Source organism: Girardinichthys multiradiatus, chromosome 8 (genome assembly GCF_021462225.1).
Source record: "Girardinichthys multiradiatus isolate DD_20200921_A chromosome 8, DD_fGirMul_XY1, whole genome shotgun sequence".
Taxonomy (NCBI): Eukaryota; Metazoa; Chordata; class Actinopteri; order Cyprinodontiformes; family Goodeidae; genus Girardinichthys; species Girardinichthys multiradiatus.
The window spans coordinates 13746482-13890660 of record NC_061801.1 but is presented as its reverse complement, the minus strand read 5'-3'; the positions used below and the strand labels follow the sequence as shown (position 1 = coordinate 13890660).

The 144179-nt window shown below is 38.6% G+C and overlaps 1 protein-coding gene and 1 long non-coding RNA gene across 3 annotated transcripts; one reads left to right on the top strand and one right to left on the bottom strand.

Moving 5' to 3' along the window:
* Positions 1 to 34048: 34048 nt before the first annotated feature.
* Positions 34049 to 136712, bottom strand: col5a1 (procollagen, type V, alpha 1). 2 transcript variants are annotated; one of them, XM_047372697.1, is made up of 66 exons: positions 136216 to 136712; positions 114741 to 114908; positions 108309 to 108522; positions 107253 to 107415; positions 87204 to 87335; positions 85773 to 85880; positions 85296 to 85685; positions 83727 to 84239; positions 83553 to 83609; positions 80729 to 80770; positions 80374 to 80436; positions 80213 to 80287; positions 78596 to 78688; positions 78349 to 78405; positions 78147 to 78200; positions 77950 to 78003; positions 77737 to 77790; positions 77563 to 77616; positions 77419 to 77472; positions 77039 to 77083; positions 74755 to 74808; positions 74298 to 74342; positions 73590 to 73643; positions 73459 to 73503; positions 71578 to 71631; positions 70546 to 70590; positions 67174 to 67227; positions 66491 to 66535; positions 66068 to 66121; positions 61789 to 61896; positions 59185 to 59238; positions 58442 to 58495; positions 57634 to 57678; positions 57383 to 57436; positions 57253 to 57297; positions 57095 to 57148; positions 56948 to 57001; positions 56802 to 56855; positions 55645 to 55752; positions 55448 to 55537; positions 54877 to 54930; positions 54514 to 54621; positions 54307 to 54414; positions 52219 to 52272; positions 52020 to 52073; positions 51828 to 51935; positions 51696 to 51749; positions 51486 to 51593; positions 48686 to 48739; positions 48385 to 48492; positions 48195 to 48248; positions 48045 to 48098; positions 47906 to 47959; positions 47742 to 47795; positions 47542 to 47649; positions 47349 to 47402; positions 47221 to 47274; positions 46895 to 47002; positions 46638 to 46691; positions 46526 to 46561; positions 46382 to 46435; positions 46008 to 46275; positions 44043 to 44155; positions 41417 to 41485; positions 36636 to 36869; positions 34049 to 36449 (listed from the first exon to the last, which is right to left on the bottom strand). In XM_047372697.1, the coding sequence occupies exons 1-66, from the start codon at positions 136313 to 136315 to the stop codon at positions 36303 to 36305; spliced, it is 5985 nt and encodes a 1994-aa protein (XP_047228653.1). In that variant the 5' UTR covers positions 136316 to 136712; the 3' UTR covers positions 34049 to 36302. The 2 variants fall into 2 exon arrangements, with proteins under 2 accessions (XP_047228653.1, XP_047228652.1); XM_047372696.1 differs by lacking the exon at positions 41417 to 41485 and adding an exon at positions 41542 to 41610 and having other exon boundaries at positions 136216 to 136711.
* On the top strand, positions 68490 to 69989 carry LOC124872555. Its single transcript, XR_007039321.1, has 3 exons — positions 68490 to 68887; positions 69085 to 69113; positions 69276 to 69989. It is a non-coding gene; the product is annotated as an uncharacterized LOC124872555 (long non-coding RNA).
* Positions 136713 to 144179: the final 7467 nt, after the last annotated feature.

Sequence of the window (144179 nt, the reverse complement as noted above, 5' to 3'; positions counted from 1 at the left end):
TGCCGACCCACACATAACCAGATAAAATCCATGAAAAACAATTTTTATTATGTAACTTATCAAAAACATTAAGGTATAAAATAATATTCATCTGATAATAATTTAAGATGGAGTATTGTTTTTAACAGTATTTAACTAAGAATCTCATTGTTTTCACAGATTCCACAAATAATAAATTAACTGTAGAATAATTAATTCAGGCTTGGGCATTTGATGTATTTGGCTTTTCATGACTGCCTCAAACTAAGGTGGTCCTAATGCAAAAAAAGAAAAACCTTGTAAATACTCTTTGTAAAGTTTAAATCTCATGAAAATCAAACTGCATTTTAAATGATCTCTGTTCAATGTAGAATTATTCAGTTCAGATCTTACCTGTCTATATAAATGGACAAGAGAATGTAGCATGCTTTCCAGAATTATTTTATTTAACACCAAACAAGGCACAGACGTTTTCTTACACTGCTAATGTTTATTTGCATCATAGTAACCTCCCAGGCCTCACAGCCCTGGTTAGAAAGTCATATCACACAGATAAAAAAAAACAATACTGATTTTTACCTTTGTTAAAGATGTGTAAAAAAACCTTTACATAAATTAATATTTTATTGCAGCAGCATATCGCATGTTAAGAAATAATTGTTTGAGTGCCACACTCTTACAATTTCTATAAAACAAAGGTTAGCATTATATGTTTCCTTTTAAAGTGATCAGAGTGTCCATAGCTTCCTATTTCCCTGAGGTGTAAATCTGATGTGACACAGATCCACATTTCTCCTAGCCACTCTTAAAAATGGAAAGGAATCAACTGTAATGCTATTTTCACCGCAGCAATTCTGCTTTCTCATTAAGTCACCAAACGGTTACAAACGTGTCTTGTCTAAACGTGCTCATATCTACAGCCAGAGCAATGGTTAAAAAGTTGATTAACATCTGGAACTTTGAGAAACATGGCTAGACAAGGATCCAAGTGTATCTTGCCCACTGTTAAGCATTGTAGCATCTATACGTAGGTCATTCAACATAGGTTGAATGACCTACGTATAGATAAAAACTGCAAGGCCAAAGGTTGCCATAATATACATTCAAATGGCCCAAATTTTGAACACTTATGAGTACTTGGGGATGGTCTTTGATGCAAAACTCTAATTTAATGTAAACCCTGAGTCAGGTATTTAACGTGGACAGCAAAGGATCTACCTGCTACAGAGGCTAAATTCTTTTTTTCTGTTACCAACGTCTTTTAGAAAACGTTTTACCACACTTGTGTCAAAAGTGTGAACTCTTTCTTCCACATCCTGATTAAATAGACTGTTACTTAATGTAAAGAGCAGTCTTTACAGCATTGTGATGGGCTGCTCATAGATTATGGTTGTACTTTTAAATGACCTGGCCTCTCTCTGAAGTAAACATGTAATCAAAAAAGCTTAACACATTTTTTCCTCTTTGACTCATTCAACTACGAACAGATTTTGGTGGTTCTTAATTCTAAGACCTTTGGGCATGGTCTGAGCATTGTTGCCATTACGACAGTGTGTGTGAGTGTTCTATTTAGTTGGGGGTTTTTTTCAGTTCAGTCAGACAGGAATCAGGTCCGAACTGTTGGAAAATGGGTGGAGGTAAATATTTTTCTAACCTGCAAGAAAATTTGTTGGAGATTGCAAAAGATTGGAGAGAGGGATGAAGGTTTATTTTTCCGGCAGAAAACAATTAAATATAAAATATACAGCCGAGATGCAAAAGATTGATTTGGGCCAAAGCATGTTTATAACAACATATTCAATGGAATCTGTGGCAAGACTTGAAGATTGATGTTAACAGACACTCTTATGGTGGCCCTGAAGTTCAAACCACATCAAAAAATATTAAGCACAACTGCAAATAAAAAACACGACATATTAAAAAGTATGGACAACATTGTGTTGGTCTACTACATAAAATCCTATCAAAAAAAAAAAAGCGGATGGCTGATAATTATTTTATTTTTTTGCTGGTAACAAAAGACCATTGATAAATAATGATGACAGTCATCTACTGTAAGCCTGTTATTATGAAGTTGTTTCCTGCTCTGCAAAAAAAAAATCTGCATTGTTAGTTTGAGCAGGCAAAACACTACAAACTCTAATTACATTTTAAGAATATTCCACCTCGAGTGTGATTTTAACAAACGTATTTAAAGTGTTTACATTGACAGCATTGACAATTGTGACAAAGACACATTTTTTTAAGCTCTAATGTTGTTGTTTTTATTGCTCTCTCATCCATTACCTTATTTATTTTGTAAATACACAATTAAGAAACATAGTTTTGACATATTCGGGTGTTTAGGTCACCATGGGACGCAAGTAAACGATGAATGCTTACCAACCAATTGGCACTACAGTTGCATCATAAAATAATATAGTACAAACTAGAATAATTAGTTCCTCGCTTTTTACTCAAACTTAGTAGTGCTAAACAAATTCAACTTAGTTATTAGTGTTTTGGCTGACTCCTTGAATCTGAAAGAGTTTTGTACAACTTATTTTCTCATTGTTCACAACCCTTCTTCCTCTTTTATTTGCATTTTATATCTTGTTAGAGGAGACACCATTGCAATATTGCGAAAAAGCTTAATAGTATATAAGGCTGAAATATGCTTTGTGTTGTGCAGCAACAGGTTTGGATTAACTATAAGTAGCTTTTAATAAGTGCCAAGGGCAATTATTAATAGAGTTGGTAATTTTAATCAAAATTACAAGTCAGGGCACCACTTGATTATCAGGAAATAATAGACAATGAGCTCTCAGTCAGTTATTGCACTACAAATATCTGCCTGGTGAGGTGTGTTATTATAGAACAATAGATGGAGTCATTTTGTGCACTGGCGTTCTCAAACAGCAAGCCCTACACACATATAGAGTAAACTCAAACAAGGTCTCTACAAAATACAACAATTTATTGACAAAATACTTCAATTTTCTGTTAAAATACTTCAGTCAACAAACTCTTTAACTAGGTTAGTAACATTCAACCAAACTACTAAGTTAAAGTGAAAAGAACAGTAAGAAAACTAAAGAACTATAGAATAAAAACTGAAACACTGATAACTTACAATACAACAATTATACAACAATTCAGTGTGAATATGTATTTTTAAGAACCAAGGAAATGAAAATGAGGCTAAATTAGCTGAGATTACAAAGAACAGCTGGCACATATTTAAACAAACAGTTCACAATGCAAAGCAATAATCATTAATATTTTTTATAATTGTTTTGTAAAACAAAATAATAATAATTTACTACATTAGAGATTGACAACATTTTGGACATTTGATTTTTAATGTAGTGTTAACTAGCCATCACAGTGATGGATTGAATGTAGGTATAGACAACCAAAATTGCAGCAAAAAACATTTAAAAACTCACAATTAGGCGGATTGACAGCAGGTGTGATGATGTCACATCTGGAATTAGTGGCTCAGCTAACAATGAAGAAAATAGCGGCTGCTGTGCTGTTTATCAAGTCCCACATAAACCTTTAAGTAATATTAATACAAATATTATTGTGTGTCGGCAATGTGGGCGCGAACAGAGCGAGTTGTGAAATAAACAGAGCAGAAGTAATTCGGCAACACTATTTTCTATATTGCTTTCTTTGCAATTATGTAGGAAGGCATAATCTTACTCTACCCTATCTGGAAACTACCCACAGTCTATCAAGACATTAGGAATCTTGAAACAAAAAACTGAAACTCCTTGCTTTATTTGTTGTCTGACTAATGTCACCACCTGGGGCCATTTCATGGAAAACTGATAGTCTTAGATAGTCAGTAGATTCTTAAAAATTAGAAACAAATATTAAATGACATGGTGACATTGTGGAAAACATAATATATCTGTTCATGATGGAGTAGAACACAAATTTCAGTGCACACAAACTACTGAGAAAAAGAGCGCATCAAAAATGGCACACATAGTTCAAAGATGTGCCAGGACTTTTCTCATGTTTACACCCATGTGACACGAATGTTATTGATATGAGATAAATTATTGTACACAACAGAGACACATGATAAAAAACTATTACATTTACATGTGTGCAATTTTATGATTAGATAATAGATTTTAAAGTATTCGCTTAGTGATACAGAAAATACCTTTAAAAACAATAGCTTTAGCTTTATTAGAGGGTATTCCAAGCGACGCACTGTAAAAGCCAAGATGATGATTGGATCATCAGTGATTTTAAGTTCCTCTGTGCAATCCCATTGGAATTGTTTCTGGAATGGCGAATGGTTTTGGTTTGCGGCACGGCAAGGAGTGATGTGCTGCCCGTACCTGTACAGCTGCTGACCAGACTAGGGTTACTAGCAACAGAACCATTTAAGAAGGACCAAGCAAACAAATTAGTTCTATGCCAGTTGACCCTGACTCACAACCAGCTGTGTGGCACGGAATTACACAAATGTCAACCAGATATATCAAGTTCACCTGTAATGCTGTTGAACAGGCCAACATTAAATCACAGTTTGCAGCAAGAGAGGGTTTTCCTGATGTAACCAGAGCCATTGACTGTACACACATTGCTATCAAAGTAGGATTACATGATTATTGTTTATATTATCAGTAAGCCTTTTCATTCAATCAGTGTATAAATTATGTGATGGGGAAATGTAACCAATCAACATGTTGGGTCGTATGCCTGGTTCAGCACATGATTTATTGGTTAGAGTAAGTGGCTTGGTGTTACTTTGTATGTGTCTTTTGTTTTAGGGGCATAGGAAAAACAGTTATATAGGAAAATCATGTTTATGCATTGCCTTACTATGTATTTGACATTATAGCAGACATAATTGGATAAGCTGGGCTGCCTTGTTTTTTAGATGTCAAAACATTTCTATATCTGCATGAGCACTGCAAGTCCTGCACACCATGTATACCACACGTGTGCCAAAGCTACAGAATCAACACAGCTGCACTCTCAAATGTCACACCAATAGCCTGACAACAACGATACTTACTCTCACACTATGCTCTCTGCACTGATTAAGATTTAATCACCGGGCATGCTGGATGTTTGAAACTGAAAGTACAACTAACAGCAACAAAATTTTATTTCCTAGAAAACAAGATTGTGATGTGATGTAATCTACCCAGAAGCGCATTAAAAGGCGCATGCATAGTTCTAGGACAAGTCAAGACTGGATCCCCCTCATTTCTTCACATCTAGAGAGAACGCATGCTTTTCAATGTGCAATTCCAAAATAGAAAAGAGTGTGACAGTAAATCTGCATGAGACCAGAGGAGTTTGAAAGCCAGGTTTAGGTCTAGTTTTTGGTTTTAGGTTTGTTTTCTTCACAGAGCTCTTCAGCAGTTTCAGATGTAACGCTACATCTGATTTGCAACTCTGTTTCTATCAAAGCAAAATCCAAATTGAATGTCAGAACACCATCATTTTACAGCACCACTGTGGGTGTTTGGCACTCCTTATTTTGCTTTGTTTTGTTATTTTCTTCTGGCCTACATGGTCTCTCTAATTAGAGGGGGATTAGATGAAGAGGATAATGTGTAATCACAACGTCTGCACATGCTTTTATTAGCTCAGCTCATCATCTTGGATCTCGGAATAATGGGGAGGCAACTTTTGGTATTAATGGCTTAAAGAGGCCCCAGAGATGCCAGGAGGCTTAACAAGGGTTCAGCTAATACCGACAGAGAAATTTATGCCTGACAAAAATGACATTAGGATTGTTATTACAGTCACTAACACTGCATGAACAGCAGCACAGGAAGTCCAGTACCTCAGAAGTTTATGACGTATTTGGTGAAGGATATGAAAACATGGTGGGCAAAGTGTGATGGTCGCTGAATTGCAAATCCCACAACCTCACATCTCACATCCATGGAGTCTTTCTCATCCTCGAGTGACAGAATAAATGGCCAGCGGATACGAAAACTGACTCACAGCCAGTACCATAACTAGCCACCAGCAGCTGTTTTTTTTGTGTGTGTGTGTGTGTGTGTGTGTGTGTGTGTGTGTGGTGTGGTGTTCAGCCTCTCCCTCTTTTTTACTCTCTCTATGTGCATGTCAGTGCCATCATGCTGCAATCCTGCCATCTGTCCTCACTGAGAATCAGGTGCACAATGCTTTGTGACTTGGCTTTCAGCTAACTCCTCTTTCCACAGACTCGTTATCTCTCTGAGGCCAGTTTACACCTAAACAAGCCCAACTAAACTGATAAGGACACGGCCACTGAGCTGCAGATGTCCAATTTGCATGCCAATCCAGAGCCGCACTAACTCATTACTCTGCTTGCTTCTGTTGTCTCTAGTTATGATTTATAAATAATAAACTAACTGCATCATGCAAGAAATATAGTACCAATATAAAATCGTGATGTACAACAGGTACCATATTTTACCTTTTGTGTTCAAAACAATTCTCAATCCAGTGTGATCTCAGCCTTATTATTAATGCATTGACTGAGTCACATGCCACTGTGCTAAAGCTATTTTGGTGTTGGAGTAAACACAAAAAATTGTCTTTTATTTATGGCAATATTTTATAACCACACAGCCTTCACAGATTTCCAGCACTGTTAGGGAAAATGCTTAAAGTTGCTGACATCAATATGAAGATCTCAACTTTTACAAGTTTATTTTAACCAGAGATTTATAGTGTTTGGCTATGTATCACTCCCACACTATGTACTTCTCAATAAGCTGCTTCCACCTACATACAAGTTACGCTTTATGGCTAGTCTTCATCTTGCTCAGCAGCTCAGCTGTGCTGTCTGCTCTCTGGAATGAGTGATCCCAGCTCTCCCTACCGATCTACTGTAATAAATGGCATCACGTGACCAACCTCTATTCCCTTGAGATCCAATTTCCTTTCCTCTGTAACCCCCGAGGTAAGACTGCTGCGCAACTAATTCCCCCAACCTTGTGCAAATCACTTCGCTCCGTTCTTTATCTCATTGAATCTGGCATTTATGGGGGTTGCATCAGGCGCTGAAGCCATCATTGAGGAGGAATAGCTTATTAGAAAAAGAAGAATGCAGAAAAGTGATCGCATGATAGAAATGAAATGAGTAAACAAAGACAGATGGTGGAAAGACATCCACACCACCTTTGCAGGATTTGCAGAGCAGATTTGGTCTGCTGTTATTATTTCCATGTAAATATGGGAATGAATGAATCACCTGTGATCCACCCCTTCCTTTATCTGAGTGTGTTTTCAGCAACAGATTGTAACTCAAGCTGTTTAACTAAACATCCTCGTACTTTGATGTTCCAAAACAGAAAATGTGGTTGTCTTGTAAACTACTGATGCACATTGGACATTGGTGGCAATATTACCCCTGTATAACCGATTTTTGCATAACAGTTTTTTGTCCACATTACTGTATTTTAATTTTAACTAGTGCACATTTTTATGTAATACTTTTTGTTGAACAATCTATAAACAAAATTATTTCCGATCTTGTTTCTCTCCATTTATTGAAACACAACAGGAAGGAGCAGCTCTGTCAATCTGTGCAAAGGCAAGCAATATTGTGGTACTAACAGCTAATTTTTTTTCTGTTTTTTTTTGTGTTTTCGAAGTACTTCACAAGTTATAAGAGAACCAGAAAGGCAGACAATTCCCCACCTATCAGGAACTTGAACACTTATTTTAAATACTTGAACACTAGAATTTATTAGATTCTTCCTTTCCTTAATATTCCATAGTACTATATGTAAATCAGTGTTACAGAGCCTTGCATCCATATTCATAACCATTGCCACAAACCTCTATATACAGTGCCTTGCGAAAGTACTCGGCCCCCTTGAACTTTTCAACCTTTTGCCACATTTCAGGCTTCAAACATAAAAGATATAAAATTCGAAATTTTTTGTGAAGAATCAACAACAAGTGGGACACAATCATGAAGTGGAATGAAATTTATTGGATGTGTCAAACGTTTTTAACAAATAAAAACTGAAAAGTGGGGCGTGCAATATTATTCGGCCCATTTACTTTCAGTGCAGCAAACTCACTCCAGAAGTTCAGTGAGGATCTCTGAATGATCCAATGTTGTCCCAAATGACTGATGATGATAAATAGAATCCACCTGTGTGTAATCAAGTCTCCGTATAAATGCACCTGCTCTGTGATAGTCTCAGGGTTCTGTTCAAAGCACAGAGAGCATCATGAAGACCAAGGAACACACCAGGCAGGTCCGAGATACTGTTGTGGCGAAGTTTAAAGCCGGATTTGGATACAAAAAGATTTCCCAAGCTTTAAACATCCCATGGAGCACTGTGCAAGCAATCATATTGAAATGGAAGGAGTATCAGACCACTGCAAATCTACCAAGACCCGGCCGTCACTCTAAACTCTCATCTTGAACAAGGAGAAGACTGATCAGAGATGCAGCCAAGAGGCCCATGATCACTGTATGTGTATTTTATTGGGTTTCTTGAGACAGACCAACAAATGTTAGAGGTGTCAGTCTTTTAGGCACTTCATAGTTTGATTCCAATTCAAAAGGCTAAATATGAGTTTGTAAATCAAATAGGGGGGCAACATTACACATGACTAATGATTAAATGTCTAGGTAAGACCTTTAACACTAGATGTAAAAAATGTCAGTTGACCCCTACAGATTCAAACCTAACGTAAATAGATTATTTTGCTAACAAGAAAATAAGTCCAAGCTTTTTCATTTCTTTAGTAACTATAACTAAATACCTCACAGCATTCTCCCATTCCTCTGTTATGTTCTTTACATCTCATTTCCATTTGTAAGTGTGACTCTCATTTGCTGTTCTTGTTTATAGCACCCAATAACATATTACGAGTGGGATGACCTGGTCAGGCTGCACGAAGGAATTCCCATTGGTTAACTTTTATATACCAGGCATTACTTGGAGTTCTGCCGGCCCATATCTGTACTGCTATTGCACTGAGAAATATTGACTCTTTCTGTCCCTTTTTCTTGACTAAATTGGATAAGGAGGCTTTTGTTCACTCTGATCCCTTCTCCTGGAACTTGCTACAGAAAACTTTGTAATTAACTCAATTTATCTCATGGAGTCCTTTACTTTGAAACTAAATATCATTGAGGTTGATTCAATCACATGTACCAGTTTTTCATAGTTTGTAGTTTTTTTTTTTTTTTAAACTGTGTAATCATTTGTGTTTTGTTTGTTGCTGTTTGTTGCAGGACTCCCTTAAAAAGGAGGTTTCTAATCTCTTTATTCTGGTTGAATAAAGGTTAAATAAATAAAAAACCAATATTAATCAGAAAATGTGCAGCTGTGTTAACATAGATTACATGACAAAAGCTTTACCTGCTTTCCTGACTGACCCTGTGACTGTTTTTTTGGTCACCGCGCCAGAATACAGTCTAAAATTCATTGCTATAAAAATTAAAATGAGCTTAGTAATGGACTTCATCTTTTTTTACTTAGGGGGGATATTTGACATCTCTTGCATCATGGTCCTCTTGTGGGCTTTGGCTGTTGTCCTTTGACCTCCAGGTGGAACTTTTTCAATTCAATTCAGTTTTATTTATATAGCGCCAATTCACAACACATGTTGTCTCAAGGCACTTCACAACAGTCAGGTACATACATTCCAATTAGTCCTAACCATTGAACAGTGCAGAAAATTTAAATAATTAGTAGGAGTTGACTCATTTATAGTAACATAATCCTCTTGCTGCAGCCAGGTTTCTGTGAGGCAAAATAAATCAATCTGATTGTCACAAATTAGGTCACTATCTAGCAATGTCTTTGAAGAGAGAGATCTTATGTTCAATAAGCCACATTTAATTATTTTATTTTTCTTTTCGGTCTGAGTTATGTTTATTTTTATGAGATTTTCCTGATTTCCTCCTTTTAGATTATTTTTTAACCTATTCAATTTTGGCCGTGGGCGAGACACTGTCTTAATAGGGTAATGGGTGGGTAGCAGGACAGAAGCTGCAGAGAGGAGTGTTAAACTACGACCCTGCTTCCTGGTCTGAACCCTGGGTTGTCAGAGTTTTGGAGAACTAATAAATTTGGCCAGATTCCTAGAAAGAAGAGCTGCTCCATCCAAAGTGGGATGTATGCCGTCTCTCCGGATCAGACCAGGTTTTCCCGAAAATGTTCGCCAATTATCAGTGTAACCCACATCATTTTCTGGACACCACCTAGACAGCCAGCGGTTGAATGACAGCATGCGGCTAAACATGTCGTCACTGGTCAGATCAGGGAGGGGACCAGAGAAAATTACGGAGTTCGACATTGTTTTGGCAAACTTACACACCGAAGCAACACTAACTTTGGTGACTTCCGATTGACGTAACCAAGTGTCATTACCGCCAGTGTGAATAACAATCTTACTGTATTTACGCCTGTCCTTAGCCAGCAGTTTCTGTCTCATATAGTTTCTCATGTCTTTCATGTTTCAAAATATTTCAATTTAGTCTTACACAGCTGAAAGCTCTTTGCAAAACAGCTCAAAATAAGTTATATTGAATGGAATAAGTCTGTTAACATTAATGTTCATCTTTTGACAGTTGCCACACATATATCAGCTGGATTTAGATCTGGACTTTGACCGCCCAGGTTGATTGTGAACTTCTGTCACAGTCTCCAGTATTTTGGCCTGACAAGAATCCCCACAGCATGATGCTGCCACTAGCATGCTTCCCCATGCGATTGGTGTTTTTAAAGTTTTAGTTTTCTGAGCCAAAATAGTTACATTTTTGTCTGACCAGAGTACCTTCTTCCATACTTTGTGCCCAACATGACAACAGGGCAAACATCAGATAGGACATCTTCTGGCTTTGCTTTCATAATAGCTTTATTATTACCACTAGAGTAGAGTGAATGGATAACAATTGTGTTGTTGACAGGTTCGACCACCAGAGCTTCTCCAAAGTTGCTGTTGGTTTCTTTACTGCTTCGCTATGTAATGCTCTTCTTGCCAAGTCCGTCACCTACAGGCTTTCTTAAAATGTTCGATTGTAAAAAAACATTAAAGACCATCATGATTGTGCAGTACTTTGTGTTGGTCTATTAGATGAAATCTCCCCAAAATACCATAATTTAAATATGACAAAATGTGAAAAAGCCCTTTGGGTATGGTATAAATACTTTTAAAAGGCACTGCAAATTTAGTGACCCTTGTTAGGTTACTACAAAATTACTTCCAAGTTTGAGTATAAAGAAGCAATACATTTGATTTATTACTTTTAATAAATATTTTTATTAGACAATCAAGCCAGGCAGTTCAGCTAATTCTGTCCTCATGCACAAAATGAGCCAATAATGTTTTATTAATAATGTTACTCTTTCGAATATCTTTTCTCCTTTGAAAGTAATGGACTGCAATAACCCCAGCTGACCCGGTCATATATTAGTTATGTTTGAGAGAACTCCCCAAAAATATTGTCATGATCACGGCCTTTCACTCTCCAACCGAGCTTGATGCGAGCTGCACAGCAATGAATGCCGTAGCTACGAGCCTCTGCTGGAGACGTGCCTCCCATAATGATCTTCCCAAATGCTGCAGGGTTTTTGCTCTCATCAAAGCTAAAAATCTCCCAGCTGAATTGGATGCAAGGTGCAGAGAAGGCCCCGCAGCTGTGGATGTGCATGATGTCAGGCAACACACGCGCTCTGCTAATCCTGTCAGATAGGTACACCAGTAAAGTCCTACAAATTGGATTTAGTCGGCATGTGAGATGTCACTTTTTTATTTTCATGTATGTGCAAAAAGGTAGGCCCATATATTGCTCCAAACAGGGTCAAGTCATAATTAAGAGGCAGTGTCATGTTTTTCGTCATTTGTTGTATTTAACTTGTTTGAGAAGTTTGGCCTTGTGTTCTACAAAAAAAAAAAGCATACATCATACATTTAAAAGAAGGGAAACTACATATTTTCTGTACACAAGTGTTTCCAGGATCAAACCTAAATCAGTTTTTAGCTTTTAAACTCTCCTATTGTAGAACAAAACTCCCAATCACTAATATGGTGTTTCCCAAATCACTTTCTGATCATTTTTGTGCTTTTCATTGTATTTTATACATTTTGTCTATTTTGTTTATGCTTCTATTTTAATGTGCTATATAAATCATTTTAAAATGCCCTATTTAAAAATGTGCTGCATAAATAAACTTCCCTTCTCTATTTCTATGTAAAAGAAAAAGTGCAGAAGCAGGTGCGTGTTTTGACACTTTCAGTGAGACATCACTGAATTTTTGAGCTGTCAGAGTTGTTTTTGCACCAGGCTCCAGCTGCCAACTGCACACCTGTGCTGGCACTCGGCAGCATCCACACGTCAGACAGGCACGGTTGCGGCGTTCTTTGAAAAGCACTTGATTTGAACTGTTAGTGACAACAATAAATGGCATGAAGGTGCGCAGAGCCATAGAGAAGCATCTGCATTTCATTGACAGATGGTCATTTCCATAGAGAGTTTATACATGTATTGTATATATATATATATATATATATATATATATATATATATATTGAAACATGTTTGATGAGTAAAATGAGTAATGAGTAAAAAATCAAGTGTACATGTGTAACACTTCAAAGAGAAAAAGAGTAAACAAACTAGAAAACCAAATTTTAAAGAAAAGAATATAATTGCTGGGATGCCTAATTGGGTTTGTGAGCAAGAGACCAGGAGGAAAAAATATAGAGAGAAGAAAAATTTAATTACAGCAGAACTCAGAATACAGCAGATTTGTTAGTCTCACTGTAAACATCAACATGCTGAAAAGAGAAAAGTAACAATTCCCCATAAACACTAAAAAACATATTACAAAAGTATAAATGCAACTCTATGAACATTTCCACATTTTGTTATGCTACAGCCACAAACCTCAACATATTTTACAGCCATGGTACAGAAAGTATTTTGCATTTATTTTAGACTTTAACATTTAGATCTCATCTGACCAGCGCACTTTCTTCCACATGTTAACTCTGTCCCCTGCATAGCTTGTGAGAAACTGCAAACCAGACCACTTCTTCCTGCTACTTTTCAATAGATGTCAGATGTGTAAGGTTAAGGACAATAACACTAATAGTCCTGTAAACAGTTCTAAGATAGATCTCTGCAGCTCCTCCAAAGTTACTATTGATCTCTCTGCTATTTCTGATTAATCACCCACATCAGTATAGAGGGTGGTCAGTGTCTTGGTAGGTTTTGCAGTTGTCCAAATGTCTTTCCTTTTTTTGGATGATAGATTCAACAGAGCTCTGTAAGATATTAAAACCTTGGAATGCTGCATCAGAAGTTAACACTGCTTTAAACTTCCTAATGTTTTCATCCCTGACCGGTGTGCTGTACTATTTGATTTTCCATGTTTCATTATCCTTCCTCCTCCGAAGACACTACTTTGTGTTGTATGTTGAAGTCTGTGGTGGCAGCATGACAAAAACTTTAAAGTGCCTGGATAGTTTGGTAAGCAGTTGTCAAACTATATATAAGGTTTTCAGCATGATTGGGATTTATGTTTTTTTTTATTAGTTCCTTTTTTATATATTTATATTTACATTTTTTCATTAAGATCTAAGTGGAACTGAAGTCAAATTCCTGGTTTGAGTGCACAAACATGGTGAGTAAAGCGAATTCTGATTCTACTAGGTGACTCTCTGGTTTACAGCTACCTTATCCATTTTATAAAAGAAATTCAGCTTTAATTTAACTCACAAACACACACATCATTTTTAGATTTATTCCTTTAGTAGATTATTTATAAAAATATATATATATTTATTTTGAACCATGTCTCCTTCAAACGTACACTTCATGTAAATAAAATAATACTTTACAGAATAACAACTAATGACTGGATATGTGCATAACAAGGTCCAGACCTTCTCCTCAGTTACTGTCTGCATTTCTCAACCTCAGCAAATATTTCCTTTGGCCAAACTAAGAAATACTGAGTGCAGCTCAAAGTTTCTCTGTCAGGCTCAATACCATATATTTTATAAATGCATGTCAGCAAATGCGAAATATGCATTCTGTGAACAGAAAATTGTATGAAACCACAGCTTGTATTCTCACTCACATTTATAGCCATAATAAGGAAATGGTACACCCCTTTTACCACAGATAGGCTCTTCCACAATACACCAGTCAATTTATGAAGACCCACAGAATAACATAGAGATGTACATAGAGTAACTATCGTCATAAATCACTGCTTTTATCATTGTTCCAATCTTTTGCTTTCAGACTGCTGAAAATAAAACTTGAAGCCCATTTCATTTGCATTACATCAAAGAGTAATGTAGCATCTTACAATGTCAGCTAAGCTGAAACAAAACTCTGCGTTACGAGCTTCAGCAATTTGAGTTTAATTTCACGTGAAATAAATGAGCTTATACAACTAGGCTCAACAATGTTTTGGAATTTTATTAAATAGCATGATTAAGATTTTTAGACGTGGATAAAATATTTTTTTGTTTCATTTTTAATGCAATGAATGACCGGAGAAAAATACCTTACATTTTGGGGTAAAACCAGGAAAACTCAACACCGAGAGGCCTCTGCTGGGATGTGATTTCAGGACTCTGTTGGCATCAGGCCACAGGACTAACCATTCTTTCTAAATACTAATTTTATATGTAGGGAGGTGAGTGCTCTTCTTTAAGGAAAGGGTCTTACATCATAATATGAATTAAGGACATCACAGCACTGCTTGTGTGGGTGCAAAATGTAGAGCTGACTATATAGTTATGCAGGCATATTTTTGTGTTTTAGGAATCCAAAAATTGTCCAAAAATTGCAAATTGCCAGCAAAAATAAAGTCTGAGTCATATAGCTAAAGTGGAACAGTGCACTGCAAAAACGCCCTGCAAAATCTTTATCAAAGCAGTCCCCCGGATTGATGCTAACTAACAGTGTGCGGATACCTGGGGATGGATTATTCCTTAAAAAGCTAATGCTTCCTGTTGCCTGCCTTGACGGCATTAAAGATGCATCATCCAAGCTTATTTGATCCTGCTGGCTTTTTGATGATGAAACATCTTTGTTGTACCTTCTGAGGTGTGCTTTGCATTTCCTAACCCAGCTGTCATTATCTGTAGTTGTTAATGACAACTCAGGTAGCAAAATAAACGCTAAGGCAGTCCTTTGACACAATCAAGCGTGATCAGTCGAACGTTTCAACAGGTGGAGGCATTTTTGGTATTCAAACAAGCAGTTTGAGACCAATGAGATTGCGTGAATGCATCACTTTTTTTGTTGAGTCTCTATTAAATAGTTTTGAATCAAAATTCCAAACCCTGAAAACTAGGTCAGATATTGTTTAGCATTTCAGAGTGAAGGTGAGTGACAGAACAAAACCAATGTCCTGGTTGAAAATAGATAAAATGTGTGTGTATATGTGTGTAAACAGGGAGAGTCTATAGTGCAGGCTGCTGCTGGTTATAGAGGAGACAGGTAATGACAGCAGTGAGCCGTGTCACCTTAATACCATTAGATGAATTATTCACAGCATCCATCAGTCTGGCTCTGGACATTAAGTAGCACAGGCCTGACAAGCTGCGGTCTGGTCGGTTGAGTCTCACCAATCTTCTCAGTGCTTCCACTCATGTCATCGCAGTACATGAAGCATAAGAGCAGTAACTGCATAACCATTCCACTTTAGAACAATGGTTTTTCAAGGTCTGCCATTATTACGGACATGTACAATACATTTTCATGATGCCATGCAGCAGTATGAGAAGTCTAGATGTTAAAGTGCCACAAAATCAGCTTTTAATTCCAGCCCAGATGAATCTCAATTAAAAACATCTCACAGTATAAACTGCATATCATCAAAGGCCATTGGGCTTTGCTGAATGATTACCATGTGTTGTGTAACAACCACGAACTTCAATATATTTTCTGTAGGTTCCTTGGTTTTCCATTTTCTACAAATAAAAATCTAAAAGTGTGGTGTACATATGCCCTGGTTTAATATTTGAAGTACTTGCTTTTGCTTGCAGTTACAGCTCTAAATCTTTTAGAATATGTCCGAACCAGCTTTGCACATCTAGACACTGAAGATTTTGCCTTTGTCTAGGCCGTTTCAATACATGAATACTTTGATCTAAACAGTTCTGTTGAGCTCTGGCTTTTTGTTTAAAATGCTTTGAATGGAGGAGCTCATTCAGCTTGCCAGGTTAGGTGCACAGACATTTCTTGGTAGGTTTGTGGTTCCTCTTTCCATTTTCAGATGATGAACTGAACAGTGGTCTGTTTGATGTTCAAAGCTTGTAATATTGTTTTGTAACCTAACCCTAACTTCTCCACAATGTTATCCCTGACGTGTCTGATTTGTTACTTGTTCAGGTTTTTATTCTATTTGTTCTCTGATTTTCTCTCACAAAACTCTGAGGCCTTCACAGAACAGCTGTTCCACCGGTCCTGATGACCTTTTGACCCTCAGTACACCAGAGTGCTCTGGTCCGCCATTGTGTTTCTCATGAATATTCAACAATAAAAGATAAAATTGACTAAGCTTGCGTGGTCGCCTTTCTTATATTATAGAAGAGTTAACTCCATCTCTGCACAGATGTTAAAGAACCCTGTGAAAGACTCATCTCTTTTGTTTGGATTGGATTTTAAAATGATAATTTAGCATATCTTATCACTTTACATCAGATCTTTAAGGTATTAAATGTGACATTGTTATTGTTTCATGTTTTGTATTTTGTTTTTTTTCCCTCTAGTCTGCCTTCTGGTTTGTTTCAGTTAGTCTTGACCTCTTCCCTCACTTTACACAAAACCCTTCTTAATTCAACACTTCTCCTATGGTACTCATCATCTGCCTCAGTGTATACAAACCACTACAAAATTGTACTGTGACTTAGGCAATGAATCATTTGCTGCCAGTGTTTCTTAAATTGCCAGTTCTAAAGTGAATAACATTTATAGGTGTAGAGTGAGGCAGCATACATGTGTATGCACATGTATGAGTGAGAAGAGTGAGAAGAAAATGCATGAGTTGGTCTGCAACTGCCTCAATCCCCCTCTCCCCATTGTGGCTTGTTTAGCAGTGTTTTTTATTTTTATTTGTGTGACTGATTCTGATTTTGAAACACATCCAAATCACAATCAGAACTAGAATTTGATCTGATTCTGTTTTCGAGCATAAATTTCTTGTTTATAGTTTTGATATTTGATCTGACCCCTTTCCTTTAAATTCTTCCGGTTGCCCCAACAAAGATAAAACACGCAAGCTTAGCACGTTTTGAAAAGTAGGGCTGTAACTTTGTAGAGAAAATTCATGGTGCAGTCCTTTCAGTACAACAGGCACATGTACCGAACAAAGCATCTTTTTAAACAGTACATATCGTTTATGTGCAGAATTATTCAATAATCTAGTATTAAAACTTAAAAAAAAAGAACCCCCAAAACAAAGCAACTAACTGCCAGCTAAAAATATTTTCTAAGTAGGAACATTACAGTCTAATTTAGATACAAGAGGACAAGCTGATCAACCACAGCTTTATTTTCGCATTTTTCAACATTGATAAGGTATGAAGCTTACACTACTCTGAGTTAAATTACTCACATGAAACAACGGCAAGCAAAATGTTGACATCACTGGTACGACAAAAAAAAACCAGCAAAGTTAAAATCCAGCAGTCTTTAGCATTCAACCAGCCTCAAATGCCATTGGAAACTTTACAGCAGCAGACATGTATTGTGTCAAGAGGGGTCAACACCCACCTTGTATGCTCCCACGCTGCATTTAAGGACAACTCCCACAACTCCGAAGTGATTTTAGGCATCTTCTTATAATAATAATATATATGAAGTTTTGAGTGCAAGATGATTACTCTTCCCACTGAGTCATCCCATTGAACGGCTAGAACATACTGAAAACCTGATAATCAAAAAATGTTAACAGTTTTTGTTTACTGTTGAATATAATTTAAAAATATTACCGTAATAGATTTTTGTTGTTTTCATTCGATTGAAATGTTTCAAACATTCATGAAACCAGTATTTTCACCATAACACTTCTATTGAAAAGGTATTCCTTCATTGGTGACTAAGTAAATAAGGGTGATTGATCAGAGAATTTTCTTGACATGTTCCCTTATATACTAAATCCTGTATTTTTAAGGTACACATCCGAGTCTTTAATAGGACTGTGGGGTTTAGATTTCTTTTAGTTTTTTTTTTTTTTTACTTTGGGGTTTTGTTTTTTAACCAATAATGCTTCAGCTGGGAATACTGCAGGCAAAATACACCTCACTGGTTAGATTTGTTATGGCATCACTGTGTCATTTTGATAATTTATCCGAATAAGCTTGCTGACCTGCTGTAGAGGTTTGATGCCAAAATGACAGGGATGATTTACTTTAATGTGACGTGTCATATTCAATCACTTCTTTTTTTCATTTATGATGTTTTTTGGAAGGATTCAATGAAGCTTGATGATTCTAAGTGGTTGTCGATACAAAATTAACTTTGAGCAACCAGGATTTGTTTTGTTTTTGTTTTTTTTTTGCATTTTAGAAAAATGTAAAGGCCACATTAATTAAATGTTGTCACTCTATGGTAAATAAGTATAAAAATAAATAAACTGGATGCAAACAATGACGTGATGTGACTTGGACACAAAAGTCAAATATGCAGTGCTGTAATAAAGTAATTGCCCCCTCACAGATTTCTTCTGTTTTTGTTTCTTATTATTGTTCAGTGTTTCAGACCATCAAATAAATAGTAAAATCATACAAAAATCACCAGAGTAAATAATAAATGTATTTCATTAATTCATGGAAAATGCCATCCAAGCCCACCTGGCCATCTGTGAAAAAACAAATTGCCTCCTAAACATAATAACTGGTTGAGCTGCCCTTGGGGTCAACAACTGCCATGAAGCATTTCCAATTGCTAGCAATTGAACATCGCTGCAGAGGAGTTTTGGCCCTCTCTGCTTTGCGGAATTGTATTTTTTCAGCCACATTTAATGGTTATTCGAGCATAAACTGCTTGTCAAAGTCATACTACAGGGTCTCAATCAGATTTAAGATTTTCCTAACTTTTTAGGCCATTGCAAAACCTCGATTTTGCATTTTTTAGCCATTCACTGGTGGATTTGTTTATGTACTTCAGACTTTGTCCTGCTACATAACTCAAGTCGACTTGAGTTTAATAGTGTGTTTAATAGTTTAATAGTGTGAATTAATGGCCAAACATACCCTTTAAGATATTGTGATGGAGAGCAAAATTCATGGTTTCATCAATTATGACAGTTCACTAAGCCCCATAGGCAGCAAACAGCCCCAGACTAGCATCTAGCCACCATTGTCAGTATAATTTTCTTTTTCTGAAATGCTGTATTGGTTTCACATCGGGTACCACATGATACGCACCTTCCAAAAAGGTCAACTTTTCCCTCGTCAGACCACAGAAACGTTTTTCAAAGGTTTTGTCGATTATCAAATGTTTTTTGGCAAATGTCAGACAGACCATTGTATTTGTTTTGGTCAACAGTGATTTTCGCCTTAGAACTCCTCCACGAATGCTGTTTTGCCCAATCTCTTTCTTATTGTTGCATCTTGAACTCTGACCTTAACTGAGTCAATTGAGAGTAGCAAGTGACACCCTAGAATCTGTTCTGGATTATTTTGTGACCTTCTGGAGTCAACAAAGTTCTTTTGGATCAACTGGTTATTATCCACAAATGCTGGGTAATGGCTGTTACTGTGGTTCACTGCATTTAACATCTTTTAATTTGCATTATGTTGTCAGACAGATTCTAAGTAATGTCTTGATTCTACAGGTCAGGCAATAATCAGGCCTTAGGTGTGGCTAGTGAAGTTGAGCTCAGCTGTCGCAAAATTCGAATCAATCAAAGAAAACTCACAATTTAACAAGGGGGGTGAAAATTTGAAAGTGCATTTAGAATTTACTGTGGTTGTATTTGTCCAATAAAATTCAAATGTTTACAATCTCGAAATGTGTTATCAGATTTCCAAAACATTTTAATGGAGATTTATGAGTCTGGAACATATGTGTTTACTGTCATAATATTCATTTTATAAGAACTGACAGTCTTAGACTGTCACTGCAGTAAAGTTCAGTTTTATTTTCCTATAGACAAAGCAAGCCTGTACAAAATCCATATGTTACTGGAAGCAAATGGCTCAGTCGCCACATATGCCTCCGTCAATCACTGCATGTTGGCCATTCTACACATGATTTAACAGGAAACAAAAGCACTGGAGAGGAATAGAAATTAATATCATTAGGCCTTTGACAGCATCATGAAAAATTCAGATGCGTGGACAGGCGCTGAAATGATTTGAATTGATGCATCTGGATCTGATGGACACATACAAAAGGAAAGGTGTGGTGGTTCACCTTAAGAAGCAGTAAAATCTGGTTGCCTCATTGTATAAATATTTTCTAAATGATAAAATGGATAAAAGAATATTGCTAACTAATGTAGTAACTCCAAAGAAAAACCAAGCATTAAAATAACCTGCACTCTGATCTCTTCCTGGTTCAGTGTCAAACAGCAGTGGCAAATACCCTGTGATTGTCTGACTGTCAGTATGAACATCACTGTAAAGGACAGGTTGTCGTTTGACCCAAATTTCATGAGATTCCGTGTTATACAGTGGATTATAATATCATTGTTAAATTCTGTGAGACTTCTACATTGCAGAATTCATAGAGGTCCACAAAAGTGCCACCTCTTGTAGCGTTTCGAGAAACGTTTTTCAATAGGTTTTGTCAGTACAAAGATAACTGAATCCAAACTATCAATAAGTCATATCAAAAGAGAGAGTAAACATGCAAGCATTGCCCCAGGACCTCAACAAACTGCTCCACATGACATCGTCAACAGGAACTAGATGTGTTTGTGGAGGAATGTAGCTTTATGGATTGCGCCAAATGCTGTATATCATTACCAATAAAATGAACTTGATGGCATTTCTTAATAATTAGGATCAATTCGAATGTATATATTGACCTTCTAAATTTAAATCTTTCTAAAATTTTTCCTGTTTTTCGTATATCAAGGTGTCCAAATTATTAATCTTTGCTAAATGCATTAACCTTGAAAATAGATTTGTTTAGATATTTTTTTTTCTAGTTTTCTTCAATCTCAGAACTTTTTCTCCCTAGCATTTGGTAAAACATATTCTTGATTTGTCTGAACAAATTGGGTCAGACATTTTTGGTGTCCATCTTCTAGCTTCTTACGATATTTTGCTGGGGTTTTAACCCATTCCTCCTGGGAAAACAGAGTCAGGTTTGTAGAAAGCCTTGCTCAAACACATACTAATTAGATTTCACTCCCAATCCCAATCCCAAAATTACTGTGGAATTGGAAACTTGAGAAGCTGCTTTAATATTTCTACATAATGTTTTTTCCCTCATGGTACCATTAGTTTAAGGAAGTACACAAGTCCCTCCTGCAGCAAAACACCCCATGACATGATACTGTCTCCCCCACGCTTCACAGTTGGGGTGTTGCTCTCAGGCTTTCAAGCTTTTCTCTTTTTTCTCTAAATAAACAGTGGTGATTATGGCCAAACACTTCTATTTTAGTTTCCTCAGATCACAGGACAAGTAGCAAAAAATCAAGATTTTTGACCTTAAGTGCATTTCCAAACTGGAATTCGGCTTTTTCATGTTTCTTTTGAAGTAGTGGATTATTCTTCTCTGAGGGGGCGTTCAGCCCATGGTAGCACTGGACTTGAGTGTGGATAATGACAGTCTCTTATCACCTTGAGTCCGCATCTTCACAAGGTCTTTTATTTTCTTCATCACTGCTATTTTTCTTTTGGGGATGTTGATGTTATCCCTGGATGTGCCCATGGTCCTTTTACACTACCGGTCAAAAGTTTTAGATACACTTTCTCACTTAATGGATCTCTTTATTTTCATGACCATTTAAATTGTAGATTCTCACCAAAGGCAGCAAAGCTATGAATAAACACATGTGGAATTATGTAGTAAGTGTGAAATAACTCAACAATTTTCTATTTTAGATTCTTTAAAATAGCCACTCTTTTCTTTGATTACTGATTTAATCTCTTGGCATTCTCCCCACGAGCTTCATGAGGTGGTCACCTGAAAAAGTTTTCCAAAGAGTCTTGAAAGAACTTACTAGAGGTTCTTTGAAAGAAAGCCAAAGCCACAGATCTCTTCCTGATATCTTAATGGATTACTTTTCATTTTTCCATACTGTCATACATAAAGGCAGTGTGTTTGAGGTGTTGCTCTGAAATGCATCCACAGGTGGACCTCAAGTTAACTCAAATGTTGCAAATTATATATAACAATCTGGTCTTTGCAGCCTCTCCTCTGATTCATCCCAAAGGTGTTGAAGAACGCTGGGGGTTACCCTAACCCTAACCTATTGTATCTGAGGGCTATTTACAGCCTACCCAACCACATATACTTTTTTCACAACAAACAAGTTATGTTTTATTCTACACTATTTATTAGTGATGTGACTTATAGTTCTTTGAAGGGAACTAAGTCTTCTGGATCTATTCACTTCAAAGAGCCATTCAAATTATCTATTTTTAAAAATTTACATATTTGGAAGAACAAGCCCATTCCTGATATAGTGTTGAAAATATTAATTTTGGGAAACCTGCCATGTGTAGGTGAAATTCACAACATAGTAAAATCATCTGCATTTATATTTTTATTCAAAAGTTCCAACATAGCCCACAATACGTATATATATATATATATATATATATATATATATATATATATATATATATATATATATATATATATATATATATATATATATCTTTTTGGATATATGTTCATAATATCAAAATATAAATATGATACTAAAAAATACCCATGGGGTATAATAAAATACCCATGTAGTTCTTTACTACAAGTGTTGTGTGCATTAATAGCATTTTACTGCTATTTGTAATATAGAAACAAAGTAACAATAACAAAATGAAAGAGAAAAAAGTTCCCTTGAGTTGCTTTGACTGTTTAAGCAAACTAATTAGAAATAAAAATCACCTACTGCACCATTAAATATAACAATTAAGGCAATACACAATGGTAAACAACACTTAACTGTAAATATTAACCAAGGAGCAACAATCAAGAAGCAGCCAAGAAGCAAAGAGCACACCGTGACATTCTTCTTCTCTCCCGCTGCATGCTGCCTGAGTCGGCATTGCAGCCAGGTCGTGCACAGTTCCACACAGGTGTCAGCTGCCATAACAAGTGATGAAAACCGGGAGCAATGATCATGGGCTCTGTATGGTCATAAAAACCCTCCTTCTGTTTCTGTATTTAGTCGCCCAAGTAATAAATATAATATAAAATGATATTCTATTGAAAAAGTAGAAAATGCAGTGTGTGCAGAGGATTTGAAGCAACAAAGTAGTAAAGATAAAGCTTATAGTTCGAGTGGCTTAGTTTATCAGGGACACCTTATGCCTTCCTCCCTCCCTGTTGGTTGGAGTAAGGGGAGTCAGGTTTAGCCTAAAGCGGCTCAGTTATGGTTGAGGTGCAAACACACCCTCCATTTCTGCTACATGTATGACCCCTTCTCTTTTCCAATGGTTATAATCAGTCTGACAGAAAGAGGTATCCCAATCCTTGTGGTTTTTAGTATAACAATGACCGTCAGTGGGATCCTTTGTGGGGTTCCTTGAGACGACATTGTTGTAAATAAGCGCCGTTTAATTAAATAATCTGAACTGAAACTATCTGTGTAGTTATGCTGCTAAATGCTTAGGCTGCTGGAGGACATAATGACCACTTTCACCCTCTTCGCTACATTCTCACACTACTCTCCAATTTTGCATTGTTTGCTGTTATTTCAGCTTTTAACTTTGTTCTCTCTTTTCTCTTCCTAGAAGCTACACCTGGCCTGGCTCTGTGTCTACATGTGACACTTTTCTGGAGGGGGGCATCGTCCAAGCTTCTGCTGGCAACAACTTAATGCTAACCCTCTACCGATGATCCACATAGCCCTGTCTTTTAGTGTTTAACCCTTTCTCTCTCCTAGACATGGAAATTGACTGAGCTTAACCGTAACAAACTCTATGTGCTCTCTTTCAGACTCTAACCTTGGAAACTGGCTCAGAGTTTATCTGTTCTTTCTTTCTAGGTGAAACGACTAAAGGAGCTATATCCATTAACATTTACTATTCCTTCCCATAGAAAGGAGTCCTGGATCAGTGTTTCTTTGTTCTTTTTGTGTCTCTGCTCTGTTCTCTCAAACCCCCAGTCGGTCGTGGCAGATGGCCGCTCACACTGAGCCTGGTTCTGCTGGAGGTTTCTTCCTGTTAAAAGGGAGTTTTTCCTCTCCGTTGTCGCTACATGCATGCTCATTATGAGGGATTGCTGCAAAGTCAACGCCAGTGACTGTCCACTCTCTCTACATGCTCATCCGGGAGGAGGGAATGCTGCAAGTCACTGACTGGATGCAATCTGCTGGGTTAGATAGAAAAACGTTTTGTCCAATTTGAATAAAAAGCTAACTCCGACTGCACTGTTCAATGGTTAGGATTTATTGGAATGTATGTACCTGACTGTTGTGAAGTGCCTTGAGACAACATGTGTTGTGAATTGGAGCTATATAAATAAAACTGAATTGAATTGAATTGAAAGTAGTAAAAAATAAAGAATGGCTCTCATTAGCTGAGACTTGAGTCCCATCGCTCAAGGTAAAGAGCCGTCACATCACTGGTATTTATTTATAAGTAAACAAATAAAGAACAGGAGATGTTTGAATCAAACTTGGATGAGAGTTGGAGGACCATTTACGCTTGTTGCCCTGCTGAGTTTTAGATCCACAGTTTTAGAAGCCAAAGTGCACACAACTCTTAAATTGAACTGTAGAAGTGCATCATGTTAGTGAAAAATGTACCCTAGCCCTGTTTGTCTCCATTGAATACCGTCAAGACAGAAAAACAAAAGCATGCTTACTGAGTCATGGAGATATAATTAATGTTAGTGATTTGGGCCTGGCCTTGGATGTTGTTTGGGTACAGTACCACACAGGTTTCCTTGACCCCATCTCTCTGTGGGAGAGCAACAGTGTTTCGGAGAAGCCAACCGCTTCAAAGCCGATACTAAACGGATCCTGAAAATAGAACAGAGCAACTGTTTGTGAGTGAAAGGGAGGGAGAAAAGTGCAGGACCATATGCTCTTCCTTCTGGATGTGAAACAAGATGATCTAATTAAATCAAGCGCTGGTTTTTGCATCAGTGGGATAAGACCGAAACACGTTTCAAAGTGATGCCGTTGGCTATTTGTCATTGCATCGCTTCAGTGTCAAACTTTCTCTCTTAAAACCACGCTACAGTTTAGGTGCTAATCTACCTACACACAGTATAAAAAATGTGATTCTCAAGCTGATGTAGGAGAGTTTATTGTTTCTAATTTAAAACTTTGCACATTTTTAGGTTTTGAGGCATTTGAGCTTTTTTTCACCCCAGAGAATTCCACCTTCTGAGAAACTGAATTTAGTCATATCCCATATGCTCTCATCCCTGATGACAAAGACTAAGAAAAACAAAGCTTGATGAGTCTCAGCATGTTAATGATCTCTGCTGACACTTCACATAAATATTTTTCTAAATCTGAACCCATCTCATTTGTTATTTACCTGTATGCCTGCAGGGAAAACATCACTGGCCTATGTGGCGTATTTACACATCAAACATCCCCCCATCGCTTCTTCATCACTGCTGTTCTTTGCTTTCTTTCCCTGCAATCCTCTCCCATTTGCTCTTATCAGCACACTATCTAATCTTTTTGCACTTCTTTGTTTTGATTTCTCATAAAACTTTCCCTTGGAAACAGAGGGCAGATGATTATCATACTAATCTCTTAATAATCAAATTAAAATTGGATCTTAATAATCAACTGTGTTTAAATGTCCTTGAAAATTCTAATTAATTTAGAGCTGCAGCAGAAATACAATTCCTGGGGGAAATTAAATATGTTTTTAATTAAAATTCTACCTTGTCATAATTCATTTATGGATACAGGAAGAGCCATATAAACAGTATAATACACCTTTTTTTACATTTCAAATACTCTAACTGTTCTTTTAGACCAGGAGGAATGAAATTAGACATTCACTATGCAGAGTTAATTATTTAATGCAACAGTGGCTTGCCATATTACCTACTGTTCTGAACTGTTTCAAGGTCACATGTAAAAGTGCTGTGTGGATTTTTGAGGTCCACTGCAACATCACATTGAAGGGTGTTGTTCAAAAGCCATTGTTCCAAGGTCTTACTAGAAAAAAAACTGAGCAGTTTTAACTGTTTTTTAGGACGTTCGATGAGGTATGTTCTCATTTTAGTCCCTATTGTTTTTAGTAAAAACTGGAAGCAAAAGGTTGCCTCGTTCTGCAAAATGTCATCCCAGTAAAATGGTGATTACTAGGCCCGAACGGTGACAGCATGCAGACGTGAAGTGATATTTGAAAGATGCGGCCGCATGTTATGCTTGGGTGGCTGGCTCTAATCACATTAGAAATTGCAGCAATTTAAACTGCAGCCAGTCTTCAATCTTGAAGGCTATTAGAGCAGAAAAGCCTGGTATTAATTTTCCAATATGTCACCGACTGTGTTGTAACACTATCTTTTGCTATCTGATTCATATGTAAGTAGGTCAGCAGTGCTGGGGCCTGGCGATGAATGGGCTCTGTTAGCCAAAGTTCCACAGGCTCAAAGCAATTACGCATTAACACAGGGACTGCGTCCAAAATTTATATTTAAATATTTGACACTCGACCCTTAAGCTCCTCCCTAACAAGCCCAAACCACACATTAACAACTAGCAATAAAAGGTGCATATTTAGGTAATTAATTCACTTAAGCAGTCTTCAAAGGTCTTATAAGAAGTGAAATCAAGAGAAAAAAGTCCATGCATGCTAATGCAATGTTTTATACAATGAGAAAGTGCATAAAGACATCCCCTTAAACATGGCAGGGAAGTGTTATGATAAAACACAGCAGGGAAACAGTGTCTCGGTTCTGACTGCTTTCCTTGTTCTCTTGGGTTGCTTGTGAAAAGGTCTGCAGTTTTCCCAAACATAGGTGTTCTTTGTCACAGAATGACGACACAGTAGAATAAACCACAGAACATAAAAACCTTTTTTTTTTTTACCTCAACAGTTTGAATCTCACTCTTCAGTTTTAACTGAACCCCTCTTGCCAAGCAAAGTACCTTTAATTATTAAAAGAAAGGGAAAAAAATGTTTTGCAAAGTGTGCTTAAACATCCTGCTAAATTTGCAGCTGCATCAGCAAATTCAAATATCTTGTCTCAAAACTACAGAAGAAACTTTCCAAGCTTCTCTGTGTGATAAAATAGCTTTGCAGTATGTACAGTAAGCCAGTATTTCGGGGTGGGGAATTGCTGTAAAGCTGGTATTTTTCTTCTACTGCATACAGTATTTGAATAAATCGATGCTAAAAATGACTTTTTGGATGGTGAACAAAGGTTCCCCTTATTTTTAAATAGTATAAAGTTAAATATACACCCGTTTATTCTTTAAAATAATTTTTTTAATTGGATTTTTTACGTTGTCATGTGGAAAAAAGCCATTGGCAGACGTTTGTCCTTGCAGTGGGAATTTTGGGACATAGTGGCCTTAACTTAGATATTGGTATTTCCCTAATTTTCCTCCAGCACAAATCACCAGATTTTCAGCCTTTTTAGGAGTACATGTGTGCAGTACAGTGTGATGTTTGATTCCAGGATTTTTTACGTATTTGAGTATTAATTCTCTTGCTAAAATATGGATTGCAGGGTGGAGATCAAGGTTAGCTTGGCAGTCTTCCTCCAACCTCCACATGAAGACCATTCTGTGTGTTGATCCACACTGCCTTGTAAAAGCATAAACACCACTTTAACATGTGCAACTTCATTGTTTTTTAATAGAATATCATGTTACAGACCAACATAAACTTGCGTTATTATATAGTGGTATAAACATAGGGTTTAGCCCTGTTTACTCTTTTACTACTAAATAAAATTTAGGCCAACCAATTGCCTGCAGGAGTCACCTAGTTCATAAAAACCCGTATGTAATTTCATCTCAGTATAAATATTGTGTCTGGTGAAGGCCTCAGAGGTTTGTTGAAGAACATGAGGGAACAAACAGCATCGTGGAGACCAAGAAACACAGCAGGAAGGTCAGGTATAAATTTGGGAAGAGGTTTACAACAGGGTTAGGTTCTAAAACAAGAATTCACGTAAAGAGCTACAGAGATCCACAGCTCAGGTGAGAGAATCTGTCAACAGGCGTAGGTACAGCGTTTGAGAAAGAGTGACAAGAAAGTCATTGTTAAAAGAAAGTCATAAAAGTCCCTGCTAACATTTGCCACCTGTCACGCAGTAAACATATGTGAAAGATGCCCTGGTCAAATAAGACCAAGACGGAACCGTTTTGCCTACAAGCAACATGCTATATATATGGACAAAAAAATATATATAACAAAAACGTAAAGCTGAACATCACCTTGAACATACAATCACTGTGGTGAACCATGGTGGTGGTATCATCATGCTGTGGAGGAGTATTTTTTGCAGCAGGAATATAGTCAAAGTAAAGATGGATGGAACTGAAGTGGAGGCAATTCTGGAAGAAAACGTGAAACCTGTTAGTCTTGAGTCCAGGAGGGAGGTTCACTTTCCAGCAGGACAGTAATGATAAAATTACAGCCAGAGCTAGAATGGAATGATTTCGATAAAAGCTGTTTGAACAGGTGAATGTGGCATCTCCAGGCATCCAGAAATTGTATCTAAAGATGGACCAGACCTGTGAAAGCCAGCAATTCTTGCTCTGATGTCTTGTCTGTATTTCTGTTTTGTTTTACCATGATGACACACAAGAACACAGTGTGTTTGAGGCATTGACTTAAACCTGCATTAACCTGTCAGGTGTTTACAAAACCATCCCATTATCATTTGAGAAAACCAAATTGGGCAATCTTAGTGTATATAACTTTCTGAATTTTAGGTAAGTAAAGAGTAATCTTAAGCCTGTTTTGCTCTTTCATTTTTTTAGCTTTTAACAAAGAGAAATAATTTTGTTAATCCTAACTAAATAAAATGGGAAATATTTAGTCAGATTTAATATCGGACGTTGAGGGAAAAAAAGGTTATGTCTTTTATTACAGCATGTGTAAACATCTGGTTTCAACTGTAATGTGTCTAACATAGAGCCAGCTACGTCCTATTATTTTTCCTTTGGTCTTCCAGCACAGACTTTGTGAGTGTACAACAGATAGACAGGCTTCACATAAAACAGTAATGGTTTAGACAACAGCAGGACAACTACCCAACAGAATCATCATTACCTGCTTCTTTCTGCAAAAAGAAAAACTGTCAAAGCTTGAAAGAAATTGACCTTTGGCTAGCTGGTCATTTTTATGTTTCTGAATCAACACTGTGTGCCCTGAGGTACAGTACTCATCCTCACGAGGCCAGCAGTGTTCCTAGAAGACTGGCACAATAGGACCACTGAGTTATACTTGTTTTGAGACTTTACCTGATGCATTTCAGATGTGTCAGGTGTGGCTACCAGCAGTATCCAAAGGCTCACTGACAGCCTACTGCTACTCTGGGAAGATATCCTGCAATAAAGCATCTGCTTTCTCTCTGGAGGTCAACCCGGGAGTCAGAACTGTATACAATATGAGAGTCATACCCACAAGTTATTCCCACAAGTTGGATCATGTGATTCTAGTTCCTATATTTTTTAGATGTGTTTTCGAATTCGTTCCTCAGTGGGCTTTGTGATATTTAATTGAACTGATCATTAATGCCATTTTTAACCATCAACCCTTGTCAACTTGTCTTTCACAGTGTTACTGTTGTATATTGTGGTAGACTTGGACCCAAATGCAGACATGACATTGGTAGGTGAGAAGTTATAGAAAGTGGCACAAGGAAAACAGGACATGGAACCAGAGTGAGGGCAACAGAAGAATCCATTAGTGAAAGATCTAAACGGGGCTGTAAGGAATATGCATCAGTTGAGCAGCAGAGCTGAGTTGTGTTGACCCCTCATAAGCCTTTGCAAACATCTCTGCAAAGGCCAAACACCTTTTAGTGGAGGCAGTGTAATGGTGTGGGGAGACATTGCTGCATTGCTGCATTTCCTTGCCGGAAAAAAAACAGGTCTGTCATCAATAGGGACATTCTGAAAGCAGACTGATTTCACGATGAGATTCTGCAGCCAGTGGCTATGCCATATTTCCACAGTTTGAAACAAATCTCTATCCTCAAAAATAACAGTACATAGCAGGGTTAATCAGAGACTAACCTCCTGAAATTGAGGGAAGAGGATAGAATGACTTGCCTAAAGTCCTGACCTTCAACTCCACTGAACACCTGTGGGATCAGTTTGGGTGTCCTGAATGGATTGTCGTCCCTCAGCAGGGTGTGACCGAGCTGATTACCACCATGAAAAGTAGACTCCAAGCTGTTCTGCTCTATCAGTACAATGTGTTTCCTTACAAAGTTGGAACCCTTTAAAGGGAAATAATATATAGTTTCTGTAGTTAATGCATATATATGTATTGTAGTCCTACACACAGGAAGATGATTACTCAATAAACGCATTATTTAATTGAAAAGAAAGTTATTAATTCTAAAACTTGTCTTTGTTGTTCATTTTAAACAGGCAGTTCAAGCAAAGCTGTAAAAACTATCATTGTTGGCCACAGATGTTGTCTTAGATGGAAGAAAATGAATCAGCCAGTTGCAGCACATTTTGCAGGAATAAAACATCAATCTTGAAAAAAGTGAATAAATCACTAAGCACTATTTATTTTTAGTTGCTAAATAACAAACATGGACATACCTTTTTAGTATTTTGTCTTATACATTTTTAAACCCTGTCAGCATAGCAATTAGCTTGGTTTTTACTGTGAATAAGTCTATAAAAATCAAGATTGACTACAAAAATATTAAAGAGCGGGTCAAATCGACCCCCCACAATAATACAAACAATTTATTCATGGTTTTATTTTTTATCATTTCACGCAGATTACTTTATTGTGACAGTGTCACACAGTTAATAACGTTAATAGCAGCACAGCACACTGTAATCATCCGGATGGATGGATGGATGGATGGATGGATGGATGGATGGATGGATAGATGGATGGATGGATGGATGGATGGATGAATGGATGGATGGATGGATGGATGGATGAATGGATGGATGAATGGATGGATGGATGGATGGATGGATGGATGGATGGATGGATGAATGGATGGATGGATGAATTGATGGACGGATGTCCTCACTTTGGTACAAGCCATAGCTCCAGCCATCAGTGAGACCTTGGAAACACAACAGTTTTTGTGCCGAGTAGAGAGAGACCGAGAGGAGTGGAGCTACACCACCTAAAAAGAGCCAGTGGAAAAGGAACATAACTATATGTGCTCTTTTTCATCCTATTGACTGGAAAACTGTCTTAGGGCTTATCTGCTTAGCTGTCTTTCTCTCCTAAATGAAGCCAATATAGGAGCTACTACTGCCATTAACTTTTTACTTTTTTTTTACATAGAAAGTAATCCTGAATCAGTGCTTCTGTGATTTTTGTGTGTATGCTCAGTCTTCTCAATTCCCCAGTCGGTCATGGCAGATGTAGTTAGGTTCTGGTTCTGCTGGAGGTTTCTTCTTGTCAAAGTGGAGTTTTTCTTTCCACTGTCGCTACATGATGCTCAGTATGAGGGATTGCTGCAAAAAATCAACAACACAATGCAATCAACAGTCCTCTGTCACTACATGCTCATCCAGGAAGAGTGACTGCGGCAAGTCACTGACTTGATACAGTCTGCTGGGTTTTCTTAGATAGAAAACTATTTAACCATTTTGAATGATAAACAGAACTTGACTGTACTGTTTGATAACTAGGATCAATATAAATGTATGTACTTAACTTAGAATCTGTCTGTTGTAAATTGGCACTATATAAATAAAATTTATTGATTTCTTTGCTAGGCCCCTTAAATCATATATTTCTATATTACTATTTCTAAATTGCGATTATTTACTCAATCTACTATCCTCTCTCATGCTCATAAACTGAACCGTTCAACGTTTTGTTTGATTCACCATGTGTCGAATCATCACGTGTCTGTAAAACTGAGGGGACCTGTGCTTCCTCTTTTATCCCTGTCGCCAACCCACTTTACTGTACATGCCCCACTTATCATAACTGCCTTTCAATGTAGCTGCCTGCTCAGATGAGGATTTAACTTTGGTTTCACTCACGCAGGAAGCTGCCTCTCGCACTTTGATAATCTTAAATTCATCCTGTAAACACTGCATTAAATATTGATCATGGTACCTTTTACACACACACACTCTTGTTTTGCTATATGGAGTGAGGACCATGTGTTGACTCCCATTGACTTCCATTGATTTTCAGTCATTTTCAACCCTTTCTATGCCCTAACCCTGACAATAACCCTAAACCTAACCATTACCAGTGCATGCCTAACCCTAACCTTAACCTAAACTCAATTCACACCCTGGTCCTAAACTTAACCGTTAGCAAAATAGGTCGTGAAGACCAGCAAAATGTCCTCACTTTGGTACAAACGCTCCTCAATTTGATGGTGAAATCGGGAAAATGGTTCTCACTGTGATGCCAAGACAGGAACACACACACACTCATATATATATATATATATATATATATATTTTGTTTTTTTTTTTTCCTTGAAATTGAATTTGCTGTGCTGGGCTTGGTGCTCTCTGTGCAAGGTTTTCTCTTAATGAGATGCTTGAAGTGCTGCACAGATCTGATCAAAGCAGATTATTGAAAATGCACGATAAGGTTAACTAACACAACTTTTATTAGCAAGATCACTTGGAGAAAGAAATAAAAGCCTTGCGGGAAATGTGCACATCCAATCACACTGTACATACTTTTCAGTTTATCATAACAATGTGCATGCACTGTTGCAAAGTGGAAGGGATAGAAGTGCATTAATCACCAATGCAGTTGTTTTGAAATGGATCATCCGCTTCACTGCCCTGGGCAACACAAACATTTGACAATTTTACAAATTACAAATCTACTTGTTAGCTGCAGCTGGCTAATGACTTTCAATTTATTTAATTTAAAGCTTTCAATTAATTCACAATTAAAGGTATATTTCAGCATTTTCTGAGGAATCTGGTAGGTTCATCTCTAGGTTAAAATCTGTGTTTAGACTGGTCACACCTTAACTGGATATTTCTACATAGAATCAAGATTCTTTCAACCCCAGTTTGATATTTACAGAACATATACCTTTATTCTCTTCATAAAAACACAAAGAAACATTCTTTTTTGGTAGAAAGACTACCATACATTAAAACAAGTCCAAAAAGCAGAACATGAGGGCTGAATTACTATTTAGTGATTCAGTTACATTTGTGAAAAAAGAGGGATTTTAATTTTCTAAATCTTTGGTACTGCATAAAGTCTGTATTTGTGTCTGTTGCTATTTCTATTATTTATGTGTCTAAATCTATCAAAAACAGCTTTTGAAAAGCTCAAGATGTTAAACGGAATATACATTTTTTTTGTTTTCAATGGTTCTTATAGGTAACATAATAAAAACGTAGTTTGTAAAATGGGTATGTTTAAGGCAGTGTGTCAGTGAGTGTGAGGTTGAGGGGACTTGGAGGAAGGGGCTTGCCCAGGGCCCTATTAAAGCAAGGACCGCCACTGCAGTATGGTATAAAAAAGGTCATTGAGCAAGACTCTGATGGAGGAATCAGATCTGGCTGGATTTCTTCCCTGTTGTGGTGTATCTGTGGTACTAGAATTGTGTTATAAGACATTGAAAGACACCTGCAATAACCTTCATACTAATTCAACAGGTGCCCAGTCATTCATTTACGCAGTTACAGCTAACTAATTACACAGCCATCAGATTACAAGCAAACCAACAACTTTCAGCTGACTGCATGTGAGGATATTGTGAAAAGTACTGTTGAAGAAGATTATTGTGTCTAATAACATGTACACAATTTAATTGTGCTTTCCATTGTGCAGGTAAAGAGCGGGCCTCTTACACTTTCACTATGGTATCATTAATCATTTATTTTTTATTTTAAATATTACAATAAATATACTACATATGGACATTGGCTTTGGTAAGAGTTACAAGTTCATCATTATGTTTTCCTCCACTTCACACACTTGGACATGACCTTTCTCGTCCCATCCGTGGCACCACAAAACGGTTGTATCCTGACGAAACGGAGCGCCGAGTGGAGATCATGTGGCTCAAACAAACTTGTAACACGAGGAAAACAACTTTACAGTTTCATGCATACAGATAGGTTTTAATGCTTCAAAAGAGATACAGGAGTGGATGGCCACAGTAAACTTGAATTTATTGACATAAAAACCAATATGATCCTCTATCCTCTTCACCCTTAAACACAGGGTTTTTTTCTTTTTTTGACAAGGCTGTGGAAACAAAAACAGACAATACAAATGGAAATCTACAAAATAAAACAAAGCAACGGCAGCATTGATGCCAGTTCTGGAAATTTACAAAATGAAAAGTTTTTTGGTTTTTTTTTTGTTTGCTTTTTTTCCGGTTCATTGAGAGCAAAGTGATAAATGTAGGTGTGCTGCAACACCGTGAACAATAGAGCCAAAGATCTACAAGCATATTGAGTTATCTTAACAGAAAGGGTTCAAGTCACATAAAGATAAAAAAAAAAAAAAAGAAACAAAACAAACCTATGTATAAAGAGCGGTAAGAATTCTGTGGTAGATACTAGTGGTCATAAGCATAGAGAGTGCATAGTTTGAACAAAAAGCATTAAGACATGAGGAAAACCAACAGAGCATGAGAAACATTTTCTAGAAAGGCTAATTTGGTGACTTTTCAGGTTATTTCTCATACAAAAATGACTTCAAGTCACTTAAAGCAGAATATTTAAGTGAAAATCCTTTGGATAGGGTGCGATATATCCCTTTTGACCCATCACAACATGTCCACTTTGCTAACTTCCCCAGCCCAATGTGGAGCAGGGGATCTGCATTTAAAACCAAAACGGGGGTTAGGGGGGGTCTTTTTCTCCCATCTTTCCAACATTTGGTACAGTCTGGTATCAGGCACGTCTCATCTGTGCGGTCCATTGAGCAGGTGGTAATACGGACAAATGGTATGCAGAAACCTTAAAACGGAGGGAAGCAGCTGCAGCAGAGATCCGTCTCGGGAATCGAGTCAGCGGGGGGCTGCCGAGCGATGGGAGTATTGGCACAAGTTTTTCTTTTATTCAAACAACACAAACTAGAAAAAATACATAGCACCACAGAGGAGAGAAAATAGCACCTAGGGTTTGGTTTCTTTGTATTTTCATTACCTTCCACTGCACAGTAAGATGAATATTTCAGCAAAAAGTACAGAAGCAGTTTATTAACTTAATTACATTTCCACCAAGGTGGGGGGTTCAGAGGGTACAAAATGAGGAACGTATTGTACTTTATATCACAGAGATTATTTTTGTTTTTTATTTCCAATCTGTTCTTAAATTACAAAAAATAAAAGTGTGCTCCACAAAGACAGAACTCCCAATTCTGTTTTGTTTTTTCTTTTCAATTTACAAATGAAATATCCTTATTTTGGATGTGTTTCTATGAATTTAGATGTTACTTGTTCAACTACCTCACAATTAGTACAGTCACATGCATGTTTTGAAGCCAGAAGCAATAAACATTACCAGGAAAAATATACAGAATGTACTTACAAACATAAAAAAATTACTCATATATATTTATATGTATATAAATATATAATGTCCATTCCAAAGAGAATGGGAAGACAATTATGAACAAACAAGAAAACAAAACTAAGAACAGAGAAGTGGCAAAAGGCAGGGAGATGAAAGGGGGAGGGTTGGGGGCATAAGATCAAAACGAAGTCGAATAGGATGGTGTCGCAGCAAATGCTGCATCTGTCTGGAACGGCTGTAGCTCTCAGGATTGCCTTTGCTGTTTCAGACCAAAGAATCAAAATCAAATGTGATGACATAGGGCTAAGACTGTGTGTGTAGGAGGAAGGAAGCGAATTCCAGTTTCAAAACGTGCATGTGATAAAGAAGGCACACTGAGGTTTAGAGGTAATTTTCTCTTTTCCGTTAGATTTTCATGGTATTCCTGACATAATTCTATTTGACTCGTGTTGCTTTATGGAAACAGTTTTTTACAAATAGCAAAGTCCTGTTATTTTTCAATTGTTCAATTGTTTTTTTTTCTTTCTGAGAAAACAAAAGTAGGTTTTTTTTTCTTTTTTTCCTCCATTTGCTTGGTGAAAGGTCTCAGCCGATGTAACAGACGGGTCCTACTTCAAATCCGAACTTCTGTGTGGAACCACCAAAATCGTTGAACATGATGTCCACAAAAGGCACTTGCTCCACCTTCGGTGTGTTGATCTCAAGTACTGTCTTTTCGTAGCCCTTTTTCAGCTGTCAAGAGGGGAGAGCAGCACAGCGGAAGGTGGAATTAATGCCAGAATAAAAACAAAAGAAAACATGAGATGCTTTTTTAGGGATCTAACTGACTGTGCCATTTCAAAAGGCAACAAAAACCCAGTTCCCTGACTTTGTTCATCTTAGGAACACCACCACTACAGAGTGGTTTCAATAACTTACCGCACAGCCATCGACCAGGGCGCGGATGTAGGGGTTGTTGTCATACGACATCTCCTCATCATTGGAGCCCAGGAAGCGGATGGCCTTGTCGTAGTTGTCTTGCTCCTGGCTGTGCCATGCCACTGATTGGTAGCAGTTGTACGTCATGTTCTGTCGGGCCGCGGCGCTCAGGAGCCGGAGGAAAGTCATCTGGACCACGCCAATGGGGTTGCCCTCGGCGTCTACGTAGGAAAGCTGGGATGAAAAATAAAAAAACAAAAATGAAATCTAGCATTCGGCTTTAACCCCAGGACAGAAAAAGAAGAAGGTTAACATTATATTGTGTCCTTGTCTTCGGCACTAGTTTAGACAAACATCAATCACAGATGGATCTCATACCTATCCAACTTCAGGTGTTTGTAATGATACCATTAATGTCAGAGATTTAAAGTATCAGTTTGGATTTCTTTAGGTGGGCTTCGGTGGTGTATTTATAAGTAGTCACTTGATGTCTGAACAACCTCAATTTGGAGAAACAGAAATTTAAACCCAGTCCAGCTAACAACTAGTCACTCTGGGGCCAAACCAAAGTGGATTTTTTCCATCTTACAAAAACTCCAAACTTTTTATCAGGGTTAAAGCAAATTCTATTTTTTAAACCTTACAACCAATAATACTTTGCAAGGTTCTCAAACTGTTATCCTCCAAGTAACACTAAACGAACTTAGGCTGCCTTTAGTGGTGCTTAGAGGAAATCTAGGGTTCAGTTATTTGCATGGTTAGAAGAATGAATTGTCATATAGAGCTAAAGAGAACCAACAACTAAAAGATTGAATTTATAAGCACTTTGATATTTGATTCAGAAAAAATCATCTCCAAGGGGGAGAGTAGTGGGAAAAAAAGAAATTTTTCGCTATGAACTTAGGCTAATGACAGTGAACCAGAAACAGCTGTAGGTGGGAGCTTTTGCTGTGTTCCGTTTGGTTACAATGTGGATCAGGGAATGGCACTGTATTTTGCTTTTCCACCAAGGAGGTTCCGGTTCTTAACCAGGGATGATCTTAAATGGTTCTGTAAAAGCCTGTTTGCTTTTCCACAACCTGAGAGCCAAGCCATAGTCATTTTATGTTATTATAAATGTCTCAATAGGTTGTTGTTTGATCCTCCCATGGAGAGATTGAAATATTGTGTCCCACCCATGGATAGAAACATCTGAACCGCAGCTCTACATGCCTGACGCGTGCCGATCCAGCAATAGTTACTACCTGGCCACCTAACCCCCTCCAGGCACTCAGGGCAGCCAACACCGCTTTTCTGTTCGCTGTCCGCTCATACATGCATTGATATGTATATTAATGGTAGTTATTGGTAACCGGCACACTGACCCACTTCAACTTTAGTTAATTTAACATGACGGGTCATTTCAAAATGAACTGCGGGATGATAAGACACAGTCAACTTACGTTATTCTGATGCTAATCTGACATTGTACTACTGGTAAAGTGGTGTGTTTATTATTGTTTTTATGTTTTATATTTGACCCATAAAAACAAAACTCCAAAACGAAAAGTCCAGAGTTTTTAACATGGCACTCACAATGTTTTAATTGGCAGCTGTTCCCCATGAGCCCACCTCAAGCTCCTAACAAAAGTGGTTCTTTCTTCTATTTCAGCATCAAACTGGTGCTAGGTCAGCACCGATTTTCAGTGGCCAGAACCAGAATTTGACTGGGTTGAAATACAAAACACTGCTGCTTAGTAAGCTCTAGAACCAGTTAAGAACTGGAACTGGTTTGATGGAAAAGGCCAAAAAAAACCCAACAAAATTCAGTATTCAGTTTTTTGTTTTTATTTTGGCTATCACTAGGTTTTATATGCTAGGCAGCCATATTGGATTTTGAGGTCAATGTTGGTGAGAAACCTCTGGCTTTAACGGATCTTTCTGTTAATCCACATTCAAAACTTCGGTATCCTCTGAGTAAAAATGGAGCACATGTTTAAATCATATATTTTATCTAACTATGGAGTGCCAATGAATAAGAAGGATTTTTCTTTTTTTATGACAGAAAACTAAAGAAGTGCAAATATTCTTACACTACTGGTTTAAAGTGTTTGATAGTATGGTTGTATTTAAAAAAACTTCATGAGTTGTTGCTTGTTGTAAAACGTTCATAAACCTCTGCATCAAATGGTTAATTACATACATGTCTGTGGTTATTTACACTAAAGATTGTTACCAATAACTTTCTGTAAGAAATTGAAACCACAAATCGTTTTATGTAAAACAGTACAGGTCATATAAAGCAAAATACATTTTTACATAGTTTTGTCTTCTTTGCACCACATTAGTTTTACTTCAGGTAGTTTTAAAAGTTCTGTTTGCAACATAGACAATTAATAGTAAAGGGACACTGACTAATATTGTTCAGTAGAACTAATTATACAGCTCTGTTTAAATAACAGGCTAATGCAAAAGTTATTTAAGTTGTTGCAACATTACAGGAATCCTTTGGATCTGGCCTCCAATTGTATCTTAACATTGAGGTTGTTCAGAATATTATCTACTGCATGGAAGATACCGACTGCTGTCAACAACCCCACCTAACCTCACTTCAAGAAACCCAAACTATTCCTTAAAAGCACTCAGACTGTTACTCCTCTTATAAAATAAATCATCTGGTCATTCTTGTCTTCACAATTTAATGCGCTTTGAGTGCCTTGTTGCTGAAAATCGCTATATAAATAAACTTGACTTGACTAATGCACTTGCAAAAAGAGGCTAAGCCTTAAGTTCTTACTTCAGTTCAAATCTGCTTTATGCTTCAAAGTAGAAATGAATCTTTATTCAGTTGTTCTTTATTTGTTGCACACAATTTCTATATTTTCTTAATACATGCATGTCTGTTACTGTATGTAAATTGTTACATATACTACAAGGGCAGATGCAAGCTGCTAAAGCTTATTGACTGATACCAGTAACTTTCCAGTAAAAGGTTTGACCTATTATCTGAATATTTCAACTAATAATTATTTTACCACTTTTTGCACTAATAGACACTGTATAGAACACTGAAACTGTAGCCAAAGATGGTCTGAAAGAAAAATATCTCCCCTGTCCTAACACAGTTGCACAATGTAAATTTTACACCCCTCATCCCAATATACATGTACTATACAAAACTGGGCGCACTGTAACTCATGGTAAACTCATGGCAGGTTTGGGGCTTTTAGAAAACTGGTGAATATTTTATAATACCAGCCTGATTCCTCACTGACATATAGGTATAGTTTGTATGTATGTAATTATGTCCAGCATCATATAACAATGATACTGTAAAAAAATAAATGTGGAACCTGCATAGAATAAAAAGCAGAACTAAACACCCTATTTAAATACTTGATGAATTTGTGCAGAATCTAAAACCCACAGAAGTGTTATTTTCAAAATAGAAAATACGTGGTAGTAATGACATGCTAATTGCCTTATAATTATCTCAGAATCCTCCTTACCCACTTTCATGCTCATATTGCAAAAACTGAGCTACATTCCATTAAGATGATTATAGGGCTTCATAATCCAGACTGATTAGATACATCTGGAACCAGTCCAAGTTGATCCAGTTTATTTTAATGTTCCTAAATGACAATCTGCATACCAACCATCAGGAATCCATTAGATCCACTTCGCCTTGCAGAAAACTTACTGACTGTAGAGCGCATGCTGAATGCGTGCCATGCAGCCAGAGCAGCAAACTGTTTCAGTCTTGGTATTTTCCTTCCTGGACTTTTTTTTTTGCATATGAGCCAACACTTGCATGCACATGCATATAAGACACCCACAGTGCTGACAATCAAAATTCACGTCAACAAAGATGAAGGGTTCCTAACCCTTTTTCATTTTCTTAAGTATAAATACAGAACCTCACGAGTTTAGGCCAGATTAAAATAATATGATATGGATGGATGGATGGATGGATGGATGGATGGATTGATGGAATAATAAGAGATGGGAGTAAAGTCTGGATATACAAACAGTTTTAAAATTTTTTCTCCAGACAACATAGGAACCATTGAAAGCTTATAGATTCACTGTGTCCAATCATCCAGAAGACACAAAGACTTTGTTTCACCACGCAGACTATCTGAGTATCAGCACTGGGGTCCAGATTCAGGAACAGCTACCCCCCCCCCCCCCCCCCCCACCCCACCCCTTCACTCTGCCCCGTACACTGTGTATGCAGCTAAACATCTAGGGAGAAACATTACCTCTTGATCATCACAAGTCAACAGAGACTGGGTACCCAGAAGCTTCTGGGTGGTGACTGAGTGCCCTAACTGCATTGACCTGGAGCTACACTTTACATAGTAGGAATGGGAGATCAGCTCAAAAGCAGCAGCAAAGAAATAATCCTCAGGTTTAGGATCTTTCTTAAGAAATAAGTCTAAAGTGATGAACTCGTGTGTAAAGGTCATGTCAAGGCACTGAGTCACCTAAGAAATGCTCTTTTCATGGAGGAGAGATATGTTGCACCAGATAACAGAGCTAGAAATTTGTAAAACCCAAATTTAAAAAAAACATTTTTTTTTTATCTTTCCACAAACCTCTCCTTTCCTTTATAGGAGCATCTCTTCTGTGTTGCTGGACTAAAGAAGAATACAGCTTATGCTGAGTCATGCATCTTCCTGAATTAATGATCTACAAGCACAGTGCCAGGCTTAATACATACTTCACAGTGCAGAACCAGAACCATGCAGAGTCCAGGCCTCAGCCGGGACTCTGGAACCTCAGGCAGAGCCACTTACCAGCGAACCTCTCTTGTAGTGACTATACCAAGTGCCTGGCGAGTCTTTGGGCCATTTTGCCATTTTGCTCTGTAAAATATAAGAAGTGGTCAGGGAGGGGAAAGGGACCTAAAAGTCAGGCTTACCAGTTTACCACGTTTGAATTCACTGAACCAGGAACCGGGAGTCTCCTTTACCCAGGATGTGAGCCTAGCCTGGGGGCAGGGATCAACAAAAAAAGGCAGAGGAGGGGGGAAGAAAGATTGTGTTAAAGAGAGAAAACAGATTTGACAGAAATCTAAACCGACCTACTTTAACTTATCCTCTTTCTCGTTCTGTTCTCCTCTGATGAATCCTACAGATCTGAAACCCTGCTCAGTGAGATCAAGTAACCTTACTGGACTACGGTAAAAGGTTTCTGCCCACCACTACAGTATAAACTCCAGCTGGCAGCTATTTGATGTTGAAATATTTATAAGTACATAGTGATGTTAAACGATTGCCCGCCTGCAAAAGAGGCTTTTTATATTGTTGCTTTAGTTTCTGTTGTGCAGGCTGTGTGGTTCTCTGACACAATAACAGTGATTTGTTAAAGTATTCATACCCCTTACATGTTCTCTAAAACAATAAAATGGTTTAAATATATTGACATGCTTTGCTGCAGAATTTTGAAATTCATCACTACCACCTTTGCACATCTGGACACTGAAATGTTCTTTTTTTCAAAATAGCTCAAGCTCAGTTAGACTGAATGAAAAGCATCTATGAACAGCAAGTCTTTCCACAGATTTCATGTTGAAAAAAGCATCCCCACAGCATGTGCTGCTACTACCATACTTCAATGTGGAGATGATGTGTTCAATAAATTGTGTTAAATAGTGTCCACTACATGGTTTGTATCAATCTGCAAACATGACTTTTTATGGCTTTCATTCAACGATGACTTTCTTCTTGCGTCTCTTCCATAAAGGTTTTTACTGAAACAGTTGTCTCATTAAGTCATCAGATTCTTCTACCTGAGCTGTAGATGTCTGCAACTCATCCAGAGATCAAAGCCCTCTTGACCTTTTCTCTGATTAATGAACAGTGTGAGATGCTCAATGCTTGGGGATATTTGTTATGACCTAATGCTGAATGTAAAGTAATGACATTTTGGAAAAAAGAGTACGCCTAACCACTCCGACTGCAATCACAGGTCTCAGTATAAAAACCTCTTATTCTGTAGCTTCTACACAAGGAATCCTCGTACCATCCTCCTCCGCTTTCACCTCCGATTATCACTGTTTTTCAACAGTACCTTGGGGGCTTCAGGCTTGTCCTGCTTACTAGAAAAGCCACCCTCAACTCCTGCCAAATATCATCAGAGTTTCTTCCTTTTTCTATTTCAATCTCCCCTTTACTTTTGGGTGTTGTCTGCATTAGCAAACTAATTTCACAGTTAGGTGCTACTATGTGTCGGTCTGTCATACAAAATCCCAATAAAATACACTTACATTTGGGGCTGCAACGAGACCAATTGTCGAAAAGGTCAAGGGATATGAATACTTTAGCCAGACACTACATTGCTGCTTTTGTCTCTGCGGCTCAGGTTTACATCTGGGCTCTAACATTATTCTGCCTTTAAAATCTATGACGTGGCCAACTGGCCACAGCTCCTAATGGTCTCAGCCATGACAGTGATGAATGTCTCTATAATTAACAAGCATGGTTTGATAGGAAACTGTCAGCAGTCGCCTAATGCGTTAATGAAGGATCACTTATCACTGTAAGACGGCAAGCATTAAACCCCTGCTGTCCTGAAGGGTAACCTTCACTTGTTTTCAGAGGGGATTGAGCAGAGTTTTAACTTCCTGCCTCTCAGCATCTCTAGTGTTGTGTTTTTTATACACCATCTGGACAGTGTAAGTTAGTGCTCATATAATAACATGTTGGAGGGTTTTTAGCATCAATGCCAAGGTTGGCAGCAGGGGCTATTTTCTCTTCATCGGACAGAAGCGAGAAAGCAGCCCATCACCAGAGAGGCTATAAAAAGTCTGCTTCATTATTCCGGGCTTAAGCAAACCCCCCTGCCCCTCTGAGGCTTGATGAGTGGAATCATTAAAATGGCTGTAGCACTTGTGCTATTACACAACCCACAAGTTGTCAGAGACAGGGTTCCTCCACTCTGCTACACTCCTCTCACTTCCACATACTCATGCATAATAAACCAGAAAGTGTTCTCGCTGTGTGTCTGTCACCTGCCATTGCTTTCATATGCGACATAGTACTTTCTACTCCATGTCAAAGCTGCATTCAGATAAATAAAAAGACTTTGGGTGAGTTGGAGAGAATGTTGTCTGGTGTTTGTAAAATATAACTGATGCATCATCTCCCACCTCTCCTTGTCACATCACAGTAGGCAATCGAACAGCGGCTAATTATACAGCTACACAAGTCGCAATGCTCTGGGTGTTCACGTTATAAATTCAGTGCGCACAGCAGTTAGTCCCATATGTGAGTGGAAAAAATAATATTTTCCTTATCTGCAGTGTTCTGCAAACATTCCTTCACTGTCAGTGCTAATGGTAAACTGGAAGTTTTCTTCCTGACCTCTGCATAGTGTGTTTTCTCATGTTGAAGTGCTTTGCATGCACACAGCCAGACGTACCCCTTCAGACTTCTTATCTGGGAAGATACAACTCTCTCCACCTGCTGTGAAGTTGCAGTAGACCTTAAAGGAGTCCCGCGAACAACCCTGGTTTGGATCAATCCAGTATTCGCCTGTAAACATGAGGAAGAGTGTTTGATGTCTGTCCTTTTCTTATTCAGATTAACATGATATCTTTCACTCGATGGGGTACTTTTTAAAATTATATATAATTAACAAGTCTGTATAGATACATAATCAATCCTTAATTAGAGGGGGAAGTAAAACAAACACCCAAAAAGGGGCTTTATGTTAATACTACCTTTGGCTAAAATGAAGCAGTGGGTAAAAGAACAGTAGCATCACATTCTTGTAATAAATTCAATGTTGGAATTAGACCCAGACTGAAGGTTTATTAGTGACCATTAGTAAGTATCCCAGAACAGTCCACTGTTGTTGACACCCTGGTAAAGATGTGTGCAAAAGCATTCAAACAAACTTACTGGTCTTTCCTATTTTCAAGAGTAAGAAATTGACCTTTGTACTATGTCCTATTTATACCCCAGAGAAACAGGAAGTCATGGACTATTAATTATCTGAAAAAGTTCATGATGGGTAATACAGACCTAAAATTTTATCAAAATATTTTCTGATATGTATTTCGCTATCAATAAAATTGATGCTAAAATATTTTAAATACCCAATGTCATCTTTTTGGTAACGCATCTGTCACTGCATAATGTCAGTTTTCCCTGATTGCGATAAACACTACAATATTTTCTCATGACTGTAGGCACTTGAGTAATTACAAGCAAAGCATCAATTACAAAAAATCTTCAAATTTAGATAGTTTATAGGAACTGTCATGGGTGCCACTAATTGTGCCACTGCCAATTTTGTTAAAAAAAGTTGATCTTTTAGGCATTTTTATCCACACTGAATAAATTAACTGAAATTAAATGTAAGTTTTTTCCTAGTAATTCAGCATATTAGATTCAGCATAAATTTTTTTTATTTTCAGTTTTTGTTACAGAATAAAAATACAGTAAGTACAGAAGACACTGTTTTTCCTTCACGTTCCTGTCAACAGAGGAGATTAAGGGATTCAACTATTATGCATAGGTGTTTTTGACATCTTACGCTGCAGCTGTCATCCTTGTCCAGAGATTAATCATGCAAAGAAACATAGGACCACCTTAGCCAGTTGTGTCCACTTCGCGTCTTCAGGGAGCGGTGTCCAGTATGTTTTAGAGGTGTCCCTGCTACACCTAATTTAAATGGAAGAGTTGCTTCATTCATTACAAATCAGTTGTGCTGAACCAGGCTAGCGGCCTCAAGGACTGTTTTTAGACACCACTCACTAATGCTAACCAGAAGTTGAAATAATGCAGCTGTTGCTAATGGAGTTAAATAATTATTGTCCAGCGGGTTGAATTTTGCAGATTTGGACAACTATTAACAATAGCATAAACAAATTGAATTCAGTTTAGTTGTAGCTTTTATCCAAATCCACTGTAAACTTGTAGTAAAATTTCAGTTAAAACTGCAAACTAAAAAATAAAATTTACTTTAAGGCGCTAATAAGATGCATATACAGTATACGTAATTCAGTGGAGGATTTCTGGCTACTCCTCTATTTAAAGAGACATATTCTTGAACCATGTCTTTTATTTGCTCAACCTAAAACCCTGTTACATTTTCTCCAACATCGACCTAAGTGTAAAGTGTTTGATATTGTGAGCTTCACTGTTTGGGGTTTTTCTCCCAGCTGTGTTTGCTCCATATTCATTCCTTTGATTTTTCCATTAATATTAAAAAAATATCGCAGCATGTATAGTGTACAGAAATGTGAGATTTCAGTATTAATAACACAACCCACTTATATGTGCCATGGTCTCTAAAACAGTTCTCTTTCACTGAAGCGAAATTAATGATTCAAGAGCAGGATATAAATATAGAGGAGTAAAAACAGAACATGACACAAACCATCAGGGAAGTCAGGGTGGCACAGCTGCAGGTCCTTGCAGGTGCGAGCCGGGTTGCTCTGTGTGCCCAGCGGATGCTTCATCTGCTCGATCTCTAGCTTCAGCGAGTTGAGCGACCCGAAGATCTCCTCCATGCCATCGTCGTAGTCCTTGTAGTTTGCATCCATGGCGGCATCGTCCACCATCTGGCTGGCATCGATGTTTCTACGTGTTCTGCCCTTAATGGGAGCATGAATGGGGAGTGGGTGGATGACGTCGCCAGGAGGGCCCTGTTGCGGAGAGATGGACAGAGACAAAAAGAAACAGTTAAGACAGAAAGTAGGTGTGTGTAAACACAGGCACACAATGGCGATCCTGTTTTGTTTTTTTACTCACAGGAGCGCCAGGAGGACCAGGGGTACCAGTCTCTCCTTTTGGACCTGTTTGACCCTAAGGAAAAAAAACGTCAAACCAGTGATCATTTCTGATACATACTTGTTATTGCATCTGATGTAATACAGGTTTCGGAAAATCACTCACAGACGACCCTTTGGCTCCTTTGGGACCTGGAGGACCCTAAAGACCGAAACAATATCAAGCAATCAATAGGACAGTGGCTGTTATCAGACTAATAAGAAGAATATAGACTTACAGGTAAGCCGGGAGGTCCAACAGGACCAAGGGGACCTGTAGGACCAGCAATGCCCTAATGGAAAGAAAACAACATGTAAATACCCAGGCTTGCTTACACCCCTGAATGATACATTATCGACCAGTTTAAGATAGTAAAAAAAGGCATCTGTCTGCTAAAATAGTTTAATTAAAATTTCAGAAGTTTGGAAAAGACAGAGAGAGAGAGAGAGCTAATTGCTATTGTAGTGTTTCTCTCCTCTGGGCTGTGTTGCTTACAGTATCTCCTTTGGGACCAGAACCTCCTGAAGGGCCGGGAAGACCTCTGTCGCCCTTTTCTCCCTGTTCACCTGGGGGTCCAATCAGACCAATGAGACCTGGATGGCCCTGGGTACAGAAAACACCGTGGGCATGTTAATAACACAACTGTCAACAATAAATCAGCTCAAACATAAATAAATCTATCTGGCACACACTCTAAACATGAGGTGCCAAATGAACAACCAGAGGCTAATAAATCTCATCAGTTATTGATCATTAGTTTTGATGTTACGCTGGTGCTCTAAATTATTTAGGTTACTTTATTGGGTACTGGTGGTATTTACTTTCTCTCCTTTAACACCGGAATCTCCTTTCAAACCAGGTAAACCAGGAGGGCCCTGTCAGAGAAATAACAGATATTTAGATAATATTTCAAAGGGAATAGCAAAGCCAAGCAGATAAGTATACCCACCATAGGTCCAGGAGGTCCATCTGGGCCTGGAGAACCAGGCAGTCCTTGCTCACCCTTCAAACAAATTTCAGTTATTCACAATTTTCAACATGCCAACATTGTGACTTCTTTATGTTTCCCTTTTAGCCAGAATTGTTTTTTATAAACGTTGTATTTTTACAATACCAAACAAGTATAAATAAGGTGTACTTACAACTGCTCCAGGGATACCCCTTAGTCCTTCAGAACCAGGCTTTCCAGGTGATCCTTGAGGGCCCACAGGGCCGGTTTTTCCTTGGGAACCTTCAATGCCAGGCTCTCCCTTTAAGGTTACATTAAATGTTTTATTCCTAACCTAAGGATTATTTTCACAAAAATAAGAATTGTAGAACATTTTTACATTCGGTGAGTTACCTTTGCTCCTTTCTCTCCTTGTCTTCCCTCAGGCCCTGTTGCTCCAGGAGGCCCCTATTTAAATTAAGAATTGACAAAGATTATTGAAGTATAATACAAAAGTATAGAATCTGATAACTTTTTTTTGTTAAAATAAGATTGAAAGACGTCCAGGAAGTACTTACTCTCTTTCCGGGTGGTCCAGAAGGACCAGATTCTCCAGTGGGTCCTGGTGAACCCTAGTTTAAAATAAAAACGCAGCCATTAACAGTTTTCAGCAAAAACATAGCAGTTTTACTTTTTATAAGTGACAAAACCACTCACAGCCTGACCGGCCTCTCCATCGTCTCCCTTATCACCAGCTGGACCATCTAAACCCTGAATTACAAACAAACAGAACCTTGGTCAAAAAAAGAATTATTTAAACAATCTAAACACAAGAGATTAGATTAAATCAGTCATGCTAATATTTACAGCTGGACCGGGCTCTCCAGGGGGCCCAGGGTCTCCAGGGAAGCCACTAGGACCCTGATAATTAGAAAGAAAAAAACAGCATTAGTCTTTTTGGACTTGTACATTTAAATTCTGCACAGTAAAGATCATCTTGGCCATGGCTTTATGGTATAAAAGTAATTTCTATATCTCAAAGCAGATTAGAACCTACAGGGCTGCCCTTAGGGCCATCATCTCCAGGTGGACCTTTAGGGCCAGGAGGTCCTGCAGCACCAGCGGGACCTGCCTCTCCCTTCTCTCCACGCTCTCCTCTTGGACCCTGGTATAAAATAAAATAAATATGAAACAGGTGAACAAAACAGAGGGAGCTGCAAGAAAGCAATGGCTTACTATTTTATTACGCTCTTGGATGTAAAATGTAAGCTTTTCACAAACAAAGAGTGCCTCTTTGCACTTTAATTTAGATCATTTGGCTCATATGAAGTCAAAGAGAGAAGAGATGCTTCACTCACTGGTGGACCCAATTCTCCCTGAAGTCCTGGCTCTCCCGTCTCACCAGCATCGCCCTGAGAGAAGACATTTGGGAGGGGTATTAGTGAAGACGGACAAACACATACATTATCAGAAAAAGGATCCATTGTGGTACAACAAATCCCATCATTTACAGCAGCCCTGACTGTCCCTGTGCCCTTGTCACCTAAATGGGAACAGAAAGACATGACACAAGAGATTTCAATCCATCAAGTGTGTGCAGACTGTGTGACTCGAATAAAGGGTGTGCTGACCTCACCGTTCTTTCTGGACCCTGCCCACATATCTTGTCCTTTTCCTATCCCCCCCTACTGAATGGTTGCCCTGTTGACTCACCTATATTGAAGAAAGTATCGTTATTCACTGTCATATAGGCCTACTGGCCTCCCAGCTGGGGTTAAGCTGATTAAGTCTGCAGCACTTGTTTTTTTTTAAGAAAAAATATGATCCCATGTCATGTTTGGAAGGAGAGGAGCAAATTGATGGCACAGTTTTGCAGAGGCAGTGAGGGGGCTGTTCGGCGATGTGTTGCCATCAGCATTTCCAGGTTCCCTCAAGCATGAACGGCTCAGTGTTTTGGACATCAACTGGGACTCTAAAATAAGCGTTGAGCTGTCTTTCAAAACCTCTCACGTTGTAGTCAAGAAGTCCAAACTAAGCAGTTGGGATGTTTCTTAAAAAGCATGACTGAATCTTAAAGTTTTAGCAACACCTGCTGTTTTTTTAATAAATGCAGTTTTGCATCTTGGACTAAGTAAGCCTACTTGTGTCCACCAATGGTGTTCCTGGATAAATCTGCTGACAAGAGAAAAAAAACAAGACAGCTGCTCATCACAGATACATGAGGGATGTGCTTACAGAAGAAAAAAGCCTGAGTTTTGTTGCTTGCCAACTTTCTGCACCAGCCAATAAAATGCCATTTCAGCTGAAGGGCGATTAGCCAAGAAGAGCAGTGTGTGGGTTTGTGCAGAAGGAGGACAAGCTATTCAGATGGGGATTATGAAGCAGCAAAAGGTGATTCTATTGACTGAAGCAGATAAAACAAATCACATCATCACTACCAACGCAGAATGATGAGCTCAGCAGTCCAGCAGCCGCCAAAGCACAACTTCTTATAATGAAATAGCAATAACAAATGAGATGTCTATCTAAGAGTGGCTTTTAATAAAGTATTTGACTTTGTACACTGAATACTCCTTCATTGGGTTTGGTGTTATCCTGTCACATTACGGTTGTAAACAAAAGCACATCCCATTTTAAATTCATAGATAGGAATTAGTAGCTCAAAAAACATTGTAAAAGGGTACCTTTCAGAAATGGGCCTGAAATAATCCAGCAGCTGTATCAGATATCCATTCTTTGATCGGATATTGTGGCGAGATCCAGACTCCATCACCATTTGTTGCTAAAGGTAATTTTTCACTGATTGTACTCTAAAACTTCATAGGATTATAGGAACACCCCCCCCCCCCCCCCCCCCCCCCCCCCCCAACACACACACACACTCTTTAACCTTATCTGATCAACATATACAGTCAAACTGAAAACATTACAAACAATTGCACAATTTTAATTGCACCCTTCTTTACATTACCCCATGTGCCACATTCTGATTTGGAAATAAAAGTCACTTCATCTCAGCGTGATCTCTTCACTCACACAGTTCACATCCACGAGGAGCAAAGTTAAAATGAACAAATTTTGAATCACCTTTTTAGGCCTTATAACAGTTGCACAACATAACACCATTCAGGTGTAGGCTACAGTTGTGTTGCTGCTACATTCTGCAGCAGCAACACACAAAGGTGTTATGCAGTCTGCGTCTATTGTGATGAAGCAACGCAGTAGTTTTGTCCAAACTAAACTTAGCTGTAAACCCTTTAAATAGTTTTCAGCAGTCAGCAAATGTTGGAGAAAACAGGAAAAAACGTTTTAACTCGAATGAACTCAGATTCAGATGCATAAAAAAGAATGTCTTCTCCTACCAAGGTGTGTCTGCAAACATGTGCCAGGACTGCTTTAATGGTAAAAAAAAAAAAAACCTTTGTTGCTGTATGAGATGTTAGGTTAGAAGTACAGATATTAGTAGAAGATGTCGGTTACATGTTTTGTGCTGAGATTTAGAGCAGTGGGAGTTATGTTGGACTGTTACAGTAAAAGTAATGGAGGCGAAAACCGTAGAGATTACAGAGGAGCAAAAAGGGCCTTCATTAGGTGTTAACTAGACTCCAGTTCTTTCTTTATCTTTATTTTTTTTTTCAACTTTCAACCGCTATCTGCCATGAATGCAATCTATAAAATGAAGGTGGAGCTAGGTGTCAATCGCTAACAAATATTGTTAAAAACTGTTTAAAAATATCATCTTGATATATTTTCACCTTCTTTCACTAAAATAATAAACCCCTCCTTTATTGAGCGGTTAATGCAACTTCAATCACCATCACGCAGATGGTGTAACGTCGCCTCTACCCATGAATTATTAATGAACATTAACTGTTACCATGTTTTTGTTGCCTTTACCAACAATTTAGACACCAATATTTGTCTATGAACTTCTGCTATGTTCTAAAATCTGGTGTTATTCTAGTATCTTTTGCAGGTTTTAACAGCAATCAAACTATTTACTTTATTGTTTTGCAGCAAAACAGAAATGCAAAGCACCAGAGATAGCAATTATAGAGCAGCTGTGGACTTTTTTTTTTTTCAGTTGTTTATTATTGCTTATTTGGAATATGTTCCCAGATAGAAGTAAATAAAACAAAACCAGATGAGCACTTTTACCTTTTCTCCAACAGCACCAGGGTTTCCAACACCACCAGGGGGTCCCTGAGGACCGTCGGCTCCTGGGGGACCTGAAGGACCTCTGGGACCAGGAGGACCAGGTGGACCCTACAATAGACAATAAAAGTCATTTTAATTTACAAATGCATTTGTGCTGGATGCTGTTTTCAATACAATCACAGCCTCAGCGTGGGTAAACACCCGTCTTACCATTTGACCCACGTCTCCAGTTTCACCTTTCTCACCAGGTGGACCAGGCAAGCCCTGAAAAAGTAGAAAAGGATTGGATTTTGCTCTTCTAGTTTTGATTATTTAAAATACAACTAATGTTGCAGTGCACACCTGCAGCCCAACTGGGCCTGGAGGTCCTGGGAAACCTCTTGACCCTTCATCTCCCTTCTGGCCAAACATTCCCTGCTGACCTCTGGGACCTGGCTCTCCATCTGCACCCTGCAAAAAGCAAGAGGTTAGTAAATGAACCATGAGGTAGAGTTGTTACACCAAGAAATAGATATACACAAAGTAAGTACTTACAGCAGGACCTGGTGCTCCAACGGGGCCTTGAGGGCCCGTAGGACCTGGAGGACCCTGGAGAGGAGAAAAACAATAGAACTCTTGTTATTTTTCATCATATAAGGTGTGCGTATTCCCTATAAATACAAAACTATATAAGCAAGAAAATCTCAAAATGTAGAATGATTCATAAATATTTTCTTGTATGAAAAAAACTTACATGTTCTCCTTTGTCACCTTTACTTCCTTTCTGTCCTGGTTCTCCAAGTTCTCCCTGTGAAAAAAATAAAAAAAACATCAAATGAAATGCAATCATCAGTAATGCATGTATGCACTTTAGAAAGCACCTGGTCTAACATTTCCCATAACAAAACTGACAAAACCAACAGATATTTTATTCAGTCCTCTTTTCTGACAATCGCAATTTACAACTGAAAGGGCTTATTATGAGTCACTCACATACTATCAACCAGAGGAAAACAAGATGATTGCATCCATTATCCTACAATATACAAAATAAAGCCATTTGTACGTTTGAACCCTTTCAGAGTCTTTGTACACGGCTGGTGTTTGGACATTTATTCCTAATATCTATCAGTGCTGAAGCCAAATATGGCTTTTATGGGTTCTGCCAGACAGTGCATTTTTTTGTCTCCAGGAAATGCCCTTAAAGCAGTCGATTTCCCACAGACAGCGTTTAAACAAGGAAGTGTATGAATGTGTGTAAACCTTAGCTAGTAATATTCCTTAGATCCACACAGCAAAATGCCCTCAGTATTGTCCGTGTCCATCTTCCCTGAAGGGGACACTGTAGGGCCAGGTAAGAACTGAGACACTCTCCAATAGGATGAGAGATTATCCTTTGACTTTCTCCATTGCTGATCTTCCTGCAAATGTTTCATAGAGAGGATAAGGAGTTGCTCTCACCCCTGAATGCTAAAATGTTGCAGTGACACATTGTGTTACTCCATCTAAATTCAGCTCCTATCCCCTTTGTGTTTGTACAGAACAGTACAAAGCAGCAACAATGCCGACTAGATTATTAAAGATCTGTAAATCAATGCAAACTCTGTAAAAACAGATTTCCTTTTGAGTGCTTAGGTCAGAGGGATGGAGATGAGAAGAAATATGGTTTATATCTCAGCTTTGGAATTTAGTGTTACGGGTTACGTTTGCATAAACATCCTGTTAGTGACACAGTTTAAGTTTAAATTATTGCCATGAATATTATGGGTTTTTTTTGGCTTTAATTATGTGTTTAAGCTCTCTGTTTTGAATTAAAACAAGATACAATAATTTTAAAATCAAAACTGGGTGTGCAAGTTTAAATCTGTTATGTGTTTGTGATGCCTTTCCTGTTCTAATAACCAACTGTGTCCAAGTTTAAACCATCTGGCCCAGCTAGTTCCCTTCAAGATGGAATGAAATTAGCTAGGATGTTCTGAAACCACTCAGGGATTTATATGTTTTAACCTGTATGTATGATTTGGACTCTGTGGATTAGACATTGAACATTTTTCACCCTATTCTTAAAACAATCATTGAAAAGGAGTGTTCTGTCCTAAAACAAACTGTTAAAAACACAAGTAAAATAATTCAGTTAAAAATAAATGCCCTAAGGAAGATTAAAAGCCTTTCTAAACAAATCCACTTCAATTAACTTTTAAAAAGGCCCGGTTTAGCGATGGCACAAAGATCCAAAGGCAGCAGGTTCCAGAGTGTGGGTGCAACCACAGAAAAGGCCCTGCCACCCCAGCGTTAAAGCTTAGCCCTTGGAACATCCAATAAAAGCTGACTAGATTACCTCAAGGACCTGCCATGCACAGAAACACTTATAATTTCAGAAAGATTAGGAGGTGCAATGATATTAAGAAATTTACGGGTCAATTTGGTTTTCAAATGTAAAATCCTTATCAAATTTTACCCCTAAGTTTTTAACACTGTTCATTAGATTAAGAGTGAAAGCACTGAAATTTGAAGTGGCGTTGCTGCCAAATAAAATTGAAATACAGATGGAAGTTTTTTGTTTGTTTAAAAGCAAAAGATTCTGGCCTAACCACTGTCTGAGAGAAGTACCGTAGTGTAGTAGAGAATGGAGAGCAACCTGGAATCAGAGACAAGTAGATCTGAAGATCATGTGCATAACAGTGGAAGGATAACTGGTACTGAGTTATAAAAGCTCCATGTAGCAGCATACAAAGTGAAAATAGAAGAGGGCCAAGAATGGAGCCTTGTGGGACCCCACATGAAAGAGGAGAAGAGTCCTCTCTGTCAGAAGAAGTGAACCAGGCCATATAAAGCAATTGACCTTGTCTCCATCCTCTCCTGGTGGTCCTGGAGGTCCTCCAGGTCCTGGCAGACCCACGGGTCCCTGAATACCATCTCTTCCGGCTGGTCCCTGAGGTCCTTTTTCTCCCTAGAGTTAATTCATGATAGTGCAACACCACACAGTCAGCCAGAGAGACATAGCAATATATAACATGCCACAGGTATATCTGTTATAAGAGCCCCTTACCGGTCCACCTTTCTCTCCAGCAGGGCCTGGAGGTCCTTGTGGCCCAGAACGTCCAGGTGGACCTGTAGGTCCAGCTGGGCCAGCCGCACCCCGCTCACCAGGAGAACCCTTCAACAGCAACACATTAATGTTAGTCATCAAAAACAATTAAGCAAAAATAACACATCAAAGATTAACAATACAATCAGTCCCATGTGCCATCAGTGTGGATAGGCCCCTCTTATGTAAGTAATATGTTTTGCATATCATTATTTGTTTTATAAGGGAAGATTTCAGGATAGCAACTTTAGTGTAAAGGCTGCCCTCAGAGATGGATATGGAATAAGGAAAGGTTAGCAAATGGATGCAAAGAATTGTACTCACTGCAGGGCCAGGTGGGCCTTGAGGACCCTCATTCCCTTTCAGACCGTGAGCCCCCTGCAGAGCAAAATTAACAAAGGCTTGAGAAAGAAAAACACATCTGTCGAGGAAGCATCCTGCCTCATAAACTCCCTATCTTTTAACTGGCACAGCATGAGGTAGACAATCTCTTAGAGTCTCCAAAGCAGCCACTGAGTAGATGGAGAAAACTGTTCTTTACCAGTACAGCAGCAAATCTGCTTCATCATTACAGGGAGAGCCAGTGTAATGCATAATTTAGAAAGTCTGATGTTAGGAGCTGAATTGCTTCTGCAAATGATGTTTTGGTATCAGGTTTGCAATAAGAAAATATAAGAAACTGCATAATAACAAGTGAATGGAAAAAAATAAATTAAATAAACAGCCTGTCTTATCTTGGAGCCCACTCAGAGCTCTGATGTTCAGTTTCTTTTACTTTGACACATTGTTACAGCAATCTAAAAGCATGTAGCCTATCATGAAATAACTATGGTGCAAGAGATATTGAGTTTGTTGGAAGGCATATTTGAATACTGAGCAGAAAGATACAACTTACTACAGGGCCTGGCAGACCTCTCTCTCCAGGGAAACCTCTTTGCCCAGGAGGACCATCCTTACCCGTTGGGCCCGCAGGACCAGGGTCACCCTACAGGTAAAAAGACAGTGTCCTTAGTTTTACTAAATAATGTTCTAAATCAAATAGTGCATAGACAAGAGAAGTGTAATTAATTGACCCAGATTCCTAAGTTTCACCTTGGCTCCTTCTTTTCCTGCAGCTCCAGGCAAACCGTGTTCACCAGGTGGGCCTGGGGGTCCAGGATGACCCCGATCTCCCATTGGCCCAGTCTCACCTGTTGGCCCCTACACACAAAATAAACAAAAAGCTTAAGAAATTTCAAGCATAACGTGTAACTAAAATACTAAGCCTACATCTATCATGCATAACATTATGACCACTGACAGGTGAAGTGAAGGACACTGATTATGTCTTCACCATTGGACCTGTGGCACATTGTTTCCTAAAAGTTGATGTGCTATAAGCAGAAAAAAATGTTCACGCAAAGGGATTTCAACAAGTTTGATAAGGGACAAATTGTGATGGCCAGACAACAGTCAGAGAATCTTCAAAAGCTGTTGTAGTGGTTTCCTGGTCTGCAATGGTTGGCATCTATCAAATGTGGTCCAAAAAGATAACAGTGGGGAACCAGTGACAGGGTCATGGGCAGCTGGGCTCACTAATGCACATAGAGAGTAAAGGCTGGCCTTTGTAGTCTGATTGTAACAGATGAGCTACAGAATCTGAAATTGTTAAAGACGTTGCTGCTGGTTCTGATAAAAAACATCCGAATGCACTGTGCAGTGCTGTTTTTAGCATTTGGGGCTTCATAGGTGCAGACCAGTCAAGGATCCCAGGCTGGTCTTAATGCTGTGCTTGATCAGTGTATTTGGTGGGAAGCATTAAAGAGAGATGCTTACAGTTCTTAAATTCTTAAGGAGAACCTGGGCATTTGCTGAGTAGGAGGACTACATCTACTTAAAGCCTCAGTGTTCCACCATTATGGTGAATGTTCTCAGCTGGCATTAGCAGAACTGCTTGGAGGGTAAGTCTGCTAAACAGTCATGCATAATGGATGAAGAGCCCAAAGCTAATATTGAAAGAAAAACAGCACCCAAGATATGGCTCTCACGACAATTAATCAGCTGTTGCTGGACCCAATGAAAGTGTTCTTAGCTGTTCCTTTCAGGTTTCTCTTCTGCTTTTATGCAAATACACTTCAGATAGTACACTTATATAAGAGGAACTTCTAAACAAGTGATAGCAGCTAGTACATATTAGCACAGATTCAGTTTTTTGGGGGGTAAATAAAAAACAACATAATTCGCAGTCTAAGAAAAAAAAAGGACTTTACCTGAGGTCCAACCACACCTGGAGGACCAGGAGGGCCTGTCTTGCCTTGGAATCCCTGGATATGACAGAAGAAACCAAAACATATTCTGTCATCAGATATAGTCTGTTGACTACAAAACAGCTTATCAATCAAACTGATTTACTTACAGTCTCTCCTCTCTGTCCAGGATGTCCAGGCAGTCCGTCTTTCCCTGCGGGTCCCTGAGAAATTCACAGAATTTCACAAATCTTAAGTAAAACTACAGCAAGTAACAAAAAAAAGCAAGTTGGCTTTCTAAGGATCATCTGACTCACAGGAGGGCCCTTTGGTCCTGGAAAACCTGTTGGTCCCTGAGGCCCTGGCAAACCCTGGAAAAAAAAAAAAGTCGCTATTCAGAAATCATTGATCTCTCAAAGAACTGCACAGTCCTTTCAAACAACCTGAATTTTGATAAGAGAATTATATTACATACCCTCTCACCAGGAGGTCCCGGTGGGCCGTCATTTCCTGAGTTACCCTTAAGAAACAAAGCAAAGGGGGTCAGCCGTGAAATAGCAGACACACAGAAAGACCATTAGATCAGAGTGAAATATTTTACAGACTTTTGGTCCAGCTTTCCCCGTCGGTCCTCTCGCCCCTCTCTCTCCTCTCGGCCCCTGATGGAAACAAAGACGTGATTAGAATCACAGAGAGGGCTACATGAGAGACACTGATGACCTGAAAACGCTAAGATTAATTAATGTTTCAACTTGGCTATCCCTGAAGAATAGCCACGTCGAGAGCCCCCCTACTTTTACTGAGGTGCCAAGTTTGCCATCTGTAGATAAGCTGAAGTGTGCTGAGTAAGACTAACCGTTGGTCCTCTCTGTCCGCGTGGGCCTGGTTTTCCTCCTGTTCCCTGTGGATGTGAAGAACACGCAGTGATCAAAGGAATGGCAACTCACATCATTAAGGGGGGGGGGGGGGGGGGGGGGTCGGGCTGCATGCTCAACATGAATTAATCTAAAGGCCAGAAGAGGGTAATATCTGCAGACAGAGCTGAACAGAATTAAGCCATTAAAGTGCTCTGAGATCAGCTTTTACATCTAATCAGGGCTTATCTGCTTTTATATCATCATTAATACTTATAATCACTAACAATTGTGCTATTAGTGCTAAAGAAAGTAACTTTATGGATTTAACAATTTAAGTTATGTCGCACCGCCCAAATTAAAATAGGTTCATTTAACTTTAATGAGAAAACAAGTGCATCTTTTGAGTGGTATTAAACCTTCAAGTAAGACCACTGAATCTTTTTTAAAGGCATTATTATTTCTTTTTGCGTGGGAGTTCAATCTCATAAACTTCCCGAGTGTCCTGTAAAGATGAGAAGCTTTATGTGCGCTGCTCCAGTCGCAGTGACAAACTATTACTCTTTCAGGCGAGCTAATGGCCCGTCTCTTACACACAGAGCGAATGAAACATTGCTCAAAGCGCCACCGAGTGATAAACAATGTTTTTGCTGGTTTGAAATGAGTTGTGTAAGAGGTGCTTTCTTTCTCTGCTTGGTCAAATCTGTTTCAGTGCCATGCCGCCTCCACTGGGTTGATCAATCTCGATCTGGGTTCGTGTCCAACACTTTGTAGGGCTAATGCAAATAGGAAATGCTAAATGTGACATACCCGAGAGCCCTTCTCTCCGTTGGCGCCAGGGAAGCCTTGGAAGCCCTGAGATCCCTGTGTGGCAGAAGGAGAAAGAGAGCAATTAGTAACCTGAGAGAGAAAAGATAAACACTTCTTTATTTATTTCACTCCCTGGAATACCCCCGGCCCATTATACCTAGTGGGACAGCAGTTTTTTATTGTTATCGCATAAGCAGCTGAGAGCTGACAGAAATAGCATATTCAAATCCTCATCTCTTTGATCAGGAAGCTTCAAGCACATCCACTTTTCAGACTGTGACTTTGCCACAAAGAGTATAAAGGCTAAACCAACTAAGGCTTAAATAAAGCAGCCTAGAAAGCATACATTGCCCATTTTATCATTGTTTTTTAAGACATGGAAATGCACAATAAAAAGGCTTATTAGTTTTTAAAACTTTTTTATTAAAAAACAAATAAAAATAAAAAGTGTTCTATACCCTTTTCATTAATCAATAAAAACATTTTTTTTTTTTGTATTACAGCTACCAAATCCTACTTTTATTTGCTGAACAGCTTTCTGGATGTTTCTATTGGTGTTTTGATGGTTCATCTTTACTAGTGAGCTCCGTTAAAAGGTCTCTTTGACATCACCCTAATCTTGAGCACTACCCATTCCAGTTAGAAGAAACTATTATTACCTTAAACCTAAATTTGCCAGAAGGATTAATTTTGGGTAGTATCACAGTGTAATGGTTTTGGTTAGCAGCACGTGGAGCACTTGCCTTTGGTCCTTGTCTTCCTGGGTAGCCTGGCAATCCAGGAACTCCAAGTTTACCCTGTGGGAAAGAAATATTTCTTTATACAGGAAATGCCTGAGATTCGCCTGAAAGACAAACTCAGCCAATTGACAATGAAACTTTACATGTAACATAAACAAAGATAATAAATCAACATATTTTAACAGTGAAAGGGGCAAACTCACAACCCTCGTAGGATTAATGGTTGAAGTTTTTTTTTAATGATCGGTACTAGAGTCTCTGACTTAACATACAATTTAACCTGGAAAGACTCACAAAGAGAAGATTAGAAAAGTTTATTAGTGAATGTTTATTTCTTTGGCGCTCGGACCCCAGTGGAAGACGTGAATCCTGAGAATGACATGCGCTTGAATGAACATCTTAGGGTTAGATTTAGAGATGTCTTCCCCCCCTGGGATCTGATCCTGGTGGTGGAGTGGAGGCCTGAGGAGATTGGAAGGAGTCTGGAAGCTAAAGGGTGGAGATGGGGTGGAGGAGGGTCAAAGTTCAGCTGCAGAACGCAGGGTTCCATGGATGAAGATCTTTTAAAGCGGAGCCTTGAAGGATGATTGGCTGGGGAGAAATGCAGACTTGACGCTGATTGGTGGAGCAGAGCCGCATGGAGGAGTAATTAGACGAAGCTGGAGGTGATGGTGAGTCTTCCATGTTGAATTTTCGTTTAAACTCCATTACTTGCTGGAGTACTACTTTTAACGTTATGAAGTGCAACCAACTGATGATGCTTATGCTGCCATAAGCATCATCAGTTTGTGTTGCAGCAGATGCTTATTCATTTCTGGATCAAACCAGTTGAAATGTTTTATCACAGCAGTTATTTTCATCCTTCTTAATGATGTTCAGAGTGAAAAGAGACTGTGTTGGCCGCTGCAGCATCATGTCTGTCTGTGACATCTGAGCTGGTCTGCTAGCTGTGCTCAGAAGTCTGGGTGGGGGTGAGCTCATTTGAGAGCAGCAGAAACAGTAGTCAATGAAAACTAGAATGATCAAGCAAAGTTTATGAACAACTTTTTCTTCGAGCTTTGGCCGTACACATATAACTGAACCACTGTGAAGTATGTGTAATCCTGATGTTTGTTCAATAAACCTATTTCCTCCTAATGTTTACTTCTGCGTTGTGGCTGAATTTCTGGGTAATCAGTGTTACTCTTCAGAGAAATATAATATATTATTGTACAGTACATCAAAGCTATTGCGTTTTCAAGCCTCAATGCTCCCTTGCAGTGGGTCTTGATATTGACCTAATATATATATATATATATATATATATATATATATATATATATATATATATATATCCTAATTTTAAATGAATCAGATCATTTAAAGCAAAAGTAACATTTGGAAACATCAAATATTGCATTGTATTTCTGAATCTAAAGACACACAATAAACATACTTTATAACAAAATAGTTTATATTAGTTTTGTCATGTTAAATGTAATATTTAAAAAAGGTCACAGCTACAATATGGTTTGACTATTTCTAGTGTTACAGTTGGAAAATAACTGAGATTTCATCTGATTGATGTAATCACAACATTTTGCAACATTTATTTCCATCATTCGTGTATAAAATGTAGCATAAAGACTACAACACAGATTTACTACTGAAGCCGTTTTCATTTGCTGAGTTATATTGCTGTTGAGCTTCTCTGTGACTGCCACGGGTGAAGGGCAATAAAAACCAGTGGTACAAAGGAACTGACTGGAAAACCTTCACAAAATGGCCGCATTGCACAGTGGGTTACTATAACAACTACTCATTATGTTACATCTCAATAAATACCTAGCTTTTTTGGCACTGGATTCAGGGCAAAACATCTTCCGCTGATTATGATTTCTCCTTATCTTTAGTCTTCATCTCAGAACAGAAACCAAACTGAATCAACCTTCCTCTCTTTTTGACGTTGATGCCCACAAAAAAACAAACATGCACAAGCTCTACAGCTCAATTTATCAAAACCAGCATTGTGTTTACAGCTGAAGCATTCTAATTATACAAGGAAATGGCTTTAGTCTTATTTAATGCTGACCAATATGGAAACTGCAATTTGGGCACAATTCGAATATTCGGTCAAAAGAGATTCTAACACAAAATACCCACAAAGAAGTAGCTTTAAACATAGTATAATCTATGTAAATCAGTGTCAACAGCATTACAATGCAATACATGTGTTCAAGGCATTCCTAAGCATTTATTGAGATAATTAAGAAACTTCCTTCAGCCAGCATCAGAACACAATGAATCAACTACTCAGTTGTGTAAAAAAAGATTTAATAATGCAAAACTGCCATTGGCTGTGTGAAAGTTACACACCCGCCTACTCTGTTTAACTGATGCAGTATCTAAATCCTTTAATGCTCTCGACTGGTTAAAAGCACCAGCTGAAGCAAACTGATCCCTGTTCAGATCAGAGTAATAGGAAAAAACTATTTTCCTTTTAAAACTTACTCTGCCTTAATCTTAGAGCAAACATGATTCAGGATGAAAAATAACCACTCTCTTTTATATGTCAGAGGAAAAAGTATAGCTCACAGTATAGGAATATAAATTGCAAAAATGTCTCACCTTCTCACCAGTGGAGCCAAGTGGACCAGGATCTCCAGGGAGCCCTGAGCGACCCTTTGGCCCCTCCGGACCGTCTTCTCCTCTAGGTCCTGCTGGTCCAAGTTCTCCCTGGACAGCACAGGGACCACAAAGCATGAACATCTCTTTCATGTATAGAACTTAAGGCAGAGGTAGCACAAACGTTCAACTACATCAATAGTAAATTTTTGAAATGGAGCTGGCAAGCTGAAACATAAATATAATACATACTACATATCAAACATTAATTCTGAGCTTTCATTGATGTCTATGGTATATTATTGTTATTCTAGATGTGATAGCAAGAATGTCCATTACTCTTTTGGGGCAGTGAAAAGTTGCTTAAAGGATCCCGTTAGATACTGTTCTTGTTGAAAAGTGGTCAGCAATCCTATTACTGCTTCTCTCTCTGTAAGTATCTTCCCATTTTAAAAGGACAAATACTTTTATGACAAATGACAGAGTACAAACCTGCTCCGACAGCCTGGTGCTGCTGTGCAGGCCCATTGTTGTGTAAAAGTTATCTAGTTAAAGGTCCGTGCATAGTTGCAAAGCAAGCAAGAGCACACACACACATCCACCCTCTAGTACACATAAAACGGCATCAAGCAAACTGTACTTGACTTACGCTCCCAGACTCATCAAAGAAAACACTTTAAATTGAGCACTCTCACACACATGCAAACACACGCGCACACCCCTTTCACAGGCATGCTTCTAACTGAGTCATTTGCAGCCTAGCCCATGAGGGCATCTCCTGAGCGGAGGGGCCTCCTCAAATCTTTGCTTTCATCTGAATCAATGTCATCTCCAGAGGAAAACATAGCGGAAGGCCTGTGTCTCTTATGGGCTTGAAGTGGTGTTTAAAGTGCCATTGATTTCTCCACCTTTTTCAGCAAGAGACAGCCCAGTTCAGGGATAGGGGATTTAATGTTTCAAGTACAGGCTGCTGTGAGTTATGTTTCTCACTGTGGACGTCATATTTTCCTACAACTTGACAGGGTAAATCCCTAATGGACTTCAGAGAAAGGAGCTGCTCTGGAGTGAGGGAGTCAAAGTTCTTCTCTCCTGCCTGCAGGGGGTGGGGGGGTGGGGGGTTGGGTTTAGGAATGACTTGCAAGAGGCAGAGAAGCATTTGAAAACTGCTGCACAATCACAGCTGTCAACATGAACACGACCTCATCTTTTCTCATTACTCCCAATTCCATAGCAGTCAGAAGGGCTAATGCAGCACAAGGGGTCAATATAGATTACCATGAACAAAGGGAAGCTTAAAACTATTTAAAAAGTTACATTTACTCTGTGATTTATATTGCCTGGCAAAAGTTTTCATACCCATTGGGTAGTGTGGTATGTCTCTTCCAGCTTTATTCTTTTAGAGACAGACATTTGTGCCCATTCTTCTATGCAAAACAGCTCAAGCTCAGTCAGTTTAGACAGAAAGTGTCAGCAAACTTTTTTCATGTCTTATCACAGATTCAAATTTTATTTTGGTCTTGACTTTGACTGGTCCATTTTAACACAAGAATTTGTGTTAAACTTTGTTTATTGCAGCCTCAAAAATGTTCTTTTTGGTCCAGGAATCTTTCGTATTTATATTTATAAAACTTTCCCATTAAGTCTGATACCCTAAACATGATGTTGCATGCACCACTTTCCATGGTGGGAATCTAGGTTGAGAGTGATGTTCAGTCTTATTTTCTGCCACACATAGCATTTTACATGTAGGCCAAAAGGTTTATTTTTTACCTAGTCTGAACTGAGCACCGTCTTCCCTGTGTGCGCTGTTGCCCCTACGTAGTGACAAACTGCAAACTGGACTTTCTTTCAACAATGGCATTCTTCTTGCTAGTCCTCCTTAAAGGCCATGCTTGTTGAGTGGAAGACTGAGGCCAAATTATTATTTCTAAGTCTGCTCTAGACTACAAAGTCTGTGCGACCTAAATTTATGTCATCTGTACCTGCCCACTAGGTTTGCCTCAGACTCTCCGGTCAGAGTTTTGCTCTTAATGTGCATACTGTCAGTTCCACTATAACTCCTATTCAAAGGATGGCACCAAACATACAGCTATTAAGTAAAACGATGGGTCGAATTACAAGCAAAAACAAGAACATCAGCGTTTGTTCATGAAATACAGTGTTGGGAGATCTGCTGTTTTCCTATTTGGATAATTAATCTTTCAGAAACTGCACACGTAACAGCGTCTGTTTCCTAATGAAAATACACTTAACTCTTTCTTTTTTGTTCTTTTCTATGTCTTCACGTCTGAGTAGTCCCCAAATAACAACAATTATGGCATCCTAAGGAGTTGTTATAAAAACTGTACATCTTTGAGTAAAACACTGCCTTTCAACTGAGCTAAAAATAGTATGTGACATCGTCTTGTCAACAGATTCTCACACCTGAGATCCAGATCTCTGGAGCTCCTCCAAAGTTACCATGTGCCTCCTGACTACTTCTCAGATTATTTTATTTAGGGATATCAGAGTAAAGGGAGCTGACTACATTTTGAAAAGCATCTATGCTTTTCCTTCCATTTCAGAATTATGCCATAGATTTGCATAGTTTAATCCTATCACATACAAATGTGAAGAAAATTGTTGGTAACCCTCAGTTAATGAAATAAAAACCCACAATGGTCACATAATTAACTTGAATCTGACAAGGGTAATAATGAATAAAAATTCTATGAAAATGAACAAATGAAAGTCAGACATTGTTTTTCAAACATGCTTCAACAGAATTATTTTAAAAAAAGAACTCATGAAACAGGCCTGGACAAAAATGAAGGTACCCCTGAAAATAATGTGACCAAAGGGACATGTTAAATCAAGGTGTGTCCATTAATTAGCATCACAGGTGTCTATATTCTTGTAATCAGTCAGTGGGCCTATATATAGGGCTACAGGTCGTCACTGTGCTGTTTGTTGACATGGTGTGTACCACACTCAACATGGACCAGAGGAAGTGAAGGGAAGAGTTGTCTCAGGAGATTAGAAAGAAAATTATAGACAAGCATGTTAAAGGTAAAGGTTATAAGATCATCTCCAAGCAGCTTCATGTTCCTGTGACTAAAGTTGCACATATTATTCCGAAATTTAAGATCCATGGGACTGTAGCCAACCTCCCTGGACGTGGCCGCAGGAGGAAAATTGATGACAAAACAAAGAGACGGATAATACGAACGGTAACAAAAGAGCCCAGAAAAACTTCTAAAGAGATTAAAGATGAACTTCAAGCTCAAGGAACATCAGTGTCAGATCGCACCATCCGACGTTGTTTAAGGCAAAGTGGACCAAGGAGAACACCATTGTTGAAAACAGATCATAAAGAAGCCAGACTGGAATTTGCCAAACTAGAATGTCCTATGGACAGATGAGACAAATATTAAACTTTTTGGGAAGGCACGTCAGCTCTATGTTTCACAGACAGAAAAATGAAGCATATGAAGAAAAGAACACCGTCCCTACTGTGAAACATGGAGGAGACTCCGTTATGTTCTGGGGCTGCTTTGCTGTATCTGGCACAGGGTGTCTTGAATCTGTGCAGGGTATAATGAAATCTCAAGACTATCAAGGGATTCTAGAGAGAAATGTGCTGCCCAGTGTCAGAAAGCTTGGTCTCAGTCGCAGGTCATGGGTCTTGCAACAGGATAATGACCCAAAACACACAGCTAAAAACACCCAAGAATGGCTAAGAGGAAAACATTGGACTATTCTGAAGTGGCCTTCTGTGAGCTCTGACCTAAATCCTATTGAGCATCTTTGGAAAGAGCTGAAACATGCCGTCTGGAAAAGGCACCCTTCAAACCTGAGACAACTGGAGCAGTTTGCTCATGAGGAGTGGGTCAAAATACCTGCTGAGAGGTGCAGAAGTGTCACTGACAGTTATAGGAATCGTTTGATTGCAGTGATTGCCTCAAAAGGTTGTGCAACAAAAGATTAGGTTAAAGGTACCATCAATTTTGTCCAGGCCTGTTTCATGAATTTATTTTTTAAAATATTTCTGTTTAAGCATGTTTGAAAAGCAATGTCTGATTTTCATTTGTTCATTTTCATAAAATTTTTATTCATTATTACCTTGGTCAGATTCAAGTTATTTCTGTGACCATTGTGGGTTTTTCTTTCATTAACTGAGGGGTACCAACAATTTTGTCCACGTGTGTAAAATGCAAATAAAACACATTAAAGTTTATGTTTGTAATGTGACAAAGTGTGAAGCCAGTGCAGTCTGTTGCATTGAGTCAAACCTGAAACTTACCCTGTCACCCTTTATGCCCATATCTCCCTTAAAGCCAGTGAAGCCGTCCTCCCCCTAACATGAGAAACATAAAAACACAATGTTAGAGGTGCAACAGAGAAGACTTTAATAATAAAGAAACATTTTCAGGAGTCAAAGATATCCCCCCCCCACAAAATTACACCCGTACATAAACAAGCGGATGTCAAGTCTGATAGAGCACCAACATGACAAAAGCCCCTGTTGCCATAGAAACTCTTGATAGCCCCTTTTTTCTGATCTTTGTAGCAGCAAAATTATGTGTTCTGAGATTATCATTTGCAAGCAAAGGCCATCAACCCCCAATCATGAGTTTAATCAAAATCACTATCATCTCTCTTAATGTTAAATTTCACTTGAATAACTAATTTAGCTTCAGTCTTCCGCCTGTCTGCGTTCACTTACCTTTTCACCCTTGGTTCCCTTGAGGCCACGGACACCATCAGCTCCCTGCAATGCAAGATCAGAAAGAAGTTACACAACAATCGGGAAGTAAATGGGACAACAGGAAAAAACAACAGAGCATTTACTCTGACAGATGAAAATATTCACCCACAATGTGATGACAGTTTTTCTAAAATATTCTGGCAAAAGCCTCTAAAGTAGCTGTTTTACTGTTTTTATTTTTTTATTTTCTCTTACACAGGATAGACATTTTATAGTTCAACAAATCCTTGACCATCCACTCAGATTTCAGCCATCTAACAGAGGAAATCTTGAACACATGCCAAACCAGTTGAGCAATCCCCTGTCTCAGTGAAAGCTGTAAAGATTGGATCAGTCACACTCTATTACCAACAACTATTTAATGGGATTACTTTTGCCGTGGTCCTGTCAGTAGCTGACACAAAACAAGAGAAGGGCAACAGACATTAAGAAGATTGCCGCCTCTTGGATTAACCTTTGTAACTTCTTAGGAGAGGAGCAAGAAGTTGTAAAAGACCTAAAAAGATACTCTAAGGCCCATATACCGGCACTACTGTCTGTATTTTTATGACAAAGATAAAATGAACGGATCTGTACTGTGGTTTACAATTCTAATGTACTACTCCATAAAATGTACTCAGTATTAATAATGAAGGACTTACCTTTACACCTCGGGGCCCAGGATAACCAATGGGGCCTTGAGGTCCGGCAGGGCCCTAAAGAGACAAATGTTTGATAAGAACTGTGAACGGAAACACTCAAACAAGTAGTAATAGTGCACTGAGAAATCTATGAATGAATAGTAATGGTCAATTTATAGCTTGACTGGCCTAATCAATGATTGCCCAATATGAAACTCAAAAATCTGAACTTTTTCTTGTTAGTGAATGCACCATACCTAAGCCCTAACAGTCGCTGGTCATTTCAGCCTTCACTTTTTGTAGTTCTGCTTTCTTTGTGGCATACAAAAATATGTCATCTGTCAGGAGACATTTCATACCATCTATGTGTCAATTTGAACATGGCTTGAGGATGTTTTATACCTACTTGGAGAAAGCATGAAAGTAATTTTCTGTAATCCCCACATCGTTTATTGTAAGGACATGTGGTTATATATTTCTAGTTAATATTATCTCGTTTTTTAGGTTTATGGGTCATAAAATCTTATATTTCTCAAAAGCCAGTTGGCCCAAATACACTATATAACCAAAGTTACTTCTCTGTCTACTTTTACACATACATGAACATTGATGACATCCTATTCCTAATCTATAGTGTCCAATTTGTTGATGGATCCGCCGCTGCTAGCAACGATGACTATTCTGTGAAAATCTTCCACAAGGTTTAGGAGTGTGTTCATAGTTAGATGAGAAATCCAGAATTACAGCCACTGCTCTAAATCATCCCAAAGGTGTTCAAGAAGGTTGAGGTCAGGACTCTGTGTAGGCCAGTCAGGTTTCTGCACACCAAACTTTAACCCTTTAAGTACCCCCATAGCGCCGGCGCTATGTTGCTAGCGTGGCCGGTGTTATGTCGATTTGCGTTTCCCCATCAGATACTGTTTCCCAATCCGATGGGTCTCCACACCCCGTCAGATACCGTTCCTCCTGTATTATACACGGGGAAACTCACATCTGACAGGGTTTATATTACCATTATAGGACCATTATAGGACCAGAACAGTATCGATAACTGTAGGCTGTATATATATATATATATATATAAATGTCTGTATGTATGTGTGTGTGTGTGTATATAAATATGTTTCGCTATCTATCTATCTATCTATCTATCTATCTATCTATCTATCTATCTATCTATCTATCTATCTATCTATCTATCTATCTATCTATCTATCTATCTATCTATCTATCTATCACGTTTGAGCTTTCACGGTGTCCGTAGATCTTCTGCGGCGCAAGCACGGCGCGCTGGTTACGAGCGCTGAACAAGCACGCGCCTTTTTTGCGGTGTGGAAACTGATGGGGAAACGCGAATCGACGTAACACCGGAGTAGTATTACCGTAACTCCGTGAATGTTCACTCAATCTGAAAAATTACAACGCTGACAAAGAGCTGAGAATCACTGCTTCCTGTCAATATATAATCTTGGGTGTATATTACGGTAATGTGAACACTACCGCGAAAACCGTAGCTTTGAAAAAAGACGAGAGAGGGAGAAAAGGAGAGAGAAAGAAGTATGAAGTCAGCCAGCATTAGATAACGTTATATAGTAGGTTTTCTGTGTGTTTCTGGCTGTGTCTACATTTTATAAGACACATATATAATGTATGGAAGACCGGCAAAGACTATAAAACGGCCGCTACGGTTCATAGAGGAGGAGAGAGATGTGGAGGATTCCTCTTCTGAACTGAGGTATGTTGTTTTTAGCATAAATTGTTTGTAAGACTTAGAACAAATTTTGTGTTTAGCTCAATTTTATCATTATAATTATTTGCCAGAGAGTGTTTATGTAACATGATGTGAGACACATCTATTATTTGTACATATTACAATGATTGCTGCTACTGTAAAAATGAAAGATTTTCATTTGTTATCCATTTTACTTTCAGCACTTAGATGAAGAGTCCTCCAGTGACAGGTACTGACATTGTGCGTTGTATATAATTATTTATTTCTCATTATGTGTAAAATGAGGAAAAATGAAGCACTTGTAATTGAAAAAAACTTTTTCAGTTTGGAGAAATTCAAGCTACACTGCAAATGACTTTGAGTGTGGGACTTGACCATTTTCTTCCATCAGTGTTCTCTCTTCTGATGAGCAGCCATCCTGCAGTGGTCCCAGCCATGGTGACTACATCTCACCACAAGGGAGAGGGAGATGCAAAGGAGACGCTCTCGTCCCATCCCACCAGTCACCCACCACTAACCTGACCCCACAAGCAGTGGAAATCCAGCTTCCCAGCGTTCGACCAAGGAACAGCGTATTTGCAAACTTTGCAAAAGGTGCACCAGCTGGATGTGCAAACTTTGTAATGCACCACAGTGTCTGCAACCAGACAGGGTCTGCTTTAAGCAGTTCCTTATTGAACTACCAGCTGTGTAGATAGTAGCGATAGTACAAAGTTCTGTTGTTATAAATAAAGTATTGTTATATTATTGTTTTTATTTTCACTTATGAATGTTAAAAATGTAAAAAATGCACTCAGTGTGTGTATATAGTTATCTTTTGCACTGTTTTTTGCACACATGTAAAGGTTAATATTTCAAGTTTCAAATCAAACGTTCATGTGCAATATTAATATATGATTTGAGAATGTTCATAACACATTTTATATACCTTTGTAATGTTATTTGGCCTAATTTACGCCTATGTATATTGTTATGTTTTGCACTGTTTTTTGCACACCCAGAGTCCTAGATGCAAATAATGAGTTGCCATTGTTCAGAACATGTGTAGGCTCACATTTCAAATGTCAAATCAAAACTTAATTAACAATCAGAAAATGTATTCTCATTAAAGCCTTAAAAAACAAAATTCGATTTGGCATTTTTCTTCTTTTAAAGAGCTGACAATATGCAATAGTCATTAACCAGGTGTTGGAAAGTCAAGTTCAAGTACCCCTGGCGAGAAGGGTCAAAGTTCTTAGACTCGGGGCATTCCCTGGCCATTTTACAGCCATAATAGCAAAATATGTCGACATTTTAGCTTTGGTTCTTAATTAAACACCAGCAGCCATGGAAATTATTATAACACCTGAATTCATTGATATGGTGTTGTGAACCAATACGTTTTAAAATATATTGTATGTTTTACAACCAAAATAAATAGGTGTAATATAAAATTTTAAGAATGTATATACACATATGATAATTTCTCTTCATAATTCAACAAAAATACTTAACTACCGAGAGAAATAGACTGATAAGAAATGACTATGTAAAAAATTGTATGTTTTCAGGCACAGATGGAAGTAGGTAAGGACAAATTGGCAATGTGTGGAAACGGCGTATAACTTGGAGAGGTGCTGTTGCTAGTGCTAACAAGTCGAGCTAGCATGAGCAATACTCACCAAGTGTCCTTTCTCCCCATTGGGACCCTCTTTTCCTGGGTGACCCTATAAATTATTGAGAAGAATATTATTGCATAGCATTTTAGTATATTTACCACCTAGAACATCCTAATAACTGAGTGGTTAGGCTGTAAAACTGCTGGAGGACAAATCTAACTTGGAAAGTGGAAAAGTGAGCCTTTCAAGAGTTCAGTCTCATTTGGGAATTTGTTTTCCATCCTTAATGCACAGTGTTGCAGATGCACTCACAGCTATTACTGGGCTCTAAAAGCTGAAACCAAAGCTGCTTTGAGACTTCACAATACACATACACTACATGCATGCGAACTAATACACAATAATGATATTGCAACAATGTCACACAGAACACACACATGGATGTCCAGGAAAAAGACATCTGAAAGAAAATTGATTGGATCCTCTTGAGAGAAGGGAGCTTTGAAAACCCACTGATGGGTTTTTATTGGATTATATGAGCTTTTCTTTGTCTCACATCTTTCAACAGATACTCACTTCTTTATTCATATTTTATATTTATATATTTTGTGCCCTAAAATGATTTAAATCTCAGAGCCCCCCTCTCCTCTACATTAGGAGCCACCTGGTGATTTCCAAGAAACATCTGTCATTAGCGCAGGTGTCACTGCTGTCTGGGATGCGAAGGAGGGTGTTTGCATATAAAGTACTGTGTGTGGGCGTGTTGATCTTCTGTTATAGAGCAAAATGAAGATGGTCTATAATCCATATGTTTCACACTAATAATCATCTCAAGGTCTTTTGCACTGTATATGTTAAAACATTAATGTGGCAAAATGATATGAAAGTACATAACTTTATTTAACAGTTCCATCCATGCATCCATCCATCCATTGCCACCTCTACCACAAGCTCCCCTCTGATGACACAGCCTCTCACCTGATCTTTAAGGCTAAACTTGATTGAACGGATACCCTGAACTTACAGTGCTAATTAGAACAAAATACCAACAGGTAAGGAGAATCCGTTTTTTTGGACGTCTGACTATAAACTCACCGGAGGGCCATCAGCTCCCGGCATCCCTGACAATCCGGGCTTTCCAGTTGGACCCTTAAGAAACATCAAATGGTTAGTCAAAAAGATATTGGTTTATTAAGGTCTGCAGCAATATAATGTCAAATGCAGATTTTTAAAGTTGAGGCTAGAAAATAGGTTTTGGTAATATAAACCCATGGCATGCTGGCATCTTAAATTTTCTAATGATCTTCCAGCAAAGAAAATATGACTGTATGAAAGTGTTAAACACATAGTTGGGCATTATAAATCCCTAAAATAAAACAATTACATGGTGGGGCATGAAAATCAATAAGGGGTGCAGTGGTGCAAATATTCAAACCAAAAACTTTCAATTTGTGCCTTTTTGGTTCAGTGCACACATGTAATGCACAGATGTCGCTTTATTTTAAACCTGTACACATGCAGAATGTTTATATGTGGAACTAAGGGGACAGAACCCCACATTCCCCTATGCAACCTTTGAAAAAGGTAGCGCATAAAGTGAGACCAACACAAAACAGTGAGGAGGACATAGAAAGATAAACAAAAGTTTGAGAACCCTAAACTATCATTAAAGTATCGTGTTTGGTAACATCACAGTTTCTAAACTGACTACAATGACAATGGAGTAAGAAAGATACACTGAGAGAAAGCTTTGTTTAACAAATAATAGCTAATTCTACACCTATTCACTCACTTGAAATGGCATCTCCTGAACGTAAAGAAATGTCAGATGAAGAAAAGCAAGCTAAAGAGCTAACCCAGGTCACTTTAACATTCAAACTGCCGCTTGCTAACAATTAAACCCGGACCAAACCAAATAAACCCTAAAAAGTCTTTTTTGCAGCAAACATGCACATATGCAGCTGTCAGACACACAGTGTCAAACACAAGGTGGATGAAGCAGCTATGTTACAAAACACCTACTTGTTAGCTATTTAGCCAGCAAATTCTACCAGCTTTATACTACCAAGAGCAATCATTAGCAGCTAAGAATGCTAATCTAGTACAATTCATATTCTAAATGTGCCCTTTATTCTGTTCAGTGATTTGCTCACTGTTAAAAAAAAAGAATAAAAGTTTATTAGTTTCTTTTAATGTGATCGTACTAAATAGTACCGAACTGTGACTTCAAGATATACCATACAGAACCGTGATTTATGCGTGCTGCTACACCAAAAGCGAGTTTCCCACTAGCTACTGGCTTCCTATGACGACTACATTTTAATACAAAATGTACATAATCAGTTTATTTAACCTGACCACAAGGCTGACAATGCTAATTCTAGGTAAATAAATGTTAATAAGAGGAAAACAAGATACTACAGAGCATATAGGCCCATTAGGTCAGTTTTTAGCATAATTTCTAACAGATTAGTTAAAATAAGCAAAATTGTCATTTTTTGCTTCTTATATTTAATGTCACAGGATCATATGGATTAATATCCCGAGCTGCTGATTACTTTGTTAAACTAATATATTGAAAGAAAAGGTTGAGTTCTTAGACTTTATTTCATTCTGTTAAAGCTTGTTTTAGAAAAAAGGCAGAAACACACCACCCATGTAATTAATTTTTGAAGTCTAGCAATTCAATAATCTACAACGTCAGCCAGTGAATGTGATATGGCTGTAATTGGTTTAAAATGTAGCAGGATCTGAATTTGTTTGAGCTGTACGCGGGGCAGTATTTCTGTGCTAAGGATGGGGATGAGTTTGCATAATTGTGTGATAAGCATCTGGGCCTGAATAAGATAGCAGCTTGGCTTTGCCTCATTCCAATAATTTCACAGATTCTAGATCTGCATGTATTACCATTTTATCATGTTAGCAGTTCTTTTTTTAATTTTTTTTCCAGCAGGAATTACATATTCAGCAGGCTACCTTCTCTCCTGGAGGTCCAATGGCTCCTTGCGGCCCTGGGAGTCCCTGTGGAGAGGATAACAAAATGTCAAAACCTTTTCTCTGATGGATGACACAGAAATCCAATGTAAGACAAACTGTAAATCACCTACCTGAGCACCGGGGTTGCCTTGCTGTCCGGGGGGGCCTGGCTCTCCCTGAGGTCCCTGGAAAAAACACAAGTCTTATTTTAGAGCTCTCATTATAAACTGATGTGGTCATTTTCAAAAAGAAAACAGGCCAATGTTGTATAAAATATATTTAAATTAAAATGCATTATTCGATTATAGCACAAATATACTGTAATCCGTAGCCAGATTTCAGAATATTAGTCCTGTTCAAGGTGAAGGGCAAGAGTACATGCATATGTTGGGCACATTCTCAGACTTACTTTCCTAATGACGCAAACTGCTGAACCACAAACAAAAAGCACCATCCCCTCTAGGATAACCAGCAATCAATTATGCTGCTTCAGTCCAAGAGTCTGGGCGAGTTGTTGATCTTCCATCTTTACCTTGTTGTAAGACTCCCAATAGAGCAAACAAGCCGCCATGGTAAACTACTTTCTCATTACAGCCGGGCGCTGGCAGAAATTGAGCAGGAATTGTACAACCGGCCAAGGGTGTTTTTTCTAATGCTGCTACTGTGCATATGTGTTTATTGATGTGTGTGAAAAAGCCGGAAAGGACTCATCAGTCCTTTTTTCCAGGTTTGAGGTTTAAACACACCTAGAGTGATTAAACCGATGCCATTTAACACTCTTTGATAGTAGTGTTTTTTTAATATGATTTAGCAATTTAATCAGTTCAATCTTCACTTACTATATTTCCTTTGGGTCCAGGGTGGCCATCCATTCCAGCAACTCCCTGTCACAGAAAGGAGAAAGAGAATATCAGGCATAAAAGAAGAAAATCTGTAATCCACTGAAATGAAAAGCCATTTAACGCCATCTAATCTTTTAAACTGCTGAGGGCAAATTCAGAAAAATTTCTTTTTCATGCAGTTTTAAAAAAACTATTTGCCAAAAGTCTATTGTTCATGTAAAATTAAATCTATAAATATTATAGTTAGCCTTGTCTCCACTGTAGAAATATTTCATAAATATTGCTTATTGTGCAGTCTCTGAGATGTATTGAGTCTGGTCTGTCCCTGTGGGTGTTGTCTGCTCTCTTTGTAGCTGCCCATGAGATGGTGAAAATTTATTCTGTTCTGTAAATACTGAATCTGCAGTGACGCAGAGGATATGAAAAGATAATAGGAAGGGAAGGTGATACTTACAGGTGGTCCAGGAGGTCCTTGAGGTCCTTTTGGTCCCAGCAAACCACGAGGTCCCTGGTAGAAAAAATAAGGGAAATGAGACTGAGGGTGATATTACACCTATGGCAGGTATAATGAATAATAAAATCTTGTTTCAAAATGATATGTCTACAAATAACTCTCCGTTGACAGACATCCTCGTGAATGTTGTACTTGCTTCCGACTCAGGTGGTTAAATCCTACTTGTCCTTGGTCATCTTTCATTACTCTTTCTTCTCTAATTTATTTACCTCTCAAAGCAGCTGTAATATTTCTAATCCTAAAGAGATCTGGTTCAGGCCCTCTTAAGCTAAATAATTACACTTTGCTACATCTGTGTGCTTCAGCCATTACACAGTACAGAGAAAGCATTGGTCAGAATCTTAGATTAGTTCCTCTCAGATTGATCATTTGCATCTTGAACTGTTTATGTAAAATTAAGCTGCCAACTTTATAAAATGTCCCTAGTTCTCGTTCTATTTAGTATCTGTTATATATGTATTTATTCGTTTATTTTAAAGGGATACGTTTTACATAGGACAAATACCATTCCTTTTACATTTTAGCTTAAACCAATTCACAATGTATATCCCTAGTTTGGCTTTTCCTAACATTAAAAAAGAGAGTTGAGCCCTTTCACACAGAAGACTGAGCCAGAGAGATTTTACGTGAACCCACCTTAAAATTCTGGTTAAATGCTTCACAAGTAGCTCTAAGAAGAACCAAAAGGTCAATTAGCACCCAGGAGCCTTACCATGTATACTTTTAAAAATAAGTTTAAAGAAATTTCCAAAGTGTAGTCTAAGCAGTAAAGTTTTTTTCTAAGTCTTGGTTACATTTTTAGAAAATATGATGTATATTTTTACTTAACACTGATGAAAACCTTCTATATCCTTCTACATCATTCTACCCACAGGGACAAAACAGAGTTTCTTCTGGTAAGAACTAAAACTGTTCTGGATAAGTCCAGTAAATTCTACGTGTTGACAATTGTTAAAACTGTCGCTCCTACCACGTTAAGAGCTTACGTGCCATTTTTGACAGCACTTTAAAAAACAGTTAACAGTACTGCTATTTTTGGGAATGCTACAGCTGTATATTTCAAATTGACCTCTGTAATTCTGTTCTCTCTGGTTTGCCACACAAAGTTCTGCACACACTTTAATGGTACAAGAAGAAACTGCTTTGGTTATTACTGCAACTCCTTCTGTTGAGCATATTACTCTAGTCCTCCAACGATTTCCTTTAAATTGCAGCACTGATTTCAGGGCTGTTCTTATGACTTTAATGTCTCTCCAGAACTATGTGCCTCCATATCTCTCTGATGTTCTGCACAGCATCACTCCATCACTTACTCTGGGCTCCACCTGTTCTATTTATCTCACTGTACCACCTGCCTGGTTGACTACCATAGGCTTCACAGCTTTCAATTAACTTCCGCCTTGTCTTTGAAATTGTCTTCCACATCATAATTGCAATATTGATTCTTTATGAACACAGATATTTTTATTGTTGCCTTGACTGTAATATTGACTTTCAATCTTAACATTGTCTTGACTTGGCGTTTTTAAATGTATGAAAACTGTGTTTTGATTTTTTTTTACATTTCTAAAGTGTCCTTATGTACTTAAAAGGCCTATAAAAATGCCTCTCAAAAATAGAACATAAAATTATTATCATTGCTATCGTTATTATTATTATGCAGACTGCATTTATGAGGGAAAACTGAAACATTATTCTATATCTCTCTCTGAATTTCTCTGCCATGCCTCATAGGTCTCACAGTTACCTAACCAGACTGATTGTCCTGGCAGTTAAGATCCTAACCAATGCTGCACACCCTGGTGGCCGGAACGAATCATAGCACGTGTCAAGAGCTTTCTGATGTTATTTGCCTTTCCTGTGCACCCCCCCCACCCCCCCCCCCACCCCCCCACCCCACACTCTCTGTACAGAACATCCTTCCTGAGTGGGAGTGGGAGGCTTTACCAACCCTGATGTGCACTGCCAGCTTTTCTCACCTCCAGACATCGGTGAGGACCGAGCCAAGACTGATAAACACGGCGGCATAAGGTTATAAAATCTCTGCGTATATTAATGTGAAAGCAGCCTGCAGTTTATATATGATATCATTACAACACTGACACAATTACACGATGACAGCAGGCCCCGAGCACTAAACTAACCCCCACCCCGCACCTACCTACCCATCACACAATATCTCGAAGTAAGACTGAATGAAAAAAAAAAACACGCAATCACTCACTGGTTCACCAGGGAGTCCCCTGGGTCCGATCTCTCCATCATCCCCCTGTGAAAGAGACAGAGTCAGGGTCAGACTGTGATGCAGACAGGGAACTATAATGGAGAACAAGGTGAGGATATTTGGATCCTGGAGACTTAGAAAAACACAGATAAAATAAGGTGAGGATGGAATCAGAGGACATAAACTGTCAATGATGAGGTAAAAATGGTCGGTAAGAGAGTGAGTGGAAGGGGATGTCAAATTCAGAAGTGTTTGTGGTATGAAGTACTTGAAAGGTAATCTCAGAACATAGCAAGAAGATATATTCACAACAGATCTACATCTCATTGACACAGTAAAATCAGATGATATCAGCTGTGAAATCATATTTTTTTAGATACCCTCTCTCCATCTTCGCCAGGAGCACCAGGAGGTCCTGAGGGGCCTGATTCTCCCTATAAAAACAAACATTATTACATTTTACCGTCCGTCACACTGCAGCAAAGCTGAAATTACTTTTATAAATCCATAAAATCTCTTCTTACTCTGTGTCCTTTTTCACCAGGAAGTCCAGCTAGGCCGTCAAATCCTCTGTCTCCCTTTAAAAAGCAACAAAAAAATCTAATCTTATACAGACTCCAAACTCCTTGTTTTTAAACTGGTTTAATGAAGTGTGATTAACTTAAATCAATGTTTATTGATTATAGATGCAAAAATACCTTAGGTCCAGTCTGTCCTGGCATTCCTCTGGCACCATCTGCTCCAGAACGACCCTGCATTAAAACAACAGGCATTTAGGTGCATAAATAATGTGGCATTTAGAAGATCAATTAACAGTTGAAATGTAGAATTTGAGCTACATTTAATTGACAAATGTGAAAACAAGATCATAAATTAACTTGTTATTAATGAAGGGTTGCTTAAAAATATACCCTTCTGCCAGGCTTTCCAGGGGGTCCAGCTGATCCCACTGGTCCACGTGATCCCTGAAACACAAACATTGTCAGGCATTAATTGCTTTTGTTCTTTTTCTTACAAAAAGTAAGGAAAATAATCGGTTTTCTCAGAAGCTTTGCAGGTACAGCTCAACACAAAAAGATCTTAAGGGTTAAACTTTGACATTTGGTACCTGAGGTCCTGCCTCTCCAGATTCTCCCTTCAGTCCTGATGCACCTGGTGGACCCTAAAAAAAAATTAATTGAGGGAAAAGAAAATCAAAAATGCTCTAAGAACTCAATCGGACCAATCTATTTCAAGTTTGTGTGCAATGTGCAAGGTACAGTCAATAGATTTTTGTTGTGTTTGCTAATTGGTAGGTGTAAAATACACACCAGAGGGCCAGTTCTGCCAGTCAAACCCATTGGACCTGTTGGGCCGCGCATAGCCAGCTAAACAAAAACAGAAAATAAAATTAAACAGATCAACATAAGGGTATTAGAGTCATTAGTTTCTATTCAGGCACATTTGAAGGCATGTAAAGACCTTACTTTCTTATAGAGCAATTGCATAAAGTGTGTCTTAAACACAAACTGACACGTGTCTCTATCTCTCGTTATATGTTTAGATGTGCGCTGTTACCCTAGCCTGCTGCATGATGGCTTGCATCTGGGCCTCCTGTGCTGAAACAGCTGGTCCCTTCTGGCCAGAGTCCCCTCCAGCGCTTAATCTGAACTGCGGAGAGAATGTTATATACATATTTTACTGCAGAAAAAAACAAAACACAAACACAAAAGAAAGAACAAACAACACTACACAAACATCATGTCACAGCAGAACAACCAGTTTCACTTGTTTGAGAAAAATCAATGTTCAACGCAGTGTTCTTCACATAAAAAAAAAAAAAACATTAACAGACGTTGAACAGAGCATTAATCTTAACCATCGCCATTGGTGGCCATGAAGGTTCAAATTCTACTGCCATCTGGTGGTCATAAGCCAGCATTACAACATGAGTGAATATGAAATATTGGGATGCAGCTCATGATTTTATTTCATTTTTTTCCTTTGGATCAGATATTTTGGATTGGATCATGCACAGTTCCCAGGAGGTTGATTGTTGGCTTACAGATGAACAAAAACAAACTAAAGCAGTGAAATGCTGTTTCAAAATCACAGTAACCAGGAAGCAATAATACAAACAGTAGATTCAGAGCTACAGACTCGAGTAAAGTCTACTGCAGCTCAGCACAGAACAACACATCAGAGTAACTCCCCATGTTCTCCTTTAAGATAACTGTCAAATTTCCTGCACTGCTGGTTGTATTGACGTCTTTCTTTGTTCATCCCTCACCTTGGCAGCCTGTTTCATCTGATTTTCTCATGGTTTACTTGTTTATAAGACTTCTTCAGTACTGATTTCTGTTTTGTCACTCCCTGTTGACAAATACAGAATATCAACAATTCTGCAAAATCCAACCATTGATCAACATGACCAAGAATCCAGCATGAAAAATCGATGCATAGTTAAAGATTACAGTTGTTAACCATTTTCCCTGATTTCACAGAGTCAAATAAAGGAACCAAAAAGTAATCTCAGCTTGAAAGAATAGCAAAACAAAAATGCATGTTTCTCATTAGGCTCGAGGGATTGGACTTCAAGTTGCCGGCTTTTGCCGGATACGCCAGAAATACTTGAGTCACTGTCCAGACTGAGTTTGCCACACGGCTCTGCCAAAAGAGATCAGTGAATCAGCAAAGCCGCAAAACTTCAAATCTGTACAAGTAATCAGGCCCAAGAGCATCTTCCAGGTACAAGAAAGGAGAAGCTTGAAGGCAAACAACAGAGAAGCTTTTTGGGGTGATTGTGTAACTCTTGCAGTTGGATCAACGGCTTCAAAAGCGCCAGTGAATGGTCTCTCTTTGTATCTTGTCAAAAGCCATATGACATCCTGGAAAGATGCCTGACAGAAAAAGTTATAACTCAAAAATTCAGGGTGAAAACGTAGATTTGTGCTCTCGGGAGTCCAAGGAGGCCCTTTCACACAACACCACAAGGGGCTGCTAAAACCTCACATCCATATTAACATATTTGTAATTGGATTCATTGGAAATTCCCTTCCTTCAAGAACACAGTGTGTCAGAAACATCTGTTAGAGTTATTGGTTAAACTGCCTTAAATGTGACCAGGAAATAATGCAAAACCATAGTAAATGTTTCAGACCTTAAAAGGAAAACACACAACCACAGTTTACTTACAGGCAGCATCAGGACAGTTCCAGGGGGTCCTGGCAGACCATCAGCACCAGGTAGACCAGAGCGACCCGGAGGACCCTTAAGGAGAATTGTGTGTAAAATGAGCTCACAAACAGGGTGAATTTATCCTATTCTTGAATATTTCTAGAGTAAATCTTTCTTACCATCTCTCCAGGATCTCCAGGACTGCCCGGTGGGCCGGATGATCCTGGGGGTCCAGGGAGACCCTGTTTTAAACAGAAAAATTGTAATTGATTTCCATATGCACATTTTGCATCACAAAGTCTATGTCTTCATCGCAAAGTGGCCACACAGTGGAGATGAGAGAGCTTTGTCTGGTCATCTGTATTTGTTTTACACCATAGCTCATCATGTGAAAGGCTGACTTTTATTTTCCTTCACCTTCGAATAAATGAGTGACATAAAGATTTGTAATGATATGAGCAGAAAAAGCAACTGTGGAAACAGAAAATCTGAGGAAGTAAAAAAGGCAGAATTTGATAAAAACAACCGACTTACCGTTGGCCCCTCAGGCCCAGGCGGACCCTCCATTAGCATACCCTGAAACATACAAACACAATTATCATTAGAAATTGCACATGTCAATACAACATTCTAATCACCTCATGTATAGCATATTTCTGTACACAACAATGTCCCCCTGTGCAGTCACAAGCATACACTGCTTTAGCAGAAGCAGTTGAACATCAGTGGAAACATGCCCCAGGCACATCTATCTGTCATGGTTTGTTCTTTGTGAATTCAGCAGTTCCTGTCCATCCATCTGATGTGCTTCCAATTATTTAGAGGGAAAGAAATGAGCGAATGAATTCTATCAAAAGCAAAGAAATCCAGGGGTTGACTATCAAGAAGAAGAAATGTATTTGTTTCAACTAGAAAATGAGCACACATTGATGCGTCCATCGTGAAATCAGATGCTTGTGACTTAGATTGGAAACAAATAGAAAGGTATCATAGACATTTGGAGTAATATTCCACTAGACGTTTTCACTGTAAACTAGTAATTTATTTTTCACATGAGTTGTGGGCCAATGAAGATAGCATGGCCCTGCTAAAGGGATGAGGTTTCAACATCTTCATCATTCCTTACCTATATAGTTTGGGTTGTTTAAGTAACCACCTGATTTTATTTTGGTCTGACAGGGGATCATAATGGCTGCTGGTTAATTTGACCTTTTGCCAGTTTATACCCCCACTTTGTACCTTTGGATTGCCATTTGATCTTTTCCTACTTACATTTCGTACCAATGTATTTCGATCATTGCATATTAGTGTACCTCAATCTGTAGTCAAGTATTTTCTACTACTACTACTACCTTAATAATGACACACTTTAAAACAACCACAGCTGCAACATAGTGCCTCACAGATAAATCAAATTAACATTTAAAACCTAAAACAAGTTAAAAGGATCAAAATTAAAACAATAGAAACAGAATTAAAAGCAATAAAAACAAGAGGCGTCAGACTGTGCCCAAACCCAGGGAATAAAAGGCGTTCTCAGATGAGTTTTAAAAATGGACAGAGAGGGAGTTTCATATATTACGAAGATACCGGGTGAGATACATTTCCAAGGCACGTATAAATTGACTCATGGTTGGTACGAAACCCTGCTCAATTTTGTACCTAAAAAGGTTGGGTACAAAACTACAAAAGTATAAAGAGGCGAAGGAGCCAAATGACCCAGACCAGTCACAATCTGTCATGTTTCATATCAGTGGATCAAACTAAGCAAGGATCACAACCCCAGTCAGTGGCAATAGGAAGCAATGCAAGGTCTACAGAAATATCACAACGAAATGTTATTATATGAGACAGAAGATTTTTTTTTATCATTATTCATCTTCATAATTCAGAAAAAATCCTCAACTACCAAAGAAATATGTAACACGTTTTTTCAACATGGGTACAAAATGGGTTTTTTTACTAGTAGGAAATGAAAGCAAGAAGGGACCAAATAGCAAAGTGGTTGTGAAATGAGCTTACAATTCAGTGAAGGGCCGAACTGACCTGGAGCCCACAGCTACATCATCAGTCTCTAGGTGCCAGTCATCATATTGAGATTTGTGTTAAGAACCTCACCTAGTTCTTCAGGACAGCTTTTATTAAGTGTAAGTTCACTAAACATTGGATTCAGTTGTAATATATAGTTTTAGATGGAGTGACGAAGATTCTGTCGGACCAGACATCGAGGGCTTTGACTCTTTTGATGAAGACAATTTTGACAATAGAGTAAAACCATTTGAAAGGTTAGTTAATAGTTCAGCGGCATAGGTAACGCTTTGGTGTGTTTGTGAATCTGATGGAATAGTCTTCAAGGCTGAATGCTGCTTCATGAAAAATGATTGCATAACCAACTTATCTGTCAGTAGTCATGGAGTTTGACAGAAATGACCTGAATAGTACGGTTAGTGTAAGTATAAAAGCTCTACATATTGTAAAGAAACACCGATATCCTTTTATGAAACTGATGTATGGAAACATTGTTTTAGGCTTAGAACTGCAAAAGCAAAAAAAAAAAAGAGAAAGCACATTGGGTGGTGATGTGTTCCTATAGATGTTTGTACCATTTCCTCAAACAACACTTAAACCTTAAAAGAAAGTTAAAAGATTTAAAAGAAAAGCATTCCCAAAGCACCATGCTTCCATCACCGTGTTTTACTGTGTGGATGGGCTGTTTATGGCTGTTTTGTGTGTTGCACAATTATTTGTAAAAATCCTTGGAAGCAGTGCTTCGTTTTCCAATCGTGCGCTATATTGGTCCTGACACGGTACTCAAACAGTCATCAAAAAAGTGAGCTCACGCACTCTTTTGCTTCCACACAACGTTTGGAAATATGTATACTAAGTGTAGCTCTGTGGCATTTGTTTGAAGTAAAACAGATGTAGGTCCATTAGGCATATTAATTCTGTCTGTGTATACATTTTCAAACTTGAGATAATGTTACAGATACTTGTGTGTCATAGTCTATTTAGAGTCGGTGTGACCCCAAAGGATTACGTTTAGTCTTTCTTTCTTGTGTTCCTTTTCTCCGTCCCTTCCCACCTCTTGATTTCCACGGCACTCGCGCCATGTTTAGAGATTACTGAGACTCCCTGTATGGTCCTTCTCCTGATGTTTATACTGAGAACCCACGGTTCCTACAAGGATTCCACACATAAGGTTTAGTTGTTGATAATAAACAGGAGTGCCGTGAACATTTGCATTCCGAAGCGAGGAATGGATCATGTTCAGATGTGGATCACACATATGTCTTCAAACTGTGCACACATGCAGCTTACATCTGCTGCTTGAGTATGTTGTTAAAACAGAGATACTCACAGGCTCAATAACAGCAGGCTCTCCCTTCTGTCCTTTCTCACCACGGGCTCCGTCAACCTGCACATAGAACACACACATATGTAAGTTTCAGCTTCTCTTCCTCGTTTTTATCATGAAATCCTCCTCATCATTGTGATCATATCTGTGGAGTCACATCTTTGGAATAGGCTTTACCTGCCCATAATACTCGTCAGTCTCAGCAGGCAGCACTTTGTCAGAGTAATCTCCATATGCATCATAGTTGTCTCCATAGTCGGTGATGTCCTCCTCTTTGAACTTTTCAAGATCTGTGTAGTCATCAACTCCATCAATGGTCAGGTCGGTTTTAGTGGCCCCGCCAGCGCCAGCGCCAGTGCCAGTGCCAGTGCCAGTGCCAGCGGAGGCCGAGCTCCCCCCGGATACAGAAGCACCACTGACAGACACAGATCCTCCTCCAGTCGACCCACCGCTGATGGTGATGGTAGAGCTGCTACTGCTGCCTCCACCACCACCAACTACAACAGTACTGCTGCTGCTGCTGTCGCCACCTCCGACTAAAACTGTGCCACTGCTGCTGCTTCCTTCTCCACCACCACCACCACCAACTACAACAGTACTGCTGCTGCTGCCTCCACCATCTCCAGTTGTGTAGTAGTTGTCGACTCCATAATCATAGCCATCGCTGTAGTCATTGTAGGATGCTCCAATCTGTTAAAGTACAGTTGTAATCGTTAGGATATTGTAAATGTATTTATATAGCTCTTAAACCTTTGCGCATTTTAATTTATTACAACCTTAGTCGTCAGTCTTTTTGACTGAGATTCTATCAGACACAAACTTGTTGAATCACATAAAAGTTTGATACATGGTTTCCAATAATTGTTTTAAAGAAATATCTTAAATGTGTGGCTTTTTTGGGGCTGTGTCTCTCTATGAAATGAATGAAATTATTGCCAGTTATTCTTTGCAAAATTGTTCAAGCTTAGCCAGACTGCATGGAGAACATCTGTGAACAGTTTTGTCACAGATTTCCAATTGGATTTAAGTCTGGACTTTGACTGGGTTATTCAAGGACATTAACATGCCTTTATCTAAACCTTTGCAGCTCTGGCTGAATATATAGTGTTGTTGCCTGGTGGAAGGTAAACCTCTGCAGCAGTCCAAGTCCTTTGCTGGTTCTCTCCCAGGGGTACCTTATATTTCCATTCATCTTCCAATCATCTCTGACCAACTTCCAAGTCCATGCTGAATAGATTGTCCACAGCATGATGCTGTTGCTAGCATGTTACCAGAACCCCTTTCACATGTTTGCAGCTTCCCCTACACTGCTTGAGACAAACTGCAGAGAGAACTGTATTTCATGCATTCACTACTTAATGTATTTAGAGACAGGTACACACTATTCACCAATTAGGTTACTTTTAACGTCAATTTGATGCATTGGATTTTATTTTTGGGAATCAAGTAGAATACTTTTTCAGGTATTATTTAGGTAAATACTTCAATCTGATGACCCAAGACAGCTCTAAGGTACTATTGCAAGTATGATTGTCAAATTACTGTATCAAAATGAAAACCCATTAGTAATATGTTACAGTTTAATCACTTCCAATTAAGCACTTTTTTGTGTTGCTCTATCACATCAAGTTCTAGCAAAATACGTTGCAGTTTGTGGTTTTAACTTGACAAAATGTGAAAAACATCAAGCGGTACAAATGCTTTTCTAAATACATCCAGTTTAGTTTTGCTTGGCAGCCAACTTACTGATGTTGCATTTTGGGTGATTGCTATTGTAGATCCTCCACCTCTGGTGATCACCTTCCTGTCCACTCCAGCCCCACCTTCCAGATCAATCCTTCCTGCTGCTCCCAGATCCAGCTTGCCCCCGGTGCCAATGCTGGTGACGGTGATGCGGCTAGAGGTGTCGCTGTCGGGTGCAGCGGTAGTCTCACCGTAGTAGTAGTTGGTGTCCCCATAACCGTCGTAATCGTAAGCTGTGTTCCCGTCGCCGTAGGAGTCTTCCCCTCCGGTGCCGGTGGCTGAGCTGCCAGATGATGAGCTTGATGAAGCCGAGCTTGTGGAAACAGACGTGGAGCCAGCACCACCGCTGACAACTTTGTCCAATGTGGACACCACACTGCCTCCTTCAGTCGCCTATAATTCAGTGTTGTTACACAATTGTTAAGGATTACTATTGTAAACATAAAGATTAGTTTCCAGTGAGATTACCAAGTCATCTACCTTGACTTCTTTTATGGTGGTCTCTGTTTCAGAAGTTGATTCATAGGGCTTGCCTTCAAGGTCATCATAATAAGGATATTCGTAGTAGTAGTTGTCCTCCTCCGCTACCTAAAGAAGAAATACATTGCACTGGTGTTGAGTGAAAGCGACTGGGAGAGAGAGGATAACAATCAATGGTTAGCAACATTTTTTTCAACACATGATCAACTACTCTGTAACCTCTGGTTGGCTGGCCATCGATCAGAACCCAACAGAAATGCTTTCTACTCGCAGACACATCATGCTGCATCGCTCTGTCAAAACTTGCAACTGCTCAGTGACTAATTACCTCTTTGCACACCTTGAGGATATGTAACAGGTCGAGAGCCAGCACTTCCAGTGTTCTTGTTTTGACTGCTTTATTTAGCATGCACACAGTGTAACGCCTTTCCGGCTACAGTGCAAGAAAGCAAGCTAAGGCAGGCACCACATCATTTCTGAACTTTATTGACTAACTGCACAGCCTGATAACCCTGTTCTTCTCACTCAGCATTTTCCTCTGGCGGACTGCAGTTTTCTAACATGGGCCGAGGTGCTCCTCACAGCACGGGAACCGATCATGAATTGAACCGACTACTGGAGACAATTATAGCTTTAGGGAAATAAACAGAAGAGGAAGACCATTAACTGGTTCTGAGATGTCCAACACTATTTACAGTAAAATGTAAAAATCAATGAAAATTACCTCAAGTAAGTGTATGAGGCAGTCAGGAGTTCACAGAGCTACAATATGTAACATAGAATAATAGAAAAAATCAGTTTTCCAGTGGACTCTCTTACATACTTAACCTTAAACCAACTGGCATTATAAGATCAACTGAATTTGACAATATTCTGTGATGATAATGATCAAATTCTACTGTATCTTATAAAAACTGAATCTGTCCAATAATTGTATTGATTTGAATATATATTACTATATAACTGGAAATGAATTGGATCTGCTTTTCTTGTAAAGGGCTTTGTTGTGAACTGTTGCTATACAAATAAACTGTATGAGGGCCAATTTACTGCTGCTGTCTGTGCTCAAATTACATTTTTTGCAGTTTTGAGGATCAGGAGCGAAAGCCTCCAGTTCTTGTTGGAACATTTATCTGACTATTCTGCAATTAGCATGCACACAGTGTAATGCCATTCAGTCTACAGTTCAGAAAAGCAAGCAGCACATCATCATTTCTGAGCTTCGTTGACCAAGTGCTTAGCCTGATAAGTCTGTTTTTCTCACTCAGCATTTTCCTCTGGCAGCATTAAAGTTCTCCAGCATGGGCCAAGGGGCTATTTTGCAAGAACCAATCATCATTTTAAACAGGGGATCAGAGACAATTATAGGTTTAGAAAACAAAAAACAATGAACACTGAATAGGTGAGGAGGGAGGCGGTGACTGAACTCACATCATCGTCTGTATTGGGGTCCTGGTTCTGCGGCCGGTCGGGCACTGGCACTTCACAGTCGGGGCTGTAGTGCTCACAGTAGTCATAGGCAGCCCGGTGGTCTGCTACAATCATTAGCTGCTGGATGTCTCCCTGGAAACCACAAGACACAGAGAGTCAGAAGGTTCACTGGAAACACACGTCCTTTAATAAACACATGTGATACAGAGACGTTAGTAACGGGCAGTTTTTTTTCCTTTTTTTAAGGAGAGGGGGTGGAATGAAAACATCTGTGCATATGAACATTTGATACAGCGATGCTCCAGAACAGGCAGAACCGAAACTGGGTCAAGCTGAGGGTGACTAAACGATGAGGAACGCCGTGCCGAGTCCAAGTTGTGCACCAGATCGGGATAGGAAAAACACGCAGTGGAGAGTTACAAGAAAATATAGAGTGACAGATAACAGTAACACGGGGAGGACGTCTTTGCAGAGTTTAAGCAGACTCTGATCCCTGCCCTGATCTGCATGAGACGTGAGGGATTTTGCCTTCAAGCCTATCGTGAAGACAATTGGTTCAGCTTTGCATGTGCAAAACAGAACGCAAGAGGAAATCTGGAGACTCAAACAGCTGATTCGGGTAGCAGAAGACCGGGGAATTTAGAAAGAAAGAAAAAGTCAGACAGTGACAGAGCAGGAAAGATTGATAGAAAAAACAGAGCAAGGGAGAGGGAACAAGAGAGAAAAACAGAGGCTCAGAAGGATCCCCAGGCTACATGGGGATCTGGGTGTGTTAGCCACATGTTTCTCACAAGAATGTGCATGGCACTAAAACGCTGTTCTGCATCTATCCAAACATGTCCTGATCACACTTCCAAACCCAGTGATGTCATTCCACATCAATCAAATGTGGAGTCAACATGGCGGAAACAAGGATTCTTTTTTACACGACAGGAGAATCATGAACCAAAACAGATGATGAACATTTTTAATTAGGAAACAGCCAAGAGTTTAAAATCTCACCATGTCCTTGTAGCTAAAAATTTACTGTGAAGAGATTTCTTCTCTGACAAACAAACACGCCTTGTATTTGTGGTGTAAGCAGTGACAATTCACTTGGGAGCACCCCTCCCAGTGTTTCGCTAAAACATGCCGCACTTAAGAGCCTGTCCCAGATCCTTTAACAAAACCTCACAAAGCCCCCACAAGAAGCCGTCTCCTGCTCTCTCCTCGGTTTATGTGAACAAAGGAGTTTAGGCTGGATAGAAGCAGCCATAACATGATGTTCATACATAGGAACAAATACAGTTCAGTTCAGACATTCACAAACAAGCATTTTCAGCATACGTGTGATTAACTTCTGCTTTTCATTCATTTGAGCTGCACTTTAAATAATTCTACAAAAAAGAATCAGCGACCACTGTCATTGCATTACGGAACCTGTTTTCGTAAAACACAATGTATCAGCATTTACTAAAGATGTGTGATGGTCAGTTAGCACCTGAGCTGTTTGAACATTGAGCTTTCGTGATTACCCGCCTCATTCTTCACCAACATAAAACAAAAAGCAAGCAGTCGTTATCTTGGACTAAACATTACTGTAAACTGTTGCAAGGGGGATGCCCAATGACGAAGAGATTTTGGATTTGTGTGTTTGGAATTCCAGGTTTATCTACATTTTTGTCTTCTAACATAAGGGGACGAATAGGCTGTGGTGATAGTTAGCTGCTAGATAATTCTGCAAAGTCGTCCTTTCTCAATATGTGTGCTGTATTGCTTTTAAAATTCTTTAACCCTACTCTATAAACAACACAGTTGCAGTTATGATGAAAACTGAAGTCAGACTGTTTTAAAACCCGTCCCAAAGAGGTCGCATCATGATCTAAACTGAGCTGGATGTGCCTGTGTTCTTAAATCCACCCAGCTGTAAGACGTCACCCACACAACTGGACTCTCCCATCAGGCTAGGAACCAAAACCTAGTTTGCACAGTTTCAAACTCGGCTTTGCATCAGTTTAGCAATCTGTCTCCATAATCCGACTAAAACTGTACACCACAGATGCACTGAAGAGGATAATGGCTGTTCACAGTTTGCGAAAAAATGAGGTCACACTCAATAATAAATAAGCTTCACTGTCTAATGTGTTGTTTTTTCCCTTAAATTCCATTCTTGTGATTTCCTTCTTCTTTGTTCTTTGTTCTGCTTTCTTTTTATTTGCATCTCCCAGAGCTGCCAGAGGAATGTCAGGGTAAGATTATCCCGAATGGTGGGAACCTAAATTTGGCGAGATGAGATGATTCATCATATAGCAAAGATTCAATAAGCACACTCTGAAAGAATCAGGGGAGAGAGCGGCTAATAATGTGTGCTGTGCACTCAGACACAGAGAGAGAGGGGTTTACAGTAGAAAGAGAAGCGCTGTTAAAGGAATATTACTAAGGTTTGGTTTCAGCATAACTCTGTAACCAAGTGCGTATTAGTAGGCTGTCTGGAGAAAGGAGTATATTTCTAAAATCTATTAACATATGAGTATTTTGGCATGTATCAGTTGAGCCATTTGGGCCTCAGCCTGAAACACAAAGTATGAACTATGAATACTTTAAATGTTTGCTTTGATACAATACTCGGCAGATTATTATATTTCAAGAGCAATATGGCCATGTTTTCGCATTTCAGTAATGCATTTGATCAGTCTGATGAACCTCTCTGCCCTTTATGCCTACACCTTTCACACTGCATCCTCAACATATGTCGTCATTCTTGGTAAAGATTGGAGATCCACCAAGGAATTGGTTGGTGTCCAGAATCTGACCATTTTCAGCTTTACTGGCCTAGACTCATGATTCAAAAAATTTAAAAAAATACCTTTTTATGAGCAATGAACACATCATGCTTAGTGCTACAAGCTTGCACTGAAAACATCCCTCTTCAGAGTGGCAAGTGTTACTGATTGAAGGTAACTTAGCTATGCGCAGAAGGTTATTAAGGGGTCGTTTATAAATGAAATCACAGGATACAAATAATGTGTACCAAGCTAATTAAAAGGAAACTGTACTTTCTTTGATGTGCTGACACATGTCTGTGGATCCTTCAGACTATGAGAGAGAGTAGATAACAGGAAGGCTAAATGTATTAAAGCAAGAGTGCTTTGTTTTATCCTTGTCAACGGGAAACCGGGCAACCTATTTTGGAGTGATGGCTTTTCTCTTACTCCGCAGTGTGATGTCATCTCTACTCCGTATATAAACAAATAATGAACTGATAGGAGAAAATACTTCCAGTGCTTTTGCTTTAGGTTCTCATACTTTATAAAAGTCTGAGGAAACAATTGTAGATTGGCAACAAACAACTAACTGGTGCATTGTGGTGCAGAAGTTTGGGTGGAACCCTGGCAGACTCTCATATATACAGAGGTTATTATTCCTCGATGCGGTTGTTTGATTCCCAACCTTGAGACCGTTCCTGTCTGATCAGTGTTGATAGAATCCCACCAGCACCAAAAAATCCTAAAAAAGAGACCTGGAAATAGCCTTAAAATAAATCCTCCTCTAAACTCAGTAAAATAAACTCAGACTAAACATTTTAGGAACATCAAAGCTTTAAACTGACTACATTTATTCAGTGAGAAATAAATACAACAATAAGAAATAATTAGTTGTTTTTTGTTTTTGTTTTTAGAAACTCCTCAGTCCCCATTAGGCCTACTGGCACCCCTAACAATTATACAACCATAAAATAAATACAATTAAAGTTGGGTTTTTTTCTCCCCCAATAACAGTGTTTACAAAGTTTTAATTCAAGAGTTGCATTATGTTTTGTTTCCCTGAATATAAATGTGGCATGACAAAGGGTCATGACACTCATCAAAATGGGAAAGACAAGAGAACATACCATTAGAATAGGGCTGATGTGTGTTTAATTTTATAAGTCCGGAAAAGGATACAAGAAAACAAAGGCTTGGCTAAACTTTCAGAGTAATGATGAAAAAGTTTAAAACAACTGGAAGTTTGACAAACAACGCTGGATGAAGAGCCCAAGTTTATCTTGCCACCACACAGTGTGAGCAGGATGATAGGGCAGGTAATAAAAAAAGTATCAAGATTTAGCTGTTAAATCAGCAACAGTTTCCACAGCAACCACCTTAAACAGAAGGGGCATTAATTGTGAAGGGTGCTTTAGACGATTTCAAGATGTTAATTAACACACAATGTAATTTGAATGTAATGAAAAAAAAGAAAGAAATAGTGATAAAAATGTGGATTATTTTAAACTGAACAGTATTTAGTTTCTAGAAAAATTTCTGTTTGCAGAATAGAGCTGTTTTTATTATAATGGAGATCTAAAACACCATTGGTGTCATCATTATTAATGACTTAGTTAAAAGCCTCAATACAAGTTCTTCCTTAAAGTTTTTAACACAATTTTATAAAATTCTCCATATGTATATGATTAATTTCACATTCATGCCTCTTTCTTTTTCAGTTTCTGATCATAGTATGGCACTTTGTCAAAGCCACTAAATCTTTTGCATACAACTTGACAGTAAAACTATTGTTAAAGTCTTGATCCGCCATGTCAACCGCAGAATTCCTGTCTTCCCGTCAAAATTCCACCTTTCATCACACATCAGTCAAACAGCTCCGGAGCCAAACGTTATATAAGCTGCTGTTTTGCAGATGCAGGGTTAAGGTAGATATTCTCATACTGTACTCCAACTCAAAGCGAATAACAAATCTTTCTATTTTGTACTATGCTGCTGATTAGTTCACCAAACTATTAAGAGTATAAGCTAAATTCCCTAAATGGGGCTTTATAATGCTTGCTGCAACTTCTGTACATGCACAGTCAGGGAATTAAAAAAAATAAATGCCTAAAAAGTCTAATTTTTAAGAAAAACATAACTACTTATCATAAATAAATTGATTAAATACCTAAAAAAGTGTGGGAACTACAAAGCAGTAGGGACCAGCATTCCAGTTTGAATACAGAGAAGGATGTTTTTTACTCTGGAGCATCATGTGGCACATCAGAGTGATAATTAAGACAGAAGTTTTAGACAATAACAGGTCCTGAGCACAACTGAAATATGACTCTGCTTCTGCACATTGCTCTCCTATAGTTGGGCTGTGGTGGAAAAAATGATTGCCTCTGGTAAAAGATGACCTTACCTGACATACTTTGTGTTAAAAAACAAAAAATAACACATACAAAAAGTGGAAAACCAGTGCATTTTTGAGCAGAATAGCCTGCTCCATCTTACAGGAATGTAACAGACATAAGCAAAGATGAATCTTATCATCCTTCTATGGTATTTCTCTTTAAATTGCAACAATCTCACATGCCAAGCTTTCATTTGAGCAATGGCCCGCCTTGCCAAAGTAATAGTTTCAGACACTAAGCACCCGCTCCATAAACTCTTTCAGCTCCTGCCCTCTGGACATAGATGTTGGACACTTTAATATAGAAGGGCCCGTTTTAAAAAGAGTTTTGTTCCAAACAAGCTGCCTCATTAATTTTTTGTTATGCCCTTTTGTTGTGTCCTATGATTTTTAATTGTGTTGTTTACATGGATGGTGTGGACTTCCAACTTGACATGTCAGCCTGTGGAAATAAACGTCAATAAACAATAAAGATATCTATCTCTCTATCTATCTAGCTATCGATCTGGCACTCCCACTCGAACTCCTGCTGGACTTTCAGATTGTGTCCAGATGGGGGCAGGAGAGAACACAAAGCCAAATATGTGCTTTCATGTGAATCTGACCCACAATGTGCAGAGTGGACTGAGTTCATGGTGTTCCCAATTCTGAAAATGAATAATATGAAGCATGCAGCAAGACAAGTGTTAGTTTTTAAAGCATGCTGATCAAATGAAGGAAGAAGCTTAGATTAGAAATGAGCAACAGGCAAATGAATACTTTCTTCTATTTTCTTACTCTCCCTGAAAGGTGACTTGAAAAGCTTACTTTTATTTTAGGAACGTCTGCTGACTTGACTTAAACCTTGAAAATATTTGCAGTTTCTTAAGCTTAGGGCAGCATATCTTAGTAAAAAGAACACATATCAGTGCTCATTATTTCTCTATACTCCTCAGGTAGCTGATAATGCTTCTTTTAACTAACATCCAACACAAAACTGAAAAAAAATAGCTAAAAGTAGAAAACCACATATCTATTTGTCACTATTCTCTGCCTGTGTGTTCTCCAAGAAGAATTGGTGAGTGGGAGCAGGATAAGAGTCTGGGCGGGGGAGAAGGGTCTGAACAGCATATTTCCACAGACACCTATCACGTCTGAGCCTGGAATCCAGCCCACCGCCAGCCCACCCCTGATGCAGTCCCTGCACATGGATGTTCTCCAACTGCACCGGAGAAATAAAACAATCCAAACAATATATATACAAGGGTTGGACAATGAAACTGAAACACCTGTCATTTTAGTGTGGGAGGTTTCATGGCTAAATTGGACCAGCCTGGTAGCCAGTCTTCATTGATTGCACATTGCACCAGTAAGAGCAGAGTGTGAAGGTTCAATTAGCAGGGTAAGAGCACAGTTTTGCTCAAAATATTGAAATGCACACAACATTATGGGTGACCAGAGTTCAAAAGAGGACAAATTGTTGGTGCACGTCTTGCTGGCGCATCTGTGACCAAGATAGCAAGTCTTTGTGATGTATCAAGAGCCACGGTATCCATGGTAATGTCAGCATACCGCCAAGAAGGACGAACCACATCCAACAAGATTAACTGTGGACGCAAGAGGAAGCTCTCTGAAAGGGATGTTCAGATGCTAACCCGGATTGTATCCAAAAAACATAAAACCATGGCTGCCCAAATCACGGCAGAATTAAATGTGCACCTCAACTCTCCTGTTTCCACCAGAACTGTCCGTCAGGAGCTCCACAGGGTCAATATACACAGCCGAGCTGCTATAGCCAAACCTTTGGTCTCTCATGCCAATGCCAAACGTCGGTTTCAATGGTGCAAGGAGCGCAAATCTTGGGCTGTGGACAATGTGAAACATGTATTGTTCTCTGATGAGTCCACCTTTACTGTTTTCCCCACATCCTGGAGAGTTACGGTGTGGAGAAGCCCCAAAGATGCGTACCACCCAGACTGTTGCATGCCCAGAGTGAAGCATGGGGGTGGATCAGTGATGGTTTGGGCTGCCATATCATGGCATTCCCTTGGCCCAATACTTGTGCTAGATGGGCGAGTCACTGCCAAGGACTATCGAACCATTCTTGAGGACCATGTGCATCCAATGGTTCAAACATTGTCATCCTGAAGGCGGTGACGTGTATCAGGATGACAATGCACCAATACACACAGCAAGACTGGTGAAAGATTGGTTTGATGAACATGAAAGTGAAGTTGAACATCTCCCATGGCCTGCACAGTCACCAGATCTAAATATTATTGAGCCACTTTGGGGTGATTTGAAGGAGCGAGTCAGGAAATGTTTTCCTCCACCAGTATCATGTAGTGACCTGGCCACTATCCTGCAAGAAGAATGACTTAAAATCCCTCTGACCACTGTGCAGGACTTGTATATGTCATTCCCAAGACGAATTGACGCTGTATTGGCTGCAAAAGGTACACCATACTAATAAATTATTGTGGTCTAAAACCAGGTGTTTCAGTTTCATTGTCCAACCCCTGTAGGTTGTTCACATTCCTGAATATTCATACTCATCAACACACAAGCATGTGTTCAAAGAACTTCTAAATCACACAGATTAAAATCTTCACCAGACACACACTACATTTTCATTTCCCCCGTCCAGACTGTAGCAAAATGTCAGTGCTCAGAGACAGAGCCAAGAGCAACAGGGCTCTGCCTGCCACCCTATATGTCCACCACCCAGCTCCTTAACCCTTTCCTCACCTCACCTCACTGCCACTGTCTTTCTATTCAGACTGACTCAGTCTGCGTCTGGAGTCCCAGTCCCATAAAAGTCTGTGCTGCGAAAGATTTTAATCCCACGTCTCTGAGGGCTGCGGGCAGCCATGCTCCAAATTTCCCGTACTTTTAGGGAAAAGGGGAAACCGGAGCAGTCTCGTTCACCCATGATACATGGATTCTAATTGTTTGGCTTGGACATTTGTAGAAATCTACATTAGAAGTGCTGAAGGAACATTTTAGCGTTTGCTGACACAGTTTAAAGAGGCAACCAAGAAGCAGAATAGGGGGGTGAAAAGACAAACATCTGACATGGGTTATGGAAATTCTCCTAATTATCCATGCTGGAAACTCCATCTTGTATTTCTACTGAAGCACAATTGTATGGAAGTAGTGTGTTCTGTTAGCAAGGCAAATCCAAACAAAGAACAGAGGTGAAATTTAAACAAAGTAAAAATATATTTAGAGAGAAAGAAAGCCTTACTTCTGCATCATATACAGTGCCTTTGTATGGAGGTAAATTTGTCTCAATATTATTCAATTAAACAAAAAACTAATCTCATTCAAAAAATATTAAGTTGTGATCAAAACTTTCAGAGTTGTAACGATTTTTTTTTTTTATGGAATATTTTATTTTGGGGAGAAAAACATTTTTTTTGAAAAAACCTTTTTTGATTAAAATGACTCATTTTTTCTCACTAAGAGAAAAAAGTTATTTGCAAAACATAAACTGTTAGAGATTGTGTTGTCACCTCTCATGGTTTTGGAGAAATAAATTCCTGAAAGTGGGACAAATGCAAATAATGGTTGAGCCTTTTGAGGTACATTGAGTTGTGTATTTCTCCAAAACTGTACAGTAAAATATTAAATATTTATTGTTTTACATAAAACATGAATGTGAAAGTTGTAAAAATGTAATTAATATAAATGTTCTGTAGGTTACTTTTCTGTTTTCCTCTTATTTTCTCAACCGTTGCCAGGATCAGTGTCCTTTCTGCTCCTTACCGTAATGCGCCTTGTATGCGCGACACTAATCTTTAAGAGAGAGCTAGGGTCGTCTGGCGGGACCGCGTATTTCTGACTGTCGGCTCACTTGACCGCAGTTTTCTTCTGTACAGTTGATGTCTCCTCAGTGAAGCGACGCTGCAAGCCCTGCAGTTCGAGCAGAAGTTCAGAGGTGGGGGGGATCAGAGTCTGCCGCTTTAGTCAGCGCTAACCAATAGGTAAACGTCTTATATCGTTTGTCTTTAGGCCCCGCCCAGGATGTTCATGTTCCCAGCACTCAAAATTCGTTGAGTTCAACCAAAAACAGAGAGCATCAAAACCAAAAGAGCAAGAGTCGTAACCAAAGATTTTTGACATGCGCAAATAAAAGTTTATGTTTTGCAAATAACTTTTTTCTCTTCGTGAGAAAAAATGAGTCATTTTAATCAAAAAAAGCATTTTCAATTAATTTTTTGTAATTAAGTTTTTTCAATTAATTTTTTTGATTGAGATAACCTTTTTTTTGATTGAGATTAGTTTTTTGTTTGATTGAATAATATTGAGACAAATTTACCTCCATACCTTTGCAAATGTTTTCAAATCTTTTGAACATTTTTGGGCATAAACCAACAAACCTCAATGTATTTTATTGGGATTTTATGTCAGAGCATAATATGAAATAAAAATAAGAAAAAATGAGGCATACATTTGTGTTCAGTACTTTCTTCATCCATCTTTCCAAGAAATCTGACCACCTAATGTGTCCCAGCTGAACAAAAGCATCCTCACAGCATCATGCCACCACCACCCTGTTTCTCTAAGGTGATGGTTTTTTCAGGGTGATATGCAATGCTAGTTTTTAACAACACTTAGCATTTTGTATGTATGCCAAAATATTTAGTTTCCCGGTGCCTACGTAGGACTTCAGGTTGTACTTTGTTCATTAATGGTGTCTAACGAACTGCTGCCTTCAGGCGACAGAGGTATTCCTAATGACATTAAATTACACATAGGTGTACACTATTCAATAATTAAGTGATCTTGGTATTTGTATTTAATCAGAGAAAATGATGCAGGTATATTTATATTCGTAGACTGAATTAGACAATGGCTGACTATTGATTTAATGATTTGGTGACTTCTGATGCAATTGGTTCCATTGGAATTTAATTACAGGTATGAGCGTAAAGAGACCACATTTTTAGATTTCTACTTGTAAAAAAAAAAGAAAATCATGTATGATTTTTTTTCCACTTTACATATTATGCAGAACTTTGTGTTGACCTTTTACAGTCAGTCAGTCATTTTCTACTGCTTATTCCATAGTGGGTCGCGGGGAAGCTGGTGCCTATCTCCAACAGTCTATGGGCGAGAGGCGGGGTACACCCTGGACAGGTACCTTTTACATCCAATCCTAATAAAATACATTAATGTTTGTGGCTGTACTGTAACAAAATGTAAAATAAAAGGGTATGAAGATGTTTTGCAAGGCACTGTAGCTGCACAAGTGTTTCAGAGTATCATGCATAGTACACTGCTCAAAAAAATAAAGGGAACACTTAAACAACACAATATAACTCCAAGTAAATCAAACTTCTGTGAAATCAAACTGTCCACTTAGGAAGCAACAGTGATTGACAATCAATTTCACAGCTGTTGTGCAAATGAAATAGACAACAGGGGGAAATATTTGGCAATTAGCAAGACACACTCAATAAAGGAGTGGTTCTGCAGGTGGGGACCACAGACCACTTCTCAGTACCTATGCTTTCTGGCTGATGTTTTGGTCACTTTTGAATGTTGGTGGTGCTTTCACACTCGTGGTAGCATGAGACGGACTCTACAACCCACACAAGTGGCTCAGGTAGTGCAGCTCATCCAGGATGGCACATCAATGGGAGCTGTGGCAAGAAGGTTTGCTGTGTCTGTCAGCGTAGTGTCCAGAGCCTGGAGGCGCTACCAGGAGACAGGCCAGTACACCAGGAGACGTGGAGGAGGCCGTAGGAGGGCAACAACCCAGCAGCAGGACCGCTACCTCTGCCTTTGTGCAAGGAGGAACAGGAGGAGCACTGCCAGAGTCCTGCAAAATGACCTCCAGCAGGCCACAAATGTACATGTGTCTGCACAAACGGTTAGAAACCGACTCCATGAGGATGGTATGAGGGCCCGACGTCCACTAATGGGTGTTGTGCTCACAGCCCAACACCGTGCAGGACGCTTGGCATTTGCCAGAGAACACCAGGATTGGCAAATTCGCCACTGGCACCCTGTGCTCTTCACAGATGAAAGCAGGTTCCCACTGACCACATGTGACAGACGTGACAGAGTCTGGAGACACCGTGGAGAACGATCTGCTGCCTGCAACATCCTTCAGCATGACCTGTTTGGAAGTGGGTCAGTAATGGTGTGGGATGCTCACCAGAGGTAGCCTGACTGCCATTAGGTACTGAGATGAGATCCTCAGACCCCTTGTGGCCCTGGCTTCCTCCTAATGCAGGACAATGCTAGACCTCATGTGGCTGGAGTGTGTCAGCAGTTCCTGCAAGATGAAGCCATTGAAGCTATGGACTGGCCCGCCCGTTCCCCAGACCTGAATCCGATTGAGCACATCTGGGACATCATGTCTCGCTCCATCCACCAAAGTCACGTTGCAGCACAGACTGTCCAGGAGTTGGCAGATGTTTTAGTCCAGGTCTGGGAGGAGATCCCTCAGGAGACCATCCGCCGTCTCATCAGGAGCATGTCCAGGCGTTGTAGGGAGGTCATACAGACACATGGAGGCCACACATAATACTGAGCCTCATTTTGACTTGTTTTAAGGACATTCCATCAAAGTTGGATCAGCTTGTAGTGTGTTTTTCCACTTTAATTTTGTGTGTGACTCCAAATCCAGGCCTCCATTGGTTAATAAATTTGATTTCCATTGATTATTTTTGTGTGATTTTGTTGTCAGCACATTCAACTTTGTACAGAACAAAGTATTCGATGAGAATATTTCATTTACTCAGATCTAGGATGTGTTATTTGACTGTTCCCTTTATTTTTTTGAGCAGTGTATATCATACAAGTGTATACAACTTGACTTTTTAATTTATTTGTCATGATCTATCATTAACCAGGGTTCTGTCTGTAAGCAGAAACAGTACTATGAATTGGCATCCAGCTGGGAGAACTGCAGTTTTCACATGGAGGCAGACTGACTCTCTAATTTAGCCGCAATTCATCATTACACCACTGACTCAACATCATCAATGAGAAAACTACACATTTAAAGCCTTTTATGACTCTTAGTGGACTGATGCGTTATCGTTTTATCAATAGTATGTTAGAAAGTGTATGTTAAAAAATGTGCACTAAGCAAATGGCATGACTGAATCCAAATTTTCAATCGGATCATCAATCAGAATCAAAACCAACAAAAGGTCCATGAGGGTAATGTCTTAGACTGCAAATGAACAGCGTTGATAGATAAGACAAGCTGACAACAGGCATGTGTTCTTATTTTGTTTCTATTTACATTAGAGTACTGTGATTCACCACACATGTGCTGAGCGGATGTGCCTGAAGCGACATTATGTTGTACAGTCTTTCACAAAATGAAGCCTACAGTAAACAAGTGTTCATTGTTTTTATTACTTTGTTTTCTTTTGGCAAACTTTCAACTGTAACCATTTTAAGCAATCAGCTGAAACATTGTGACATAACACTCTAACTGCGCCTACAGCTCGAGTTGTGCTGGGGAACCCGGTATCCTGGCATTTACCTGAATGGCTCATCATGTTTCCAATAATAATAAAAAAAACTGTAGCAACTTAGAGAAGTCACATTTGCTGCAAAGATGGACCCCTGTTGCAAAGTTTTATGGAAGAGCTACTCACATTTCGCAGCAATGACCAGATACTAACGTCACTTAATTCCATGCCAGGCTAGGCAGACACTTTGTCTGCACTGATGAAGATGGACTTACCTAGGCATGTCAAATACTTTAAGTAGCTGATCTGAGTTTCTATTTTCTGAATATTTAAGCTAATAATTATTTGACTACTTGACGGCCTCAGAGACTGAGTATAGTGCATTAAAGGTTGTCAGGCGATTACTAAGAAATAAAAAAAAGAAAAAACAACAAGGTGACATCGTAGCGAAAATAATTTACTCTCTTTTGACATAGCGGCACACTGTAAATTTGACACCCTACAAGCCAATACACTCGCACTATAAAAAACAGGGGTACATCATTAGTGACACATATGAGTTATATACATGATAGGATGTAATGTTTCACAAAATGCATTTTCTTTATCTATATCTAAAACACATTTTTAGTTATGCCAACATGCAAAAAAATAAAAACCACAATAGCTGCTTCAACCTTTTCACAGTCTGGCCATACCTTCAAATAGCAGTGATATTTCAGGACAACAGCAACCTAACCGTTGAGGATGCCAGCTTTGGGTGACACAGAAAATGCTTAGAAATAACTCTAAGCACACAACCAATAATCTAAGGTGTTCCCTAAGCCTTCAAACTGTTAAGATATCCATCTGATGAGATCTAAGAGGGAGGCAAGACAATTATTCAGCGCCTGGCAAAAAGAGCTGTCTTGGTGTTTACTTAACATTGCTCAGATGGTTATATAGTTATACCTTCTCAAAGTAGATCTGAGGTACAGATGAATGGCCCTGTTTTTTTTCCTTTTGATGAAAAACGGGATTCAAAGAACCCCCAAAATTGTGCACTAAACCTAGTAATAAACTTACAATCAAGGCTTGACATTTTCAAGTCTCTGCAAGGAGCTCCAGGAGAGAGAACATTATGCATGCAATACACAGTGAGCTAACTGTTACTGCGGCTAAATAACCCCCAGCAGGCTCTGTAACACATAAATCTTCAGCTTTACTTCGGAAAACGTAAAGCTGAAAATAAAAAAAAACAGCAATGAGCCAGAAGAACGTCCTGAAACCAACCCTGCAAAAGTTCTGTAATCTTGGAAAGCCTGATGCAAAGATTTTAGTTAAATATTAATACCTGAAGCATATAAAGTGCAAAAAAGGTGGCTGAGTTATTAGCAGAAAATTGAAGAAAGTCCTGAGGTACGGATGAGGAAACAGGATGCGTAGCTCATCTGGCTAATGCAATATAAAAGATTATTATGAGCATCAAGCTCATGTGTTGCACGTTTTTACTACTTTTTCCTGGCTCTCGTTATCCTGTGGAACCCCACAAATTGCCTCAACCCCAAACCTTCGCCATTGAACTGCATTATCTCACTCACACACAACAGTATCTCACTCACACGCACAACATTATCTCACTCACACACAACATCTTTAACCTGTCATTATCCTATCCTAATTTTCTCACCCCAACACACTTTTTCAGCATGGTTCTCAACACATCACTTATAGATCAAGAAACAGCCAGTCAGAAGATACAAAGGAAATCTTTGGATGATGTCATGTGGTACATTTGCTGTTCCAGGACTGAAATCAGTGGGGAGAGACCTCCTCATTTTTTCCAGAGTATGACCCAAGGTTTTGGCTCCTCTAACTAAATCTACTTTTCCAGCTTTCCCTTTGCTTCCGTTCCTAAACCCAGTATTTTGTTTTTCTGACATAAAAGCTTTCTTACATTTTCTAAATAAATAAGTCCAAAGGTTAATTATTGCTAAAACATAAATCATATTGCCTAGTTTCATAAAGATTGAAGATGGAGGCCAGACAAGAACAGCTGTGTTTGCACAGCTCAACATTAGCTAGGTTCAATTGACCCTGCTGATTTCCTCCAAGTGAGGTCAAGCAGTCCATGTGTCTCAATTGTGTTCCCCTCAGACCAACCACAGTAATTTCTCAGAATTCTGCTGAGGACCCAATAATGGGCATTTTTATCCCAGGTTTTTCTTGGTCCATGTGCTCAGAAACGAGTGAGCAGAGTAATCAGAGACATTTTCTAAATGGACTCTGTCTAACAGGCTTCACTTTCAAATAATAAAAACACACTTTAGGCCTCAATTTCCAGCATGCAGCAACAAAATACTTCGAAATATTACAAGCTAAAGGCAAAAGTAGCTACTGACAGTTTTTAAAGAGGCTAAATACTTACATTGCAATGCCTTGCAACAGCGTTCGCATACCTTAATCCTTTTCACAATCCGCCCCATTAAAACTAAAAACTAGAATTAATTTTATGATCTAATATTAAGTGACAAGTAAATGATAATAACTACAGGTGTTCTGCGAAGGCCGCAGAGGTTTGTTAGAGAAGATTATTGAACAAACAGCATCATGAAGACCAAGGAACACAGCAGACAGGTCAGGGAGAAGTATAAAGCAGGGTTATGACAGGGACATGGAGGCTGTGTAAAGTGTGGTCTATATTTGTTTTCAGCCCCCTGTGTCAATACTTTGTACCAGCTGTTTGTTGAGATTACAGCCTCAAAGTCTTTTGGGGTATGTCGCTACCAGCTTTGCACATCCATTCTAGCTAGGACCATATGTTCAGGGTCATATTGCTGCTGGAAAGTCAACTTTTGCCCTATCTTCAAGTATATGTAGACTTCAAAATGCTTTCCTCCAGGATTGAAGTGTTTAGCCTCATTCTTCAACTCTGACCATTGTCCCTACCCCTGCTGAAGAAAAGCATCCCCACGCCACAACGTTGTTACAACTGTGTTACACTGTATGAATGGTGTGAGCAATATGATGCCCAATGCAAGTTTTCCACCACATATAGCATTTTTATTAAGGCCAAAATAATCAATATTGGTGGCCAGCAACATCTTCCACCATCCCGCTGTGTCCACCCAGCATGGCTTGCGACAAATAGCAAATAGGACTTTCTTATGGATGTCTTTTGGCCACTTTGTTTTTGTATAAAGGTCAGATTTGTATCGATAGATTTTCCCAAATAAGCTTAACAACTCTGCTGCTCCCCCAGAGCAACCATTATGTTGGTCTTTCACATCAAGTCCCAGCTACATACATTAAAGTTTGTGGTTGTAGTGAAAAATAATAGCCTGCTCCTGTAAACACTTTAACACCAATTTAATCATCTTCCACTGGCACTATCACAAGCATAGCACTCTTATGTAAGTTGCTGCTGAAAAAGGAACATAGGGTACTTGCAGCAGATTGTCTTTCTGCTGCCACAATAACCTTGTTAGAGACAAAACCACAAACCACCTCAGTGCAAAAGTGCTTCTTATCCCCTGACTGCTGTATATCAGAAAAAAGCACAGGCTGCAGTAAAAACCTTGACAAGTAGTTAAATCATGCCGTTCACTGTTATTCAGCGGTGTAACAGGGCCGATTACATCTCCTTTCCTTTTGCTGATTTTCTTTCTTTGGAACAATATTTAAGGAAAGTAGGAAAATAATGTTTTATTTTTTTTTTTTATCCAAAGACAAGACTAATATTTAATTTCAATTCTGCAATAAAATCAAAACCATTTGTAACTTAGTGGTAACTGACTCTGGCTAAAGTCAACATGGTATCAGACTAAACTACAAATGGGGAATTAAAGTAATGGGAAAAAAGCAGAGCTGCCCTAAGGACAATTTGGAAACTATGTGGCATATTTTCCAGTTTCTAAATGCACTGGAGCCTATCATGTCTCCCAACTGGCAGACGCACAGCAGGAGACCTTTAAACATCTCTCCCAAACTATCTGTCGGCTCCCGCAGTCGCTGCTGAACTGTTACTGCAGTGCTGGCTGATGGCTGGCCGAGATTATGCTCTGTGCCACTTTTGTCTCAAGTCAAGGATGCTATCACTGGCAAAGAATAAAACAAAAAAAGGTGGAAAATTGCTACTGAATTAACTTAGCCAACTCAATAAAGTCTAGAATTAACAAAAGTACAAATGAGTACATAACAAAAAAATCTGAATTTATGCTTCATTAAATAGTTCAGTCAAATGTTTCCCAAAGTACATGAAATATGATATGTGTAATGTAAATGTAATCCATCCAGGACCTGTTTAGGTCTAGTGCCAGGAAAAGGGCAGCTGACATCTACAGACCCCACACATCCTAGTTACAATCTTCTAAGACTTTTACTTTCAGGTCGGCACTAAAAAGCATTATTCACAAAAACCAGCCACCACAGAGACAGTTTCTTCCCCCAGGCTGTCTTTCCGATGAGCACAAAGAACAATCTACTGCCCGAGTAGTGAGCTACTCTGCTGTGAAACAAAATAAGCACATTTGCACTATTATAAAATTGTTTTATTTTTCTTTATATCTAAAAAACTATTTGGTTGTACATACACATACATGTACATACTGCTCCTTTATCCTTGTTTTCAATTTATTTAAAGTTTATGTATTTATAGTTAATGATGGTATGATGTGAGTGCTGAGACCAAAGTCAAATTCCTTGTTTGTGCACACAAACTTGGCTGATTCTATGAAGATGATTCTGATTCTAAAGATTGTACTTCCTACTCAGTCTTTATTGCCCTATAAAAACTATTACACCTTGCAAAACATTCACAGCTTTTCAGATTTTGTCACGTTACAACTACAAACTTCAATGTACTCTACTGCGATTTTATATGACAGACCAGTGTGTTAGAGCACATTAATAAACAAACATCATCATGAAGACCAAGGAAGACACCAAACAGGTCATGGAGAAGGTTCTGGAGACGTTTAAAGCATTATTGGGTTATCAAACATATCCCAAGCTTTGAACATCTCACTGGTCAATCCAGTATTTGAAAATGGATAAAGTAAACTGCACACCTCCCAAGACATGGCTGTCTACCTAAAGCAGGGGTCTGCAATCTTTAAAATCCAAGGAGCTATTTCTGCTGCCCCCCATTCCAGCTAAATAAAACATATTTAATGCCACAAATGTTACATGACTTTACATTAACTGTTACATTAACTTATACATTTTATTTACTATAGCAAATATGTGGTCATTTTAAAGAACCAATATTTAATTTCCATTTTTAGATTTTAAAATAAATAAAAACATAAGTTTGGTATGCATAACTTTTGCAAATTAAGAATTACTACATGGTCTTCTTTGGGTGGCTTTTAATAATTGTTAGCCAAAGTTAAAAGCCACTGTGAAAGGTACAAACAGTCACTCTGGAGCCACAGGTTCCAGACCCCTGACCTCAACTGACAGACAGTAAAAGTGAAAGTGAAAAGGCCCGTGGTAACTCTGGAGGAACAGCTACTAATTATGCACTCCACTATCTTGGCCTGAGTAGAAGGGTGGCAACAACAAGCCACTGTTGAAAAAACAGCCATAAGCAGCCCCAATTGCAGTGTCCCACTGAAGAAAAAACGTGTTCGGGTCTCATGAGGCCAAAATGTAACTTTCTGACTGAAATGAAAAATGCTACATTTGCCAGAAAATAACACCCTAAACACACCATCCCCACACTGAAACATGGTGATGGCAGCATTATGCTGTGGGGATGCTTTTCTTCAGCAGGGACAGAAAAACTGGTCAGAGTTAATTGAAAGATAGATGGAGCTAAATAAAACACAGCCGTAGAAGAAAACTTGTTTGACCCACAACATACACCCAAAGTTTCAATGGTATGGTTTATGTCAAAGCATATTCATGTGCTAGAGTGGTCTAGTCAAAGTCCAGGCCTAAATTCCTCTGACAAAACCTTAAAATTGATGTTCACAGACATTTTCTATCCAATCTGACTAAACTTGAGTTATTTTGCAAAATGGGAATGGGCAAACATGGGACTCTAGATGTGTAAATGTGAAAGAGACGTAATCGAAAACATGTGCAGCTGACAATGAAGCAAAACTTATTGACTCAGTGGGGATGCTAACAAATGCACACCTCACTTGTTATTTGTAAAAACAATTGAAAATATGTCTTCCACTTCCTAGTTATGAACTAGTTTGAATTGGTGGACCAAATAAAACCTAAAAGAACTACACTGAAGTTTGAGCTTGTAACAAAATGTGAAAAAGTTCAAAAAGTATGAATGCTTTTGTAAGGCACTATTTTTTCCTTCAGCTGAAATTCCAAAGTAGTTATGAATGCTTGTTATAATGGAAAAGAAATGTTCACTTTGAATTTACATTCCACTATATATTTTTGCCTCCTATAGATTGGCTGATGAACTCTAGGGACTGTAGAGGAAGGTGATGTCATACTTCATCCTTTCTGTCTGCCTTTGCTGAGCAGCACTGAGGTTAAAGGTCAGCTGGCTCAGCATCAGTCACATCAGTCTATTTCTGTTACTAATTATTATTGAGGGCCCTCAACTTCATGGACCAATCCCCCTTTAAACAAGCACAACTCTGAAAAGACAAAGACATCACTTTTACTCGTATTTTTTGTGCACGAGCATGTCCCACACAGGGGTCACGGTTAAATACCCAACACAAAAGCTTGTTATAGAACATATCCGTACTATTTAAGCCATATCTTAACCTCAGTGTAATCGCCAAAAACTCTACCAGACAGAATAAATCTATCATATCCTGTTCAAAGGCTCTATTAGCACAAAAAAGCTTTAGAAAATCTTAGCGTGTATCTGCATGTTAAAAAGCTCTGTTGACAAAAATGCTGCAGCTTGTCCGGTCGGGAGACCTCCACCAGATACCTAACGGCGTTGAGTATAAGCAGCCGCAGGGAGATTGGAGCTTTGAGACATTCTAGCAGCAAACATACACAGCACATATGGAAACTTAGCAGAATTACGAGAAACAGGGCTCACTTGTGGATATTGCGGAACATCAGGCAACCTAAAATTAAGTGTGATTTGTGAATTAGTGTGCATGAGTATGAGTGCGTGGCAGAGGTCGGTGGGGTTCTGTGAGCCAAATTTGCAAATCTTCAAAAGGATGTGGCCACTGCCACAATCCCTTATTTCATGCAGCATGTAAAGTGGGATGAGCACTGGGGTTGACCAATGCCCAGACCGCAGCCGCATATGTCAGTATGGACAGTAAAATGGAGATTATGCTTTGCTTTCATCGGATTTACTAAAAGATGTCAAATCAAAGTACAACTGAAGCTTTAATGAACTCCCTTAAGAACACCCCATTTAGAGACATGCTTCACCAAACAATACACCCATTTTTAATCTCACATCCTTTTTTGGCACTAACAAATCTATAAATACATTCATCAATAACAGTTTGAATTGAGCAACATGATTTAAATTAATACAGAGTAGTTGAGACAGCATATGGCCTACCTCGAAGACTTCTTCATCAAGTATTCTAGTTCCAAACACTATAATTCCTTTGGTATCAATGATGGGGTGGGGGCTTCGGAGCAGCTTCTGGGTGGTCTTCTTTTTACAGTCCAGAATAAGGGTGATGGTCTGTTTGTGCACACTGATGGCCACTCGATGCCACCTGCCAACAGGAGATGATGTTAATTCACACACTTCAACGATCACACGCAACCCGATTACAAGGCACTAACAGGCCTTTCCTGCAATGAGATTCAAACGTATACTGCTATGTTGGCTCAGATGGTACAGGTACAAGTCACACAATAATTACAAAAAATCTAATATCAGAAATGCAAATAACATGACACCAGGTTGGAGAAGAAAAAGACACACCTGGGTAATATGAACTACAACAACATTTAATTGCCCTTTGGGAGTAAAAAAGTATTTTTGATTTGAATTGAATTGTTTAGGTGCTATTGAAACCACTGCAATAAAAATAAATGTCTACAGATTACAGAACAAGATACATACAGATAAAGCATGGAGATGGGAGCGGATCCAACCCAACACTGGTATCAGATCTGATAATGGCATCGCTATTTTTATTGAGCTGTTCTGTACAACTTCTCAGAGCAGAAAGCTGAGGCTAAATGTGCTAACGATGCAAACTACTAACATAGCTCATTGAAAATGGTTTAAAAAAATGTCTCCATTATTGTATTTTTTTAACAAATGCATGTAATTTCACTTTAGCTCATGAATAATTAATGTTCAAAAGGCTAAGTTATACAGTAACTAGGTCATTATGTCGATAAATATAGCAGTTTCTTGTGTCATTTTACCATCTTATTACACTACACAAAGCAATAAAATTCAATCCATTGTTCAGATTTAGCTGTTCAGCAGCACACAAAAATATAAATACAGACAAAATATTCTAATGCTTTTGGGTGTAATTATCAATCTTGTGAACATGAATACAATCAGTTTAAGTAAAACCCCCAAAAATGAATCTCTAATAAAGAAAAGATATTTGTCTACAGTAAAAGAGTGAGAGATTAATGCACCTACTTTCCGTCAGCCAGGTTGATTCCTCTGAAGAGCGGGTAGTCCTCTGGACTGGGCTTGCCTGTTTGGTCCTCGTAGAGGAAAACGGGGGATCGTCCCACTTCCAGTCCGAGCTGGTGGATGCCCTGTTCATTGTACACGGACAACAGGAAGGACTGGCTGCCCTTCTTGGGCTTTACTGTTGCCAGGATGGAGAAATCCTCTGGAAATGCATCACCTGACAAAACGGGTCGTGGGTTGGACACAAAGAAAGAAGTTTTGGAGAGTTACGAGGAACATGGACGATTCATCATCATGACAGGAATGTAATATAGCTTCTCTGGCTTGAAAATGAATTGTAGTATTATGTCAGTAGACAGATTTAGTGTCATGAGGACGCATATTATTATTATTGTTACTTAGACAGAGATCGGTTGAAATTGAGAAGCTATTCAGATGGGCGTCGAGCAGCAAAAGGAAACAACAGCAATGTAAAGAGTGCCAAGAGTGAAACAGGATAGGATTAATCTGAGAGGGATGGCAGGCAGACCAAAGTCTGGTCAGAGGGAAAAAATGCAAGGTTAGAAAGAGAAATACAAAGTGAATAATTTCCAGTACAGCACAGGATGAAGAGCATTAATGACAAAAACATCTGATCCTGGGAGACTTTGTGAAACCATCCTTCAAACTCCTCCTCAATTTTTCCTCCCGTCCCCAGGCAGATTCATTCAACATACATGGAGACTCCAAATTATTACAGGAGAGATTTTTAAAGACACATTTATTTGGAAATGGAAATACCAACAGCCTATTGGTATGTGATCACATGAAAGATATCAAAACGATCTGTTACCCTCCATCTGCATAGTTCCACTATGGAAACTCAACTATTTCCTCAATTGTGCCAAAGTATGGAGCCACATCTGCCAGACAAATTCTCTCCTAGTAGGGTGCACTTTCCAACTTTCAGAGGAGAGAACTGCTTGCACAATTTGGCTTCATACTTTAGTCGAGATTAATGATGTTTTAGCTTGAAAACGTTTAAAATCAGGTGTAGACATGGCCACTATCCAAATGCTGTCAGGATGTGACTTCCTATGGTCAAATAAGCTAAAGCCTTACGTTTTAGAACCTGCAGCACTTTGAGACCCTTATTTTGAAGTAAGAAAGGAATTGCTTCCTCAATTGTGTGTTGACACAGTCAAAAGACTATTTGTAGAGGCCAACCAACAGTCTCAACACTTTTGATATGCTATCTCATCATTTGGAGAACCCAGAACCTGGTTTGTATGCATCGGGAAATACCACAACTAGCTAACCAATAGTTGGCAGCTACTGAAGTTAAAGGGCTATGTGACTGTTTATAAGAAGTCTGATCATCTGAGATTCTAAAATACTGATTAGTCCTGAAACAATTCTTTAAAACACATCTAAAAGCTTACGGATTCTTTGTGTTTATCGAGAGTGAGAATTTTCAATTCTTGTTGGCATTAGAATCACCTTAGAATTAGTCAAGCATGAAAAACACCAGTGAAATGGACCAGTTAATCCGGGACTAGAATGTTTTACACTGATAACGGAAACTTTTAAACAGCTTTTGATTTCTGAAATCTTTATTTGCAATAACAAAACATTTTTCGATATACTCTTATATCATGTTTTGGCTCATCTTGTGTGCCGAATGTATCACTACACCCCTACATCTTTCTGATGTTTATTCTGAAAAATGATTAAAGTCAAGACTGTTACGAGGGAAGCAGTGTTGTGGATTATGTTTAACATAAACAAAGAGAGCACTCGGTCTCCATTAGCAATCTCTTGTGTGGTTTCCTGACTCGCGGGCGGAGCAGAGAGGCAGGGTTTAGGGCTAAAATGTTGTGGAACCATCAAAGACTCCTATAATGCCATCATTTAGAAAATAACCGGGGGGAGGCTGGAAAATGTTAAACTGTGGTCACTATTGATTGGTTACTCATACTTAATCATGTACAGTGGAGGAAAAGGTGCCTCAGGGAGAGTGGGGTGTAGAAACATAGGTTTAGGTTAAATTTGCAACTGTCACCCTTCTTACTTTAGTTCTTCTTTTATATCCTCAATCTCCCTCTTCTTGTCAGCAGCTGGATGTCTGTTTGCCTTCCTGCCTCGTCTTCCTGCCTCTTTCTATCATCTCTACATTAATGCTCAGCATCAAACCGTATCATGCGGACAGCACATGCCTTGGCAGCGTCCTCACTAAGGAATTCTGCTTGGAATCATATGAGAAACGTTGCTTTAACTAAAAGATGTTGAGCCGGGATAAGAAAGGCTTTAGGCTTTAAAAGAGGAACACAACGATGAGATAAAAATATCAAATGGGGAAGAGATTCATGTAAGAACTAAGTGTTGCAAAAAGAAAAGCAGAAAGACATCAGACATGTCTGTCACGCAGGTATTTAATGAAATGCCGGAGAAAGTGATCAAGTTCTGTCTCGCTGTATGGAACAATATAGCAGTGCCCCTCCTCCACCTGTTACTACACACTGTCAGTAGGCTGGCTTGAAGAAGTTTGAAGAAGACCGACCCCACAGTACCAACACCGACCGCGTGTGTATGTAGCGACAAACTCATTAAATTAACTTGGATAAACTTCAATTACTTGTTACCAACTGAAGCAATTCATTTAAGTTGGATCATCTCTTTCTAGAGTGATGAAGACAGTCAAGAAGCACAGAAAACTAAGACTGTAGAATAAATGAACCACTGTCCTCATAAGAAACATTGTTGCCAAACACCAATGGGAAAAATATTGTTTAAAAAATCTGTTGGTTTTTTTTTCTTTCTGGAAAGTGACAACTTAAAACTGCTTTTCTCATTTCATATGTGTGCTTTTTCGGGTTTAATATATTCTGACATGCAGTAGTCTGAAGAGTTTACAATGGCATCACCACCACCAGTTCCAGACCAAAAAAAAATTTTTATGGAAAAAAAACCAGGAAGTGAACCCCAGACATCAGAAGCAGGCATATACGCAAATAACAATATTAAATTTCTTGCTATTACTAAGTACAGCATTTAAGATTTAGCTAGAATTTCTCCTGGTTTCTCTCTTTGGCTCATGAGTTCTACCATCAGCCCGTGTGTATAAAAGCAGTTAAATGAGGTAGAAAGTCTTGCTTCCTGTAACTTGATTATTTAGTCACCCCTGTGAACAAGTCTCTTTTTATGAATGAAACATCAGCATTTCAGCAGTCCTTAATTTTGTTGCAGAGACCTCTAATTGTAAGTTGACACACTATCCATGCATATTGGCACTCCTTGTAAAGATGTTTAAAATGTTTAGGAAGTGTAAGTGAAACCTTTTTTTTTCACTTATACCTTGTTGATCAGAGTATCTAGGAACTTTTAACTTTTAAACCATGACTTTCTGTATCCCTAGGGAATAAATATTTCATTGCACAGAGGTCCGTTTCCCTTAGCTAATCATCAAAATGGGAATTACAATAGAAAATGCTATTCAAAACTAAGGCATTTGTGTGCTGATCTACAATTCGCAAAATTGCTGCAAGAAAATACCTACTACTAAATTTTTCCAAATCTACAGTGGAAGTAATGATTTAAATGTTTAAAGCTAGCATGCATAGTGAGGAGAATGGTGAGGAAGATAGACAGATCACAGGGCACACTGTCAGAGAACTGCAGCAAAGAGTGGCATCTGTTGATCACCAAGTTTTTATATGATTTGTTTTAAGTGCCAATACCTGCACTGTAGCTAAACTTTAAGGTAAAAGGAAAACCGTCCAAATACAATGTTCGAGCTAGCAGTGAGCAGCAAATATAAAGTTTTTCTTTTAAACTAATATTTAAAGAAAACACAATTTTTTTAAGCAAAGCTTCTCTTCCATGGTTTCCTGTTAAATCCAGGACATCATTTAAAATGATTTTCTTAACTTCTACATAACTGGACAGAAAAGTGCCTCAAGATCGGGACTGCACAGAATTATAAGTACATGTGCGATACTGTTGGTGAATGTTGCATATGGCTTCAGTAATCAGTGTTTATCTTTGCCTTCCTACTTTGGGTTCATTGCAAACATACAGTAGACCCAAGATAGTGAACAGCTTACCCAGCTGGACAAAAGTAAAGCTATTATTTCCAACTCAATAAAGGTTTTATTGAAAATGCTGCATCTAGCTACATTTGCTGTTTTGGCAATGAAATAACTTAGTTTTATTTTCCTAATGACTAGCAGAACATCTTAATGCCCTCCTAAGAAGTTCTGCTGCATTAAACAAAAAACATAATGAAATATAAGACCTCCATTTAGAGCCTAACTGGTTACTGTTTAATTTGCTAACATTTAGTGCAGTCCCAGCAAATCTTTGCATAATTGATAATGCAGCAGGTGATAATAGCTATAACTATAATAGCAATAAATGTACTGATAAGAAAATTTGGACCGATATCGTTATCCGATGTTAATATTGCTGTTATTGCAGATGACCGATATTTACCAATATTAAATATACACCGTGCTTCAGTTAAACACCCCACAGTCCTGCGATGCATCAAAATCACTCTCACATGCCTAAACAAATACCACATGGCCAACCCCCCTCCCCTCCCCTTGCTAAAACATATACACAAAATGATGGAAATAAACAATGTTGTTAATATCAGCTTAGTTTTATCACTGGGGCTGACACCGATATGTTAATAAAATGACATAAAAAATGTTTATGCAGATATATCATGTATCCCTAATACTTGAGATATAAACAGTAAGTAATCTGATTTGAGTTTAGCTTTATCTAAATAATTATCACTAAATATCAGTGTAATGGATACCAGCAAGACCATGTAATGATCCATATCAATTCAATGACTCAATTCTGCCTTTATTGGTCCTAAATTGAAATGATCAGAACCATCTTTCTACAACAGTTCAGACCAAATCTGAACATGCTAAATAACCACTAATTTAAATCTAAGTAAAGGCAAGCGCAGCTGTTAGTTGGCTATTATACATTCTCTCCAGGCGGTTCCTTTTTTGCAACTTATGATTGAAGTAATAAAGGTAAGAAAGGTCTCCAGTGTTTTAAGAACCTCAGTGGTTTTATATGATTCATCTCTTCCACATGTTTGCCTAATGATAGCATGTCTGCACGTGTTCTTTTCCAGCACATCATCACAGACCGTCTGTGGTTACTGGGTCACGGGCCGGTGTGTTCCCAATCAGAGCTGCTGTAGTTTTTATTTTATAGTCAGAACAAAATAAGGATATTTGCATGTCTTCATTCTTTCACTATTACTGTCTGTGACTTTATGTCTAACCTTTTGGATTGAGAGGATACTGTGCTGATTATTAAAGCAAAACAGTTCTTTGAGCCAAAGTAATAACTAGCAAAGGGGGGGAGATGATGGATAAAATGATGTCAGAGTTTTAGTTGGAATATATTAGCGAACATTCTCGTTAGAGAAAAGCGAGACAGGGGCCACATCACAAAAGCAGGGACCGGATTTTAAATCTTTCAAGCCCCAGACAGCTAGTTAGTCTGTTTGCACCTAAAGACCATGTGGTGCCTGGTATAAACCCCACCAGTTGGTTTGTTTTATGTAGACTGTTATTTCAGATCCTCCAAAGTAGCACATGTGTAATTATAGCAATGTGTGTCTAAACAAAGATCCATAACCAGCTGCGCTGTCATAGAGCATCAAAATGAAAAGGCATTTGTTCATTTGTGTGATTGGAGAGCTTGTAATGGCATGCAAGCCACAGAAGCCTCATGGCTCAACTTTAAGCACATAAAAGAGTAGGTCAGGAATCAAAGGACTAGCTTCTGACAGAACCGTGTCTGGGGATGTCATCCAGTTTGAGTTTTATCAAAGCTAGGGTCTGTCTCGCCGCAGTGGCTTCTCAGCAAGTCTCACTAGATGGACGTTGGATAAAAAGAGAAAGGAACAAAAGACTGCGGGGTAGCGGGAGTCCTGGCGAAATGATAGGGAGGAGAAATTATAATGCTTGAGGGGGTAAAAGGCAAGGGAAAGGGAGGAGAGAAAGGAAAGTAAGTTCGCAAGCGCACTAGAGCGGCAGCATGAAGCCACGTCAGCACAGAAACAACAAGGCAAAAGTGGAACCCCCCTCCTCTCCCACCCCTGCTTTCACTTCTTTCCCACTGTCCAACCATCTCCTATGACACAGAATATTAAAGGGTTGGATCAGATACATATGCTGTGGGATCTTTTGGGAAAAAAATTATTAACTCCCAATGAAAAAGCTACAAATGCATCTTGTAGTATTGGATCTCTGACTTGCTTCCTTATAAAAGGTACACTGTAATATTCAGGTTAATTTTACAAATTTAACTATAGGCAGAACACATTATTATAAAGGAAATTGTCACGTCTCGATATTTTCATTTGCTCTCAGTAAATTTACTGTTAATTAACTGAATCAGAGCTTTGACTGAGACACTCACCTGGGTAAAGCTGTTTGGTGGGTGCACTAAGCTGGGCATCTTTGGATACTCTGTACGCCACATCGGGTCCTTGTGTCGACCTCCTATGTGAGCAGAAACCCGTTGTTTTTGTAACACCCTCAGGTAAATTGTGAAAATCTAAAATCTTCAAGAGGTCTGCTGGTTCCGCTGCAAAGAAGAAAACAAGAGAGATGTTAGGGATCAGTTTACAGTCTTTATTATATTGTTTACACAGTGCAAATATATATGGAGTCACTCAGAGCCTGAAAAGCTTTATTGGGCCTTAAATAGAAATGGCGCAGACTAATCTTGTCTTGTATTAAAATCAGAATTTTAACCTAACTTTAAACGTTCCTTAAATCTCACTTATAATCTTGAGTATCTTGAGTATTTGTAAATTTTGCTTCTGTGATAATTCTAGTGCTGTTCAGGGCCCCCTGCTGGTGAAAGGAGACTATGCAGCTGCTCAGTTTGCTTATACTTTGAGCCGACACTGGGATCGCTGTATAAACAGCTCCAAAATACTTGCCCCTATATATACTTAATTATAGCTATTTCTTTCACCATTCTCTCTATTTTCTGTCTCTTGCTGACTGAGATGGAGTTGGTTACTCAGCAGAACAATTCACATTTAGGGTCCACAGAAAATTTATGTTTTCCCATTTAGGAGCTAAACAGAGATGTGTCCATTTATAGATTCCCATGATCATGGGTTGAAAAACCCATGCTTTGCTTGCAGAGTCCACCGCTTGCCTCTCTTCGACCACAACCGTGCAATTAGCACACTCTCAAGCCGGTCATCTTGGCTGTGACCGGGCCACCGCAGGAGTACGCTGGGTCAGAACAATGTGACATGGAGATTGACCCTGCACCACAACCGTCACGTGCCAAAACCACCCAGAACAAACAGCTGTTCATGCAGCCAGAAGCAACACGATGACGTACACCAGTAGTAAGACAAAGCAAAGATCTATGCAAGAAGGGGCCACAAGGTCATCATGAGGAATTTGGAGAAACACCAAGGTTCGGAAACATATTAAAAAGAAGACAATTATAGATTTATTCTATAATTGCTCAAACAGAAAACAAAAAAGAAAGAATATAGGACCTACAGAGGCTTTGGATCTCCCTGGATGGAGATCCAAGTTTTTAAGCATGATGCAACCTTTCCCACCTTTAATGTGACATTTATTCTGCATAATTCAAATGAAAATATTGTTAAAACACCATTTCAGCATGTCCATCAGCATCTCACATCTTGATAGCATTTGCCAACTCTAAGCTGCGAGAGTTCTCCAAACCTATCAGATTAAGTCATCTCTGGTTTTCTGGCAGATTTAGCTGTGGACCCCAGCTCAACTATTCCAAAAGCAACCCCTCAGCATGATGCTGCCACTACCATGTTTCACAGTGGGCATGGTGTTCTTCTGGGTGTTTTATTCCGGAGAAAGGTTTTCTGTCTTCTCACTCAAAGTAGAAGACAGCAGATGGACAAGAACACAAACAGGACTTGTTGGAAATTGCTGCTGCTCCTTCTGTGTTACTGTCAGCCTCTTAAAAAGCTCTCTGACCAATTTGCATCATGTATTTTTCCATGTTTTTGATAAAACATCTATTTAGAAACGATGTTAGGTGTGAAATCAAGAAGATTGAATGTCATAACTATATCAAAAGAAGTATTAGAAGAAGGGTGTGCAGATTTATACTAGGTTATGGCAGGGTTTTATTTTGTATATTTAATTTTTTTTATATACATATCAAGTTTAAAATGCATCATCTTAACCAACCATAACTATAACATGAATCTTCAAAGAGCACAAACTGTTCAAAAAGTCAACCTATAATAGAAACAACCACTTAAAATTAAATACGCCTCTAAAGATGTCAAATGATGAACAAGAACATTTCAGCCGAGCTTCAAAGCCACCAACGGAGACCTGTAACAACCTCCAGCTGTATGTGGTTATGAGTGACTAACATGCAGCAGAAATCAATTAAAAAAACATCCTTAAGCAGCAGTTTTCCATTGAAAAAAACTTCAGCTGCACGTTTTCCAACAGCTGTGCAATGTTGTATAAAAACAACTTCTTTACCCATCTCCTGAAGCCTTTTCTGCACTTTCAAAAGAAAGGCTCAATAAAGAGCTTTAATCACATTTAGAAAAAAAGAGCAAAACTAAAAATGAAGGTAGTTGTTATGATGGGAGGAAAAGCATACCCAAAACTGTGTTACAAAAATAGTTTGATCTGAACCTAATAAGTATTTTCTAAATCAGATCCCAGCATTGCTGTGGAGGTAATGACAGATGGAAGAACAGGCATTTGTGATGGCAACTCACCTTATCAAATGAAGTACCCCACCCTTCAATTTAAAAGCTCACCTAACTCAGCCTTTATGCTGCACAAAGTACCTATAATCACACTCCTGTCAGGGAATCCTACAAGATGACACAGCTTTTGAGTAGAAGAAGGGTCTAAACAAAATGAACAATTTATCTGTCAGCAGCTCCCAATGAAGGTAGACAGAAAGAAAACCACCCACCCACCACAATATCTCCATCAGCCACCATGAAAGGGTGTTTGATTGAATGAGACTAACTTTGAGAGCTCCATAGCGCAGGAATAAAGGTGTACGTTACACTATTGTCTGATGGGAAATGTTCCCTCATTCATCCATCATTATTCAGTTTGTCTACAACTGTACTCTTTCTGATCAGAGCCGCATCATGTTTCTGTTGTACTTCCGTAAAGTCCTGGGACAGGGGCTGGAAGAATGGGCACAGCACCTTTTTTCATCAAGGAGAAATATTGTAACAGACAACCTTTTATGTGAAAACTGTATATCTGGTTAATATGGACAGAATAAGATCTCCACAAAATCCTGCGGTACTAAAATGCTATATTTTTCATCAAAGTGAAGCCAGTCTAGCAAAGCACTGACTAGGTGACTTTGTCTGGTTAGGTAAGCATAAGTTAAGGTATATTCAGTTTTAACCCTCTTTATTTGAGACCCTTATTTGTGAAGAAAGAAAGGAAGTTGTTCTGGAGTTGCCCTGTTGTGTTGGAGTCAACAAAAAAAGACATCTAGTAAGCTGACAACACTCGTTTACATAAGCACTGAAGAAGCCCCCACCACTTTGATCTTGTATGTGTGGTAGTATTTGGTGAAAAAAGAAACAGTAAAATAAAACACATCTGATATAAAACAACCTGTAAACACTGTGAGAATGCCGTGACTGGCTAAAAGTCCTCCACTAATGACGCTAAAGTTAGCGCCTGTCTCATAGCTTCCAGTGGATGCTACGTTGAATTGCCTTTTCAGTTTTTTAATGAATCTGGACTTTTTGACAATTTCTGGTACAAAATCTAAAATACCTAGACTGATCAAACCTGAACTGGATAATTCTACATTGAAAAGAGATTTTTTTTAAAACAGGCTGCATTTATGAAACATTTACTCCACTTGTGAAACATAAACAGAGCATATTGAAAGCTTTCTTGGCATTAGGACCACCTTAGAATTAGACAAGCATAGAAAATGTGTGAAAAACAATAAATGGGGATTGTTTGTTTGCCAGAAAAGATGTCTAAAGTCTCAGCTCCCTCTCGGTAACCCAATTTTGTAGAGCATAACAATATTAGTTGAACATAAGAATATGATATTGTTGAATGTTGCAAGGGGGATATATTGCCTGTGAATAATCCTGATTTATATTATTGTCCCATCATTTTGACAACGCTAAAACTTTCCTTAAGCTTCAGTATCTAAGACCCCTAAGAGCTATATCAACTGTGGGTTTAGACAGAATGAAAGTCAACACTGAACTGTGGATTGAGCAGTTTTTATGATCTCAGCTCATTATTAGCTTTATGAAGCTTATATGAACTGAATGCCTTCATCTCTCATTTACAAGTGTTTCATTACCTTCTATGTAAATACACTCCACTATCATGTAATCATTCAATTTGTAAAATGCCATTCTAATGTTACTACAGTTGTTTTTTGCATTTAAACAAAAACCAGCAGTAGCCAAAATCCTCCATGACCAATTTTATTTGTTTATAGGTTCCAACAGCACACTAATATTGATAACTCAATTGATAATTCAATAACGTTTCTCTGGACTATACTCACACTTCAACCCAACAGTATGTCTTTTAAAGTAACAAAAACGGAAGTATTATAACAAGAGATACACAGCAAAATTAGCTGTTGATGGAAATCAGCTGATATTCTGCTGGATTAGACCTGACTGGTAACCAGTCGTTTGAAAACTCATAAATCCAATGTTTTTCCAGTCAGTGAATGCTCCATACATAAGCACTACCAGATTGTGTGTGTGTGTGTGTGTGTGTGTGCGTGTGTGTGTTACTAAGTGAAGAATACTTAAATTTGGAAGTGAATTGTTTAAAAATAAAGAAGTACAGAGATGTAGGAAGCTATTAAAAAGGTAACCGTATTTTCTGCAACACGTTGAGATATGTCTGTGTAAGTCTGAGTATGTCACACGAGTGGCTTACTCATTAAACACTGGAAGCGCTTTGGAGTTCTCAGTTAAGGTAAGGATCAACATTTTGAAGGGATTACACACAAAGACTGTGGTTTTAATAATGCTAACTTTCCTAATCGCTAATATGTAACATGCTCAAGACATTTTAAAATATATACTATATGCATGTTCTCCTTATTAAAATAATAATGACTATTGCTGACAGGAAGGCTAGAAAATATATTTCTGAATGCTGTTCTTATATTTTCCATCATACACTTCTTCTGAAGAAAGAAAAGTGCATTGCATGAATCAGCCGCTTAAAGTTTTTCAAAAAAAGTAGATCGGAAATCATAAACAAAATTCTGATCCGTCCATCTATAATTATGACCTCCAGCTCATTAAGTCAGTGGAAAAGAAAGAAGCAATAATTTGTGGTGAGAATCAGGCTGACATTCATTGTTTCATGACCGATGTCTTGAGTGTGTTGGCTACCATATTTTCCATACAGTCGGTGGCACCATCAAACCCTCTGACCACCATCACCATCTATGCTCTAAAGAGTTATTAATGAAATGCCTTTCCAACCTGTTCCTGCTCACTGCAGGTAAGACAGCTTATATACTTTTCTCTTTCTTTCAAGAAAAAACAATTTTGGGTGTTTGAAAATATTTCTGTTTGGAAAAATCTATACCTCTATGGCATTGAAACTAACAAAGCACCACCCTTCACTTTTGCCAATGTAATGATGTTTCAAGACTACAGTTGGCAAGCTAAGGGAGCCTTGTATGTTAAACAGCAAACAGCAAGGTGGCAACTCGAATGAATAGCCATCAGCACTCCCACTAACGAAATCCAATGTCAACGTTTCCTCTGCTCTCACAAAACCTCGGAAGGTAACGCACGATAAAATTTCTATTCAGGAGTCAACCACCAATTTTTCAATGAGTCAAAATTCTCTAGTTTTGGCTTGTATTAGTGATTGACAGGTCAGTGGATGTTTGCTTTAATGGTTAATAATTGTGAAATTTAATAGAATAATTTAGTTGAATAAAACAGAGTTTATGATTGTATTCGCTATTGTCCTCGGAATCAACAGGTGAGACTTCAAAGAAATTAGCAAAGCATTGTTGGGCAGTAAAAGCTTGATTTGCGCAACTCTAGTTAGTCTACAATAAAATGCTAAAGAAAGATGGCAAACGCTATATTTTGTCCTCACGCCAAATGCAAAATAAAATAACTCCCAAAACTGCTCAGAGAGAAAGAAGATGTTTTTCTTTTTCACAAAGAAATGCTTCAAAGAGAAAAAAAAAACAACCTAAAACCCAGCCTGGCACTTCAGAAATGTGCAAAAGCAAACATTATCACTTCCACTCCTTTCCCTCATTTCAACTTTCTCAGAGTCTCCTTCATTCACAGATTTCTGTCACCGGCAGTTGACCCGGCAGGGGAATCTCTCCTGACCACATCCAAAGATGCAGGTTTGGGGCTTAATCCCACCTGTTAAACTAAGTTGTTTACCAACTTGATGAGGCAGGTCCCTTGAGCAATCAACACCTCTGGAAGTGGATGCTAAAATAATTTTCACCTTGACCACAGCCGCTCATATCCAAAAGGGAGGTTCGCCTCAAGTACACACAAACTGTTTATACGTGTGTACATTCACTCTTTGCAAGTCTGCCACACATTTAACACTATTTTCACACAAAAATAAAACAAAATGCAAAAAGAACTGTTAACAGTGTATCAAAATTTGCCAATTTATCTTTTATTGGCTCTGATCAGTTTGTAGCAGGTCAAATACTGAAAAATATGTGGGTGTGGAAGAGGATATTCCTATTCATTAAACGCACTAAACTAACCACCCCACCAGTTTAGGTATGTAATTGCATCAACCAACAACATGCATGTTGAAGCAATTTTTGTGGGTTCAATAAAAATAAAATAAGATAAACCTGCAGCACATCTTTGTCTATTCTGCACTGTTTTAGTTCCCAGAATAAAAAAATCATAATTAGTTAAAATCAGAATGGGCAGATCAGACCTAGAGGACAACCAGAAATCAGCATTATGCTAGGAAAAGCTTGATCACTGTAGTAGTAAATAGTTTTCTTTCTTTTTTTATTTTTATACTTTGCTTCTTATGCTGACAATACTTGGCTTTTATCAACAGACTGGAGCCATGGTTCAGAAGGCTGTGATGCTTCATTAAGCTAGGATCTTTGCAAAACAGAAAATGCCTTTACACAGCAGTTTCAAAAAAAATAACGCCACTGAAATCCAATGTCAAATTACTACATGGATCGTAAAATTGATCAAAAAAGAGGACAAATTCAGGATTTCTCCTTTTTTATGTGATAAAAGGCACAAAACTCAACTATGTCAGTTTTCTCTTGCAAGAAAACTTTAAAACTTAGTTGGTCCTGCAGTATTTACAGAAAAAGTAGTAATATGACATGAAAACTTTGCATATAATACCTAGAAATTTGCCACCAAGTATTTCTTTGAATTTTAAATTTTTTTACACTGTTATTGGACTTTTTTGTCAGATACTGGTTGAAAAAAGGTTTTAGCACAAGAAAACAGTCAGATCAAAATACTACAAACATTACATTAAACCACCTGCTGACAAAAGTATACTTTATTTTTTGGGATTATAAATATCTTCCTTTCCCAATCTGACTTTATTGTAACTCTTTTATCCAGTCTGTAAGTGAACAGGAGCTTGAGTGCCAGCTTCCTAATCCCATTTACGGCTCAATGCCAAGACTGTTGTGGATCCATTTTCTAAGCATTCATCAACCCTCAATTTTTACAAACGCACACACACACACACACACACACATACACATACATACACCACCCCACCCATTAACCCCACCCCCACAAACAAAGTCGCAGTGACTCCAGACAGCACCATTTTATTTGACAGCAGGAGAGGTGCAGAACCAGTGCATGATGACCTTTTTAATGGGGGGTGGGATGGGGGGGATTAACATTCTTCAATTTCGGACTGCCCTCTTTTCTCCTCCTTCATCACCACTTCCCGAGGTGAGGGCTGACTCTCAGGCACATGCTTGACCTAGGCCTGAGGACATGGAGTAATTAGTAGCCATAAAGAGGACCCTGCCTGTCTTGGAAACCAGCATAGCCGAATGCAAGAACGCCAAGATGAGAGACTTCCCCCTCCTAGACTGCATCACAGACAGGGAGGGAGAATGAGCTGTTTTTTTTTTTTCAGTATTTCACCTGATTTTGTTATAAAACCTCAAGCCAGCTGTTGTAATGTTGGAGCCCTGCTGTGCGTGTGGCAAGTTACAATTAGGGCCCTTACTTAAATTGTTTACAGCAGGGCTCTGTGACCTTAAAAAGAGGAAGCAACATTTTTTTGGTTTTTTTGTTTTACAAATTAAAGCAGATTTCACAATAAAAAAGTGCAAAATTCTAAAGCCTCGAGTTGTTGGATCAAAAATTTGCAAACAAAAACCTTGAAATCAGACACACCTACGACCGTTTAGTTCCTGCTGGGTTTCATGTGACCAGACAGGGGAATTATACTGCACGAATTGTGAATATGCTAGACTGAGCACATTAGTAAATTAACACATGAGTAAATACAATCCAGTACAGAACCATAAACAAGTAAAAAGGAAGCTATTGCTATGCAATTACCTAAAGTTAACATCAAAAAACCTAAATCGCATTCAGAATATTTTAGAATATGATCATTTAACATGATCACATCTATAAGGAAGTGCTAATGTGTAATCCTCATTAAAATATATGTATTTTCTTTTTCCACATTTGAGTGAGCTTTAATAATCACAAATGGCCAACTAATTTCGTAAACTGGCTATTTAATAAAAAAATGAAATTGTAATTATCTTTATACAACAGAACTGAGCAGAACAATCAAACTCAACTTTCTTTATGAAGCTTGAAGCAGCCTCTCTCAACTGGTTGACACACTAGTTGCCACAGTAAAAGAAATGTAATCCTACCTGCCGGTCTTGCCTTGTATAACAATTATTTTTCAAGCCACTCATTATCCAATATAACATGCTAAAAACAAAACGTCGTATGTTTACGCTCCTTAACACTAGATTAACAATGTTAAAAAACAACCTTAACATGCATTGTCTTTGCATGGATTCTGGGACATCCTCTGAGCGCCCATTATGTGTGATTGTCTGTACAAAGTTTGATTCGTTTTACATTATAACTGAGTACAATCTCAATATGTCCAAAATCGTCAATGGCAAGGCAGCTCCGCAGTCTGAAAAAGTAACATGATGTGATTTATATATGACACAAACACAACAGCCTTGACTGCTGCTCAGTCTTACAACAGGTAAGACTCAGAGTGAAAGAAGAGTGCCAGAGGAATAGAAGAGTATCAAACTGAAGTGGGTACAAGCTGGAGGACGTGTGAGGGTAAGCTATAGCAGTCCTTTACACAATGAGCCCAGCGAACAACAATTTAACGGTTGAAGATATTAGTTATTAGCAAACCGCTCTCTCCGTGCCAAACACATCATATCAAGCACAGGACCCCTGCACATAATAATCTGTACGCATTGACATGTTAAACTAAACTTAAGGCCTTAGAACCTTGGTATGACTGGCTCACAAATATCTGCAAACAATGCACAGATTTTGTGTGCATGATTCCTTCTGACTGCAGTTGCTGAAATATGCAAATAGAGTTATGCACTGGAAAACAGTTACTGTCAGGATGAAACACTCAGCAGCAACATACTTAGTAAACGGATCATTTGTCTCCTCTCATGCTGCTGATATGTTCATAAAAATACTAATGGTGTTGTTTCCTTCACTTAACGACTGAAACTGATGATGAAGGCACAGAAACCTCTCATACAAGAATTCTGCAGACTGTGATAAGGTCAAGGAAAGATCCTAGTGCCAGTAAATCGAGAGCTGTGCCTTTCGGCTCAGCTCTCGATTTACTGGTCGGTCTACGTTCCTACCCTCACCTGTGGCCATGAACTTTGGGTCATGACCGAAAGAAAGAGATATAGGCGGCTGAAAGATACATTTGTTTCAGTTTATAAATCTGTCATAATTAACAGACTTTGAACTTTTAAACTCTCATGGAGAACACAGAGCTATCGTATTGCATTGTGAAGGAGATCTTATCAAAACCCTGTTTTTGTTAATAAGTCTGAAATTACTATAAACATATAATTTTATTTTTATTGAAATACAGTCCAAGGTCTCTGAGGATAAAGTCTTTATTAGATAAATGCAAATAAATCCTGTTGCACAGCTAAATGCAACAGGATTCTGGTTTTATAATAAGTTTATTCTAGCTAATAGCTTAAGTAAACATGCAAACATTAATAAACAACACTTACAGTAATTTAGCCCAATTAAACAACTATTGTCTAAGGATCTGCAACAGCAAGCACTGGAACAAAAATGCATTGTGACAGCAAAAAAGAAGGTGTTTAATGCATTAACAAAAAAAGTCTGTAGTTAACTTGACACATCACCAGTCTAGACTTGATTTATCTGCCTTTCTAGAAGCTACAGAACACTGGGTAGGTGACCTCAACCCAGAGCTGGACATTGAAAAAAACACCAGGTTCCAAGAGACAGGGGAAGTATTTAGTCATGTGAGATCTGTCTGCATGTGCACCAAAAACTCACAAAACACAAAGAAAAGAGCAAACAAAGAGTCCTGCACAAAGCATTTGAGCTTATACTCAAAGACAATTGAATTACCTGCATACACACCTGAAAAGTTTTTCTGACCAGAGCTTCTCTGGTGTATTCTGAGATTCTGTGCACTTAGCGGCCTCTTATTGCTTTAACAGTGGGAATACCAGATGGTTTACTTCACTGTCTTTATGCTGCAGCACACAGCAGTGCAGATAAATCACTGCCTGCCTCCCTCCACAGACTGAGATGGAAAAACTGATTCCACGGTTCACCTCAGAATGCTCATTTCACTGCAAAAAAAAAGTACAAGCATAGTAATTTTGAGGCACATATGTGATTACTGTTATCTCTGCCTCGGTATCTGTGTTTCTCCCATACTATTTCTGCTTTTTTTTCCCCAGTTTCATTAACTTCTGTTTTTTAATAACCACCCTCAAATGTATTTTTTTGCTTCCTGTTTTATCTGTATCTTCCAAAGCTTTCAGACTCCAACTGCAAATATGGCTTTAATGGCTGACACTTTAAGAAATTATGACAAAAGGGAGCCTGCAACACTAAATTATTATTCCATGGGAAATGTGCTGAAAAGAAACAATAAAAAGAAATCTACATAGAAGAATTCCTGCACACTAATAAGACGTTTCTATTTTGTGAATCTATCTAACACTGGCACAAGTAAAGCCAATAATTTCCTTTTTCCTGCACTGTATTAAGATGATAAATGTACACTGTACTTAACAAATAAGCACACAACTGCAGAAAATAAAACTTTCTTAGTGGCTGCCTTTGACCTGGTCAAATGAATGTCAAGTGAATTACCAGTAGCTGTTATTGCCTGAAATTCATTGTAAAAAAAACACATTTGCATGAAGATATTATTCTGTGTAGTGTAGATGTAAACATTTTAAAATTTCGAAGTTGGTAAGAAAAAGATCATTAATTAGATTTTAGGCTACAACAAAAACAACAAAAAATGCTGTTAATTGAATTCATTTTAACATTAACATGTAAGATAAATCCTAAAATTGATTTAAAAGCCAGAAATATTCCTGTCATTGGAATTTCAGAAACATTCTTAAATGTTTATGACAATATTGTGGTAAAGTAAAAAGATTTACATGGGCTCAGTTAAAAAAATAATATTTAGCTCATACTAATGAGAGAAAGCAGCGATCAAATCAGATATAAAGCCAGTGTTTATCATAAGTTTTACTGTTCTATTTTACAAACGTAATTGTTCAGTATAGGAGTAGTTGATACTTTCCTAAATGTATATTATGGTGAATTATTTGTGGTTCCACACTGAAAAGTAAAATATATAAAGTAGCAAAATGTGTAGTTTTGACAGGTACAGTAAAAATTGAATGGTAATTATTACCATGTGGTATGAGGGATTTGTCCAGTTGCTTTAAGCTGATTGTTTCATTTTTATTGCAAACATATGTCTTTCAACTAGTAATGACTGTAGAAACTGAAGTGATATACATATAATGAGTATATAATTGTTTTTTATGTAACCTTTCCAAAATATATTTTACAGGGTAATATTTCATTTAGAAGACTACATGCTTCAGAGAGAAAGTCAAAGTCATTTGTGGACTAATTTCAAGATTAAAAGGTAACCTTGTCAATCATTTCTGAAATAAAGGAATTAAAAAGAGGGAGAAAGAAAGCAAAAAACTGAGTATTTGTTGTCTATTATCAGTGGTTCTCTACACACCTATATTCAAAATTGAACAAAATAACTTGGGATGTCATTAGGTGCCAAATAACACGGCATAGTTCAAGTGACAGCCGAGTCAAGCATAAATTTATCTGCTCCTGACACTTTAACTGGTGTTTCACATGAGCAACATCAACCCTGTGGGAGAACAGAAGTTAATGTGCAAATAAGATCCTGCTACTATGCCTGAATCATACAATAAATCAACCAAACCAGCTACCCACTGACTGTTCCAAGATCAATTAAATACCTTCAGGGAAAGTCCACAAACAATAAAAAGTGGAAGTCAGTCAATCAAACACTACTTTCAAATTCATAGTACTAATTAAAAACAAACAAAAATAATCTCAAATGTTGTGTTTTCATTAACTGTAAGAAGGAAATCATCGTAATTAACTGAAATAAAGGCTTGATTCAAGATTTAAGATTTAAGATTTGTCCTCGATGGGAGAAATTATTTCTGGACAAGGGAAAGCTGCTAATCACAACAAACAGCCAACAAAACAAAACATTAAAATGTCCAATAAATAGCACAATTAGCATAGACAAAAATATACATCAGTCTTTATGTAATTCATCTATATAATGTGTTTCACCCAGTGAATTTAATTACTGAAACAAATGAAGTTCTCAGTAATATTGTAATTAACTCAGTAGGACTGTAAATAATATAAGAATTGTGTTCATTCAATTGTTTTGGTGGCCATTTATGTTGCTTTACTAAGTTCATTAAAAAGAGAATTCACTCAAATTTTGAAAATTTGGCCAAATGAGCTTACTGTGCATCATTAATAATGAGGTCTTAGGTCTAAAAAGAATTAAAAAAGATGCATGCTCAGTATGAGGGATTGCTGCAAAGTCAACGCCAGTGACTGTCTAGTGTCTCTACATGCTCATCCAGGAGGAGTGAATGCTACAAGTCACTGACTGGATGCAATCTGCTGGATTTCCTTAGATAGAAAAACGTTTTAACCAATATGAATAAATAACTGAATCTGACTGCACTGTTCAATAGTTAGGATTAATTGGAATGTATGTACCTGACTTGAAATTTGTATGATTCGATTGAATTGACTTAGCCCATTTTATCCACCTTTCGCACAATGCAACAGGAAACAACACTCACGCCAATTATTTTTACCTCTGCCTTCCTCCCTCCCTGTTGGATGGAGTAACGGGGAGTCAGGTTTAGCCTAAACCAGCTCAGTTATGGTTGAGGTTTATAATATAACAATGGCCACCAGTGGGCTCTAGATGGACAAACTTTATCAGTTTATTATTTTACTTAGTACCCTTACACATAGCCCATTCTAAAATGGCAAAACTCTAACACTCAGTAGTTTATTCTAACCTTCCCAACAACCCCGCACCATTCCAAACCTTTGTGAAGTGCCTTGAGACGACGTGTTGTGAACTGGTGCTATATAAATAAAACTGAATTGAATTGAATTGATTCCCATCAAAGTCTGCTACTTTATGTCTAAAACGACATGTTAGGTTTAGAGACGAAAGAACAATCTGAAGGTAGTTAAAAATATTTATTTTTGCCTAGCATTTTAATATAAGAGTTCAACTCACTGACAAAGCCAAGTAATTGTGATTGTTTTCCTTTTATTTTTCATGTTTTTTTTCTTTGCTTATTGTTTTCTTGTGTTTCATCTTGTTTCTTGTACCTGTCTTGACAAACTGTTACTTCCCCTTCTGTTTTGTTCCATGTTAACTAAACAGTTGTCTGAGAACCCATGATGTTATAACAAGTTGCACAGATGTTTGTGTTGTAATGATCGAAATCAGCAAATCTATAAAATAGGGTACGGCACACTTTGTGAAGATAATTTTGTCAGTGTGATACATTTAAATCTGATTACTATCATTGACTAGATTACCACTGACAAGAAATTGCCAAAATTCAGCTGCCCCAACACATACCATTAACTTATTCTCCATTCAGTTATTTTATTTAATAATGTAGTCAACTACAGTGCCCTAATGCAACCTCCAAGTGCAGTCCAGCAGCTAACCCTCCTTACAGCAAACCTCTAGGACATCCCTCTTGAATGGTAGTCATTGAGAGAATAACTACTTTACAAGGGCTATAGCATAAGAGTCCACGCCATCAGAGAAGCCCCGGTCATCGGTTCAGAAGGTGAGTGTCCATCCACTGAAGACCTCCATCAACTGTGAACAAGGAATTTCCAACATCTGATGATGAGAACACAGGCAGCATAAGAGCCCACCCCAGCACAGAAACCACTGTCAAGAAGTATGAAAGGTGGGCAGCATGAGAACTGAAACTTCTCTTCACTGTAATGAAAACATCCCCAATGTTCTAGTACTCAACCTCCAGGCACAGTCTGGCAACAAGCTCCCGCTGAGCCCTCAAGCAGAGATCCAGGACAGTGTTAGAGGTACAAACGTTAAGTGGGCAGCTGACAGCACTAAAGAGATTCCTCAACTGTACTGGAAAGACCCACAAAATAAACAAGAGGTGGTAACCTAGCCACAGCTCCCAAGCCAGGCCAGACAAACAGTAGCTCAAACGGTCGAAGAATTTATTTCCCTTTCTCAAGTTCCCCAAACAACAGATTTCTAGACGGTTCTTTCCTCTAAATAGAGTTAAGTCGTCTAGCCATGGCTAAAAATCTAAAAATAGTTGCAAGAAGTGGAGTATATAAAGCACAAATCCTTTTGGTCAGAACAAGCTGATCATCCTTAAGGAAAACACTAAGCCGTTGTATCGTAGCAAAACTCCTTTGTGTTATTACATGGTTAACCATAACTGGGTAAAGCAAAGTTGTATATTCAATACAGCAGTCTATATTCACATGACATATAGTATGGAACTCCTGACATTGCGGCAAACCTTATATGCTCCATGGTCTTCTAATTTCTTTTTATGATCCTCACTGTGTCCTTTAAGTCTACTCATAATTGGTTTCCAGTTTGCATGTGTTTTATCCCTGGATTTCATGCCTTGATCGCACTGGGTTTTATCAATACAGCTACTCAACCTTCAGCACTTACGTTCCATCTTGTAGGACATTAGATTGTAGAGAGTACAAAAAGTGCAAAAGGTTTTTTGCATTCCAGACACAAGTCTGTCAATATTCAGTGGTTTGTTCTGCCATCTCTTAAAGCCTTAAACACATACTGGTGGTCCGGTAATACTCTAGTTCAGGCCCTTGATGCAACAAAACCAAAATTATTAAGATTCCTGGAGAAAAACAAAACACTGCTGAATGGGCAAACCATGTCCTGCAATATCTGTCCTTTCATTACAACTTCAACTTATTTCATCACATAATAAATTTAAAATAGAGTACATATGACGTCATTTAAGTTTCATGACTGACCAGAAACCATTGTTCCTTCTCACAGGGAAAGTGCTTATACTCAGTTTTCTGCTACCAAAGTTGTGGCTATGCTCTGGCCGGATCAGGGGGAATAGGGCTGGAAGGGATGAGTCATGCATTGCTTTCCATGGTCAATGATTATAATAACCATTACAGAGAAAAGTACTGTTTCACAGCTAAAGTGAGTGCACAGCTTGTAGGTCTGGACCAGATGTGGATCCTCACTCTGCCATGCGCAACATTCAGCAACAGAGCATATTAATAAATTCCAAACACAAGTGTGTGAGGTTGCATCACAAAGTAGCAAAGCAAACCTTTACATCACGGATGTTTTCAAACCAACACTGTCTCCAAATTTTTCCACTTGCTTGAAAACTAAAGTATAAATTATTCTTGTAATTTGCAGCTTGGACTGATCTTTCTGTGTTTTATGCAGACTCTTTGTTTGGAGAAGAATTGTATATTGAGAAATTTTGCAAATCACTAAAAACCAAACACTCTGCTCTATGAGAGCTTTGAAATAACTAATTTACAATTAATTAGCCCCTCACATTAATGAGATGTGATGATAATCTGCAACAGGATATGGCAAGTAATGCACTGATTGTGCCACACAAAGGATCTCCTTAATTCCAACACTGGGTCAAAGACTTGCCCTGCATATTTTATCTGCCATGTCATTATCAGGCATTAATGCTGATTTGCAGCATCCTTTTTCCACAAAGCCTGCATTTATAGGCTTGAAGTGGCACTTGCAGGATCACTGCCTCCCCACGGAGCCCCAGATTCATTCCTCAGCGCCAAGGCAATAGGCTCACACAAGAAGGCACTTTCTCTCATTGCCACTTATCTAATATTGTCGGGCATGACCTCAGGAGAGCTAATAGATGCTAAGTAGGAACAAGCAGAGCTAAATCCCATTTTACGAATCTGAGTTAGATGAGAAAAGATGGCTAAACATACTGAAAGATGACCCTCCAAACCTGGTCTCTCCTTCAACATTCAATATGTTGCACTTATTGGTGGAATGGGTTAATCTGATTTTAAATTTCTGCCCACTCCTTTGAGCATGTGAATATTGTATCCTAGTAAATATTGCTGTTACTATCTGCTATTACGTTCCATAAAATTTCTGAATAAAACCAGAATTATTTACTTTCCATTGGATGATAAAAACTATATAAATGGATATTTACCCTTTCATCATTCTTATGAAGTGACAGACACTATTGAGCATCATTTTATAAATCATGATGAGCCTAGTTTGGTAGCATGCTCCAGGAACACCAACTGCTGGCATTGAACATAAAACACCAAGAAAACCATGAGATCATTTTGTCCTGGATCATCTTCTCTGAACATTTTTGTCTCTGGCTTCATGAAAAATCTGACGCCAAAGGGCAGAATTGACCAAACCATAAAATTTCCTTTTGAAGTAGAGCTGTCCAGATACAAAACAACTCTAGATGAAAACGAGCTGCAAACCAACTGCAGCAGACCTTTAACCCTGCCAAAACGTTGACCCATATAAACAAAAAGAACCTTTTAATGACCCTGGTTGTATGAGTACAAAACTGGGTAAATAGAAGGCATATGCTGCTATTATACTCCTAAACCCCTCTACAAGTGTGTCAGTGTTATTTGATTGGAAATTTTCTCTAAAACCAACACATAATGGCATATTTTCTCTTGAAAGAAAATGCAACAGTGTTTTTTTTTTTCATGGTTCCCCTGTTCAACCAAGAACGGGAGGAAAACATCTGGAAGACATTTCTTTGGCTTTTTGGAGGGCTTAGCAGACAGCACAATGGAACTTATTGAATCCAGATGGGAAGGCGCTCAGAGAAACAGCAAGGTCTTCTGTTTATCCCTTTTAAACTTACATTAGGATTAAACACATTGGAGTTTATAGCATAACTCCTATTTCCTGAATTCTTTTTTTAATTTTCCCAAAGAAGTTGCTCCTCAATTGCTGCCATTTAACACCTATGGGTATGGCTAAAATACAGTCTTGTTTTCATTAGCACAAGGTATTCAAAGAATGTTATTTTAGTATTTCTGAAGACTAGGTTCTGGTCCAGTGTGCATTTCCTACTGTGTACAAAGATCATTAAAAATACATTTGGTTAATCAATTAAGACCTATCGTGTCCAAGGTGTACCCTGCCTCTCGCCCATAGACTGCTGGAGATAGGCACCAGCTCCCCCGCGACCCACTATGGAATAAGCGGTAGAAAATGACTGACTGACTGAATTAAGACCTATTTAGTAAAAATAAGTAGTTTTTCTTAAAAAAACATTGATTGATGAAAGCAAATCAACTGAAATCCAGAGGAAACATGTCTGGTTGCAGGAATTTAAAACAATATCTTGCCACATCCTGGACAGACGATATCTAAGGCAAATGATAAGGTTGGATAAACGACTTCGAAGTTCCTCAACATACTACTGTGCAGCTTCTTTTCATTAAATGCAAGCTCACTCTATATCTTAGTCTCACTTCCTGTAGTACAGTCATGGGAAATTTATTGAAACAAGAAAAAAATGGTCCCTAGAGAAAGAATACTTTTTCTTATCAAAATATGAATAAAAATAAAAAGCTAAACCTGACAGACAACATTGAAGGTCTAACTGTCACCTTTGAACTCTGACCTTTCCTCACCTTCTTTGCCTCAGTAACTTACAGGCCTGATATTATTTATACTCATCACATGGCCTTAATGTTTTCATGCTAATGGCAAAACAAAATCGCCTCTTTTAAATTAGCAGTGGACTTTCACTTGCATAGCCCGCATTTTGTTGCCATTAACAGATATGTGTAAAACTCAGCAAACATTATGTCAACAAACTATAGACACATTTTATATATACTTTTAATGTACACATTGCAAGTTTCCTTTAGCTTGGTTCAAAACCTTTTTGGTTAAAAGTCATTATTTTTCTTTTAAGCTCTCAAAGATACCTTTAACTGCCTTAACTTCTAAAAATCGGACCACCAGCAGAATAACTAAACTAGAAGGTCTCCTTTAGCTAAATAAATATATACCTAATGATAAAGACTTCTTTGTACCAGTTGGACAACCACGATTACCAATTTCTTTTTACTTCATTGACTACAAATATCTAGTTTTATATGAAAAAAGCTCAAGTCTACGTGCTAGTTGTTGAAAATAATTTCTCACAGGGAATAGTTAGCAGCTAGCAAGTGAGCACAGAGGGGTAATCCCAGAAGTATCTATTTCCCTTCCCCCAAGTAAAATTTTCTTAACATCTACACAACATGTAATTGTGGTTGAAACGTTAGAGTTGAAAAGAAATTAACATGAAGAAGTTTATTGATGTCTACATGTGGTTAAAAAGTTGTTTAGGTTGTTGGGGAGGAATGTGGGCCACATCTAATGGGCTAGCCAAGTTTGACTTTCAACATCTTTCTATAGTCTAAATTTAGACATACAATATCTATGCAAGTGAAATATTTCCTAAATGTTTGGAGGGTAAAAAAATCCTTAACTTCCATTATTAAAGACAGCAGACATTATGCTCCAAATAATTGGAGCATAATTACTTTTTGTCTGACAAAGATGAACAATCCAGATTTTAATTCAATAAGATGCTTCAAGTAATGGCAAATTACAACAAACTTAGCTTTAAAAAAAAAGATTATTTAGTTTACTGGAGCATGTAAACTAAATAGTTAAATTGCAGTCTATATAAAATTAAATACTAAACATTAACATACAATATGATGAGAAGGTAACAAAGTTATTTTATACAATGGTGTAAAATCAAGCCTATTATATAGTTGGCTTCACTATTTCTCTTTTGAATTTGATTTTAAAAACAACTTTGACAATCTGACACCAGTGCCCTATTTACAATGTTTTTATGTTAAAAAAAATACTCATCTTATTTAGTAAAATGATTTACTTTCCATGTCCTTTATTCTGTTCTAGGTCAAAGGAGACTGAAGCAAAATGTCACCAGTCCACCAGAGGTCCAACAATAAGGGATATGCAACTAATCACAATGTCCTCATATGGTTATTCCTTCCATTCAGAATCTCTAATTAACCTAACATGCATATTTTTTAGTGGCAACCAGAAAGCATAAACTGGAAGGGCATGCCAGCTACCCACAGAAAGACCAGCACAGCCGTGAGTTGAACTAAAGATCTTGCTGTGAAGCAACACTGTTAACCAACATGCATTGCCACTTTGACTCTTGTTTTTCATTAAAGTGCTGTGATAATGCAAATAACATCTTATTCAAGCACATATTTACGATCAACATGAAATGCATATAATAAAAACATGCTTTGTTTCACCATAATGTTTATTGTAAATGTCAACATTCTCAAGCAGTAGTATAGTAATAGTGTCGAGGTACTATGTCTCATATAATGCCTTTATTGTGTATCTGTGAAGGCATTTTGAAGGAAATGTACTGAAGCTTAGCCTGGAGGCTAAGAAGCAGTTAATTAGGGGTGAAAAGAAGTCTACTATAGCTAATTGCCCATATTTATACTTCGTTTGCATTGAGAGTGAAAACAATATATATTTAAACAATAATGTTTGTTTTCTGCTGTTACAGTGTTACAATGTTTTAAGATTACCAACATCGTACTGTACAAAGCCAAAGAGCAAAACAGCTGAATGATAGTCAAACCTTAGATAAAGGAAATAATTAGTTTACACAGGTTTTCCATGTAGATGGTATGTTACTATCACTCAGTCATTAAGTATTTCTCATTTGTCATATGTCAGCTTCAGGTTTCAGGAAGCGTACCGGTACCCTGAAGACCCCTTACACGAGTCAGTTTTAACAGATGGTTTTTATCCAGCCTGCACCATCAACATCCAGCTCCAACTCTTCTTTGGTCAAAGGAAAGTTACCCAAATCCAAATATCATGATTTCACAATATTATCTCATTTGAAGAAACTGAACAGACAACAGTACGTCCTTCACATTATTAATGAGCCAAAACACACAGACAGCCTTCCTCTCTGCTGTGAACAGATCCTAAACTTATTTTGACTGTACGAATTCACAAACTCAGCACAATGTTGGACACTTTCTGTGTAAAACATTCGGAAGAAGCCACCTGTTCAGCTTAAAGGCTTGTGTCGGAACATTACAGCAGACCACCAGCAATGCCAGGCCATTTTAAGATGCTAATAATACATATAGGCCAGACCCAAGCCTGACTTCTTGACCTCTTATACTGCAGGGACTGTTAAACCTCACCTTTTCCATAATGGTGCATCAAGAATCTGAGCTTCAAGTCATTTCTATATGAAATGTTATTTTTTTTTACATAAATATATGTGAACTCTGTCATATAACATCACTAGTAAAGAGGGGACCCCTGCACTTTAAAAACAGTGTCCTGGTGTTAGAGCCCTTCAAGCTGCTCCACCCTACCACTTCAGAGGAACTACAGCCCCTCCCTCGTATAAAAACTGTACCCATCCTTCCCATCTGTTTAGCAGTAAATGCCTCGCTGAACTTTCTTGTAGTGCACCACAGAAATTATTCTTGCAAAACGTCTGCGAAAAAAGTGAAAATATGGAGCATTTGAAAATTCCCCCATGAGAAATGATTAGGATCATGAATACATTGTTGAGGTTCGCCCTGTAATTATTCTGCACTCAACTGCAGAAAATAAAGAGAATAAAAAGGGGGACCTGTAGAAAGTTCTGAAAGGGGTAGCCATATGGTGGCCGCTGATAATGTTGGGATGGCACACAAAAACTAAAAGCCACGAGTTTTATATCCTTTTGTTCCAGGTAGAGGTGAAAAGTCAAAAGTGGCACCCTATAAAACGGAAAAGGTACATAAGTGTAAATGAATTAACAAACAATTAATAAACATGTTTTGCAAATAATTAAAGCCCCTTCTCCCTTGTCTTAATATGTATTTATAAAAATATTATTCATACAAGGGGCCAGTAAATATGCAGGGGTGGCCCATGCCCCGTTTGTTTCCCCCTCGAAGGCGCCACTGCAATAAGCAACAAAATCATCAGAAGCCTTCCTAAAAAAAACAAGGCTTTCCAAACATCACAAAAGAAGGCATTTTACACTATGAAAAGTTGCATAGTCCCTGATCCTGCAAGCGGAATAAGTTTAGACACTAACACAGGAGGAGGGGCACTCATCAGTTACCCACTGAGGGGAAAAACTTTTTCCAGAGTGGATCCCCACACATCCTACAGCCGCTGCATCTTACCTGAACTTGCATGCGACGTGACAAAAAGCAGAATCACCGCTAAAGTGATCTGGGCGTCCCTTATTCTCCGTTTATCTTTCCATCTTATATGGGTATCCATGACCGCCTGCGCCGTCCACAGCAAGTGGATTCACTTCAACTAGGAGCAACTTAATTAGACTTGCAACAACTTCTCGTCACGACAAAAAAAAAGTAGAAGCCCAAAGAAGTCCCAGAGAAAGAGAGAAAAAGGGGGAGGGGGGGTGTATCGGTATGTCTTAAGCAGCCATAAGGGGGTTTGTAAGTGTGGGTTCCTCCAGCTGGTTGACGGGTGAGCTCCGTCTATCTCCCCGCACTGCTCCTCTCCTCTCTGCTCTTCTGAACTGTCCCGCACCGCTGCGTCTGCGAGCTCAAGTGTGGCCCCCTTGTTTCAGTCGCGTCACGCAGAGTCCTGTCAAGTCAGAGGGGGCCAAAGCTGAGGGGGGAAAAAAGTCTAACATCCCTCCGACCGAGCTGTCACTCACGTCCCGGACAGCAGACTCAGACAAATCAGAGGAGTTCGCTTATTAAAGCCGGCGCCTGTTATTGGCCGCCGGGAGGAAGGAAAAGTTGAGAGGAAACTTTCACGCCTCCAATTCTCACACACTGTGGATTCATTTTTTCTCTTTTTTCATTCTCTGAGAGGGGGATTAAAGCGGGAAATCCAAACTGCGTTGGAGACCATTTAAAGCCTATACAACTGGAGGGAATTTAATCTTCATTTTGCTGCAATTCTCAATGCTTGGTAGGAATCTCAGGGACTCAGTAGAGTTCTTTATTAGAAACAGGTGGGCACAGACGTGGCTCACAGCCCAGGGCACCATTCTGAAAGGGACGACGGGGTACTTGGGGAAAACATATATTTGTCATAATGTTTTATTGCTAAACGTGATGTCCAGCCCACGAGGATTCAAATTGTTGGAATGGGGCTATACAATACAACTGGCTAATAACATTGACGTTGGTGTCTGATTTGAGAATCCTATTGAGTTCTAAACCCGAAGGCCATGTTGACCGTATTTGATCTCTAGTTCAAAATATAAAACACTACAAGTCTGAACTGGATTCTTCTACACTGACTTAAAAGCCAGTTAAAGATTTGCAAAAACTTTAGACCATTTGAGTGCATATTAATGATAATTTTCTTCATATTTGCTGTTTTAATGGTTATTTTAAGAATTTGCTATTTGTTTTTACTTTTTTTCTTAACTTACTGACATCTTATAGACCCTCTCCAATTCAGTTTAATTCAGTTAAGATTATTTATATATCATCAACTCACAACAAAAGTCATTTAAAGGCACTTTTCAAGACACATTAATAAACTATAGAAATATATAGTCTATTCAGTCCAGTCACATAGATGGATTAAAATGCAATTACACACAATTCAATTCAATCATCTACTGCAAATAAGTTAAGTTTATTATGCCAGTTGCTAAAAATGTGTTTTCTATTTAAGGACGTTGTTAAATCACATCACGTTTTAAAACCCAACAGTCCATCTTAAAAATAAGTTTTTATAACTTATTGAAGGTTTTACCCACTTAATTCTATCAATTAACTGTATTCAAAAACAGTTTTCTTGTATTAACTATATTGTTTTAAGCAAACTTTCTTTTTTCGTAATTTAGATTTTGACAAATTAAAAATATATATATATTAAATTACTTGCTTGAGTTGACTATGATGCTATCAGAACTTTGGGGTCATATTTGTGTTTAGCTGTGGAAAAAAAACTGGTTAAAATAAAACAATTATTCAAGGTAAGTTATCTTAGGTTTCTTTAAAAGTGCCGTAAGCAAATTTTTACATCTCAGAAAACAGTACATATGTCAATTATGAAACCCACACAAATAATTTGATTATTAATAAGTAAAAAATGTCATCCATAAAACTAGCAACATTCTCATTTCACTTGGATTTTATGTTTATTATCTTCTTTATAGGTCTGTATGCTATGTTCTGTACTCTGGCCTCAAAATATAGTGCCTTGCGAAAGTATTCCGCCCCCTTGAACTTTTCAACCTCTTGCCACATTTCAGGTTTCAAACATAAAGATATTAAATTCAAATTTTTTGTGAAGAATCAACAACAGGTGGGACACAATCGTGAAGTGGAATGAAATTTATTGAATGTGTCAAACTTGTTTAATAAATCAAAAACTGAAAAGTGGGGCGTGCAATATTATTCGGCCCCCTTGTGTTAATACTTTGTAGCGCCAACCTTTGCTGCAATAATAGCTGCAAGTTGCTTGGGGTTTGTCTCTATCAGTTTTGCACCTCGAGAGACTGAAATTCTTGCCCATTCTTCCTTGCAAAACAGCTCGCGCTCAGTGAGGTTGGATGGAGAGCGTTTGTGAACAGCAGTCTTCAGCACTTTCCACAGATTCTCGATTGTATTCAGGTCTGGACTTTGACTTGGCCATTCCAATACCTGGATACGTTTATTTGTGAACCATTCCATTGTAGATTTGGCTTTATGTTTTGGATCATTGTCTTGTTGGAAGATAAATCTCCGTCCCAGTCTCAGGTCTCTTGCAGACTCCAACAGGTTTTCTTCCAGAATGGTCCTGTATTTCGCCCCATCCATCTTCCCATCAATTTTGACCATCTTCCCTGTCCATCCTGACGAAAAGCAGACCCAAACCATGATGCTGCCACCACCATGTTTGACAGTGGGGATGGTGTGTTCAGGGTGATGAGCTGTGTTGCTTTTACACCAAACATATCGTTTTGCATTGCGGCCAAACAGTTCGATTTTGTTTTCATCTGACCAGAGCACCTTCTTCCACATGTTTGGTGTGTCTCCCAGGTGGCTTGTGGCAAACTTTAAACGAGACTTTTTATGAATATCTTTGAGAAATGGCTTTCTTCTTTCCACTCTTCCATAAAGGCCAGATTTGTGCAGTGTACGACTGATTGTTGTCCTATGGACAGACTCTCTCACCTCAGCTGTAGATCTCTGCAGTTCATCCAGAGTGATCATGAGCCTCTTGGCTGCATCTCTGATCAGTCTTCTCCTTGTTCGAGATGAGAGTTTAGAGGGACGGCCGGGTCTTGGTAGATTTGCAGTGGTCTGATACTCCTTCCATTTCAATATGATTGCTTGCACAGTGCTCCTTGGGATGTTTAAAGCTTGGGAAATCTTTTTGTATCCAAATCCGGCTTTAAACTTCGCCACAACAGTATCTCGGACCTGCCTGGTGTGTTCCTTGGTCTTCGTGATGCTCTCTGTGCTTTGAACAGAACCCTGAGACTATCACAGAGCAGGTGCATTTATACGGAGACTTGATTACACACAGGTGGACTCAATTTATCATCATCAGTCATTTGGGACAACATTGGATCATTCAGACATCCTCACTGAACTTCTGGAGTGAGTTTGCTGCACTGAAAGTAAAGGGGCCGAATAATATTGCACACCTCACTTTTCAGTTTTTTATTTGTTAAAAACGTTTGACACATCCAATAAATTTCATTCCACTTCATGATTGCGTCCCACTTGTTGTTGATTCTTCACAAAAAATTTGAATTTTATATCTTTATGTTTGAAGCCTGAAATGTGGCAAAAGGTTGAAAAGTACAAGGGGGCCGAATACTTTCGCAAGGCACTGTATAACAAAAACACATTTTAAGTAAGTCCCAGAATTGAACTAATCTACAACAAAAATTGTGTGCTAACAAAAACTGTAAAGTATAATAACCCCAAGATTTATTTTGTGTTTACTGCTAAACAATTGCTGGTGTTAAATTATTGTGAAACATATAGTCATAGCAATGATACAAGTTTTAGATAAAATATAACGTTCAACTTAGTGGACAAATTATTGATATTTCCTCCCAACATAAAATCCATTCATCGTCCTTACCCACTTGTCTTTGGAGGGCCTTGTGTGTATCTTCAGCAGTCAATTGGTGAGAGGTGGGGTACACCCTGGACAGGTCTCCAGTTCATCCCAGGGTAGCACAGAGATACACAGGACAAACAATGACGTACACTCATCCCTTAGGGAAAAAATTAGAGAACAGTTAACCTAACAGTCATTTATTTGGAGTGCCGCACGGCTCTCAGAGATAGCATGACTGCCATTAGGTACCGAGATGAGATCCTCAGACCCCTTGTGAGACCACATGCTGGTGCGGTTGGCCCTGGGTTCCTCCTAATGCAGGACAATGCTAGACCTTGTGGCTGGAGTGTGTCAGCAGTTCCTGCAAGATGAAGACATTGAAGCTATGGACTGGCCCGCCCGTTCCCCAGACCTGAATCCGATTGAGCACATCTGGGACATCATGTCTTGCTCCATCCACCAACGTCACGTTACACCATAGACTGTCCAGGAGTTGGCGGATGCTTTAGTACAGGTCTGGGAGGAGATCCCTCTGGAGACCATCCGCCATCTCATCAAGACCATGCCCAGGCGTTGTAGGGAGGTCATACAGGCACGTGGAGGCCACAACACACAATACTGAGCCTCATTTTGACTTGTTTTAAAGACATTACATCAAAGTTGGATCAGCTTGTAGTTTGTTTTTCCACTTTAATTTTGTGTGTGACTCCAAAACCAGGCCTCCATTGGTTAATAAATTTGATTTCCATTGATTATTTTTGTGTGATTTTGTTGTCAGCACATTCAACTTGGTACAGAACAAAGTATTCAATGAGAATATTTCATTCATTCAGATCTAGGATGTGTTATTTGAGTGTTCCCTTTATTTTTTTGAGCAGTGTATATGCTTCCAATAGGTAAAATTATCAAGTAGCACAGGATACATTTTCACTGTTACGCTGATGATACTCAGCTTTACTTATCCATAAATCCTGATGAGCCCAACCAGTTCAATAGACTACAAGCATGTCTTGAAGACATAACAACATCGATGACTTTAAATTTTCTGCTTCTAAATTCAGACAAGACAGAAGTTGCCGTCTTTGGACCGGAGTCTTTGAAAAAGAAACTGCTTAGTCAATCACTTAACCTGGATGGCATTAAATTAACCTCCGGTCATAAAGTAAAAAAACCTTGGTGTTAATTTTGACCAGGACATGTCATTTAAATTCCCAAATTAATATTTCCTATCCAGGAGTGACACTGAAAACCTAGTCCATGCATTTGTTACTTCAAGGCTGGACTATTGTAATTCCTTACTATCAGGATATCCACAAAATGTAGTTAAAAGCCTTCAGCTGATTCAAAATGCTTCAGCAAGAGTTCTGATGAAAATTAAAAAGAGAGATTATATTTCTCCTATATTAGCTTCCCTTCATTGGCTCCCTGTTAAATCCAGAACAGAATTTAAAATTATCCTTCTCACATATAAAGTCCTTAACAATCAAGATCTATCATACATCAGAGATCTGATTGTTCCATATATTTCTAACAGAGAACTTTGTTCTCAGACTGCAGGTTTATTGGCGGTTCCTAGAGTCTCTAGAAGTAGAATGTGAGGCAGATCCTTTAGTTATCAGGCTCCTCTCCTGTGGAACCAGCTCCAAGTTTTAGTCTGTGAGGCAGACACCCTGTCTACTTTTAAGGCTAGGCTGAAAACCTTCCTTTTTGATAAAGTTTCTAGTTAGAGTGGCTTAGGTTATCCTGAGCTATCTCTGTAGTTTTGCTGCTATAGGCTTAAGCTGCTGGAGGACATAATGACCACTTTCATTCTATCTGCTACATTCTCATACTACTCTCCAATTTTGCATTATTTACTGTTATTTCATCTTTTAACTTTATGTTCTCCCTCTATTCTCTTCCTAGAAGCTACACCTGGCCTGACTCTGTGTCTACCTGTGACACCTTCCTGGAAGGGGGCATCGTCCAAGCTTCTGCTGGCAACAACTTAATGCTCACCTTCTACCGATGACACATTTGGCCCAGTTTTTCAGTGTTTAACCCTATTTGTCTCCTAGACAAAACTGGCTCAGAGTTTATCTGTTTTTTCTTCCTAGATGAAACCACTTAAAGAACTACATCCATTAACATTTACTTTTCCTTTCCATAATTAGTACTTCTGGATCAGTGAATCTGTGTTCTTTGTCTGTTTCTGCTCTGTTCTCTCAAACCCCCAGTTGGTCGTGGCAGATGGCTGATCACACTGAGCCTGGTTCTGGTGGAGGTTTATTCCTGTTGAAAGGGAGTTTTCCTCTCCACTGTTGCTGCATGCATGCTCAGTATGAGGAATTGCTGCAAAGTGAACGCCAGTGACTGTCTACTGTCGCTACATGCTCATCCAGGAGGAGTGAATGCTACAAGTCACTGACTGGATGCAATCTGCTGGGTTTCCTAACATAGAAAAACTTTTAACCAATATGAATAAATAACTGATTTTGACTGCACTGTTCGGTAGTTAGGATTAATTGGAATGTATGTACCTGACTTGAAATCTGTTTGATTCGATTGAATTGACTTAGCCCATTTTAAAGTTACCCACCTTTCACATAATGCAACAGGAACCAACACTCGCCAATTGTTTGTACCTCTGCCTTCCTCCCTCCCCGTTGGATGGAGTTAGGGGGAATCAGGTTTAGCCTAAACTGGCTCAGTTATGGTTGAGGTGCAAACACACCCTCCATTTCTGCTACCTGTGCGATCCCTTTTCTTTTCCAATGGTTCATAATCAGTCTGACACAGAGAGGTGCCCCCAATCCTTGTGGTTTTTAGTATAAAAATGCCCACCAGGTGGCTCTAGATGGACAAACTTTATCAGTTTATTATTTTACTCAGTACCCCTACACATAGGCCATTCTAAAATGGCCAAACTCTAACACTCAGTAGTTTATTCTAACCTCCCCAACAACCCCGCACCATTTCAAACCCTTTGTGAAGTGCCTTGAGACGACATGTGTTGTGAATTGGCGCTATATAAATAAAACTGAATTGAACTGAATTGAATTTCTTTACAGATGTACTCACATTTTCCTCAAGCACCCTCTGATAATCAGTAGCTTTTATGGTGGATTCTATGATGGTGAACATGCCAGGTCCTGCTGCAGCAAGGCCTCCCAACACCTCGACTCTTCTAGGTCTATGCTTCATTGTTGGTTTGATGTAAAGTTTCTGGAATGGTGTACAGGTCCTTCTCAAAATATTAGCATATTGTGATAAAGTTCATTATTTTCCATAATGTAATGATGAAAATTTAACATTGATATATTTTAGATTCATTGCACACTAACTGAAATATTTCAGGTCTTTTATTGTCTTAATACGGATGATTTTGGCATACAGCTCATGAAAACCCAAAATTCCTATCTCACAAAATTAGCATATTTCATCCAACCAATAAAAGAAAAGTGTTTTTAATACAAAAAACGTCAACCTTCAAATAATCATGTACAGTTATGCACTCAATACTTGGTCGGGAATCCTTTGGCAGAAATGACTGCTTCAATGCGGCGTGGCATGGAGGCAATCAGCCTGTGGCACTGCTGAGGTCTTATGGAGGCCCAGGATGCTTCGATAGCGGCCTTTAGCTCATCCAGAGTGTTGGGTCTTGAGTCTCTCAACGTTCTCTTCACAATATCCCACAGATTCTCTATGGGGTTCAGGTCAGGAGAGTTGGCAGGCCAATTGAGCACAGTGATACCATGGTCAGTAAACCATTTACCAGTGGTTTTGGCACTGTGAGCAGGTGCCAGGTCGTGCTGAAAAATGAAATCTTCATCTCCATAAAGCTTTTCAGCAGATGGAAGCATGAAGTGCTCCAAAATCTCCTGATAGGTAGCTGCATTGACCCTGCCCTTGATAAAACACAGTGGACCAACACCAGCAGCTGACACGGCACCCCAGACCATCACTGACTGTGGGTACTTGACACTGAACTTCTGGCATTTTGGCATTTCCTTCTCCCCAGTCTTCCTCCAGACTCTGGCACCTTGATTTCCGAATGACATGCAGAATTTGCTTTCAACCGAAAAAAGTACTTTGGACCACTGAGCAACAGTCCAGT

Bases quoted from the DNA above. Each gene is read 5' to 3' on its own strand.
- col5a1 (XM_047372697.1), bottom strand. From the start codon at position 136,315: ATGGATACCCATATAAGATGGAAAGATAAACGGAGAATAAGGGACGCC. The intron at 77,791-77,949 runs GTATATTTTTAA...GTTTTAATGCAG, and splicing joins CTGGAAAGCCTGGCAGAAGG to GGTCGTTCTGGAGCAGATGG. The intron at 36,450-36,635 runs GTAAGTTATTGA...CCCTCTTGACAG, and splicing joins CCCTGGTCGATGGCTGTGCG to CTGAAAAAGGGCTACGAAAA.